The 144,179-nt window shown below is 39.7% G+C and overlaps 8 protein-coding genes across 9 annotated transcripts; 4 read left to right on the top strand and 4 right to left on the bottom strand.

Annotated features, from left to right (window-relative positions):
* Positions 1–15,078: 15,078 nt before the first annotated feature.
* On the bottom strand, positions 15,079–21,585 carry LOC124131592 (glutathione S-transferase 1-like). Its single transcript, XM_046494964.2, has 4 exons — positions 20,676–21,585; positions 17,589–17,647; positions 16,419–16,563; positions 15,079–15,999 (listed from the first exon to the last, which is right to left on the bottom strand). Exons 1-4 carry the CDS (start codon positions 20,817–20,819, stop codon positions 15,694–15,696), a joined length of 654 nt encoding a protein of 217 aa, XP_046350920.2. The 5' UTR covers positions 20,820–21,585; the 3' UTR covers positions 15,079–15,693.
* Positions 21,586–24,278: 2,693 nt separating this feature from the next.
* On the bottom strand, positions 24,279–31,183 carry LOC124131585 (glutathione S-transferase 1-like). Its single transcript, XM_046494953.2, has 4 exons — positions 30,829–31,183; positions 27,637–27,695; positions 25,132–25,276; positions 24,279–24,849 (listed from the first exon to the last, which is right to left on the bottom strand). Exons 1-4 carry the CDS (start codon positions 30,970–30,972, stop codon positions 24,541–24,543), a joined length of 657 nt encoding a protein of 218 aa, XP_046350909.2. The 5' UTR covers positions 30,973–31,183; the 3' UTR covers positions 24,279–24,540.
* Positions 31,184–32,081: 898 nt separating this feature from the next.
* On the bottom strand, positions 32,082–38,244 carry LOC124131575 (glutathione S-transferase 1-like). The gene is made up of 4 exons (XM_046494929.2): positions 38,039–38,244; positions 33,501–33,559; positions 33,039–33,183; positions 32,082–32,815 (listed from the first exon to the last, which is right to left on the bottom strand). Exons 1-4 carry the CDS (start codon positions 38,180–38,182, stop codon positions 32,501–32,503), a joined length of 663 nt encoding a protein of 220 aa, XP_046350885.1. The 5' UTR covers positions 38,183–38,244; the 3' UTR covers positions 32,082–32,500.
* A 14,978-nt stretch (positions 38,245–53,222) lies between these two features.
* Positions 53,223–53,657, bottom strand: LOC125382715 (KRAB-A domain-containing protein 2-like). The gene has a single exon (XM_048401016.1). The coding sequence runs from the start codon at positions 53,655–53,657 to the stop codon at positions 53,223–53,225; it is 435 nt and encodes a 144-aa protein (XP_048256973.1).
* A 13,806-nt stretch (positions 53,658–67,463) lies between these two features.
* On the top strand, positions 67,464–72,932 carry LOC124133335 (solute carrier organic anion transporter family member 5A1-like). The gene is made up of 7 exons (XM_048401015.1): positions 67,464–68,062; positions 68,818–68,904; positions 69,175–69,351; positions 69,780–69,944; positions 70,315–70,504; positions 71,894–72,017; positions 72,578–72,932. The coding sequence occupies exons 1-7, from the start codon at positions 67,471–67,473 to the stop codon at positions 72,743–72,745; spliced, it is 1,503 nt and encodes a 500-aa protein (XP_048256972.1). The 5' UTR covers positions 67,464–67,470; the 3' UTR covers positions 72,746–72,932.
* A 5,486-nt stretch (positions 72,933–78,418) lies between these two features.
* LOC124131558 (solute carrier organic anion transporter family member 2B1-like) lies at positions 78,419–109,092 on the top strand. The gene is made up of 16 exons (XM_048401014.1): positions 78,419–78,521; positions 83,257–83,881; positions 86,852–86,938; positions 87,227–87,403; positions 87,837–88,001; positions 88,371–88,560; positions 89,789–89,912; positions 91,066–91,220; positions 93,132–93,196; positions 93,609–93,889; positions 101,861–102,467; positions 103,277–103,363; positions 106,534–106,698; positions 107,261–107,450; positions 108,149–108,272; positions 108,994–109,092. The coding sequence occupies exons 2-16, from the start codon at positions 83,272–83,274 to the stop codon at positions 109,090–109,092; spliced, it is 3,126 nt and encodes a 1,041-aa protein (XP_048256971.1). The 5' UTR covers positions 78,419–78,521; positions 83,257–83,271.
* A 428-nt stretch (positions 109,093–109,520) lies between these two features.
* Positions 109,521–113,740, top strand: LOC125382678 (solute carrier organic anion transporter family member 74D-like). Its single transcript, XM_048400843.1, has 3 exons — positions 109,521–109,698; positions 111,701–111,765; positions 113,238–113,740. The coding sequence occupies exons 1-3, from the start codon at positions 109,685–109,687 to the stop codon at positions 113,531–113,533; spliced, it is 375 nt and encodes a 124-aa protein (XP_048256800.1). The 5' UTR covers positions 109,521–109,684; the 3' UTR covers positions 113,534–113,740.
* An 8,064-nt stretch (positions 113,741–121,804) lies between these two features.
* LOC124131553 (solute carrier organic anion transporter family member 3A1-like) lies at positions 121,805–134,941 on the top strand. Of its 2 annotated transcripts, none has more exons than XM_048400841.1 (10): positions 121,805–122,344; positions 126,956–127,571; positions 128,140–128,226; positions 128,503–128,682; positions 129,362–129,526; positions 129,857–130,046; positions 131,374–131,497; positions 132,833–132,987; positions 133,557–133,621; positions 134,233–134,941. In XM_048400841.1, exons 2-10 carry the CDS (start codon positions 126,965–126,967, stop codon positions 134,538–134,540), a joined length of 1,881 nt encoding a protein of 626 aa, XP_048256798.1. In that variant the 5' UTR covers positions 121,805–122,344; positions 126,956–126,964; the 3' UTR covers positions 134,541–134,941. The 2 variants fall into 2 exon arrangements, with proteins under 2 accessions (XP_048256798.1, XP_048256799.1); XM_048400842.1 differs by lacking the exon at positions 121,805–122,344 and adding an exon at positions 126,478–126,530.
* The last annotated feature ends 9,238 nt before the right edge of the window (positions 134,942–144,179 follow it).

The raw sequence follows: 144,179 nt of genomic DNA, 5'->3' as shown, positions 1-144,179 counted from the left end.
TGAATATCTTTTAAAATACCTTTAGCAAAACAATGTTATTAAAGCATTTTCGGTGCTATAAATGTTGGACATGGTTTAAGTAAGTTAGACCACTCGGACTCCAGTGTCTAATCGTTGAAATGGTTGATTAAACCAACGATCAGACACTGGGTCCTCGTGGTCTTACCTACACTTACGTATTGATGTAAATGACATACGACCTGATGGTAAAACTTACGTAAACACGGCTCATTGTTAGCTGCATGTGTTTAACGTTGATTTGAATAGTATTCGGTTACACTACAGTGGTTCGATTATTTACAGACCGCCGTCATATAGCTGAAATATAGCTGAGTGAGGCGTTAAACAACAAACAAACAAACAACCAAAACAAACTAAACACAATATAAAGGTAACCTCAGTTTTCAGGGACAGGGCAGGATTCATTGCTGAATAAAAGGAATGGATATAACGTGGTGACTGAAGTGAGTGAGTGAGTTGGGTTTAGCGCTGCTTTTGACAGTATTTCAATAAAATGACGGCGAGTCGGCTTTATGTTGGAGGAAAACGAGAAGTGATGTTGGACGTTTGCAACTTTGGTGAAATCCCAGAAGTAGTCAAGTGCCAGAGATGTGGATAATCAGTGGGTGTTACTACTTAAAGAACATACATTCTAGCTTAACATCCCAGGGTAGAACAGCTCCCCAGCAATATAATGCTTTGTGAAGGGAAAAAGGAATTGTTTGACCAGACTCGGCGAATTGGTTGATTGCGTGTCATTAGCCGGCCCCGGGGATGTGAACCGCTATATTAATATATCAATCACAGGTTTGTCTGGCCCAACTAAAACAAATGGTATATGTAGAGCCTCATCTCGGAACACAGGAACAACGGCAAATGACACACGGTATTTATATGTTGACCGTATGTATAGACGCACCTACTTATAGAATAATACATGGAAGGGAAATACTTGGTATTGATATGTTGATCGTATGTGTGGACGCACCTACTTATAGAATAATACATGGAAGGGAAATACACGATTAATCGGCAAACACTTATAAGAATATAAGACAATAATATACCAATTTTTAGATTTTCAACCACTCCGTGTCACATCATTTTATCCTCCCCAAGTGCCAAGAGACTTCCTAAAATACACCATGGACGTAGTCCTACCCACATTCATGCTTTATGTGAATCGGGTGGCACGGGTGGCCCAGTCGTCTAAGCCGCCGCGATTCGCTGTGCAGAGTTGCGTCCCTGGTATATTCGATCGCGTCGAATCCCGGTTCGCCCCGCGTATGTTTCTAGGTTTGTCAGCACCATACCCGTGCTCGTGGGTTTCACCAAGTGGTAAACGTCCGAGACCTGCATCACTTCGGGCTTTTCTCCAACATTAAGCTGACACGCCGGGATATAACTGGAATACTGTTAAAAGCGGCGTTAAACCCAACTCATTCACTGACTCACTTTATGTGAATCACATCCATCGACAATAGATGTGTTCAGATGGATTGAACACTTTCTTTACAACAATAAAACATTCCTGCTGCCGCACTTTTATCAATTTGTTTTATGAAACTCTAAGAAATAATTCAGTCATTATTAAAGTTATAATGTACCACTCGTGTGTCTAACCGTGTTTGAAGTACCTTTCCTCACAGTGATTAGCATACACGTGATTATTTAACATTTGACCTCCATTGTATACGACGGTAACGTCCTCTTACACCTTGTGGCTAAGGTGCCCCAGACGTGCTCGAAGATGTATGCGTATCTCCTGCGACAATGACAGCTCGCCGACGACGTGGCATACTCGGGCATACTACAGGTTGATGAATAATACACTCCTAGGCTGTCCAGACGGCTGGTCGCCCTGAAGTCGTGAATATTGATGTCCAGGGGGATACAGGTCAGGAGTAATTCTTGGAACACACGCCAGGCTTGGGCAAGTACAACACACTCAGAGTCAGGGGAGAACGATGTAACACTAGCAACCAGGGTGTTACATCGATGGACAGCATTTAGACGGCCAGATGAAAGCAAGGAACAATCTAGTGGAGACAGACTAAATCTAGTTGTGTGATATTGTTTTGTTACTGAAGATATAGGACACGTCTAGTTTTACGTCTACAGACGTCATGGAGGTGTGACGACATCTGTATTGAGAGAGGGGCCTTAGTTTTGCGTTTACAGACGTCATGGAGGTGTGACGACATCTGTAGTGAGAGAGGGGCCTTAGTTTTGCGTTTACAGACGTCATGGAGGTGTGACGACATCTGAAGTGAGAGAGGGGCCTTAGTTTCACCATCACGTCTACAGACGTCATTGAGGTGTGGCGACATCTGTAGTGAGAGAGAGGGGCTTTGGTTTCACCATCACGTCTACAGACTTCATGGAGGTGTGGCGACATATGTAGTGAGAGAGGGGCCTAAGTTTTACGTCTACAGACTTCATGGAGGTGTGGCGACATCTGTAGTAGGAGAGGGGCCTAAGTTTTACGTCTACAGATTTCATGGAGGTGTGGCCACAAGTGTAGTGAGAGAGGGGCCTTAGTTTCACCATCACGTCTACAGACGTCATGGAGGTGTGACGACATCTGTAGTGAGAGAGAGTGGCTTTTGTTTCACAATCACGTCTACAGACGTCATGGAGGTGTGGCGACATCTGTATTGAGCGAGGGGCCTTAGTTTTGCGTTTACAGACGTCATGGAGGTGTGACGACATCTGTAGTGAGAGGGGCCTTAGTTTCACCATCACGTCTACAGACTTCATGGGGGTGTGGCGACATTTGTAGTGAGAGAGGGGCCTTAGTTTTACGTCTACAGACTTCATGGAGGTGTGGCGACATATGTAGTGAGAGAGGGGCCTAAGTTTTACGTCTACAGACTTCATGGAGGTGTGGCGACATCTGTAGTAGGAGAGGGGCCTAAGTTTTACGTCTACAGATTTCATGGAGGTGTGGCCACAAGTGTAGTGAGAGAGAGGGGCTTTAGTTTCACCATCACGTCTACAGACGTCATGGAGGTGTGGCGACGTTCGTCTCTTCCCTATCCCCCACCCCACCCGCGTCTCTTGTTTTGTGATGTATTCATTATCCACTCTAACGGCAAACATGACGGGTTACACGAGCACGATACTGACTCAAGAGAGACTAGCTTGGCCTTCTCGTCAAAAGCCTCCAAATAGAGGTATAGTCGGAAACAAATAGCTTTTTATTACCAACAGCTTTACCCACGAATAGACTATATGAGCTCAGGTGTTGGCCGACTCCCGCGCCCTTCAAAGAGATTCCTAATGTTAGTAGTCAGGAAAATACTATCATGTTCAGCTATGTTGACAGTTATGAGAACAATCATGGCGGCCCCCTGTAAACTATAGAATGGCCTGCCACAAACACTAGGCTTGGAATTCTAGATATTATTGTTTTTGTGTTGTGCATAGCTGGCCGACTGGACAGAATTGTTCTCTGCAATTATAGAAGCCTTGTCATTCGTGAACCAGGTTAGGAATGTAAGAGGGAAATGAATCGCGCGTCGGACACGATAAGATGGCTCGTTCTTTACACCACCCAAACTAGTTCCAGTGCCCTTTTGAAGGACTCACTAGATTCACAGTGGCAGGATTATCTCTGTCATCGGGGACATCATCCCGCAGCTTCCTGAGTGTTGCTACTTTCTCCGATAGTTCGACACTACGCCAAGTGTAGTGTATTAAACGACCATCATTAAAGAGATAGAACTAGTCCGTTTCCTTTATCTCTAGCAGATATCGAGCGACCACCTACACACATAACCGCCTGACAAACCTGGGGCGGTGGAGTAGCCAAGGTTAAAGTGTTCGCTCGTCACGCTGAAGAGTGAGTGAGTTGGGTTTAACGCCGCTTTTAACATTATTCCAGTTATATCACGGCGTGTCAGCTCAATGTGTGAGGAAAGCCCGAAGTGATGCAGGTCTCAGACGTTTACCACTTCGGTGAAAGCCACAAGCACAGGTATGGTGCTGACAAACCTAGAAACATAATCGGGGCGAACCGGGATTCGAACCCACAATCATAGGTTTCTGGCGTGTCCAAGGGACGCAACTCTGCACAGCGAATCGCGGCGCCTTAGACGACTGGGCCACCCGTGCCCCCGTCACGCTGAAGACCGGGGTTCGATTCCACATGTACACCTTGGTACAATGTGTGAAACCTATTTCTGGCATCCACGCCGTTAGAAAACCGTTCCCTGGCGTAAATGGAGTAGGGACAATATCAAATATATTGGTGATCACAATGAAACATAGTCGTACATGATACAAGTCGGAGATGACAATACAAAGATGAATAGTATTGATAATACTTTGGAGCTGTTGCTCGTCTGTAGGAAAAAAACTTCGGAGTGGTACTGTTACACAAGACATTGGACGCAATCCATACTGCGTACATGGAATCTAAACTGACGTCTCGGTGAGTGAGCAATCTTATTAAAATTAGATATTAGTTCTCGCTACCGCTAAACAAAGATGCTAGGACATTCCATTACGGGTCTCGTCATAACGACCTTTAAATAACGCCGGCTATCTTTAAATAATGGATCAGAATGCCTAGTGACTGACATCAAGAGCATCGATCTACACAACTGGGATACGATGACATGCATCAGACATGTCAGCGAGCCTAACCACCCGATCCCGTCAGTCGCCTCTTATGACAAGCATAGTCGCCTTTTATGACAAGCACAGATTGCTGAGGACCTATTCTACCCCGGATCCTCATGGGTGTTTTTGAACATGAGAATCAAGTGTTCTCTGTTTACAAGGTATATAAAATAAAAGATAAAAATGAAACCTTTTTTAGGGCAGTATGTCTTTGTATGAAGTGACGTTCTTTCTTCAATAATAGCTATGATAGATCACTACAGATTGCCAGTCAGAGGCTGTGACAGTGTATTAAAGAGAATATTTGATACACCTGGCGGAATATTTCCACTAAATAAGATAGACAGATAAGCACCTTCAAATGGTGGAGACGATGAACACTGTCTAATTGAACAGTGGCAACTTCCGATCAAGTGGCATGAAATAACAGTTGGTGAAAGCACGAGATTACAGGCGAGATGAAGCGAGGGGGCAAAGGTCACCTTTCAAAGGAGGCGCCGACAGAATGACTTCCCTTTAACTCTATACCATTGCACGTGCGTGGTTCACCTGCAGTGCCACCTGTCGGAGAAAGCCATAACTAGCATCTCAGTGGAAGCTGTGTTTGATGTTTCAAGTAAATATACGTCATGTCCGCGAATCATTCTTTGTTAAATCTCTTTGAATAATTTTACCAACCATTGATAATTCCTTTTAACCGAGATTGCACACCAGCAGCAAACAAGCGCTTTCGTCAAATTCCAATTTAAAATATCCCTTGCAATCAGGCTGTCAACAACTTACATGGTTAGATACGATAGTTATCATCGATAAGCTTAATTGTCTTATCTTCTCCGTGAAGCGCTCGAGATGACCTATCTGGGCGGTGATTGACACTCCCCGGGGCAGGATGACCCCCGGGCCAGTAATTAACGCACTCGTGAACTGGCCTCGCCTCGGCAATCCATCACATGTACAACAGCAACTAATGAAACCTTAACGTTGTGAAAAACTATATTTAAATAGACATAAGTCATTTAGATGTAGTACATAATGCACCATGTGCTTACACAAAGAAAATGTCGGTACAATTTGTAGATATCTCATAACACCATTTTTCAGATATGTTTGTTTGGTGATCAATTTTCCTCTACTATTCATATGAGGCAGGGGTAGCCCAGTTGTCTAACGGGCTAGAATTCGCTGTGGAGAGTCCCTTAGATGTGATAGAAACCCTCTTCCCCATGAGAATGTTTCTCGATTTGTCACCAGCGTGGTGAAGGTCCAAGATCTGTACACAGTTCAGGTTTTCCTCCCACATCCAGGCGCCGCATGATACTATAATTTAAATACTGTTCAAAGCCGCGTTCAACTAGATCAGTTTCATGTTGTTTAACGCCGCACTTAGCAATATTCCAGCTATATGACGGCGGAGATTACACCCACGCCCCATACACTGAGCGATTATGTAAATATTTTTTGTTTGTTGTTTAACGCCGCACTCAGCAATATTCCAGCTATATGACTTCGGTCTGTAAATGATCGAGTCTGGACCAGACAATCCAGTGATTAATATCATGAGCATCGATCCACTCAATTGACATGCATCAATCAAGTCAGCGAGCCTGACCACCCGATCCCGTTAGTCGCCTCTTACACAAGCATAGTCGCCTTTAAGCAAGCACGGGTTTCGCATTTAGGGATTAACCACTGATGCACAGTGTATAGACGGGCAGTTTCATGGTACTTATTCTACTTTCGCCCATGTTCAACACTACTTTATTCGCAACATATGTCAGGAGTTCACTGTATGCGATATGATACAGAGGATGAATTACATGGATGTGAATAATAATTGTTTTTAAGAAAATTTTAATTGTTTAACAGATGATTACCCTTCACGGCACTGCGAGGGCCATGGTCGAAGGTCCTCTGGGGACATAGGTAGTCGCAATTCGAATAAAGTTGCCTCCCTTAGCCGCACCAGGATCCGCTTGTCCTTGGTTCCAAAATGTATACATTGTAACCTGAACCATAGCGAAGATCTGTATCATTTCATCTTCATATGTCCATCCTTTAATGACATTCGAAAGAAATAAAAACCAAATAAAAATCAAATTCGATTTTCAGTCCAACAATTTATTCGCCTTTGGCAACCACAAACTATCAAGATTTAAAGTCTGTTCTATTTCAAATATGCCTTTAAGAGCAGAAATTTACATGAAACATGTGGATGTAAAATGACCCTGCGCTGTATTGAATGTATATCATGTATTTGGGTCTGTGATTTTTTTATACAATAAACATTTGAATATACTATTAGCATATAGAACATAGAATATAGAATATAGAACATAGAACATACAATATAGAACATAAAACACAGAATATAGGAGATAGAATAAAGAATATAGACATAGAATATAGAACATAAAACACAGAACATAGAACATAACACATAGAACATAGAATATAGAACATAAACACAGAATATAGAACATAGAATAAAGAATATAGACATAGAATATAGAACATAAAACATGAAATATAGAATATAGAACATAAAACAGAATATAGAATATAGAACATAAAACATAGAATATAGAACATAACACATAGAATATAGAACATAGCATATAGAACATAGAATAAAGACTACCAGATTCACCATGACTGATCTATCAACACTATACCCCTGCTTATTGGCGTTAAATATCTGCGACCTGCGTCATTGTGGGCCCTCCTCCCACATTAAGTTGGCATGCTGTTATTAACAAAACTACTGTTCAAAGCGGCGTTATGTTCAAATGAAACACAATTCGGTCACTCCTTTTCAAAATACATTACAAGACTTGCACCAACAGCATTCAACGTTCACTTTCATTTGCAGTTATTAGATTATAGATTTTTTCATAATTTCAAGAAGAAAAAACAGGTTTTCGAGACATATGGTATCCTTGATGTGAGTAAATTTAACTGATACGCTGCCACTGTAGCAGACTTAATGTTTCTGTCGCGTGTTTATAACAGTTTAAGTACAGCAAAACTAATTCAGGTGTGAACCAATTTGCTTCTACCATTATTGAAATTCAACGCTTTCATTGTTCGCATTAAACAGTTCTGATTGTTGTTGAAAGGTTGTGCCTTTTCTGATTTTAATTCTAGTAGAATTATTCATTTGGTTAACAATGTTTACCAGGCTGGTGTTTCTATGTTAACAATTACTGAAACACTGTCGGTTCATTTCCCCACAGATAACCAAGCGCCTCTCATCACGCTTATCGCGGGTATCGTGTCAAGGGAGATAATTCAAATACCTCATCAGTTTAATTACAGTGCCTGTTTACAGAAATGTTTATAGAAATGAAAATTGTCTCGGGATTCCAGTGCAGGGAGATTACATGACGTCAGTTGTTGTGTATCTCTGCGGAGGTATGTTACATACGTGCAGCAATCACCGTGGGTCGGTCAATTTAGTGCGAAGTGGCCAGTTTGATCACACATTGACACGCTACTGGAATATTTGTTAACGGATATTAACTGTTGGTCGTGTATCCCGTATGGAAATATTTTGATAGGGCAGTGATGGGTACTTCATCACCACTAGATCTGTGCCAGTGTCATGTGATGAATACGTTATCTGGACGAGGCGGACATGCGCAGATGCTGGGAAAACTGAACATAAATTTGAAAAGATTCCGGTGTAGAATAGGTCTTCAGCAACCCATGCTTGCCGTAAAAGGCGACTATGCTTGTCGTAAAAGGCGACTAACGGGATCGGGTGGTCAGTCTCGCTGACTTGGTTGATGCATGTCATCGATCTCAATTGCGTGGATCGATGCTCATAATATCAATCACTGGATTGTCTGGTCCAGACTCGACTATTTACAGACCGCCGTCATATAGCTGGAATATTGCTGAGTGTGGCGTTAAACAACAAACCAAACCAACCAACCTATCAACACTATGACTTACTCTTCTAGTGGAATGTTTTTAAAACAATACTGATTTCTAAACGCGATTTTCCCAAATCGCAAAATACTCCTCTCTTTTAACACAAATAAATGTATCCGCGAGTGGTCATGTCATCGTTCGACATAGACTGATTCTCACAACAATAGGCTCTCGTGAACCCGTGAAGATTCGGGTAAAATTGGTCTTCAGCAACCCATGCTTGCCGTAAAAGGCGACTATGCTTGTCGTAAGAAGCGACTAACGGGATCGGGTGGTCAGGCTCGCTGACTCGGTCGATGGATGTCATCGTATGCCCATGATACCAATCACTAGATTGTCTGGTCTAGACTCGATTATTTACAGACCGCCGTCATACAGCTGGACTATTGCTGAGTGCGGTGTGAAACAACAAACAAACAAATCTCGCTATGTTGCCCGGAGAGAGGAAGGTCGGTGGTTCGATCTCGTGTCAAAAGACGATAATAGATAGTTTTGTTGTTACCCAACATGGCGCTCGGCATGAAGGGGCTAAACAAAACAAGGTCTGGTCGGTTCAATGATTGGTTGGTTAACGCCGCATTCAGCAATATTCCAGCTATATCACGGCGGTCTGTAAATAAGCGAGTCATGAACAGACAATCCAGTGATTGACATTTGGGCATCAATCCACGCAATTGGGATACGATGACATGCATCAACCAAGTCAGCGAGCTTGACCACCTGATCCCGTTAGTCGCCTTTTACGACAAGCATAGTCACCTTTTACGGCAAGCATGGGTTGCTGAAGACCTATTCTACCCCGGAATCTTCACGGGTCTGATGTATTGGTGTCCGTCTGTGTTTCAGGCTGGAGAAGGAGAAGAACCAGATGAAGAATCCCGGTTCGCCCCGATCATGTTTCTTGGTTTGTCAGCAGCATACCCTTACTCGTGTGTTTCATCAAAGTGGTCAACGTCCGAGGCCTGCATTACTTCGGGCTACCCCCCCACAAGCCGACAAACTGTGATATAACCAGAATACTGTTAATAGTGACGTTAAACCCAGCTAACTCACTCTGTTCACTCACGCAAACCATTTAAGTCTTAACTATTCGTGGAATCAGACTATAATCTACTTTAGTGCAAAAGAAGACATATATTTTTGTGAATGGAATATTGTTAAACATAAAAAGGTATCAGTTGATTTTAGCGGTGAAAATTGCCCGCCGTGTCATCTTTGTCGTTTCTCAAATAATATACTACTTCACTTTTGATATTGTTATCTGTCCGTGATGTTTGTTTGTTTGTTGTTTAACGCCACACTCAGCAATTTTCCAACTATATGAAGTCTGTAAATAACCGAGTCTGGACCAGACAATCCAGTGATTGACATTTGGGCACCGATCCAAGCAGTTGGGACACGGTGACATGCATCAACTAAGTCAGCGAGCCTGACCACACGATCCTGTTAGTCGCCTCTTACGACCAGCAGAGTCGCCTTTTATGGCAAATTGGAGTTGCTGAAGACCTATTCCATCCCGGATCTTCACGGGTAAGGAAACCGAGTGATCCAAATGGTGGGTTCACATATGTTGGTCTTAATGGTACCAGTTTATTTGACTATTTTGTTGCTTCCTCAAACGTTTTTCAAGATATTACCGATTTTAAGTGTACACGGTAGAACGGAATCTGATCATTTACCAATTTCATGTCAGCTTCTTCACTATTTTTGGTGACGCATTGGGCTTGATATAAATATTTTACGTACGCTTCAGTATACTATCAGAGTGGTGTATGAACCAACATCGATATGTAACGTAGTTCGTATCGCCGAATAAATCACTTCGTTACCGTCTGGGGTGTTGTGTGGTTGTGCTGGAGTTGGAATCCATGTTTGTCTGAAGACACACAATACTTTTACATCCAATGGAAATAAGATAGAACATTGTTTTGATACAAGGTGAGATGAAATGGGGTTTAACGTCGCGTCCAAGATTATTGCACTTATATAGCGACGTGCATGCACATGTGTGTGTGTGTGTGTGTGTGTGTGTGTGTGGCTGCTTGTACTAGTCCGGATTGATGCCGATTTATAGTGCTAGCTCACTGAGATACCATGCCGCAGTTTAACATGAATACCCCACTCAGACACAGTATACTGACTCCGAGCCGACCAGACCTTCTTTTATCCCCTCATGCCGAGCGTCAGACAGGGTAATAACAAGTACCATCTTTTAACGTCTTTTGGTATGGCGCGGCCGGACGCACTACCACGAGAGAAGCGGTCTGTAATACAAGGAAAACATTTAATATTCCAAGATTTATTTAACTTTTATTGTCAACTTTTCCACACCTCAAGCAACAGAGATAATCGAAAGTTGTGTCTATAAGGATGTTAATTCCGCAGCAGTAAAGTTATGTAAGCTTTTGAAATTTACAGGTGCACATCTTCTAAAAGCACCAAAATTAGCATGTCCAAAGCCTTAATCACAAGCCGAATTTCCGAAGAACATTTGTAACTAAGTAGAAAATATTTCATAGATTAGAATGTGAAAACATAAATGGTGCTGTGCTGGAAAAAATAATTGCAACTTATTTTGGCAACATATAAAGTCATTACTCAGTAAAAAAAATGAAAATGACAACACTATCTTCCCTAACAGCTGGTGTTCATATTTTGAGAAGTTATCATATTCCCAGTTTGCATGATTAATGTAAAGTGATTTTACAGAATATATGATTCTTGTGCATTTTAAATTTCTATACCACACACCATTGGTAATGTGTGTAACACTGTACACTGAAATAAATCTGTCTGTCTGTCTGTCATTGAATGGCAAGTGTTGAGTTCCTATGTTACACACATTATGGATAAAGTGTTGTAGACTACATGATTGCCTCCTCCTCTTTCTTTCCATATTTCGACCCGTGAAGTTCCGGGGTAGGACGGGTCTTCAGCAACCCATACTTGCCGTAAAAGGCGACTATGCTTGTCGTAAGAGGCGACTAACGGGATCGGGTGGTCAGGCTCACTGATTTGTGTGATGCATGTCATCGTATCCCAATTGCGTGGATCGATGCTCATGATGTCCATCACTGGATTGTCTGGCCCAGACTCGATTATTTACAGACCGCCGTCATATAAATGGAATATTGCTGAGGGTAGCGTTTAACAACAAACAAACAAAACTTTCCATGTTTCACCAACTTTGGGATCGGTACACAGGATCACTCCAATCATTTGTAAATGTAATCAACCTTCGGCCCCAGGTAATACAAGGAGTAGCTCTAACTGTAAAATAGAAAAGGAAAGTGGAAGGCGTTTGGAGAAATATGTGTGGAATGAAGGTGTTAAAGAAAGCCGTCAAAAGCGCCAGCCTAGCAAGAGCCTGGTGCTGCGATCGTATCCCGCTTGTGACCCGGTTGTTATTAGCCTTGGGACCAACCATGGTTACAGGTCTTTACAGTGATGTAACTACCCCTAGCGCACATAGTACATACACCATGTGCACTCAAAGGAACCCACGCGTCCGATGGTAGATGACCAGATGGTGGAAACACGAATACGTACATACACCCGAAACACAAGTGTCAGAACGTGTGGTGTCACCCTTTGCAAGTGATTAAGTTTTAATGTGGCTCTGTACCCAGCAGGGATTGGGTACCCCACATGTGAGGTGGATGTATGAACCTTCTTGGGACCTTAGACATCTTGGGCTGTATAATCCACAGGGAGTTGAGAAAATAACTGAAATGCAAACGGATCCAGTGCAAATAAAACGGCATTTGAGCAGAATCTTGAGCCTTGATACCTGCGGTATATATATATATATATATATATATGTGTGTGTGTGTGTGTGTGTGTGTGTGTGTGTGTATGTATATGTATATATATATATATATATATATATATAATAAAGACATCACATATTCGTCACTTTGATCAAGGTTTAAAATGCTCGTTTTTAAGCAAATAAAACGGCATTTGAGCAGAATCTTGAGCCTTGATACCTGCGGTATATATATATAATAAAGACATCACATATTCGTCACTTTGATCAAGGTTTAAAATGCCCGTTTTTAAGCAAATAACACGGCATTTGAGCAGAATCGTGAGCCTTGATACCTGCAGTATATATATATAATAAAGACATCACATATTCGTCACTTTGATCAAGGTTTAAAATGCTCGTTTTTAAGCTTAGAGAGAAAAACTGATTGCTGCATAAACAACAACCCAAAGTTGTTTTGGAAACTGCTCAAGGATCGTAAACCATTTAATGCAGTCTCTCAATCAATCAATGCTGAACAATGGACTAACCACTTTTCGTCTCGTCTTTTCAGGCAGGATCTTGCAACTGATGGCAGTATGTACCATATCACTGACAATAATGATCTGACAATTAACAACCATATTTCAGCACAAGAAATATCAAGCCACATAAACCTGCTTGGGAATAATATATCTCCTGGACCTGACGGTATTGCTGTCCATAGAAAAAACAATATTAAACAAATTTTAGTCTTTATATTTAATACATTTTTTTTAGAGTGGTAACTTTCAAGATTTATGTTCTCTGTTCAAGTCTAGTGATATGAATGATGCCAACAATGATAGAGGTTATCACCCATTGATACCACAATACCGTGCAAAGTGTTTACAGAGATAGTGTGATGATAACAATATCATTGATGAATCTCAAGCTGGATTTAGACCCAAGTTTTCCACGACTGATCATATATTTTAATTACAGGCTTTTATCCAAAAGTATGCTAGTAAAAAGAAAGGAAGGTTCAACTGTTCGTTTGTAGATTTCCAAAAAGCTTTCGATAAGTTTGATCACAATACACTGTGACAGAGTTTGGCTGATATTGGTGTCTGAAAGCGCACGTAAAATCTTCAAATCATCATCATTGTGTGTGGACTTATTTAGCCTATTATTACATCAATGTATGATAAACGGTGTGCCAGTGTTAAAACACCTACTGGATTATCTACATATTCTAAGTGTAATAAAGGTACCTTTCAAGGATGCATACTTAGCCCACAGATGTTTTTAATATTCATAAATAAACTTTTTATAGACATTTATGGAGAACAAACCGCCTTTGTTACTTAACTGTCCAGCAATATATGCACTTATGTTTACTGATGACGTGTCATCTATTGCTCATGCACCTTTAAATCTACAAAATAAGATTTCTGCTGAGAAATTTGTAAATTTGAAGAAAACTAAAGTTATGGTATTCAGAAATGGCGGACCACTTAGACATTATGAACAATGGGAATTGAGTGAGTGAGTGAGTGAGTATGGTTTTACGCCGCTTTTAGCAATATTCCAGCAATATCACGGCGGGGGACACCAGAAATGGGCTTCACACATTGTACCCATGTCGGGATTCGAACCCGGGTCTTCGGCGTGACGAGCGAACGCTTTAACCACTAGGCTACCCGACCGCCCCTAATGGGAATTGAATAGTGTATATATTGAAACTGTGTCTTTTATAGATATTTTGGTATTGCGTTCACGCCTAAACTTGTTTGAACTAAGGCCCTAACTACTCTTGCTGCGCAGAGCAAAAAGGCCATTATGACATTATACAGATAACAAAAGAAAGCTGGTGATATACCCTGTCAAGATTTATTTAATATGTTTGATGCTGTGGTGGCGCCTATAGTTTGTTATGATGCAGAAGTATGGGGTACTTCATATTGTGAAATTATTGAAAATGTACAGAATAAAATGTGTAAATGGTTTTTTTTAAACGGGTAAAACAACAAACAATCCTATGGTTTTGGGAGAGTGTGGCAGAGCCCCTCTCCAACTTGTGTATACCACGAGGGCCATTGGTGCAGGATACTGCAATTGAATGATCCGGTCTTCTGTCTGACCCCGAAACATGAAGAAAGCTCAAGTCGGAACCCATTTTGACTCGAACGATGACGTCATAGCTTTTTGGGGTGCTTTTTGGACAGCCAAGATAAGGACTTTCAAAAGCTTTTCAATGTCGATGGGGATTCTGTTGAAAAATATGTGATTAAATATATATTTAGGTTAAGTTTTACTATATGATGTTCAGAACTGATCAATCAACCTTGTAGTGTCTGATAGTAATTCTGATTTTATTAATGACAAAACGTTTTCATTATCATATGGAATCTCTGCTGAAAGCAGACTCCATTGTAAGATTCCGAATGTGCTTATGAATCAACATATAAAAGTTATGATACCAAATGTCCCCTAAGAGGTGAGCGTATCCCGCAACGGTGATAACCATGACAAACACCTGCAAGGGCAAGTCAATCATTCAGCTGTAAACTGTAAACTCGGGAACATATGTTACAAGTTTCAAATAGGAAAATTGCATTGGATATCACTTTGGTCAATTGAAATGTCTACCTTACATTTGGTTTGGTTTGTTGTTTAATGCCGCACTCAGCAATATTCAAGCTATATGACGGCGGTCTGAAAATAGTCGAGTCTGGGAAAGTATTCCAGTGATTGACATCATGAGTATCGATCCACGCAACTGGGATACGATGACAAGCATCAACCGAGACAGCAAGCCTGACCACCTGATCCTGTTAGTCGCCTCTTACGACACGCATGGGCTGCTGAAGACACCGCATCTTCACGGGTCTCTAAAATGATGATGATGGTATTTCTGCTGTGGAGGACTTTTTATACCATTAGGAGGCAACCTTCAACATCAGAGAGATCCTGGCACTTCAGAATCGTTGGCAGTGTGTCGACTTCGGAGGGAATCATTTGAAAAACTAATAAGCAATCAATTCATTTCTATTTCATTGTATTCTGTGATCTACCAAAAGCCTTTGATCGTGTATGGCACGGTAAGCTAGGGTATAAATTAGAGAGACATTTGGTATCAATTCAATCATCTATTGCCATGCATCAGTTACAATACATGAGATACTTCATTACGGGTACTGTATTTCAATATGATTGTGAGTAATTTGTGATAAGAAATATTTTAAAACTTAAGTAAAAATTGAGTTCATCTTTGGTTTATGCAGATTCATGATTTAATACTGACACTACAATAAACTCCTCTACTGCCATATTGATGTGACGTCTCTTCTTTTTGCATCCGTACACTTTCATGGATCTGCACATATTTATGTTTTTTCAATGTTTTACTTTTCAGATTTTCCAATCTGATATTTTTCGAGTAATTCAAAATATGATTGATTCGCTTCTTTGTAATAGGGTAATTCCTGTACTCTCTTGTACCATGCCATAGCATTTGGGTACTTTGACATATCCCCTGGATAGAGCTCTTCTGCTGCAAACCCAACTACCACCGCAAAGTCAGCAATGGTGAGGGTATTTCCGGTGAGGAACTTCATATCCTTGACGTGTGTATCAATCCGCTCGAAAGCCTTGATAACCTTCTCGTCTTGTTCTTTTGTCACCTTAATTTTGTCTCTGAACGGCAGCCACTGAAATAGGAAGTACTCATTTGAGACGTATTGTCATGAGCGAATGAGGATTCCTAATACTTTTACTCATCGTATGTGTTTGTCCAAAGTGTTTGTCCACTTCTAAATACTTGGTCATTTATAGATGCAAAGCTACGAGTTATTAGGCAATGCTAGATCGTAATTTCATCGCGCATTGTGCACTTTCGTCCTATTAACTATATCCTGTATACTACTTGACACACGACTGCTTGTATCTTGGGCTGCTATAACCAAAAGTTACAAAACTCAATTCTCATATCATATGCATGAGGTACTCTGGACCTATACGTATCCGGAATCCTGACAGGATCGACCAGGCAATGACAGTCTATTTGTTGGTAGAGTAAGCAACAACATGTGGTTTAACAACACAAATGCAACATTTCATGTGTACGTACCACACACTCAATCATGGCTCTGTAGAAGACCCCCAGATCATAGTCCAGGAGTCGGTCCACCGCTGCCCTCTTCTGGAGGTCCCGGGGGTACAGGCTGTTGTCCTCACCCCCATACTTCGCCACCAGGTAGCGCATGATGGCGCGGCTGTGGATATAACATAGTCACGTGGTGAGAGTAACAACATCATACAGTATTCAATGAAAGAAGTACTGAAGTCCAGTGGTGAATTAAAGACATCCGCAGTTCATATGTAGATAATTCATTGCACAGGGTACTTCAATGGGTTTCCCCGGAACACAGGGTCATCTTGACAAACCAATCATAGAGTTACGAGTGTCTTGAATACCACTGACCATTGACTTACCATATGTTTAGCGCTAAGGATGCTTTGTGTAACAGGTCTACGACAGTCATAAGACGATGTTACACTTATCATGTTCCTGAATGTGCTGCAACATTCGCAGACAAAAAAAAACAGTTTTTCCAAATATTTCAATTTCAGGAACCACTAACAGTTTCTATACCACGCCATTTCATCCAGATTGTTCAGTTATGGGAATATGTTGCATAATATGGACTGCATGGATGTAAATTCCACAACCTTTGGTTTCCAAGACTCATCATTCTGCTACCAACCTGCTGATCATATAACCACATGTGATGTCTCTTTCGTTGACACTAGGACCAATGACGATCCGAGATAGAATAGGTCTTCAGCAACCCATGCGTGTCGTAAAAGGCGACTATGCTTGTCGTAAGAGGCGATTAACGAGATCGGGTGGTCAGGCTCGCTGACTTGGTTGATGCATGTCATCGTATCCGAATTGCGTGGTTCGATGCTCATGCTATCAATCACTGGATTATCTGATCCAGACTTGACTATTGACAGACCGGCGACATATAGCTGGAATATTGCTGAGTGCGGCGTAAAACAACAACAAAAACAAAAACACTTTGAGACAGATCAACTGACGAATACGTTCCAGTGGCAAGATGTAAATATGTGTTTCAGTTGCCGATAAATCTGCATAGGGATAGAGTGTCCAAATCAATTTGTTACGGTTGGTCCTGAATTCCATTTCAATTAGTGGATAGTTGTTACAGGAGATAGGGGGACTGAAAATCTACTTTGCCTTGACTGGCAATGTACTTCTGTTGTGTGACCTTACCTCTCCCATAGCGTGAAGTCTCCATCTATGATTGTTGGGACGGTTTGATCCGGGTTTATCTGAAATGTTACAATATAAGTTCATAAACAACATGATTGGGTGAGTGCATGAATTGGGCCTAATGCCCTTTTAAACATAAAAACATTACGGTGACGTCATGCTATTGTCCTTGCAGGTGATTCTGAGGCAGCATTTCACTGGTCATCCTAAACAAGGACAACTGACACAGCTATAACTTACTACATAGTGCAAAACAGGCCAAACTTATAGAGCCTTTAAGTATCAATCATTACATGGTTTAAACCAGAGAAATCTCACGAATCTGTAACACCGAAAGTACAATAAACTCGCGACCCACCGTGTCACCGAGCATGATGACCCGATGCATTTCGTCGCCTCTTATGAGTGAGTGAGTTGGGTTTAAAGCCGCTTTTAACAGTATTCCCGTTATATCACGGCGTGTCAGCTTAATGTGGGAGGAAAGCCCCAAGTGATGCAGGTCTCAGACGTTTACCACTTCGGTGAAACCCACGAGCACGGGTATGGTGCTGACAAACCTAGAAACATAATCGGGGCGAACCGGGATTCGAACCCACAATCATAGGTTTCTGGCGTGCCCAAGGGACGCAACTCTGCACAGCGAATCGCGGCGCCTTAGACGACTGGTCCACCCGTGCCCCCTCGCCTCTTATGACCTGTATAGGTTGTTTGGGACCAATTCGATTCGGACCCTGAATCCCCATGGGAGGTGTGTGTGGATGTGTGAGTGTGGGGTTGGTGGGAGAGTGGGGTGGTGAAGGGGGTGAGGGTCACAAACCAAAGATCATAATAAGATGGACACTGAAATTTAAATCCTGTATTAACCGAACACTAGCAGGAAAGCCTTAGATCAAACGCCCTACCACTAAACTGGTATTATTTTAAAGTATTGTCAGCACTTCTCATTATCTTTGAATGCTTAGTGGCTTGACAAACGATACCAAACTACAGTCAGATAACATAAATAGTTTGTATTGGTACAACCTAGAATAAAATTCAGTGTCAACTCTCAACGACTTAAATTACTCCCTCATGAAGCTGAAATGACAACAGAAGCGTTACACTCACAGTATACCATTGAGAGTTGAATGAATACCGACCCAGTAAGGAATCCAGTAAGAACAGGTCCCCATCTAGCCATACATGTCCTAAGAGCTAACTAAACTGATGACTAGATGGTGACAATGAATGATCTGGCTTATTGTGTTTTTATTAACATAGGCTGAAAGCGTGATCATGCTGTCAGCCTCTGGTATGCCTGGCGAGGAGTAGAGTGTTTACAAGTAGTCGTATTGACTGCGGTTGAAAAATCACCTACTCGCCCGAAGTCCGCTGTTTGTTGACTGGTGTCTAGTTGCCATTGTATACTAGGTACTGAAGTTTGGCTAATGACACGCCGACCCCAGTCCCAGTTTTGTAGTGCTTTGCTCACAACACCACATCTAGGTCACCTAGGTCAGAACGACGGGGAGTATATACCAAAAAAAGGCCCGAGACTCAAACACATTTTTCTTGTTGCTAAAATTTACACATGTACAGTAAACTACGGTTATAACGAACACGCTTATAACGAACTGATGGATATAACGAACTTATTTTTTGGTCCCGACTATTTGCTGTAGTTATGTTGTATATATGCTTATAACGAACTACGGTTATAACGAACTAAAATTACTAGTCCCTTTGAGTTCGTTATAACCGTAGTTTACTGTCTAATGTTAAAGTTACTGTGCGGTGTGACAATGAATTGTTGTCACTAGCGTTAATAACAAGGACTGTTATTTTGAATGTTACTGATGCTGAGTTAGATGCTTCTACTCGCATGCATTTATTTTGTTTGTTTGTTGTTTAACGCCGCACTCAGAAATATTCCAGCTATATGAAGGCGGTCTGTAAATAATCGAGTCTGGACCAGACAATCCAGTGATTGACATCATGAGTACAGAACCACGCTATTGGGATACGATGACATGCATCAACCAAGTCAGCGAGCCTGACCACCCTATCCCGTTAGTCTCCTCTTACGACGGTCCTTCAAATGAAACTGGGTTATCTTGTTCATGGCTACCTTTGCTATGTACCACAAACAGGTAAGCTGTCAGGCTTATGACCCAGGTCGACTTCGCTGTCGGAATTCAACCCGCTCTATGTATGCGACACCATCAGCCTAAAATAAATCCTGTAATACGACTGTGTTCATGCAACATACAGAGTCGCATGTTTTTTCCCGCTTCGAGCAAATACTTATTTTGATGGTAGGATGACTTCGAATTATAGTGGAACTTTGGGCGTCAGTTTGAAGTCCTAGTGCATTCGTGACCAACTCGTGTTATTCCGGGACAAGCCGAATAGCGACTCGTGCCCCTCTCATGGCCATTTTTGCGACCGGGTTCCGTCTTAGCGCAAACGGGCATACTAAAACAATTGTCAACTCGTTGAGTAATGGTTCCCATATATTTCCCCATATATAATAAATATTTCAGATGCAATTTAAAGCACATCGGGACATGCGGAATTATACAGTATGATTGACCACATTTAACTGTGTCTTGGGTATATTTTTAGATGCAAGATATATGTTAAATCAAAAATTGTTTCTGAGGGATTCTTTGACGAAGAAATTGAAATCATACGCGCATTCTGATTGGTTTGTCGTATTTTCGCACATAACATTCATCGATTGGGGGACGAGTCCTCTTGCAGGTTACGGAAAGGGGCGAGTGGTGACGAATGGTCCTAGTGGGGCGTGTATTAATCGTGTTATCAATAGTCAGAGACTATTAGCGCGCCGTGCGTTGACTTTTGAGCCAAGAATATGTAAAGAGTAACGGGGTCATTGAGAACATCGTCTTTATCCCTATTTCGAGTTTTGTGAACAGAGTAATGTTTCCTCATGTGAAAGATGTCATCATGTCCCAAAATATATCATTATTGCATCACCTCTATAGATAGCTGATAAATTGACCGACCCATCCGATTTAGTTTCATCTTTGACCAGCACAGGGTACAGAATCCCTGTTCTAACCCTGGCGCCTGTGGGGTACTCACCTTTGCAAACTCAGGGCTAAGATGATCTTTGTTCATGAGGTCGAGTGGTTTCAAGTCGAGTGGTACACCAAGAGCCTTGGCCGTCATGATGACAGAACGACATGGCGCGCTTCCCGGGAAGTGATACAACTGAATGTCCGCCATGTCAGCGGAGGCCACGTTCCACACAAAACACGCTGACCTGTCTATGTCTGAGCAGGCTGGAGATTGTGAAAGTGTAGTGTCAACATGCGGGGTATCGGCTGTATCAACAGTCCGAGCGAGAGGCGAATCACCTTACACTTTAACCTCTGGATCCCCTCGGCATCCAGGGAGTTAGCCGGGGTTTTCCCATGATATCTGATTTTCCCGTTATTTCGTGATCTCACTTTCTTAACACTTCCGATGATAATTTGATGTGCTAGCAAACGACACCTCTGGCCCAGTGTGCAGACGATCTGTCTGTTCTCTCTCCAGCGACATAACTCATAGTTATCATTTTATATTGCAATACAAGTCTAACATTTAGATTGAATCAACTAGGTTAATGCATAGTATCACATCATATGGAACTGATAAAAGTCAATATACGACGGGCGTTCAATACGTTTTGCAACTTCAATATAAGACCAAGTCGCAGAATATCTTTTGCACTTTTATTTTTCAATATAATCTCTATTCACCTCAATACACTTCCATTTGTCCCTCAAGCTTTTAATACCACTTTTATAGAAATCTGCAGATTGGCCCTCTTACCACGCCTCTGTGGCAGTTTTAATGTCCCCGTCATCCTCGAAGCGTCTTCCACGAAGGGCAATTTCATTTGCCGGAACAGGAAATAGTCACTGGGGCTAAGTCTGGGCTGTAGGGTGGGTGATTTAGCTGTTCGAATCCACATTCACCAAAGGCGGCCTGTGCAATTCTCGACTTGTGAACCGGAGCATGTAAGGAACTTTATTACAGAGCGTTGTTCATATTTGAGAGAATCCATGATTGTGACCACCCTTAGGTGAATGAAGCCATCACATCTAACTGATTGTTGTGTCTAGAACTTGTTATGACACGTGTCAACCTGATGTTATGACTAGTGTCACACCTGCCACAAGTTGACATTGTTTGTGTCAACACAAATGCCCAAGTTACAAAGTTATTGAACGCCCATCGAAGGTTGAGTAATCTCTGTGATCAAGGGGCGGTCGGGTAGCCTAGTGGTTAAAGCGTTCGCTCGTCACGCCGAAGACCCGGGTACAATGCTTCACACATTGTACATGGGTACAATGTGTGAAGCCCATTTCTGGTGTCCCCCGCCGTGATATTACTGGAATATTGCCAAAAGCAGCGTAAAACCATACTCACTCACTCACTCACACACTCTGTGATCAAATTGAGTTTGCTTGAACTCCGTTTTGAACATTTATTTCATGGCATGACAGCTTGAAGTGAAAGGAACACTCTATGTGATGAAGTTCGTTGGTGTTTACCACTTTGGCGAAATCCACGAGCACGGGTGTGGTGCTGACAAACCTGGAAACAAAATCAGGGCTAACCCGCGATAATAAGTTTCCAGAGCGGCTAAGGGACGAAACTCAGTGCCTTATTTTTTATATCGGCCATAACAGAATAATTCAGTAATTTTGTCCCCAATGGGATTTGTTTGGGAAGATATACGAACATGATTAGTCTCTAGCGTTGACAGTATATACAGTATTTATGGTAGCATCATTTACGACATTTGATGGTTATGTTTGAGGCATCAATTAAACAGTCGGGTCTAAAACGATGGCTTTTTATTGCAACATGTTTCCGAATGATGACTTCAAATATCACAATATATAAAATCAATGTCGATCCGATTAATATACTAAACCGCAAAAGAAACGTCACCCCAAGTAACATTGCATGAAAAGTTGTCATTTAAATATCTGGGTAAGTTTTGTCAAAGTTTCTAAAATTTCACATTACCTTGTCCGGAAAAATGAAATTTGATGATAAAGAAACAAAGCAGATGACAATAAAACCGATCGCCCGAACGCATCACAACAACGGCCACGGTAACCCGATTACGTGAGTTCCGTGCAAATTGAAATGCACATGCGTTCCACCATTTCTTGCCCTATAGAAATCCACCCAGATCGGATATCATTCATTTGTTATTGAATTGCTACCACATGCCAAGATTGGCGACACCAAGCCCTTGGACGATTGCAAGCTGGACAAACCGCCCGGCAAGTAGCCAATGCATTTCAAGTCCACATAAGGACCATATACAGGCTCCAGCAACGGTAGCAGACCACCAGCACTACAGCTGACCTCCAGTGTCACAGGCCACACCGAGAACATATTCTGACACCACGTCATCGCCGGGACCTGTTTCAGTAGGCAACACAGCACCAGCATTGGCGCCTCCGGCAGTGGAGAAGAGTCCTCTTCTCAGACGAGAGCCGTTACTGTATCTCAACAGCAGATAGCAGATAGCGAGTCTGGCGATGCCGTGGGGAACGTTATTCGGATGCTTGTGTTGTTGAGAGAGACTCGTGGGGTGGTCCGAGCATCATGGTGTGGGGTGGAATTGGTCTTGCACAGAGGGTCTTCCAGAACATCGGTCCAGGGAGAGGCAATGGTGTCACAGCAGCTCGGTACATTGATCACGTCTTGAGACCACACGCCATACCTCATTTGGCACGTCGCCGCAGCCTGATAACACCCGTGCCCACACTGCGAGAGCAACAAGAGACTTCCTCCAGCAGAATGGCATCAGAACTATGCATAACGATTAGTCCCGATTTAAATCCCATTAAGCATCTGGGGACGAGATTCAAAGACGGCTGAATGACGTCCGACCAAGCCTGACAACTGCAGCTGAAGTGCGTCAGGCGTTCCTCACAGTGTGGGCTCAAGTGCCTATGGCCTTCATCAACCGCCTCATCCATTCCATGTATCGACGTTGCACGGCAGTCATCAATGCACATGGCTGACACACGAGATACTGTCTTGTGATGCCATTTTCTCAGAGACTAGTGTTGTGTTTCACTTTTACATTTGACACTTTAATTTTAACCTTGATGATGAATTTTGCCAAGTTTCATCTTTTTAATATGTCTCTGTATGTTAACAGTGTTTGGACAAATAAGGCTTCTCATAAATCTATCCATGGTGACGTGTCTTCTGCGGTTCAGTATTGATTATGCCTATGTCATATATAAATATACGGTAAGCTGTAATTAACTTTATTGTTGGTTGTATTTATGATATTAGGGCGTAATTTTATGGTCGTTTTATATGACGGCGGTCTGGAAATAATCGAGTCTGACCAGACAATCCAGTGATTGACACCAGGAACATCGATCCACGCATTTGGGATCGATGACATGCATCAACCAAATCAGCGAGCCTGACCACCTGATCCCGTTAGTCGCCTTTTAAGACAAGCATAGTCGCCTTTTACGGCATGCATGGGTTGCTGAAGACCTATTCTACCCCGGAATTCTCACGGGTGCCATGTATGTAATCACTGAAGCGGTACCATCAACGACTTGCACCCTATCGGGCACGTGTTGACCATTATTGGGGCTGGTGTATCTCAAGTGCGGATCCCTTAAAACATAAACCACAACAAAAGACAAATAACAATAAAGCTTTTAGTCTATGCAGTTGCCATTACCTTTTGTTTCATAATTTTATAGTCGACTTGAAAATGTAAAACTGAATATATTCCACGGCATATCAGATATCTCACAATGTTTCTGAAATATATACTGATGGGAAGATACAGAAAATATATAATAATAATATTAAACTCTCCTACTGACTTATTGTTGTGGGTCTCTTTGGTTTCAAGCAGTAGACTTAAATGGATTTGCTTATATTCATGTTTTATGTTATTTTCTTACGACGTTTCAGCTCTTTGCTTCTTCAAGTTTTCCACTAAATCAAAAAATGGCTGATTCACTTCTTTGTAGTATGGTAATGCCTGCATTCTTTTGTACCAAGCCATGGCATTTGGGTACTTGGACATATCCCCTGGATAGAGGACTTCAGCTGCAAACCCAACTACCACCGCAAAGTCGGCAATGGTGAGGGTATTTCCGGTGAGGAACTTCTTATCTTTGACCTGTGTATCAATCCGCTCGAAGGCCTTGATGACCTTCTCATCTTGTTCTTTTGTCGTCTTAGTTTTGTTTCTTAATGGCAGCATCTGAAATGGGGAAGTGCTCATATGATACGGATTTTCACGAGTTAGTACACGGGGTACTAATTGATCATTTGATTACGCATTATACACTTCCATCCTGATAAATCTACTGCAGACTACTTGACAGAGGACTGCCTGCGTGTTGGGCTGCTGTTACCTAAAGGTACAGAATTCAATTCTCACACGCTCTACAGGACGGGATCCACCATGCAATAAGAGTCTTTGTTGATAGAGTAATGAACTGCATGTGATTTACCAAAACTTGCAATATTACATTGTACTGACCAGAGTCTCCAACATGGTTCTGTAGAAGACCCCCAGATCGTAGTCCAGGAGTCGGTCCACCTCTGCCCTCTTCTGAAGGTCTCGGGAGTACAGGCTGTTGTCCTCACCCCCAAACTTCCCCACCAGGTAGCGCATGATGGCGCGGCTGAGGATACAATTTCGTCAAGTGGTTAGTTACAACATCATACCGAATATAATGAAAATGGAATAAAAGACACATCTGCAGTTCATTAATGCAGAATAGTCATTGCACAGAGTTAGAACTCCTCTTCCACAGGGTCAACTCAAAAACCGTCCTTGAGGCCTTGAGACTCTCCTGAATACCATACACCATACACTTTTGTCCAACTATGATTTGCGTAACAAGTCTGTGGCAGTCGTAAGACTATTATACACTGATACCTAGATATGCAATTTGCCAATAAGGACACCGATGCTGTAAATTTCTCACACAAACAATCTCAGACAAAAATCATTTTCCCTAAATGCCCAACAATTTATAAAATTTCAGGAACCACTAACAGGAAGCACTAACAGTTCCCATACGAACATCAATTCATCCAAGGTGTTCAGGGTGGTCGCGTAGCTCGTCACGCCGAAGACCCTGGTTAGATTCCCGACATGAGTACAATGTGTGAAGCCCATTTGAAGTGTCCCCCGCCGTGATATTGCTGGTATATTACTAAAAGCGGCGTATAACCTCACTCACTCACTCACTCCAAGTTGTTCACGGGAACATGTTGCAGAACGTGGAATGCATGGACGTGTACTTGCACTACATTTGGCTTCCAAGACTCATCGTAGTGCCACCACCCTGTTGGAAATATAATAACAGGTGATGTCTCTGTTGTTAACAATAAGAGTCTTTATCAGTAATTCAAATATTCCTATTATATATATATAACTACATGGAGTACATGGGTGCCACTAAGTCCACTAGGATGATGGTGTGTAGGTGGAATGTCTACACAGATGTCTACTCCATTTTGTTCCGCTTCACACAGAGACAGTGAGTATCCGTGTTACTACTTAGATTATTGCTTTCCAAGTCCCAACAGCTAGTAAGCGATGTGATACACTGTGAGATCCCGCACACATAGCCCTGGGACCAATTTTCCAGAATGAATGTGGAGAAGTACATTGAGTATAAAGACCCCGATACCGTGGAGGTCCATTTACAAGTCTAGGTCTACACATTGTGCCGTACTACACACGAAGACTGTAGTGATCCTACTGAGGTTATAGCTTTCCAAGTATCAATCTAATTGTCTTTTGCCCATGCATTCCATGATTTTACAAACACGGCTCGAAAGTTTTTTGGGTTTTCTGTCTGTTTGTTGTTTAACGCCGCACTCAGCAATATTCCAGCTATATGGCGGCGGTCTGCAAATAATCGAGTCTGGACAGACATCATGAGCATCGATCTACCTATTTGGGATACGATGACATGCATCAACTAAGTCAGCGAGCCTGACCACCCGATCCTGTTAGTCTCCTCTTACGACAAGAATATTCGCATTTTACGACAAGCGTGGGTTGCTGTAAACCTTGTTGGTTGTCGCTGCACTACATATTCCAGCTACATGACGGATGTCTTTAAATAACCTAGTCTGTACCAGACAATTCTCTGATTGACATCATGGGCAACGATCTTCGCAAATGGGACATGCATGAACCAAGTAGCTAGTCAGTGACATATGACAGTTTTCACAAGATCATGATCACATGATTTGATATAGGGTTGAAACAAAGTTACGTGAACTTTAATGACAGTTGGATAGATTTTGCTAACACTCCAATAGTTTGAGTATGGGTACTAAATCGTCCCATGGTTTTCCTTGAAAGGTTCCCCTCCCATAGTTAAACAAGAGCGGTCACCCTCCCATAGTATAGCATAGTATAGTGAACATCACTTGAAGATTAGTTTGGGACATTAACTTGATCGAACTTTGTTTTAAGCAGGAGAAAGTCCTCAATCCCGCGATTATTTTCGCCTAACGGCCTCGAACAAACTTCACGTGCGAAAATAGATTTCCGACATTCTCCTTTACATAACAGATGGCATTACGTCATCAACAATGTTATAAATTGTTTCTAAATATGATTTCAGCTATGAATAATGATGAACAATGTTGCAGTGACATGAGCTTTCCAAGGTTATTTTTTAATTCAGAAAGAAAAAATAGTTTTAGAACCCTCAGGATCATAACTGCGTTATGAAGATTGAGTTGTTGCAGTCGATATCAGACCATGATTTACATTTATGATTTTTTGCATGCCAACCATTTAAATCTTCACGTGACAGATCAATGCAAGAATAGGTTCTAGTGGTAGGATGTAAATAGTGTTTCAGTCGTCGTTAAGTGTGCCGAAGATAGACCGAGTGTTCCAGTCATTGTAAATTATTGCGGTCCATTTCAATCAGTGGATGATTGTTACAGAAGAGGGATGGACGGAAAATCTGCTTTGCCTTGACTTAGGAAATACACAGTTTTGTGACCTCACCTCTCCCACAGGGTGAAGTCTCCATCTACAATTGTTGGGGTAGTGTGATCCGGGTTTATCTGAAATAAATATGACAGTATTTTGGTTACATCACAGCACGCCACATTCAATGTTGAGGAAAGCCTAAAGAGGCGCAGGACACGGACGCTCAACCCTTTGTTAAAACCACATTTAAGTGAGTGAGTGAGTGAGTATGGTTTTACGCCGCTTTTAGCAATATTCCAGCAATATCACGGCGGGGGACACCAGAAATGGGCATCACACATTGTACCCATGTCGGGAAGCGAACGCTTTAACCACTAGGCTACCCGACCGCCCCCCCACATTTACGGACATGGTTCTGACAAAAAAAGTTGTTTGACCAATGATACGTATGCTTCAAACTATCAGTCAGATAACACATAAATGGCTTTTGATAGTAACACCTGGAACTAAATTCAGGAGTAGACATTCTAGTATGTCAGTCACTGCCACATTTAGCTAAAACGTCATTTGACTGAAATTATGTTAAAGCAGCGTTACACTCACTCATTGTATACCATTAACTTTGTTTGTTTGTTTGTTTGTTTATTTGTTTATTTGTTGTTAAACGCCGCACTCAGCAATGTTCCACCTATATGAAGGCGGTCTGGACCAGACAATCCAGTGACACATCATGAACATCGATCCATGCAATTGGGATACGATGACATGCATCAACCAAGTCAGCGAGTCTGACCACCCGACCCCTTTAGTCCCCTTTTACGGCAAGCATGTGTTGCTGAAGACCTACTCTACCCATTTACAATGTAAGATAATTTGGAAATGTACTACTGGACACACTGTATAGGAGAGTTGAATGAATACCGACCCAGTAAGGAATCTAGTCAGAATAGGTCCCAATCTAGCCATACACGTCCTTATAGCCAACTAAACTGATGACTAGATGGTGACAATGAATGATATGGCGTTTGTGTCTGTCATCATATGCGGACAGCGTGCTCATGCTGTTAGCCTCTGGTTTGCCTGTCGAGGAGTAGAGTATTTACAAGCTTTCGTATTGACTGCGGCCTAATCATCAACTTGTTGATTACTATTATCGTGTTGCCAGGTCACAATCCTTTGAAAGTTCGTTACTGCAGATAGCATTTTACCTATGTATGTGTGAACATTACTGTGGTGTGACATGAATGGTTTCACTGCCGTTGATAACAAGGACAGTTATTTTGACTGTTACTGATGCTAGATGCTTCTACCCTCGTGCAGTTATTGAATACAATATGAAATACAGATCATACATCACAAGCATAGTCTTAAGCTATAACCTAACAAGAACGTGTATCAAAGTCCACCGAGTGCTGACAAAGGGGCTACGGGAGGTTAGCACGGTTGTTATGTGTCAAACCCGTTATCTTTTCACAGTTTTATGTAAGCAAGGACAAGACTAAACTCACCCCCGACCCAATATCTGGGTTATCGCTACCGTTGCTATTTGCCACAAAAAAGTCAACGTGTGACTCGACAGTATTCGACTTCGCTGTCGCAACACCTCTATATGTGTCATTACCCTGGAATATATCCTGTAAAAGACCATGTTCAAAGATATATAAAATGACGATCAAATCTTTAATTGCAGTCGACATACTGATTGAATGGTAGGATGATTTCGAATTGCAGTGGAACGTGGGGCGTCAGTTCGAATGCCCCGCCTGGGGCGTGTGTTAAACGTGTTACCAATAGTTGGAGACTAACAGGGTGCCGCCAGTAGACTTTCTGCCAATGATAAGCGTCCCGAGGTCATCACAAACATCGTCTTCATACGTATTCCCAGAGCATAGAGTTCGAGTTGACGAAGTTTTATTGGTTTTACAAAATAGTCCATTGATACTCGCCCAGTAATTAAAGCGTTCACTCTTCACGCCGAAGACCCGGGTTCGATTCCCGACCTGGGTACAATGTGTAAAGCCAATTTCTGGTGATCCCCGCCGTGATATTGCTGGAATATTGCTAAAAGCGCGTAAAATGAAACTCACTCACTCATCCAAACTTAAAACCTTATTCACATTCAGACTTTTACGCATGTGGGTAATTATAATCACGAATTAATTTACTTAGAGGTCATGTAAAAGTATTACTGGTCTTGTTTTACAAATATGGTAGTGCAAACAGGATGAATGTTTGCTTATGTGCCAGATGTCATCAAGTCCACAAATATCACATTATTGCATCATCTCTATAGATATCCACATCGAGTGACGGCAACGGGGGACTAAGTCCTTCACATAGAAAAGTTCCTTTAGACATTTCGTTTGACGAAAGTTTCCACTAATGACGAGATCTGTCCCCCATCCATATTCTATTTTCAAGACCTGTACACAAGTAGTATTGAATATTCCCTTTGCCTCTTTGGAAAAAGAAGTATGCTGTTCACGATGACTGTTGACGAACTGATATTCGCAAGATTTAACATGCATGCAAATGTCAAATTGCACCCAGGACCTTAATACAAGCGATAAAAGCCTTTCAATACTCATTAGAAATCTCTACCAAAAGCGATTGTGTACGTACGATTCCGACTTTATCATAAGCATGTGGGTTGTTTTGGGTTTTTTATCAAATCGTGATGATACCAGGACAGAAAATTTTCACTTTATCAACGTATTTTATGCTCCATGCAAAATATATTTAATTTGAGGAAGGCGTAGTGATGGGGCGTGTTAGTAGCAGACCCATTCTATAGATGCATGCTTAATAGAACTTCTTGAATAAGAAAGTTCAGTAAGGTATTTTCAGCAGCTTCTCTCGCAATATATTCCTATAGGGTTAGATCAGTTTACACTCATCGGTGTGACTGAAGTAAAAAAGGTAATGTTGTCTACCGCCGCAGTATCATTTCAGCTGTATCACGGGATGGTCAGACAAACCAGCGACTGAAAACATGAACGATTGACGCCATCGGGGCATGACATCTGGCCACTTGGTCCTGTGTCAGTACGTCATGGTACATTGGGGACCCGTTCTTCCTTGGAATACATGTAGTGTGACAATGCAAGGAAAGGGACTGTATGGCATGAATGATTCCCAAGACTGTTACGAACAAGGACTGATAATTTGATTGAGAGCGTGACCGCCCCATCCCATTTAGTTTTTTCTAACGACCAGCAGACGGGTACAGGGGACCTATTCTAATCCGGGTGTCTGTGGGGTACTCACCTTTAAAAACTCGGGGCTAAGATGATCTTTGTTGAGGGAGCTGAGTGGTTTCAGCTCGAGTGGTACACCAAGGGCCTTGGCTGTCATGAGGACAGAACGGCATGGCGGGCTTCCCGGAAAGTGATATAACTGAATGTTCGCCATCTTAGCTCCACGCTAAACACGCTGTCTATTTATGAGAACGTTCGGGATTGTGAAAGCGATGTGTCAACACCCGGGTTATCGGCTGTGCAAACAGGTCGGGCGAGGTGAGCATTGCATATCAGTCAAGACTTTAATCGATGAATTTCAATGCTATTTGGCCTTGTTTTGTGCACGTTATAACTCCTACGGCCCAGCTCGCGAGCAGACGATACTGTCTCTCGTCTCACTCAAGCGAAATATCTAATCGTTAACATTTATTAGCAATAAACGTCTTATATATAGCTCTATTCAGTGGGTCAATGCATAGTATCACGCCATGTCTCTACATAAAAAAGAAACTTACATTATTGTAAAGAGTCAATATATAGGTGAAATAACCTCTGTGATCTCATCCAAACTGTGCTCGACACATTGGGTGAGTTTGGACAGTCATTATTTCAGCTTTATCACGGCCTGCTTAATGAGACAACTCTATGTTAGTAGGTCTTAGCTACAGATATTTACCGCTTTGGCAAAACCCGCGAGCATGGGTATGGTTCTGATAAATCATAATGCGGACGAGCAGGAATTCGAACACGCTGTTCTTGATTTCTTCAACACGTAAGCGACGCAACTCTGTGCATTTTTGTTGATATAAGTCATAACAGAAAAATTCAGTAATTTGTATCAGATTCATCCAAACAATTTACAACCCTGTTTTTGTTTTCTTTTTTGCCTTTCACCCCAATTAGAATCAGATAATCGAAACTGGTTATTCTCTGTCTTTGTCGTTTTATATTTAAAATAGCAACAGTTCTGACATTTGTTGTTACGTTTGAGGCTTCTGCAAGTTGACAGTCTGAGTTAAACGATGGCTTCTTAATGCAGTATAATTCCAATGATTACTATAAATCTCATTTTATACAAAATCAATGTTGTTCGACATCGTTACACGTCGGACAATTTAGAGAAAAGATGATATAATTTATGATTGCAATGCGAAAAACTGTCGCCATTTACTTGCATAACCGGAAATAGCCAAAATGAGGCTACTGACTAAATTCTTTAAAGAATGGGCTGCGAAACGAACCTTTCCGGAAAATGAGTTTTATGACAAAAATAGAATGATATGTAAATAATGCCTATATTACATGGAAATATATAGTAAGCAGAAATATGACATGCATGTAAGGCTGTGATTTTATGGTAGTCTTGCTAATAAACAGTAGTGTATACATAGGAATAAAGATATTACACAATGTCTCTGAAATATATACTGCTTGGAAGATAACGGGAACATATATATCAGGGGACGCGTTTGCTTGACCTGTCATCCAGTATTTACTCCGAAGATTACTGTTGGTTTATGAGCAGTTGGGCCACTAACATTGGATAGAGCAGATACTGAGAGCACATCCTTGCTTTATGTAGATGAATGATTTAATTACTGACACAAGATGTAATTCTTCTACTGTATTGTTAATCATTATCTTATGTCATCATCAGTAAACTTCAATGGATTTGCACATAATACTGTACCATTAACATGCTAGGAATTTTCAGCCACTGAATTCTTCATTTTTTCCACTAAGTCATAAAACGGCTGATTCACTTCTTGGTAGTATGGTAATTCCTGCATTCTTTTGTACCAAGCCATGGCATTGGGGTGCTTCGACATATCCCCTGGATAGATGACTTCAGCTGCAAACCCAACTACCACCGCAAAGTCGGCAATGGTGAGGGTATTTCCGGTGAGGAACTTCTTATCCTTGACCAGTGTATCAATACGCCCAAAAGCCTTCATGACATTCTCGTCTTGTTGTTTGGTCGTCTTAAGGCTTGTTCTGCTTCTTAAGGGAAGCATCTGAAATGAGAAAGGTAATTACATGACAGAGTTCCCATGTATAAAGGACGTGTTCTTTTGTTTGAGTACATGGTCTTCTGTTCCACAGTGACCCGACTTCGTATGGGTTATTCTCCGTAATCCCGATGTGATGGACTATAAGTGTCTCTCAGTATGGTGAGGGGGGTTGATAAGTAAGGGAATGTGAAATGATAAAGTGATTGCAAAATTACACATAATTTACCAAATTGTCCCACATGGCTCTGCGGAAGACCCCCAGATCATAGTCCAGGAGTCGATCCACCTCTGCCCTCTTCTGAAGGTCCCGGGGGTACAGGCTGTTGTCCTCACCCCCAAACTTCCCCACCAGGTAGCGCATGATGGCGCGGCTGTGGATACAATTGTGTCAAGTGATGAGAGTTACAATATCGTAAAAAAAACCATAATGTATATAGTAATGAATGAAGGACTACTTGTAAGCTAAAGTACATTACTGTAGATTAGTCATTGTACGGAGTATTTCAGTATGCATCCTCGGAGCACAGAGTCAACTCGACAAACCAATCTTAGAGTTACGAATGTCATAATACCACAGACAATACTTGCAATAGCTTTAGCACGAAGGCTGCTTTATGAGTTACCATTACCACTAGAGTGGATACTTGTACAGGTGAAAGGTTGGGCGGTCCACTGTTGTGCGCCTTACCTTTCCCACAGCGTGAAGTGTCCATCTATAATTGTTGGGTTGGTTTGATCTGGGTTTATCTGAAATATGTCACAATATAACTAGTGAGGGAATTGGGCTTTACAGAAGTTTGGTTTCCCCACAGCGCATCTGGCTAATGAATGAGGTGGGAAGTTGGGTGTTGTGGGTGACCAAAAGTAACGCAAAACCGCAGCCGTTTATCTTTTCTTGAAAACCACATTCGCGAGTATGCTTCTGACTAAACCAGCGAGCACAACGACACTGAATCTAGTATTCGAACCCTCCACTAACCGAATACTAGCAAGGAAGGCCATTCTACACACGAATTGCTGTGCCTTATACCCTACGCCCTACCACCGAACTGTTGAAGCCTTGTCTGCATAAGGTTTGACAAATCATAGGTTTCTTTAACACGTCCCATATTAATTCTGGAATCCCATTTGTCCACAACCTCCGAATTCTGTGGCCGATCTCGGTAAAAGGTATTTACAAAAATGTGCTGTCTTCATGGTTATATACCAAGGAAGATTAAATAAGAAAAAAACGTTTCAAAAACTTTAACTTTCAAACATTTATGTCGCCCCTGGGCCTGCCCCGAATGATTTCCTTTGCTCAAAACTCTTGTTTTTTGTTTTGCAATTGTTAATTCAACTAATTTGCGGACGAAATATTTGACTCACGCCAAATATTTGTCGAATTAAGTTAAAATGTATTGAGTTATGTGTCATGATACTTGTAGACACACCGTTATGTATTTGCAAAACAAAAGCATGAGTTTTGTGCAAAAGGAAAATATTCTCGCCCATGGGAATTCAATTCAGGGGTAAGCTTAGACATTGTGGGAATTCAATTCAGGGGTAAGCTTAGACATTGTGGGAATTCAATTCAGGGGTAAGCTTAGACATTGTGGGAATTTAATTCAGGGGTAAGCTTAGACATTGTGGGAATTTAATTCAGGGGTAAGCTTAGACATTGTGGGAATTTAATTCAGGGGTAAGCTTAGACATTGTGGGAATTTAATTCAGGGGTAAGCTTAGACATTGTGGGAATTTAATTCAGGGGTAAGCTTAGACATTGTGGGAATTTAATTCAGGGGTAAGCTTAGACATTGTGGGAATTTAATTCAGGGGTAAGCTTAGACATTGTGGGAATTTAATTCAGGGGTAAGCTTAGACATTGTGGGAATTTAATTCAGGGGTAAGCTTAGACATTGTGGGAATTCAATTCAGGGGTAAGCTTAGACATTGTGGGAATTCAATTCAGGGGTAAGCTTAGACATTGTGGGAATTTAATTCAGGGGTAAGCTTAGACATTGTGGGAATTTAATTCAGGGGTAAGCTTAGACATTGTGGGAATTCAATTCACGGGTAAGCTTAGACATTGTGGGAATTTAATTCAGGGGTAAGCTTAGACATTGTGGGAATTTAATTCAGGGGTAAGCTTAGACATTGTGGGAATTTAATTCAGGGGTAAGCTTAGACATTGTGGGAATTTAATTCAGGGGTAAGCTTAGACATTGTGGGAATTTAATTCAGGGGTAAGCTTAGACATTGTGGGAATTTAATTCAGGGGTAAGCTTAGACATTGTGGGAATTCAATTCAGGGGTAAGCTTAGACATTGTGGGAATTTAATTCAGGGGTAAGCTTAGACATTGTGGGAATTTAATTCAGGGGTAAGCTTAGACATTGTGGGAATTCAATTCACGGGTAAGCTTAGACATTGTGGGAATTTAATTCAGGGGTAAGCTTAGACATTGTGGGAATTTAATTCAGGGGTAAGCTTAGACATTGTGGGAATTTAATTCAGGGGTAAGCTTAGACATTGTGGGAATTTAATTCAGGGGTAAGCTTAGACATTGTGGGAATTTAATTCAGGGGTAAGCTTAGACATTGTGGGAATTTAATTCAGGGGTAAGCTTAGACATTGTGGGAATTTAATTCAGGGGTAAGCTTAGACATTGTGGGAATTTAATTCAGGGGTAAGCTTAGACATTGTGGGAATTTAATTCAGGGGTAAGCTTAGACATTGTGGGAATTCAATTCAGGGGTAAGCTTAGACATTGTGGGAATTCAATTCAGGGGTAAGCTTAGACATTGTGGGAATTTAATTCAGGGGTAAGCTTAGACATTGTGGGAATTTAATTCAGGGGTAAGCTTAGACATTGTGGGAATTCAATTCACGGGTAAGCTTAGACATTGTGGGAATTTAATTCAGGGGTAAGCTTAGACATTGTGGGAATTTAATTCAGGGGTAAGCTTAGACATTGTGGGAATTTAATTCAGGGGTAAGCTTAGACATTGTGGGAATTTAATTCAGGGGTAAGCTTAGACATTGTGGGAATTTAATTCAGGGGTAAGCTTAGACATTGTGGGAATTTAATTCAGGGGTAAGCTTAGACATTGTGGGAATTTAATTCAGGGGTAAGCTTAGACATTGTGGGAATTTAATTCAGGGGTAAGCTTAGACATTGTGGGAATTTAATTCAGGGGTAAGCTTAGACATTGTGGGAATTTAATTCAGGGGTAAGCTTAGACATTGTGGGAATTTAATTCAGGGGTAAGCTTAGACATTGTGGGAATTCAATTCAGGGGTAAGCTTAGACATTGTGGGAATTCAATTCAGGGGTAAGTTTAGACATTGTGGGAATTCAATTCAGGGGTAAGCTTAGACATTGTGGGAATTTAATTCAGGGGTAAGCTTAGACATTGTGGGAATTTAATTCAGGGGTAAGCTTAGACATTGTGGGAATTTAATTCAGGGGTAAGCTTAGACATTGTGGGAATTCAATTCAGGGGTAAGCTTAGACATTGTGGGAATTTAATTCAGGGGTAAGCTTAGACATTGTGGGAATTTAATTCGGGGTAAGCTTAGACATTGTGGGAATTTAATTCAGGGGTAAGCTTAGACATTGTGGTTTACATACAATGCTGTTCAAGCAGAGCTCATCTCACTCACAGTATGTCATAAACATACGTTAGAAATGTACAACTAGAATTATTATTTGACAGGGAACTTCGTACATAGTTTCCATTTGTATATGTGTTTAATAGAGGCTCCTGAAATAAGTTTGCATGAACAAACGCGGTCATGCAAAAGGATATTTGCACAAAATAAATAATACTTGACATACAAATGGTAGTGAACGTTTTCTCATGTTATGTCACAGTGTTTACTAATATCACATTGCTGGATCTCTGCAGACATCCAGTCATCGCGTGACAGCAAAGTGGGATGTTTGCTCACTTGAGTACATTTACACAAAAGTGGACAAATATCCATTTGTCCGGGATATATTTATTACACGAATCAAATTCGAAGTACATGTGCAACGTTATGTTGTTATAATTGGCACTGAACACAATATCTGATAAGGAAGAGAATATATAGTATTAGCACTGATTGGTGTAAGAATAGGCTATGTCCATGCTTACATCTATCAGTGCTAATTACCACCAACCCCATTTGCCCATTGTCCTTTACCTATTACTTAACTATGATTACTCAAGTGTGAAACGTTGTGATCCTCATAATAAAGAAGTTGACATCCATATATTCTCTTCCTTATGTGAATCACTTCTAACTACCGGGGCAGAATAGGTCTTCGGCAATCCATGCTTATCGTATTAGGCGACTATGCTTGTCGTAAGAGGCGACTGACGGGATCGAGTGGTCAGACTCGCTGACTTGGTTGATGCATGTCATCATATCCGAATTGCGTGGATCGATGTTCATGATGTCAATCACTGGATTGTCTGGTCAAGACTCAGATTATTTACAAACCGCCGCCATATAGCTGTGATAGTGCTGACTGCGGCGTCAAACAACAAATAAACAAACAAAACTATCAAATAGCAATGATACCTGGAGTAGGCGAAAAGGTGAGCGTATCCTGCCCCTCCGGTGGCCTTCGACACAAAGACATGCAAAGGAAACTTAAGTAAGCAAATATAGCAATAGCAGTTGGTAAGTTCAGCGGTTGAGGCGCAATATGTCACTGAAGTGATAAACTGAATATTGGTTACAGCCGCAATCAGTAATATTTTGACCCGTGAAGATTCCGGGGTAGAATAGGTCTTCAGTAACCAATGCTTGCCGTAAAAGGTGACTATGCTTGTCGTAAAAGGCGGCTAACGGGATCGGGTGGTCAGGCTCGCTGACTTGGGTGATGCATGTCATCGGTCCCAATTGCGTGGATCGATGCTCATGATATCAATCACTGGATTGTCTGGTCCAGACTCGATTATTTACAGACCGCCGTCATATAGCTGGAATATTGCAGAGTGCGGCATTAAACAACAAACCAACAACAACAACAACAACAGTAATATTTTGAGGTAATCACGGCCTGGACTAGAAAACCAGGGACTGATAGTATGGACAACGGTGTCCGCCATCGAGGCATGTCACCTGGTCATCTGGTCCTTTTTTAGCCTTGACTGATACTTTTGAGTGCGTGGCCACACAATCTGATAGTTTCCTTTTCACGACCAGCACTGGGGTGATGGGGACCCAACCCGGGTCTCTGTGGGGAACTAACCTTTGTAAACTCTGGGCTAAGATGGTCTTTGTTGTGGTAGTTGAGTTGTTTCAATTCCAGAGGTACACCAAGAGCCTTGGCTGTCATGCGGACAGAACGACATGCCGGGCTTCCCGGGAAGTGATACAACTGAATGTTCGCCATCTTAGCTGGGGCCACGTTCCACACTAAATTTAAACACGCTATCAGGTTTCCAGCACGTTTGAGATTGTGACTGCGTGTGTCTGTATAAACAGCTTGTGCTTCAGGAGCTTAGCGTATGACTTTATTCAACTGGGTCAATTCATTTTCTTACATCATGTCTCAATCACAGGGAGTCATATTTGAATTAAACTAAAATATAAGTAAGTGTCTGAAGCCGTAAAATCAACGTCTGATCGTGATGAAAAACAAATCTTCAACTGATTACAACTGTCACCTTTGATGAGTGACGTCATCAACGAACTCATTCGAAACAAGGTACAATAAATATAGCAAAATATAAAGCAATACAAGCCTAATTGAACTAAGTCTCTAAAAGAATAATTAAAACCAATATTAAGACGATAATAAATTGGGTTGAAGTTACTGAATAACCTAAATGCGAGATACGAAACTAAAAGTCAACTCAGACTGTGAGTAAAATGGCGGGAAATGGAACACAGCAAAGAAGATACATTCTACAGAAAACTGAACTGTAAATAAAGGTAAGAACTGAGCGATAAATGAGGTAGATACATAAGGAAAATGTAGTTATCAATCAACTGAAATGTAAAAGAACTGTTAAATCATAATGACGAATTCATACACAGAACGAAATCTGTAGAAAGTCATACCAAACGATAAATATTTACAATGACATATTAATGTTTTTACAGTAAAATAGACAATAGTTATGAATTATATTTACAATGATGATATAATACAATAGCATATTGAATATGAATGTTATGTTCGTGTAATTAATAACAATAATAAGAATTTACAATATTTACAATTTATCGATTAACATAGGACACTTCAATCATCAAAGAAGAAAATCATCTAATGCAACATTTTCTCTGCACTATGACATGATGTCCCATTGTCATGAAGTTGTTGCTGTTTGTCAATCAGAACGGTTTGGTGGAACGAATTGATGTGACCTCCTCTTAGCTGCAGTGAAATCATCACTTGTCGTTTCATTTATCAATGGAGCCAGCTCGTATGCACCATTCTGCACAAGACTGCTTGCAGAGCATTACAATGCTGGTCCATTTTATCAGAGAATGAAGGAAACATCTTCAGTTGGAACATGTAATGTCAACTTTGCCTGTGAAATGGACCACAAAGATGAAATCAAGGGGTTGGCAGCTGGATCCAGCATAGAGTCGGCCTCTCGCCGAATGGCATTGACTGATTCCTTCAATCAGACACATGAGGATGGACAGAAAAGACGTCAACAACAAAGTCAGGACATGGATCAAAAAGAGATTCAGATTCATTATGCATATTATACCTGTAACAGATGTTATTTTGCGCTGTGGTTCACTTTCTTTGGATGGTCTATTGTTCCTTTCAATGCCTACACGAATCCCAAAACAGCACTCTCATCGGACATACTTGATGTGTTGGAGAATTTCTTGTCAAGAACTTCAGTTGTAAAGACAATCTATTCAGTACCACAGTGGTGGATAAGCAAAGGATTGACAATGTTAAGCTAATACAACTAGGAGCAAATATTAATTGTAGTTGACATTGACAGTGAGCTTCACATGTCCAAGTGTCCTTTTTCTGGAGCATGTTCTTGTGTTACTCATTCCACCCCCATATGGTGACAATTTCGGAATGACAAAGACACTCCTCACATTACCAGACAAATCGGTATCCGTCAAAGAAACGGGGAAGCAGCAAAGACGCAGGTTGACTAGCTACTGAACTATCAGGTGAATCACAGTCTTAGAGACCCGTGAAGATTCCGGGGTAGAATAGGTCTTCAGCAACCCATGCTTGCCGTAAAAGGCGACTATGCTTGTCGTAAAAGGCGACTAACGGGATCGGGTGGTCAGGCTCGCTGACTTGGTTGATGCATGTCATCGATCCCAATTGCGTGGATCGATGCTCATGATATTAATCACTGGATTGTCTGGTCCAGACTCGATTAGTTACAGACCGCCGTCATATAGCTGGAATATTGCTGAGTGCGGCGTTAAACAATAAACAAACAAACAAAACAGTCTTAGATGCAGTTGCCCGTTTCGTAAAATCTGGAGACATCGATGCAGTGCCCATCCACATGCACCTTTTGCTGTTTCCCTCTATTGGCCTCGTTTGGAAAACAACCTTTTCAAAAATACTGTCTATGTCATTCTTCAAAATCAAAATCGCATCTATGACATTAACATTACTGTAATGTTAAAAATCTTGGAGAAGACATACAATGACAGACACGTTGGAATGAAAATTGCAGTAATGCTCTGTTGCGGTGGAAATGATTTTGTTCCACAATTCTATGGCATATCCAATGACAAACTGCTAGAGACGTTATTAGGAACAGAAAGGTTTAGAAAGCCAGTGGGACGCCAAGACCAAGCTGGAAAGTTTCAACTGAATTTTGTAACAGGATCTGGTGAAGACATTGTATTGCCATAAAAAGAAAACCCTTAGTAAGTTAACTTTTGAGCAAGTTAGAACAATAACAATGACAGCAAGGAGAAATCCTGAAGAAAATGTTTGTGGTCAGATGCAATTGCCTAACCCGCGGTTAGAATAGGTCTTCAGCAACCCATGTTTGCCGTAAAAGGCGACTATGCTTGTCGTAAGAGGCGACAAACAGGATCGAGTGATCAGGCACGCTGAATTGGTTGAAGCATGTCATCGACCCCATTTGCGTGGATCGATGCTCATGATATTAATCACTAGATTGTCTGGCCCAGACTTGATTATTTACAGACCGCCCTCATATAACTGGAATAATCAATATTGCTGAGTGCGGCGTAAAACAACAAACCAACCAACCAACCTAACCCCGAAAATCAGTTAACCCCTGCATTAGCTGTGGGAAGACTTGCTGAGATCGGTCAGTTCAAGATGGAGTACCTGGAATCTGTTGGAGCTCATGAGGCAGACTTGCCTACCTTCCTGTCATACAGCAACTGGTGAAGGAGAGAACAACTTTGGGCCAGAATCTCAAATGATTGCTAACCAATTATGTGCTATAGAAAAAAATGCAAAGAGGAAAATGGATATAACACCACATAAAGATCGAAGGAAAAAGAGGCAGTTGACTTCAACCCAGTTACGTGATACATGTGAGTCTGTTCTTTAATCTGCAAAATCTAAATATTCATACATCTTAAAATGAGTTCATGAAAACCTGTCATTGGCTGTAACTACGAGTATTCACATAGGTTGTGTGTATGAGGAGGGATACCAGTAGAGTAGGACATGCTTACCCTATTTATGAACACCTGATGTAAGGTTTATATGGACACTATACTTATGCTGTACGTCAATGTATTTTTGTGAATCCATGTGAATCAAAACGATATACCATATTGTATTTGATCAACGTTCACATGCACACTGATTTTTGCATTGCCAGCCCAATATATGTGTGTGCGTCCATTATGTCCAAATAATGGTGATTTTCTGTTACAAATGGGTTTTATTAGTTGTATGTTGAATCAATATTATATGAAGTTATGTAAATAATGTATGATAAAATGTAAATAGATTTCATAACTAAATGAGTAATTTATATAGATTTCATGGCAATAATTGAATATTAAAAGAGAGCTAGACTATTCTCTGAAAACGTCATAAATTGTGAGGGGGAGAGTGGTTAGCCCATAGGTGGTCATGGTCGTCTTCTGTTGAGGGAGAAAGGATCATTGTTAATGAGTGATGACAGGGATCATGTAAACAAAAGAGAGATAAGGCAAGGATTTCAGTTTTACGGTTTTGTTCCCTTGTCTTGCCAGAAACAACTTGGGAATCCCCATACGGTTTGAATATTAAAATTGTTATACTTGTGACGACTTTCGTGAGGTGCACGAGTCGGAAACGAATGATGATGTTATAAAAATCCTGTCATTGTCCTTCCTGGTACATAGGGGAGGTAACTGTGGTTTGAGGCATGCTGGATGTGTATCAGCTATCCGACTACGAGCAAATTACAGCTGCCTTTGAGACAGTTTTAACATACTTCCTTCATTAAATCATAATAATATCAGTTAATAAAACCATAAATATTTTTAAAATTTGATGTATGACGTTAGTAAATTTTCAGGATAAAACGCATACAAGGTGCATCTAACGCATTACCTTAACTTAGCACACCTTTAAGTAGGTTTTCCGGATACTTTGTTGTATATATACTCTTACTCAAGTCCAAATGTAAGGAGGCGAGGTAGCTTCGATTCTTAGCCACCTCTACGAGTGCCTTTCTTGGTTCATGTAACGAGTAGGTTTGACCAGGAGCCGTGGTTACGTGTGATGCTCGTGGAGACGGCTAGGGATTATCGCCCCCTCGCCTTTTGCTGCCAATTATGGACCAAGGTAACATTTATCTGAAGGATCAACACATCGCAGATGTTTTGTAGCATACCTAGGTATTAATACAAGTACCAAAACTGTCATAAAGCGCACACGTGTAACCCAGGAGGTAAAACAAATTGTAACTTGAATTTGGTACCTTCAGAAATGAGAACATGACGCCTTTCAGCTGAAATATTTATATAACATAAATGAGCAAACAAACATATTATGAAAACAAAACTAGTAATATATTTTCACAACAATGACTTTACAAGGAATAAAGGATATTAAGTTGACACAATCATTGTGGTATACATGATAATGTTGACATTGAGAAATCAATTGTGGTAAAGTTTTTTATATGGTTTTTTTAAAATTAATCTTTTCAAAGTATTGGTTTCATTGTATTTCAGTTACATTTTCGGGTCAACATAGCGTAGCGCTATGTAATAGGTCTGTAGACCCGCGACACGTAAATGAGTCAACGTTTCACCGCAGCGAAATGGTCGGACAGAGCTGGTCTGGTACTCTGCCCTTCGCCTCCTAGCGGCTGCAGGCGAGGAGCGCAAGAGCTTTAGGACAGGAAAACCGGTCTAGAATGAATGATGTTTATTCTCGTAAATCACGGCAGTGATACAGAGATTTAATTGGACACAGGAATAAGATACAATGAAGAAAACATGTCAGTGGAACATTTCCATACATGATCTTATATAACTTGCCAGTTTTAATAGAGTTGGCTTATAAGTAATGGACATCAAATGAGAGAATTTTACGGCAGAAGGATACATACAGTAGTATTGAGGCAAAAACTTGTTTCTAATTTCTGAGAGTTTTGGACATTCTAATAAAAAGTGCATTTCATCACATATAAAATTTTTACACAATGTACATTTTCTTTCCTCTCTCACAATATTATACCATCTTCCTGTTTCAATGGGTAATCTATGATTTGCTGTTCTAAAACGAGCAAGAGAGATGCGTAAGGTGATTGGTAGTTCTAGTAAATAAGGTTCTAGAGATGGTAACTCTTTAAACATGTTATAATAGTAACCTTTAGATGAATTTTCCTTTGATTCACGCCATCTTTGCAGAAAATTATCAATGAGAACATGTTTCACATTTTGTTTCAACCATGCGGCACTAATAAAGGTTTGAGACAGCCAAATGTAATTAAAGCCTATATTTTGAAGAATGCATTTTACTTCTTTTAATAGTGGGAAATGATAATTTGGATTTGCAATGGACATTTGAAACATAAGTTTATATACTATACTAGAAAGGCTAGTTTGTGATGATGTTAGCTTGCACCAATATGAAATCATTCTTATCTTAATGAAACAGAGCGTGCCTCCCTCTGATGATTTTGTCCGATTAACAACAAACGTCAGGAAATTATCTACGTATTTGTTTCAGTTTCATGTTTATTAACTTCGCACTCAGCAATATTCCAGCTATATGACTGCGGTCTGTAAATAGTCGAGTCTGGAGCATCGATCCACGCAAATGGGATACGATGACCCAATCCCGCCTCTTACGACAAGCAAACTCGCCTTTCACGGCAAGTATGGGTTGCTGAAGACATATTGTACCCCAGATCTTCACGGGCTATTTATGTATTTAGTATATATACTCAACAACAAAAGTCCCTGTGACACCAATATTTTAGTGTATTTTTCAAACAAGTAAAGTTTGGTTTTCAATATTGTAGTACACGTATGGAATCAAGTCACAAAAACGCAACTGCTACAGAAATGCATGCATTCCATGCAAAAGATTACTTTTATGCAAGCCCCATGCATTTCACTACCCAAGAATGGGTATAATAACATGTGCGTTAACGGGATTTCATATGCATTGTGTAGCATCGTGCTGACAACAACCACTCAGAAAAACAACAAAATTACGCAATTATTCAACATTACGAAATGCCACGCCTGTCCGAAAATGAGCGTATGCGAGCCATTGGTATGCTTGAAGCAGGGTCGAGTCAACGTGATGTTGCAAGACAATTTAACGTCCAGAACGACGCCATTTGGTGTTCATGACAACGTTGGCAACAGACGAATGCAGGCCACGCGTCACCAATAATCGGCAAGACAACTGGATTCGAACAACACACCTACGAAATCGATTCCAGCCAGCAACAGTGACTGCAAGAAGCATCCCTGGCCTTCGGCGAATATCTTCACAAACCGTACGTCGTCGCCTCAGATGTGCAGGGATTGTCGCCAAAAGACTCGCCAGACGTCCCATTTTGACAGGAAACCACCGTCCAGCACGTCTACAGTGGTGCAGACAGCGTCTACGCTTGACGGTCATGCAGTGGGGACAAGTTCTATTAATTGACGAGTCTCGTTTTCACCTCTGCCACAGCGATGGACGGATTCGAGTGTACCGTCGTCGAGATGAACGTTACGTTAATCATTGTGTCATGGAAGAACATCGGTTCGGGGGCGGCAGCGGTATGGTCTGGGTTGGGATTACAGCAAGACAGGGGACCCGTTTGATAGTGGTAAATCTCAATGGACAGCGCTACCGCGACGAGATCATCGGCCCTGTTGTTCTACCAATTTTGCGTGGTCATGGCCCAGGCATTACCTTTCAACATGACAACGCCCGGCCTCATATTGCTCAACTTGTTCAGGGTTCTCTTCAACAAAACAACGTGAATGTCATCGCCTGGCCGGCTCGCTCCCCTGATCTCTCACCAATCGAGCACATGTGGGATGAGATGGATCGACGCCAAACACGTGTTCCACAGACACTCCAGGAACTTCGAAACATGCTCCAGCAGATATGGACAGATATCCCACAGGACTTTGTGCGACGTCTGGTCAATTCCATTAGACGAAGATATGTTGCTTGCATCGCAACCAGGGGTGGACACACACGCTATTGATTTGTAAAATGACATTTTGGCATATTCATCTTTTTTTATGAAATCACGCATTTTCTGAAGTCAGTTTTTATCTGTTTCAAAGCGAAATTGCTTCAGATTTGGTAAAAAACATACTTTTGCATTAAATCTTATTTAATGTCACAGGAACGTTTGTTGTTCAGTATATATACTGCCATAAATAATTCCGTTGTTATTAAGTCTATTGTTTACGACGAACAATTTTAGCCAAACACATGTAGCTGAAACACCATGTGAACATGAATTCGGTCACCATGTGCTTCAAGTTTGAACCCACGCCATCTCCACATTTAACCGCCTCTGGTGTAGTTGGTTGTATTTGCGCTTTGGCTCTTCGTTAGCGTTGAATTATTTGTGTAAAAAGAAAGACCTCCGTTCTTTCTTTATGACGTAAATGCCGGTACGTTCCCACGCAAAGACTTTATCACTTCATTATGTTTCCGCCTATTTGTTACTCAATGAAATGAACAAACGACCTTATTTTTAATTCAATGCGTTTGTCATTCATAATGTGTCGGACACCTCCCTACACAAACATTTCCCCACAATTCCCTATCAATAGAGGGACAATTACCCACACCCGTCAATATTTTAATGAATGAACATTAATCTGATGTATGGATTACATACAGATCTCTTTAAGTATAGGTTTTTGCAAGCAAGGTGGATGGGATTAAAGGAGAATGCAAATGTTTGTTGTTCTTTTCTATTTCTAATAACTTGTGGAGGATATTGTCTTCTCACATTGAAATCATAAAATATGTATGCACCTAGTTTAAATGCATGTTGGTTGTCACAAAGTTTCATGATACTGATAACGTTAAAATTCACAACGCAAAAAATACTTACCACTCAGATTCTCATATATATACAAAGCACAGATCAACAGAAAAAAATTCTTCATTTTCGATTACTTTCTTTTAACAAACATGTTTACAATATAATCATAATCAATCTTCGTACAAAATATTTTCCCATCGTCCAGACTCAAATACGTAAATTGTGATTTCCACAACGGAATTTACTTATGCTCGTATTATTCATTAGATACTGTTCTGTTTGTAGCATATATTTACACTGTTTCCAAAATCTTAAATTTGACGTGATACAACTTTCAATCTTTGAGAAAAAGAAATATTGCGGGCTTCCACACCTCGGTTTAACCAAACTAATCCATACCCTTGTTTAAACAAAATATTCCTAACAAATCCAACCCATATTTGCCTTCCGTCATTATCCAGTGAAAACAACATATTATAACAAATCCTGGGGTTCCTATAGCATGGACAATAATTTTATCCAGTAGAATATACATTTCATAACATACAGTAGATGTTACGGATACCTTGCCTATTCACCGAGTGCAGCGTCAAGCCTAAAATTTATTTACAAAAATATATCTGTACCCTTTCAAAACACGTTAAGTGTTGAGATCCCCAAACTTCAGAGGCATAGATTAAGATTGGTGCGATTATTCTGTCGAAGTGAGTGAGTATGGTTTTACGCCGCTTTTAGCAATATTCCAGCAATATCACGGCGGGGGACACCAGAAATAGGCTTCACACATTGTACCCATGTCCGGAATCGAACCCGGGTCTTCGGCGTGACGAGCGAACGCTATAACCACCAGGCTACCGACTACTCTGTCGAAGAACAACATTGATGTATTTACATTGAGCTTATAACGTTTAACAAACCTTAACAGACAAAATATGGCTTTCTTAGCTTCTTGTGATAAGTGTAGACAAGTTTCCCCAACTCAGTGTAGGTGTGAAATGGATACCGAGATATTTATAAACAGATTCAGTTTCTATAATATGTCCGTCATAGTTCCTTTATTCAGTTGTTTTGATCTGATTTACACGAATATGATGTCATATGCATGTCTGAGACATGGCTGCACTCTAGTATTTTAGATCATGAAGTACACATTCCTGGTTTTCATCCTCCAGAAAGAAAAGATAGACAAACATGGGGCGATGGGGTCTTTATTAAAGTTAAAGAAACATTTCATGATAAACATCGGGGTGACATAGAGCTTCCTAGGGCAGTGTCGGCACAAATTACATGTAAGAATACAACATATCTTGTTGGTACATTTCATAGCACATACACAAGTCCGGATTATTGGGATTTGATTGATCAATCCATTGCATTAGCTACTGATACTAACATCAACACTATTGTACTGGGAGATTTTAATGTAAATTACTAAACAGAACACATGCTTTACTCGTTATTCGAGTACACTAATACACTAAACTTTGTGTCCTGTCCCGACCTTGTATGTTCCTCTGGTGTTTGTCCGCCTATTTGTTGTGACCACTGTTCAGTTAACATCTCTCTAAAATCTACAAATTAGATGAAGGAAGCGTATTCCTATATTTCAGGAAAAAAACAGTAAAAATGTGCTACAACCAGAACAGTGAATAATAAGAGTCCTTTATTTAAGAAATTCTTAGGTAAATTCCGTTGCGGAGATCATGATTTAGTATTTGAGTCTGGACGATGGGAAATATATTGTACGAAGAAAGATTATGTTTATATTGTAAACATGTTTGTTTAAAGACAGTTCGAATTCTATTATAAATGATGGAGATATCAATACAACTGCAATGAACTTACTAGATACTATTACTCATTAAAACCCGAACGTAGAAATCCACCTGCTGATTGGGAAAAAAATACAAAATATTTCATTTCAGTTAAGGAAATACAAGTTGGCACAGATAAGAGGTGAGGTGCAATGGGGTTCAACGTCGCGTTCAAGATTATTGCACTTACATAGCGACGTGCATGCACGTGTGTGTGTGTGTGTGTGTGTGTGTGTGTGTGTGTGTGTGTACCATCTTTCAACGTATTTTGGTATGAGGCAAATCACGGTGGCGTATTAAGAAGTATTATCGTCAACAGACAATAGAACGAAAACATTTTTTTTTCACATAGAAGAAAATGATGTTGGGTAAAAAGATGATATTGATAAAGCAAATATATTCAAAAACTACTTTGTAGGCATTGCAACTGTTGATAATCCCAATGATGAAATTCCAGATGATGATACATTTGAAAACGTTGACTATTGCCTTCAAAGTATAAGCTTCCACAAATCTGAAGTATGGAAAATTTTATTATCTCTCAATATTTCCAAAGCAACAGGGATAGATAACATTAGTAATCGTGTTCAAAGGTATTTATCAGAACAATTATTAGTTCATTTATATAATTTCTTTAATTCTTCTTAATCAACTTCGCATTTTCCAGATATATAGAAATGTTCCCCAGTGGTTCCAGTACATACAGAGAAGACTGTTCATGATGTTTCTAATTATTTACCTGTCTCCCTTACAAGTTGTTTGTGAAAAGAGTTTGAGCAATGCATGTTTAAACATGTGTCATTTCTTTTCTTAGATGATATACCAATTACTTCTTTACAGTTATAATTTTATAGCTGAGGCAAAGGACGATGGTGAAGAAGTAAGAGCTGTATTTTGTGACATACGTAAAGCATTCCACCCAGTTTGGCAGAAGTGTCTTTTATGTAAATTGCGTCATAGTGGGATGCATGGTTCCCTCTTGAAATGGTTTGAAAGTTTTTAACGAACATAAAACAGCTGACTGTTATAAATGGCTTTAAATTCAATATAAAGCCAGTAAACACAGGATTCCCACACAGTTCGGTCTTAGGGCCATTATTATTTTTGGTATTCATTAATGATATAGTAAATACTATTTAGTGCAACATCAAATAATTGACTGACGATACATCTCTATATGTAATTATTGATTACCCTGACTTATCAACAACATCTTTAAATACTGATTTAGAATTGATAGCAAAATGAGCAAAAACTTGGAACTTTTAATGTTTTTCCTAATAAGACGATGAAAATAATGAAGTTTATTTTCAAGGAAGTTAACAGCAAGTACAATGACGGATCTATTCACAAACATCTTGGACTAATTCTACATGATGGTCAGTGGCAGGTGCATAACAATAGTATTATTGGCAAAGTTTCTGCAATGATCAACTGTTTAAGAAGCTTGTAATATTCAACGGAATAGCCTCCAAACTGTATATAACTCATTCACTTACCGATATTTGATTAAAGTGATTACACCTGGAATAATTGTACCAAGAAATGTTATTAGGACAGCTTCATCTAGATGCATTATGAAAACATATGAGGATCTGTCAGAGGAGTGTCTCATTCTATAATGAAACGGACTATTCAGCTCTAAATGAGTGAGTGAGTATGGCTCTACGCCGCTTTTAGCAATATTCCAGCAATATCAGGGAGGGGGACACCAGAAATGGGCTTCACACATTGTATCCATGTCGGGAATCGAACCCGGGTCTTCGGCGTAACGAGCGAACGCTTTAACCACTAGGCTACCCGACCGCCCCTCAACTATAAGTAGCCGCCGCTTAAGTCATACAATATGTATGGAAGCGTATTAGTGTCACAGTCTAAATCTTTTATCACCTCCGTAGATACTACTTTCAACTACGTTGATGATACTTTCATCTCCATATGTGATATTAATATCGCACGTATCGTTACTCAGACAGTGATATTGTCTTGTGCAGTTGCGACCCAAGTTGGATACTAGTTGATACAATCATTTATATTTTAGATATATGTGATTACTTTATTTCTGTTTATTTAATTCAATGTTTGGGAGCATGCTGGTTGTTTATTTTCATTTGGCCTTTTCCGTATTTTTACAACATACTGAGTTAATTTCAACTTATCAAACTATCAGCGCTAACATAAAAACACAAACTGCAGATTTGTACCTTCGGTGCTTCATAGGATGATGACGAGTAGTGGTTTCATATAGTTTTATAGTTTGACTGATTCTCAACCCTTCATATTCATGTTTTACCTCTTAAACCTCATTTCCGCAATGGAGACATCCTGAGGATCAACATATTCGAGTGATTTCTCCGGCTTACACCATGTTATGGTTGACATATAATTTCACTAAAATTTTGAATAATGACCTACAGTTTTTTGTGTGCTTGTAGATTGGAGAATGTGTTGTGCTCTTCCCCTCTATATTGTAGAGTAGCGTGTGGCGTGTGGCATTCTCCAGTAACTTTGACACATTGAAATGAAGATTTACTTTATGCAATGTTTAGATAATATCTCAATAAAGACATGTCAAGGTAGAAAGTCAAAGTTTATATATAACTGATCCGGAACTTGTGTCGATTACTCGAGAAAACATTGTTACCTAGATGTATCTTCCACGTAGATGTGAGTAATATCATCTACGAAGCCAAAACTATCATCTTCCTAGATGAAAGCATCATCTACGTAGATTATAGTATCATCTACGTAAATGTAAGTATCATCAACGTAGGTGATACTTTCATCAACTCGCACTGATACGCTTCCATAAATATGTGTCTTTAATAAGATGTTCAAAAAGAACGCCCGATTATCTTTCAGATCTAATTCCTGTTAATGTGTCTGACAGTTCCACTTACGCTACAAGGTATACTCTCCATTCTCCAAATTCCACTTTGTTGCACAGAAACGTAAAACATTGCTTTTTCCATCTGGTGTATGGGATTGGAATATGTTGGATGACACTCTACGATGTGAAGACTCTTTGTCTTTATTTAAAAACGCCGATGATAAAAACATATCAAGCAATGTACACCACATATTGAAAACATATGGAACTGGAGGTGATCAGATCACTCATCATAAACTTCGAGGTGGTTGTAACGACCCAAATGGGCACAAATTTGATCGTTTTATTGGTGATATCTGAACTTGTAGCTGTGGTGTTCAAAGTTCAATCATGCAAAATCTAACTGTTTTTCTTCTGCAATAAGGGATGGAGTTTCACAACTATATTGTTCGATAACTCAGATTTGCCAGATGCGTTAAATTTAAAGATTATTGAAAAGAAACTAGTCTAGTATGCATGTGCTATGGTATATTGTTATTCTGATAAATAGTTTGTCAGTTATCAGGTGCTTGTTAAATTTATTATAAAATTAAAGATTATCGAATCTGTTCCTGATTATTTTACCCAAACAAATAACTTTGGTAGCTCATAAATGTCATTTTTATACATAATGATTACGTTGTGTGAAATTATGTTTTACTGCCTTAGTCGAGCTAAATGATACTATCTAAAATATGTGTGATATTAATTATACGGGAACATATCAGTGGAAAGGAATTGGCTATTTGATGGTTATTAAAGCTAATTAACATCAGCCACATGTATCATGTAATTCAGTCTACACCCGTACAATATTGAAATGCCACTTTCATTAACCATCATGTCAGGGCCAAGCTGACGCTAGCTTAACTACCAAAGCTAATTAACATTTCTACATAAACCCAATGTCTATTGTTTTCTTTACCTGTAAATTACCCCAAATGACCATTGTATCAGTTTGGTTTATTTCTCTGACATATAATATACAACCTTCCATAAAGATCAAGGTGGTAACATGCCTTCATAAGTGATTTAGGGGAAAGATACTGGAAATTGTTGATAATTATACATATTTAGGTATAAATCTTCACAGAAATAGAAAATTTGTGTTTTGTACGAAATCACTAACAGCAAACGCCACAAAAGCAATATACTGCCTCGTAAAAAGAGCCATAAATTTTAACCTACCATTAGTCTATTGAAGGCGTTTTATGTGCTGGTACTGCCAATCCTTCTCTACTGTTCCGAAATATGGGAATTTGAAAATTTAGAAATAATGGAGAAAATGCAATTGAATTTTTTTTTTAAGGTTTATGTGGACCTTGGCAAGGAACCCCTCAACATTAAAGTATTTAAACGGATAATCTCCTTTTGGCAAACATTACGAATTTTAACAGTCCTACAAAAATATCTCATATTGTATATAATAAGTTGATACAACATTATCAGGCTACAATTCGGGATCTGATTGCTTCCATGGGACGATGATGCTAGTCAGTTTTGAACTCTAATGGTGGCCATAAAAAATATTGAGAACAGATAACCTTCACCTTGAAAATATACTGTTTGCTGTGTACCATATGGAACCAGGGTCAATGACAACGGCGTTTGCTAATTTTGAACACTCGATTACCATCTGTTGATTATTTATGTGATATATAAAATATACATCTAAAATCACCTTTGTGTTTCTTTTTTTCAGAGTATCTGATGACTTGAGCGGGCAAAAAGTAAACAGATAGAACCACGATCTGGGGCGTGGCCGAGAAAGACTGTATTGTGAAGGTTATTAATATCCGCGATACATCGTGTATTATATACCCCTCAGCGTGTGGAATACCTGCGTATTATTTTTTGGCAGAGATCCCTCCCATCACAAACGACTGGGGATGTACACCATGGCCAAGAGATGTACTTGTATGTAGTATAGATTCCCCACTCACCATGGCGTATTGATGTACACTATACGCCAGAGATGTACGTTGTTTATGACACCACCCCCTGCCTTGACCACCACAGACAAGTTGAACCGCTTGAGGCAAAGAGAGTGTTCGATCGGTATTGAAATCGTCAGCATTATACAGTTTGGTGACACATACATCGAACTGGTTACGGGAATATTTCCCATTTAGCACACCACCCTTGACTGCAATTGTGAACATGTCATTATCACTACATTCAATAACTACAACAATTATGTCTTCAACACTTACAGGCCCAAAAACACGTTTGCTGCGTTTCACCATGCGCTGGGCTTGTTCTTCTTGTGCTTCTCTGGCACTTTTTCTGTTCTGCATGATGCTGTTAAGTTGTGCTGCTACTTGATCTTCCTGGGAGGCGGGCGATGTTTGAGTAGATAAATTCTGACGCGTCACTGGATGATGGAGTGGGCTCTTCTAATGACTTGTCAGCATTGGAAACAGGAGATTCAATGGCCGAAAGTAGATCATCTTCTGACTGCAGTCGCTGAAGAACTTCATGTGGGAGGGTTGAAGATGCAAGGCCAGTCCGAGCATCAGATCCGAAGAGAGCTGCAAATTGTGAGGTTTTGATACCACTGTGGAGACTTGAATTCTTCTGAAACTGGACGAACTTAAGTCCTACAGTCCAATCACTGGTGTCATTGTCTCCAAGCCAAGCAACTAGAATGTCTTTAATGTCACAGTTCGCCCTCTCTACAGAACCTTGGCTTTGGGGATGTCGAGGCTTTCCGTGCACGATCACCAATGAGGGCCACATAAGTTTCAATATAGTTACAACCTGTGCTGTAAATTCAGATCCATTGTCACTTTGGAGCACACAAGGAGCGCCAAGTAGGAGAAATATGTCCAAAAGTTGATAGGCGACTTCAGAAGCACGTTTAGACGTTAGGGGACGCAACACAACAAACTTGGTAAGATGATCTTGGTAAACCATGATCCACTTATACTGGCCTTGACTCATTGACTGCATGTCGATGAGGTCCACTTGAGCCTTGAATTAAAGTCCTTGGAAAGAATGGGCTTGACAACGGTCCCCTTGTTGGTTGGTCGCTTCCTCTTCCGCTGGCACTCCGTACACATGGATTTGAAGAGGGAGATTGAATCAGTGGTGATGTTGGCATACTTCTTATTTATTTCATGAATCATCTTATCTCTTCCGCCATGACCAGTTGCCAGGTGAGCGCGCTTGATAGTGTCGTACGTATCTTCGATGGTCACGAAATACAGTGGATCTTCCTCTGATGACTGGCGTCGTTTGATCAACTTGTCAACGTCACCACACTTCAGTACTTCATACTTCTTCAGGAGGTAGTAGTGGTGTGGTGTCTTCTTAGTGGTACTGGTCAATAGATTCCAAGTAAAGCTCCTTCGGGATGAGGATTATACTTGTTTCCTGTAACATATATATATGACAAGGATTAAACTTAATATTCAAACACAGGCTTTGGCTGTGTATGTATAGCATTCATTACATTGGAATATTAAAGTGGAAATTGTGTGCGATCCTTGACGCATAGGCAACGCCAATGGAAAGTGATACGTAAGATGGGTCAAGAAATGTGAAATGGTGCTAGATTCCGTCACATTTTGACACATTACAACATCACAAGGAGCTTGTTGTGTAGCATGCTATAGAAAATGAGAAGAGAGTTATTTGTGTGCAAGCAGACACATGGACCGCCTCCGTGATCTAGTGGTAGAGCGTCCTTAAATGGTCACTTCTTCGTTAGCAACAAATAACATACGTTAACAAAATTGGACTTCAAATTTAAATAGTAAGGATATTTCACGTTTTGTTCACGTTTCCTCGTCGTGCTCCCGATCTTCCGAAAAGACTGTAAATTGCCGTGAACGGTGTTTTTAACATATTTTAGTGAGACATCTTTCACACACAAAAATATATCCGTATTAACTGCCTTTACATCGACGGAGGATCTTGGCGTCAAGCAAATACCTTGGTAGTTGTTGTTTGAAGCTGTGTGTGTGTGTGTTACATACAGACGTTAAAAGATGATACTTGTTGTTATCCTGCCTGGCGCTCGGCATTAAGAGGCTAAAACAAGAACTGATCGGCTCTGAGTCAGTATACTGTGCCTGAGTGGGGTATTCATGTTAAACTGCGGTATGGTATCTCAATCGGCTAACACTATAAATCGGCATCAGCCTTCTAGTACAAGCAGCCACACACACACACGCACACACGCACGCACGCACGCACGCACGCACGCACGCACGCACGCATACATACATACATACATATACACACACACACGCACAAACACACACACACACACACACACACACACATACAAGTCATAGTTATTAACCCACTTTAATTATGGGTTAAATATAGTGAATTTAGAACGATGACAATACGCTAGGGTTGTGCCCCAGGCTGTCACGTGGCCGGACGCACGATCAATACAGATAGGTGGGAACACAAAGGATATTACGAGGCCATTGCACTCCGTAACTAACGAATATTATTGTAATAAATACACCAGGCATTTAACAGATTGAGATATTAGCTCCAATATTAGGTACCTAACGCATTCTACAGAAGTCCCGAGTCCCTAGGAACTTCACTCTGCCACGAATAAAGACTTCAAGGGACTCAGGAGAATTCTCTCTGTTTTAAGGTAAGATAACATTATTTTCTTGTTAAGCTCCTCTTGCCTTAAACCTATACCATATCATATGCACGGCACTATATTTAAACCATGGTTTGATATCCTTAACAATAAGTTAATTTATTCTACCGCAAAGGAACATGAATGTGAAGTGAATGTGTGTGTGTTTATGTAGATCTTAGTAGATTAGTTCACTAACTGTTGATATGTCAAGTGACAGATAAAGCCATGCATAGCATGGCACGAGGAAGAGTACATAGTGGTAAATACCCGCGGGTAATCTCACGTAAATAACATTTCACTCGAATATTGGTCATGCTACTACGTCTATCATTTAGTTAAGCAGTTACGGCATTGAAATTATACAGTATGTTAAATACATTTGCATGTAAATACATCGGTAACGCTAGAATGCCATGCAAGTAAATGTTAACAGTTCCTGTATGAAATGCTAGAATAACATACAATACTTCCGAGTCGTTTACTATTCACAATTCGCTTTTTGTAATTGTATTACCATATTTATCAAAACAATCATCTGCAGAAACGTTCAAGCCAGCTGCTTCTACCGTAGTTATCCAAAAAGCAATATAATTATTATTATCTATTCAAATCTATCACAAGCAATACACGTTCTATCGCACTGTTGTCGCAGAGGCTTATGCAGGGTAATGGAGACACAAAAGCATGCTGTTTTTACAACTGGATTTATTCCAATGATGGTCCACAATCAGTGGTTATGATGATGATAAAGGAACCCTAAAACACAATATTTACAAAATGTAGGCAAACATCATAACCAATAGATCATTAAAAGAATACTGCCATTATATATCTACTACATGTGTTTGATATACCAATCAATAAGATATAATGTGAACGCTTACTTTACATTTAGTACGGTAAACTGGTCATGCAGTATCTTACGTGACCTGATAAATGATATATAACTACATGAATCTTACTGGTATGGTAAACATCACATACATTGTATACATGGCATGTGAAACTCATCTAGCAGTATAACAATCAACATTTTTAGGCATTTCATATGTATGATAAAATCAACAATTATAATGTTTTGATATTTTACACTTTCATGATAAAATAGTACCAATACATGCTTCAATCTAGTACACTCATTTTGCATATACCTCAATGGTAACATCTTACAATATTTAAATATATATTGCAATAACATGAATATACTGATAATTCATGTTTATAACATATACATGATATACTGTTCTTATGGAACATAAATGACTTAATATGAGTGTACTAAAATACATTATATATGCTAGAAACCTAAGTACAATGATAATAAATATATTTAACTCACCCCAAACTGAACTGTCCTTTACCAGTGAGAGTTGTGACTAGAAATGGTGCACATAGTAAAGGTGTGAAGTACATGACCAAGGTGGTCATGTGACGCGGGAAATACAAAGCCAGGCCAAGCTGACCGGCAGAGAACAATAAGCTAGGCTGAGACCGCAGTAGCCTTAGCACAAAGAATCAATCACCACATGTTAGATTATGTTACTGAGGTGTGAGTTAGTGGACTAAGTAAACTAATTTATTTAATAAATACAATAAAATATCTATGTTTTGGATAAGTTTATACTAAACTACTTCTAAAATAATCCCAAATATATACATCCTGCCACACTGTCATCTAAACAGTGGTGTATTATTGAATGTGCTATTTACTAAACACATATTATATATAGAACCTTGAATTAGGTAAATCACTATTATTTATATAGTTGGTGTGTAGTTATATTGCTCTGTTGTCAATGTACACATGTATTTTATTGTTAAAGTTATTTACTGTATCTACTTTGTACAGTTAATATTGTGTGAATTATCTCTAAATATGTAATTTGACAATCTGCCACGAATAAAGACTTCAAGGGACTCATGATCAGCAGCCTTCTCTCTGCTTAAAGGTGATATCCCAGTAATTAGCTACCAAGTTAATGGCAAGCTACCTTACACACGCGCGCACACACACACCACAATCACACACACACACATACATACATACAAACATACACACACACATACATACAAACATACACGCACATACAGAAGGATGTATTTCTATATGTGCAGTTTACCCAAGTACACATATCAACTGTGATAACACCGTTGTCACAGCGACGGGAGCGGTGAGCTAGCCTCGTGGTTAAAGCGTTCGCTGGTCACGCCGAAGATCCAGGTTCGATTCCCCACATGGGTACAATGTGTGAAGCTCATTTATGGAAATCCCCGCCGTGATATTGCTGGACTATTGCTAAAAGCGATTATGTCATTTCCCGTGTCACAAGAAGGTTAACTGTTTAAACATTTTTAACTGAAAGTCCCAGTGATGCAGCTCAATATTTGTCAAAATGTTTAATACTTACGGTTTTAAGTTTATCACTTATGAAGTTGTGAACTTCATAAAAATCAAAGACATACCTTAAACACAGTCAGCAGCATTGAAAATTCCGTGACCCCAGCTGAATAGCATAAACAGTGACTTGTAATTAACGTTATGCCATAAATGGTCACTTCTACATTAGCAAATTAAAATAGTGGGGATATTTCACTTTTTTTATTCAGGCTTCTTTGTTGTGCTCCCGATCTTCCGAAAAGACCGTAAATTGCTGTGAACGGTATTTTTAACATATTATAGTTACACATATTTCACTCAAAAACATATATCCGTACAAACTGCCTTTACATCGACGGAGGAACTGGCGTCAAGCAAATACTTTGGTGATTGTTATTTGAAGCTTCAACACTGTAACTTATGCTCATTGTCGACAGCTCTAACAAACAGAAACCATCACCCCAGCATAGACAGCAGGACTTAAATTCCGTGGCTGACTAAGTTACAAAATAAATTTTAGTTCCGATTATTGTTTAAACTGTCACTTCAGCAACAAGAAACATACGTTTACAGTTATTATACACTTTCAAACAAAACGCCTCCGAAGGTCATTGCGTCACTTTCGATGTTCGTTAGTTGGGATAATTCTGATATTTGATTGATGCTTCACTGTTTTTGCAGTCGGCATTTAAAAAAAACGTTTTCACATATGTTACTATCACTTCTTTCAATATCTACAAGCTTTAGCCGTGGAAGGTAACTCTGTTGTTTTGAATTAACTTGTCTATGGACCAAATCGTACCACTATCTCTTTAGTCCTAGAGGGTTAAAAACAAACTGTCTATTTGAGTAAAAAACACGTTTTCGACCCCGGAACAAATCGCAAAAACACAACATTTCTAGTTTTAAAAATCCTTTATATCTACTACAGAAGACCATGGCCACAAAATTGTTCATGGCCCTAGTACGGATGTAAAGGAAGTGAACAGGGGTTATTCGTAATGTATATTTCTCTCTCGATTTGTTCAGTCTCCTTAACTTTATGTAAACAACAACTGAAACTCAAATATAACCTTCAAATGGCGTTACTTTTAACACGCACCCAAGAATAAAACATGTTCAAAATTCGAAATTAATATATCAACGCCATATTTCACTGTTTTAATTTAGAACCGTCTTAACAAATTTTAAGAATAATTTTGCGATGTAAATTGCAATTTGGCGGCCACCAAGTGACATTTACGAACAATGTCAGATCACAGTTTGGAGACCATATATAGAACAGTTATATAAAGTTCCACAGGTACGTTCGGAGGAAAAGATTGTGGAAGAATATACACAAAATAACGTAAAAAGCATACTGGTTAACTTAAATCAAAACTCGCTGCCAAACTACATGACCTATGACCTTAGTCAAAAGTTTGACGGTGATTGGATGAGCGATTGAGGAGCTGTTTTGTCTTCAATTACGTATGTTTTAATTGTTTCCCTTCAGTCTTGAGAGCTGAGTCTCAAATTTATGAATGCAATCAACAATCACAATATAGTTAAGTCAAAGTCAATTCAAAGTTGATTTATAGGCCTCAGTCCAGATACAGATGGCATACATCCAAGTGCACAATGCGCGGCTATATATACAAACTCTGCAAAAAAGAAACGCAAAAGCAGTAAAATCGTAAATATCTGAGAGTGTTGCCGACACCCATTATGCAACAAGCGAACGTCATTTTCCAACAAGACAACGCCCGACCTCGCATGGCAAGACAGACAACTATCTTTCTCAGGAATCACAACATCCAGGTCTGGCCAGGTCCAGGTATAAACCCAATCGAAAATTTATGGGCTCTCTGGATCAACGACTGCGAGCACGTCAACAACAACCACAGAACCTCCGATAGTTGGCACAAGCACTACATTTAGGCAGAGTAGGTGAACATTCCGTAGGCCACAATTCGGGATCTGATTGCTTCCATGGGATGATACCAGTCAGTTTTGGACTCTAATGGTGGCCATAAAAGATATTGAGAATAGATGACCTTCACCTTGTTTTGTTCAGAGTATATATGTGATGACTTGAGCGAGATAAAAGTAAACCGATAGTAGCCGGGGTCTTCATGAACTGTGGCGTGGCCAGTTGTACAGTAATGGTTATCAACATACGCGCTAAATAATACGTTATATAAGATGGCTACGCTATAAATAGCAAAGAACAATGAAGAATGGTTTATTTCATTGTTCTATCATGACGCCATTTCTGGTGATTTGAATGTTATATTTTGGACGACGTTATCTTTTAGAGGGAAGTGTCTAGTATGGTACAAGTAATTAATGTGAGGATTGTTAGAATATGCAGAAAATCCAAAACGTAACCCACCTGTTCGTAACATGGACTTGTCCGACATTTCCGAGGTCGGATTCTTTTCAGGGAGTTATCGTCATTAAGATTTGGGTAAATATTTTCCAAGCTTGTTTTATTAACATTAAAGAGGATGTTCATAGTGTTGATATCTCATTTAAGAAATAAACCCCTCAGCGTCTTGAATACCGGCGTTTAGAGAGATATACGGCACATATCTTATATCACAAACGACTAGAGTTGTACAAATTGACCAAGAGATGTACTTGTATAGAGTATAGATTCCCCTCTCACCATGGAGTATTGTTTACCAGAAGCTAGAGATGTACTTGTTTACATATAGACACCACCCCTAACCCCCACCCAGCCCCCACGATGAACTAGCGATGTTCCTCTATACAGGGCAGAAACCCCATCTCCATTGGTTAGATGGATTGGTTGCACTATAGAGTAGAAATGTACGTTTATACACTTGCATAGAGTTACTATTCACACACACAGACAGATGTGGGCTGCGTATGTAAAGCAGTCATTTCACGGGAACATAACGAGGGGAAGGTGTGTGTGATCATAGACGCAGCGAAAGGTGAAAGGTAAGATAGGAACAGGAATGTGAAGCTGTGTTGGATTACGTAAATGTTGCCACATTTCAACATCACAAGGAGCCTGTTTTGTAGCCTGCTATACACGAAGAGAATTAACGGGGGAATTAACTCAATTCGAACATAAGACACTGAATATTGATGTTCCTCATATGTTTATGACGAAATATATTTACTGATTAAACTAAAGATCCAACCAACCATTTCGTATTTTGATATGTGAAAGCCGAACCCCCGATGTAGTTAGCGTAATGAAGTTCTATCAACTAGCATTATTGTTAATAATCACGTATTTAACAATATCATTTTAATATTTTAATATGTGCTTCTGTTGCCTATTGCTAATTGTAAAATGATGCACCTTTGTATGTTTGCCAATAGTCTTGAATACAAAATACATAATATGAATTGACCTAAAAGTACTGATCTAGTCCATGTTTTACATTTGTGATGGGAGTGATCTGTGACGTTTTATAACCCGCCTGTATTCCATGTCACGCCGAGGGGTTAGTAATGTATTGTGTATTGCGTATATAAATAACCTTCACTTTACAGCCTGGGTTACATAACAGCTCTAGTTTGTCACCTAAAGACCTCGCAAGAATGCCGCTATTTGTTAACCCTTTTCTCGCCCAAGTCCTTAAATGTTATCAGGAAAGCAGTCATGAACATATGACAAGGATGACACTTAATATTCAAACACATCGACATGTGTTGGTTGTGCATGAATAGCACTCATTTCACTGGAACATTAAGAGTGGAAGGTTTGTGTGATTAAAGACGCAAAGCCCAGGGCTGGTGAAAGGCAAAATAGGAATGTGAAACTGTGCTGGATTTCTATGGTGGCCAAGGGGGACATCGCTTTCTCGTCCTCAATTACGTCCGGGTGAAAGCGATAACACTTGACGAGAAAGCCATAACACTTTCTCGTCTCGTGTTATCGCTTTCTAGCTTTCTCGCTATCTCGTGATATAGCAATATCCCATCTTGGGCATTATAGGGGTCGCATGCGTTTCTAAACGATAAAAGGTACATACGTAAACTAAGGGTAATGAAGTGGGAGGGAGGGGGGCATATTAGAGAGCTGAGATTTTTCCAGTCACATTCCAAATTATACCTATGAAGACAATGTTGATATTTTCTCACTATCTACTAACACATATTTTTTAACAGTACAGACGCAGTTGATTTTAAAACAATCCACGGATTTCTGCGTAAAATGTAAAATGATTGTTTTATGACTCTATTCAGGAGTTTTATGGCACAATCACGCCGTCAGAGCATGGAGGGGCAAGGATAAAATCCAAATTCTGTCAATCATGACATTAATGCGTCTTTACTGTATCTACTTTGTACCCTTAATATTGTGTGAATTATCTCTATATATGTAATTTGACATTGCGCCACGAACAAAGACTTCAGCCTCGACTTCAGACTCAGCAGCCTTCTCGCTGTTTTAAGGTGAAAGCCCGGTAATTAGCTACCAAGTTAATTCCCCCACTAGCAAGCTACTTCACACACACGCACGCACGCAAACACACACACACACACACACACACACACACACACACACACACACACCACGGCCCTCCTTGTCTCTATGGGGTGCTCTGGATCAACGACTGCGAGTACGTCAGCAACAACCACAGAACCTCCGACAGTTGTCACAAGCACTGCAGGCAGAGTGAGTGGACATTCCCCGGCCATTCGGGATCTGACTGCTTCAATGGAACAGCGATGCCAGTCAGTTTTGGATTCTAATGGTGGCCACACAAAATATTGAGAACAGATGATCTCCATCTTGAAAATCTACTGTTCCATATGTGCGACAAGGAACCTGGATCAATTAGGTGTGCCAAATTTGAACAATCGATTACCATTTGTTGATTATGTATATGATCTATAAAATATACATCTAAAATGACATTTGCGTTTCTTTTTTAGCAGAGTATATATATTTTAACAAATTTGACAAAATCGGACAAAACCGTGAGACCCCATTTATCTGCATATGATTAGCATACATTTAATTGGGTTTGTGGTTCAATAATCGTATCAGAAACTAAACTTCAGCAAATCGTAACATATATATTACCTTAATATCAGAAAACAGTTGTACGCCATGTGCACCTTTCCATTGGGTGCGCTCTTGTTTCTGAGAAAGTATGTAGTAAGCCACCAATTTGATATGTGGTCGGCCAGCCTGCGGAAACAACATTACTTCAATTGAATGACCCATTTATTTGAAAAATTCATCCTGATTCGCCTGAGATATATACGTAACCTTCACTTAATGCCTTTGAGGGATCAACTGACATGAAACAGACTCCTCTAAATCGGACAAAGACCAGCATGTTCCTGAATGTGATATTTGCCAACAAGGTATTTGATGCCTTAAATTTATATGACAAGAATGTTTCCCAAATTGTTCCACTTTTCCAAATTTCAGAAATCAGAAACAGTATAATTTCCCTATACGAAAGATGCTACCAACAAGTTGTCATATAATTATAGGTGACTTCTCTATTGTTGACAATGACAACCATGTCAGTTATTCAAATATGACCAAAATATCGTGAGCAACCTCTTGCCAGTTGGGATCACAACAAAAATCATTATGGGTGCTGCCGAAGCATATGTTTGTTAATTCAGTGCGTGATGTTGTCAGTGGCAAAATGCACAAACTGAAAAAGATAAAACAAAATTGGAATAAACCCATTCTGTCCCCTCCATGAAAAGTGTGTAGTTGTTCCCAATGACAAGGCCTCATATAACATAACCATTATATGTAAATCAAAGTGGCAAACCCTTTCCATATTCATAAGTAATGCAATGGACATGATGTTTGTCATTGATGCCTCAAATTTGGAAATGTCCTTCACATGTCTATCATTAAACGATTTGAAAGCTTTGCTGAGGCCTTGAATGGTGTTCCTTGATCAATCAACTTTTGAGCAACAGTCGTTTGACGCTCTTTGAAATCGTCGTTGAAAGAGCATGTTCGATTGTACCTCAAAAGTTGTGTTAATGTACACACCAAGGGCTGGAGCTGCTGAACCGTTGCTCGACATAAAGGTAAAGTTTACTTGTGAAAAGCTGAAATCATCCCACTTGTCATGCAATCACGTGGAGAGCTTTTTGGACTCATAATACTATATCTAAATATGAGAACTAGGTATAAGTGACACATTAATTAATGCCACATATAAGACCAGTCTATCGGAGTTATAGGTGTATTTCAAGCCAGAATCCAGGTTTCATACGAAAACGAATCTCTGAAACACAGCAGAGAGGTCGCGGGTCATTTCTGGTTCATAAAATCAAATACACACTGCAGTAAAGCTTTGTGGGAAGACAGTGTGTTGCTCTTGTGTCGATCGAAAGATTGTGTTTGGTGGTTAATTGTATATTTGTGTGGCGCTTCTTTCAGTATCTTAACTGCATGAGACGTTTTGTTACTTTTGTAAATGTACCCTTGAAAACTAAAAACTGACAAATTCATTCCATAGCCACAAATCTCTGCCAAAAACAGAGTTGATTGCACGAATCCGACCGCACCATGAACACCATCAAACAGTGACGACACCAGATGTTCGCGAAAAGGTGAGTGCACTCCGTCCTACCGGCGGTCCGCGCCACAAACACACGCAAAGGAAAGTCAAATGTTCACATGAAAAAAACACGGAAACATACCGCAAGTCAAAATAGGGAATTGTATTGGGCATAGTTTTGTCAATTTTGTCAAAGAAGCGTGATATGTGCAACATCCGATCTTAATTCATCCTGCAAATTTTCACTGTGTCACATGCCGTTTGGGAGACGAACAAGAGTTATCTGATCTGAATTATCTCAACAATAGTGATCTACATATATACACATAAACAATTTGGCCCAAATTGGACCACTGGTTTCTGAGTTACAAGTGGCTAAAAAACTGTGTATTTGAGATTCAGAATCCGTGTTTCAAACTGAACATTCTTACAACTGTTTGAACATCGGTTTTTCGATTCATACCTCAATGAACCAAACAAATTACACAGTCAATGCTTATAATTAAATTCGACAACGAAAACATGTGTTATCTACAATAATTTAACCAAAAACAGTTGTATATATCAAAGCAGGCAAAAATGACATTCCGGGTGTAGGAATACATACTGTGGCCTGACATGAATCAGGTGATTGTGTAATTTATGCTCATAACTTGACACGCCTACAAAGTCAGTAGCCTATCAACGAGGACTATGATAAAAACAAAGTTTATAGGACCTGTCAATCAAGTCAAGAGGCCAGAAGAACTGCAACAGTCAGACTGTAACGAACCGGAACAAATATGTTCGGGAGAAGGCGGCTGTTTCAAATGACATGGTCATTTACCACCAGATTCAAACATTGTTTCCTTAGGACAAGAAGACACAATTGGAAAAATGCTAATTCGAAATGAAACCCGAAGACATGAAAGTTGTGGAAACGAGGCGAGCGGGAAAAAACAGGCGAGCGAGCCTGCACCTTTGCTGTTTCATTCCTTCTCGGCCTTCGGCCTCCGAGAGTTGTTTTGGACAATGAATATCCATATATTTCGCTTAATGTCCTGTGCATGACGATACACGTGAGCAGAGGGGAATTCCCTCGACTGTAATATTGGGATTCCTCGACTTTCCGTAGTAATAAAAGTAGCTTAATTTTTTACATTCATTGGGAAATGAATGCAATAACACGTGACCAATTCAGCTACTCAGAATGCAGGAATTTCAATGAACACAACGAAAATTAATAATAAACTGAACGATTACAACAGTGCACTTGGAGCCGTGTATGTATTTGAAATGAACTGGAATCCATCCACAAGGTGCATGCTTAAAGCTCTCCGTGGCAGTATAAAGGGTTGAAAATTAGGACAAGATGAGCTGTGACTTAACAGAGCAGAAGGATGGAGCTAACTTGATCTCCAAAGGAGGACCATTCTACCTCCTGTGGCGGAATGACGCTGAAAGACCTCTGTCCAGAGAGTTTGTAATGAGGAAATGTCAGAAAAGGGAAGATGGATCAGACCAAAACCTGTTGTACATATTTAATACATATGTACACGGTGTTCTTAAAACATACATGTGTGAGTCGGTTGCAGAGTGTGCACTGTTGCATCGTTCTGTCAATAATTATGGTATCATGTATTTTGAACTTTGACTACACTGAATAAATCTGTCAGAAGATGGATGCTTTCTTATCGTAGGGATCCTTTTGGGATGTATGGGAGGAGCATTTCTGAAACATAGGATGGTGCCCTCTTTTTCAGACATTTACATGTCAGGCGGTTAATGCCTCTCATCGTATCCCAATTGCGTGGATCGATGCTCATGATGTCAATCACTGGAATGCCATGTCCAGACTCGATTATTTACAAACCGCCGACAGATAGCTGGACTATTGCAGAGTGCGGCGTTAAACAACAAACAAACAACAAACAAAGAACTTTAAAAGTGGCCCTAGTTTCACACAATGCTAATGTATAACTGAAAGATCACCCTTTTTGAAAAGATTCCACTCAATGTGGATGACTAATGTGTAACTGACGGATCAGCATACACTTATAACTGTTTAAATTACCTTCTGGAAGTTGGTGAGCAAATAATAAAACATACAACTTTATGGATAACAACTTCTGGTTTATTGCATTTATTGACGTTTCAGTGAAGATTCATACAACGTTATGTATACTATTAGGATAAAACACGTCCGAGGGTTGTTATGATATTTAAATCCCGCTTCCCAAGGAATATTCCGAGGGAAAGGGATTTAAATATCATAACAACCCGAGGGGGAGTGTTTTATCTTACTTATAAACCGAAAAGAGAAACTTTAAACAACATTTATCAACATTTTTATGTTTCGAACATACTTTCCATGAACATTAAGAAACGGGCTTAAAATATCTGTTGCTGGCGTACGGACATTCTAAAAAGCAGTGCGACTTATGAACGCCTCTCTAACCTAGTGGTACACTCACTGGGCTACAGATACGAAGGTTGCGCGTTCGATCCTCGGGAATATAAAGAAAATATTTGTCATTTGATTTACATTTCATTACATGTGACAATCTGAACGGAAGTTTTATTAATAAAATACACACGACATTATACAAAATCCCTGGGATATTATAACACATTATATAGCAAATATGACTTGAATATCCTAAAGTATATAAATCCCAGGTATATTATATAAAATCCCAGGGACATTATATAAAATCCCAGGGACATTACAACGTCCCTGTTTATGAGATTTAACCCGACTGGAGAACAATAGGATGACGTCACCGGAGGTTTATAATAGCTTGATATTAAGTTATTATCTGTCAAGTTAGACAACGGAGAGATCAATATATCTCAACAGTCACAGTCACATAATCTATCAAACATACCTGAACAAGTGAACATGAGGTGGTTAATTTGTATCATATGAATTCACAACGCACAACAATGATACCCAGTGTAATTAAACGCTGACATTTTTTTTACCCTGTTTAGAACAAATAATGCTTTGCAATTTTTAAATAACACCCGTATATTTCCTTTAATCTGTTGATCAGGCAGTAGATTATCAACATGGAGTACAGCGGCATGATTGAGTCTAGAGGACGCCGACGTCGGTGTTTCAACAACGTCCTCTTGTTCACTGCCGTGTTCAGTGTGTCATCCCTGGTGCTGGAGGCAGTCAAGTACCACACTGTGTCTCAGATCACCTCTTTGGAGAAGCAGTTTGGACTCAGCAGTACAAAAAGTGGCCTTCTCCTAAGCTGCAACGAAATCGGTTATCTTTCAACTATTTTTTTCTTCAGTCATTTTGGGGGAAGGCGCTTTATACCTAGGATCCTGTCCTGCGCACTGGCTGTGTATGGCCTTGCTAGTTTAATGTCGGGTCTGTTACACTTCATGAATCCTGTATCGCTTCCTCGTGTAGAGGACCTCGGCTCAAACTATTCCTCTCATAATGTCAGACTATGTCAGGATTCCGTGCAGGAACATGAGCGATGTCCAGCTACGAAGGACCAAGCGACTGACAACGGACATTGGGTGTACAATGTGCTTGCCGTGCTTATGGTGATACAAGGGATGGGTAAATCCCCACGGTTCTCCCTGGGTTTACCGTACGTTGACAATAACTCCCGTGACAAACAGCAGTCGAGCTTACTCACAGGTAGGGTCTGAAGTCTTTCATGTGGAAAACAGGAAAACTTCGGAAATGAGAATTACTTATATTTTAATTCATTATGAAATAGAAAAGTTCATGGTTATTTGTAAAATCATTAGGATTGTTCTGAGACAACGTTGCTGTGTCATTATTCAAAGCCACTATGTATCAGAACGAGAGGAGCCGAGTTTTCCATTTCGAACCTAGATGTCGACACTGCAATTTGAGTCATTTCTCTGTGTAATTTGGATTATTAAATGCTCGTATGATATAAATCATACATAATTAGCTGGCAGAAATACAAAAAAGGATCGGGTGGCTTGAATCAAGTTTGATTAATGAAAGCCTCGGGACCCTTTCACAACTTACACAAAAGAACAATGTATTATTAGGCCAGGGGATCTGTAGTTTAGATAAATATTTTATATACATGTGTGGTGAGGTACAGTAATATGAAAAATTATTGAAAAACTATGTCATTTTTTTCTATTGTACATCACTTTGATATGCTTCAGCTATAGAGGAAGTAGTGCATGTCGAGGAAGTAGTGAGTGTGGAGGAAGTAGTGCATGTAGGGGAAGAAGTGAGTGTGGAGGAAGTAGTGCATGTAGAGGAAGTAGTGAGTGTGGAGGAAGTAGTGCATGTAGAGGAAGCTGTGCATGTGGAGAAAATAGTGCATGCAGAAAAGAAAGTTGAGTGTGTAGAGGAAGTTCTGTAGCTAAGGTACTTCTTCTATGATGTTTGCGTTCATGGTTTTGCAGGCACCATTATGACGGCGGCGTTCCTCGGACCAGCTGTTGCACTTGGTCTTGGTGGATGGTTCAGCGACATTCCTGTTGACCTCAGCGGTGGGTTTTGTTCTGGCAGGAAATAGTGAACAAAAAGCAACTCAATTCAATCTTCCTTCACATAAATATTTGATAGGGAATAATGGCACATGACCTAAACAGAATTTACATTAAAATACACAAAAAGACACAATGAATTATTATGGGTTATTTATCCAATGGAGTTAACAAACCTATACCCTATAGTATTATAAATCATTGTTCATTAAGCCATACAAACGCGGACCTTTAAATAGAATCTATATATTACTGGTATGTCTTTACTTCAAGAGTCCCAGGTAGATAGCCGAAACCCCCAGTGGATCGGGGCATGGTGGCTCGGGTATCTTGTCTTTGGATGTGCAGCCCTCCTTGTTGCTGTACCCTTGGGCTGCTTTCCAAAGCACATTAAGAAACCAAAAGTCAAAGCCATTGAAACGACCAAGTCACTTAAAAACGATATTGTGGGTAAGTCCCTGTTTCACTTTCTTGCGTGCGAGAAATACAATACACCCGGTATGGTACAATGCAACATGCTTGAAAAAATACTCATTTGGGAAACAAGTACCCAAGGTGATTGCTTGTATGCAAGGGGTGTCATATGGTGATAAAATGGGAAACATAAGTCTGTGATAATTAAACTGATGGACATTATGGCAATGCTGAAAAGCTTTTCCAAGTGTTGGTTCCATTATCAATCATCCTTCAACGTCAAGTGCTGGCACAACATCACACGCAACAAGATATAAGCTATATCTGTCTGCATCAATCAGTCACTCGCTGAATAATTTCTTCAACGGAAACGCCATACATGAATATCCGACCAGAAGTTGGTAGCTACATGTTCTCTTGTTCTGATGACTGTACCAATTTGTGATATGTTGTTGTACCCGCAGACATGCCGAGGTCGATATTACGGATATTGAAAAACCCAGCAGTCGACTGTCTCCTTTTTGGATCCGCTAGTGCTCTGTTCTTTGTTGGAGGCTATTTAGGATTCGCTCCAAAATACATTGAGAGCCAATTTGCAACGTCAGCAGCTGAAGCTAACTTCATATTGGGTAAGTTGCGATGATGCGACCTTATCATAGAAAAACGTTATATACAAGGTTTTATTGCCATTATGTTTTTATCGCGTGCATTAGTGACTCAGGTTTATTGAGATTCACTTGTCATGACTCCTCATGATCTCCCCGAGCTCTGTGAATGAATCAAGGTGGAGACGTCTGAAGGTTACTCATAAGCAGGAGATCGCACAATTTGTTTCCAGTGGAGGCGGATTCATTGTCTGCATATGTGATGCAGACAGATTTAAAAGACTTTGCAGTAAATGTATATTAACAGGATAACCTGCCTGTTTGAAAGTGGATACAAAAATATATTATTCAGTATTCAACGAAATTCAAAGCTCCATATGGCCACGTGTTGAAGGTATACTGGAGCTGCTATGGGCGGTTGTGGGCACTCTACTTGGGGGCATCCTCACCAGCCGACTCAAACTGACCAGCATTGGGTGTGTGAAGCTCACGACCATAGTGGTCACCATTGGAACTGTCCTCTATTCTGTCACGTTGGTCTTAGGATGTGACAACCAGAACATCAAGGGCCTAGGTGACATCAGGTAAGTGACAGTATTTACAACCAGAGGATGGTTAAGATGACAGTGTCAGTGGTCATAAACAGTGTGTCCAGGTGACAGCAGGTAGGTGTCGGTTGTTATAACCAGGGGAGGGTTAAGGTGACAGTGACAGTGGTCATAACTAGTGTGTCCAGGTGACATCAGGTAGGTGTCAGTTGTTATAACCACAACATAGATGCTTATTGTGACAGTAGATGTGTCAGCCGTGACGGACGGAACATCAATGGTCGAGGACACAGTCAATGGCTTTTATTACAGCCAAAGGAGTGTTTGTTTGTTATCGCTGCAATATTCCAGTTAAATGACGGCGGTCTGAAAATAATCGAGTCCAGACAATGGACCAGACAATCCAGTCATTGGCATCATGAGCATCAATCTACACAATTCGGATACGATTCCATGCAGCGTTGTGTGCGGCGTTAAACTACAAACAAACAAATATCTCACTTAGAAAACACGACCGAGGTAAGTGGCTTGGCATGAATATCAATAATAAAATATAAGTGACAAAATAATTCCTGATTCATAAGAATACTCTGATGAAAGTAGAGTGGACTGTACGATTATGATCATGATGAGCACGTTTTTGTGAATCACTATCAAATAGTGATGATACATGAGGACATATGGTACAAGTAAAAACAACACAGCGAGTTGCATCGGACATCATTTTCGTCATCACTGATCCGTCAAATTTGGAAATCTCCTCATCTACAACAAAACCGTTTTACCAAACGTAATAAACTATTTGAATAGTTGCTGTCATAGAGAAATACAGTCACAACAAATACTTTATGTTTACTTTTAAATAGCGAAAGGATCAAAGTCCGAGCCGACCAGTCCTTGTTTTAGCCCCTTAATGTCATCAAGTTCCATCTGTTGAGATGACGCGGCCGGGGATCCAACCCCCAAACTTTCTCTCTTCAGGCAGACGCTCCGCCACGTTAGACCACGTAGGCTTAATAGAATGTCTATGTCGTTTTTATTTATTAATTAGACCATTGTTTCAAACAATGCTGAAAACCCATTTTAGGAAAGGTAAATACCACAATACAACAATGGTGTTTTGAAATCAATGCTACATTCGGACGTTATTGTACACGACAATAGATAGTTGGTCACGAGCAACAATAGGACAATCTTACGAGTGATGTCGTGATGTTTTGTAATCACCGTGACTCATTATTCATAGAGAAAAACTTGATATCATCCAGGACCTTTATGCCATGCCATGAAAGACAATAGAAGAATCATTAATAAGAGTGATGTGTTTGTACATTATCGTCTCATTATTCTAACAGAAACACTTGACATCATTCACGTAAGACACTTCCATGTATGACTGACTTTTACATTACCGATATATTTCAGAAACGCCATGGTCAACGATACCGTTTGCAACTGTGATGCAACTGAGTTCATGCCTCTGTGTGGAGTTGACGGCGTGACATATATCAATCCCTGTATGGCAGGATGTCAGTCTCAGAATGGCACTGTAAGTATCTCACTCCCTGTGTGTCTCCCTGTATGGCAGGATGTCAGTCTCAGAATGGCACTGTAAGTATCTCACTCACTGTGTGGCTCCCTGTATGGCAGGATGTCAGTCTCAGAATGGCACTGTAAGTATCTCACTCCCTGTGTGGCTCCCTGTATGGCGGGATGCCGGTCTCAGAATGGCACTGTAAGTATCTCACTCACTGTGTGGCTCCCTGTATGGCAGGATGTCAGTCTCAGAATGGCACTGTAAGTATCTCACTCCCTGTGTGGCTCCCTGTATGGCAGGACGCCAGTCTCAGATTGGCACTGTGGGTACCCCAGTCCTGGTATAGCGGGGTGTCAGTTTCAGAATGACACTGTAAGTATCTCACGAAAATGTCTCGTAGGTACCCCATTTCATAAGTGTCCCAGATCATTCACAGTTAAATACGAGTAATGCCCTGATGCCACTATTTGTAATTACTGTTTAGCTTTTCTTCAAAACAGTTATCTGCTTGCATATCGTCAAATGGTATTTATTGGTATTTATGTATGTATTGTACACTAGTTTAATATCAGACATACACGGGATGTAGTGAGATTCCTGGTGACGAGGGCACAGCGGGCAGGTGTCTGACAGAGTGTCCCTACCTTTACCCCTACATCATCGTTGACCTGGCGTCCGGCCTGGCGGGGACTGTCTCCATTGTTCCTATTCTCATGACCATCATCAAGAAGGTTCAATAAAATGTTTCATATTGATAAAAGCAGCGATAAACCAACCTCACTCACTATTTTACGAACATTTCAGACATACACGGGATGTAGTGAGATTCCTGGTGACGAGGGCACAGCGGGCAGGTGTCCGACAGAGTGTCCCTACCTTTACCCCTACATCATTGTTGACCTGGCGTCCGGCCTGGCGGCAACAGTTTCCTTAGTCCCTGTCGTCATGACCATCATGAAGTAGGTGCTTTTAACAAATGTCCATAATAGTTTTGCTTTGCTCCATTTCATTTCATTTATTTTCGTTGTTTAACGCCGCATTCCAGGTATATGACGGCGGTCTATAAATGATCGGGTCTGGTCCAGACAATCCAGTGATTGACATCATGAGCATCGATCCACGCAATTGGGATACGATGACATGCATCAACCGAGTCAGCGATCCTGACCACCCGACCCCGTTAGTCACCTCTTACGACAAGCATAGTCGCCTTTTACGGCAATTATCGGTTGCTGAAAACCTATTCTACCCCGGATCTTCACGGGTCAATATAAGATATATAAAGACAGTATACCTGTTCCAATATAAGGTGCAGATTGCTCCATAACAATAAGCTATGGAACGAACTCTTAATAGGAGATTCGTGTTCCATAAGTGATTGTTGCTATGAAAGGGTTAGGAATACCCTATCACCACGTATATACAGAATGATTATATATTGTGTACAAAATAAATTCTCATTTTTTTTATCGATGTGTACTGGATTGCAAAGTTAAACATACGTCAGCACTGATATTCCGAGTAGATTTCGGTGTTATCAGCACTTGGTTAAACGTCCCATTTTTATGCCGCATTGATTCCTTGAAAGGTTTGGTAAGGTATACAAACTCGCTGTTTCTTGCTATTTATCTCGTATATGGCAAATAAATGGATATTGTTATATCAACAACATGTCATAATTTATGATTTATGTCAAGAATGGGGCAGGGTACTGTCACCTTTTCGCGAACACCTGTTATCATCACTATTTGGTACTGATTCATGAACACATGCTTATCGGAATCGTACAACGGACTCACAGAAATGTCCTATGATTATGGAAATTATTGTTGTAGCTTTGATTTACGACGGGGTATGTTGTCAACGCAATTCAGTTAAGTGATTTCGTTTCCCTTATGTCATTTTTAGTTCATTATCTTGTATTGTTAGCTATATTATTTTGACTGAATTTGATTTTTTCATTCCCTTAAAGAATAGTGCATCCAAGGGACAAGTCCATGGCTGTTGCTTTATCGTCATTCCTTAATAGTTTTGTCGGTAAGTACAGGCACAGTATGTGGGGACTGTGCATTGAGTCTGCTCGTATTTGACCGCAACCGAAGCGACGATATATTCTATCAACCCCGCGCTTGAAACATGTTGGAGACTTCATACCTAGAAATACTCCTGCATATATACACATGAGGATTGTATGTGCATCTTCAGTAATTACAAGGATAACAGCCTGAAGGTGTTACAAATATTAGGGTGATGCTTCGTCTGCAACTTTCTACTTGTATAGTATTTTACTGTGGTTCCATTTTGACATACAAGAGGTTAACATCCAAACAAATGCTTCATTTTGGACAGTGACAAGTTTCATTTGCTTTATACGTTATTCATATGTATCTGCATTGAAAAAACACAAGGTAAACAAAAGTTCAAAATAAAGTTTGAAATGACTGTAAGTTGCAGATCTACATTGACAAGTACACGCTTGCTGATTCTACAATGGAATGTATGAATGTAGATTGTGTATATTCTTGTGTTACTTTATGATTCTGGATCCTTCTTCCCCAGGGTTCCTCCCATCACCTATTGTGTATGGGATGGTCATTGACACCACGTGCACTCTCTGGGAAACCACGTGTGGCGAGGTCGGCGCATGCGCGCTGTATGATCTCCCTAACCTACGGTATCGTGTGAAGGGGATGGACACAGGACTTCAGTTGCTGTCGTCAGCTGCTTTCTTTGCTGCTTTTCTTTTACTAAAATATGGCGTCGTTAAGGAGTACCCTGATTCAGACACATCGCAAACCCACCCTGAAGCTGCAGAAGTAGACTGAAGAACGTGGTGTTTAGGTGACAAAGTTATAGTGACAAGGGAGATAGTTCTATGGTTATGCAACTTCTTTATTACAATGAATGCGACGTTTCGGTGTAGACACTAACACCGTCATCAAACATGCTTTTCGTTGTGAGGCGAGGTGACGTCGCTTTCATCATTCATTGTAATAAACACGTTGTATAAGCATATGATTATCGCCCTTGTTCATCATACCAACTTCTAAATGTCACGTAAAGAGGTGTTTGTAATGAAAAATCAGTTTCGATATGAGTTCCATTATCTCCCTCAAAGGGTCTGGTTGGGTTCACCGTAATCCCTTGCTGTGTAGAACTATGTACCAGCGAATCTTAACTGCTCCTGCTAGTTTTCTTTTAGGGAAGTCATGTAGGTTGTTGGAGAGGATTGGACGTTTTCACAATTAATGTTGTGAATGGAGCAGTTGCTGATATGGTTCGAGGTGGCTGATGTACTGTTTGATTTGATGCTTGAAGTTTTGCCGCCACAAGCCATCATTCAACAGAGATGAAGGCTTTCTATGGAAACTCACAACTCAGAAATCAGGATGATTGTTTATTGAGTTCATAAAAAGCGGGTGGTATGACCATCCGCCTACTGATATGATAGGTTACGTGAACCCCAAGACAAGACAAGAATGGATAGCGGACAATATGCCATCGGGCGAAAACTCTAGCTTATACAAATCCTATAAAAATGCTCAAAGGTATTTACACGTTTACACCTAAAATCAAAACGTGAACAATGTAAAGAAATAAGTACAGAGCTAGAAAAGACAGGTGAAGCCGATATAAAGACATTCTGTAAACATGTTTGTAAGCTGAGACGCACGTAAGTACAGCTATTGGTAATATTAGTTTACAAAGGATGTAGTGCTGTTTCTTCAGCTGATATATGTAAACTGTGGGGTGACTATTTTTCAGTCTTTGCAAAACCCCACCACTCTCAATAATTTGATGAAAACGTTAAATTCACCATTGTATCAAAACTTCATTTTATTATTGAAGAAAAACGTGGTAAACATGATCCATGGATGATCCAGATCTCAGAAATCAAATCAATTTACACAACCTTAAAAGAAAAAAATATCCAGGGCCTGAATGTGTCTTAAATGAGCTCTTAATATTTGAAGGAGAGGCACTTGTAGTACCACTCAATACACCTATTCAGTCACATACTTGCATCCCTGTACTATCCATGTGCCTTCGGACAAGGTATAATTATACCTGTCTATAAACTACAAACGTGATCCCCGTAATTACGGTAGGATAACTCTTTCATCATGTTTATCTAAACCCTTGGAGAAAATCGTTTTACGTAGAAGGGGAAATACACTCTCAGTAACTTCCAATCATAACCCGAAGTTTTAGTCGTTTTAGAATGTGTTTCAATCCAGGAAGAGAATCATCGCAAGTGTTTGCTGCATTTTCAGATTATGAAAAGGCTTTCGATCGTATCTAGCATGACGGTTTATTTGTCAAGTCACATGACATTGGTTTCAAGGGCAAATCATGGAACCTACTTTTCCAAAGCTATACGGATTTTATATCATACAACGGAGACATACATTTCCCATTAAACAAGGTGCTGGGCAAGGTATATCTTTCTCATTTTCATAAATGATCTTATATGCGAATTAAGGAAAGCAAACAATGACCGCTATTCATGGATTTGATATAACCTGTGTCTTATTGGCCGATGATACAACACTCTTGTCTACTTCCCTTTCAGTCTTCACTTGATTCAGTTCGTTAATATGCCAGCAAACCAATTGTATTCTGTAAAACACGACACCTCATAATAAAGAAAGTTACAAGTTTGGTGATGCAACAATTGACAAGTTATGTAACTAATATATTGTAAATCATGTATTTGCCCATGAATGATCTTCGGATGCAACTCTGGAGGAAATTTAGAATTCATTCTTTTATTCATTCATGTCATCCGATACTGTGAACTCATTAAACAATAATCATCCCACTCATGCATGTTTATTCCTGTTTGATTGGCTTTCTCGTCATGTGTTCTTTGTCTATCATGCTATAACAATATTATCCCCCGTCACTATTAAACCTATTCATGTTAATCTCTCATGAAAACAATGTGTTGTTATTGTTAATCCCCCACCTGCTCCGTATATTTTGTACAATGTTCGCTATTCAGTCTGTCTTGACAACGGAAAAAGGATCTATACTGAAGCGTCGTTATTACAGTACTCTAAAGAAGTTGTGATACATTAATTGTGTCTGCCTAGAGACAGTACAAAGAGGTTACAGATACTCATTGATACAATAAGCCGTTACATTAAAACTGTATCGATGCGACCGGAGCTGTGGAAAGTTTGTTGGAACGCAGGGTGGAATGTCAAACAATGCGGTGCACGAGAGGACACTGTCAATATTAACTGTACCTAACATCATAAGTTTCAACACTAATAAGAAAGATGGCCAAAATAGAGCCGCCAATAAGACCTACCCTACAATATATTATCCTAACAGCCGAAATCTTGTCCAGCTGATATCTCAAACTGGAATCTTACCTATTACCTTACAAAGATAATAACAATATGTGCTTTCAGTATAACGACAAGCAGTTGGACGACACACCAGAACAAGGCTAAAGTAGACGTCCACGCGAGGAGGAAAGCCTAAAGCGATCTAGGTCTCAAACTTTTACCACTTTTTTGAATCCATATAAGGTTGCAAGTTCGATCTACAGAACATTTAAAGAACACATTTGTAGCTTGAGTTTACATCATTCCGCACAATTCCAGATGTAGATTGTGGTCACATATAAAGTAAATCTTTAGCGAGGGACATTCAATAGAATATCCCTTGGGCAGAGAATCTTTCTATAGCACAATTTTGGCCAGTGGTACTTTCTATACAATATCCCCGGGACTCGTTTCAGTAATTAATTCTTACGCGAGGGACATAAACTTGATCTCTACAGAAAGATCCTCTGTCCCAGGGATATTCTATTGAATGTCCGTTGCTAGAGATATATTTTACATTTGCTGAGATTGATGATTTTTTTGGAAATCCAAGCTCATACCAAATATTTGTCACTACGTAATCGATTTAATGCAGATTTTGCTGTATATACATATCTTTGATTGATGGAACAAGTTGTTGAAGAAGTATTGATGAAGCTTCAAGTGTGAACCACCTGCGAGTGCTGTTTGTTGTAGTCAGCTATAATCACCATGTCAGAAAATAAATTGTTGAACGTTTGAGTTCATAGAGTCCAATAAAGGTTGACAGTGCTAGTATTGTGAGCTGCTTGGGCAACTTATTCACTGCCAAGCAAGTTCCGTTGAAGAACTTGGTATCTGTCCTCATGGACATCTTCGATGTTATGTTTTCGGGGGTTTTTTAAAAACTTTCAGGGGTAGGCTGGGGGAAGCCTCAAATTTCATCTAACTCCACTCTCATGACTGAACACATTTTGCGAGAAATTGCTGAAATATTTTGATTTGTCGTCGCGAACACAGGCTGCTGCGCCGCTCCGGTGGGTCACACTCACGTCAGCATTGTGCGTTACTCCATTGAGTACGCTAGTTTGAAATATCATAACATTGACCTGACAGACATGTTACATGACGCATTCCATCGTTGCTGATCAGTTGGCGGTGTCAGTGTGCAGCCAGAGCGTGAGATTCTAATGTTGAGTTGGTAAGTCTGTCTGACTGGATTTCATGTATGATAGACAATATACCTAATCACCATATTATTACAAACATTATATATTTTCAAAAGTTCATAATAAGATGATTTATTTTGCTTTTCGCGATCCTTCAAAGTTTAGTCTCCTCAATCTGTTCATCTATTCTGGCAAAACCATACAAAGTACTGTAGTTGAGTCTACATTGATACATTACTAAAGAAGGGACTTCAACTTTCCAATAGTTAACTTTCTCTTCATGTTGAGCAGTATTTCTGCAGCTCTGGCCTGTGGTGTTTACTTTTGAGGTACAATCAAGGATGCTGTTTCTACCCTGATTTCAAAGAGCGCCATGCGTTCTCTAGCTCAGTAGTTGTTAGATGAAGATTACAACATTCAAGGCCTCCCTGAAAATTTCTAAACGTTTTATGGTAGACATGTGGAGGACATTTCCAAATTTGGCACAGGGACAAAAAATATCCGATTCAATTCCTCATTTTGACCTGAACCATATGTACGTGTGTTTTTTCTCAGGTGAACAGTTGACTTGTTTTTGCATGTGTTTGTGACGGGTGACCCTTGGAGCAGGTTACGGTCGACCTTTCGCGAACACTTGGTATCATCACTATTTGATAGTGATTCATAAACACATGCACAATCGAGAGATTATTTTAAGAACACTTTGTCGCATTTATGTATTATTAATGAATGTAATAACTGTATAATGTTGTTAAATCTATTTCCACCCCCATATTTGATTAGAAGGTAACATGCAGGATCAGGAACCGTATTTATTATTTCCTTGTGTGTTGACACATTCCATTCGTAAGAGCCCACGGTCCCTAGTATTGTGGTCTATCTAAATTTTAAGGCATGAAGCTTGTCACATCCAAATTCTGATTTAATAATTGTACAAATTAAACATAAACAATATTAAACTCCAATTCCTAATATTTCCTTTTTTTCACATACAAAATACAAGTTAGGATTAATCTGAATATAAATGGCAGAAATGCTGACTTTATGAATGGTGTGTTATTTTGTTTTGGGTTTTGTTTGTTGTTTAACGCCGCACTCAGCAATATTCCAGCTATATGACGGTAGTTTTGTAACAGCAGTTCACCACGGCCCAAAATATGCTCATGATGAATTCGTTATGAATAAATCTGGGCCAGGTGATATATTCATAGGACGTTTAGTATAAAACAGCCAACTTTAGATACAGAAATATCAGTCCATTAAATACCAGTGCTACATTCGTCATAGTCAAGACTTAGTTTTATATAAGCTAGTTTAGATGTGGTGACAAAGTTAAATTGTTCGAATTGTTCACTATCACAAGGTAATATCAAACCCAAAATGTTGGGGGTCGACCCCGGTGAACACGTTTTGGGCATGATCAGGAGACGTGTGCGTCGGCGTCATAGGACGGCGACCACGTTGGTTGAACTTGACGAGACAGTGGGAGTGGGACAGACTCCCTAAAATCGCCATTGGGAGAATCATACGCACTATGCCTCGTCGAGTGAATGAATGTTTCACAAATCATGGCGATATTATGCACTATTGGTCCAAAAACGTCAATTTTGAAATTTTACTACCGGTTGTAATGTGTTGCCAATTCGATCATTATTGTCATTTAATTATTACTAGAAACATATCTCTTACAATTTGGGAAATTTGTATCCCATTTTTAAGAGTAAACATTCCACCATCATGTGTCTCAGTGCCGTCCTGTGTAGTACTCAGCCATTGTCAATACTAGATAACAGTTTAGTAAGGGAGACTTTGTAGATGCTATCTCACCATTTGTAGCTGTATTCCGTTCAATAAAACAGACATCCTTTGCCATATGTTTAGTACACGGGCCTATCTGTATTAGTTGATAGTCTCACATGGAAAGTGATCAGAGGTTTTCTAAGTAGTATACACATTTTAATACCACCTTACATTGTAAATGAGTGGGTGAGTAAGCATAGTGGTTTACGCCGCTTTTAGCAAAAGTCCAGCAACATCACACCAGAATGTTTGGGGGAACCGAACCCGGGTCTTCGGCGTGGCGAGCGAACGCTTTAATAACTAGGCTAACTCAACGCCCCTTGTAAATGAGACGGTATGAGGATATAATCTATGTCGATCTACCGAAAGTGTCTTTACTTGTAAGTGTATACTCTATTGTATTCACTAAAAAATCGTGTACACAAAACTAATGTTTATCTCGAGATGACACAGCCTTTGACATGTCAGCATTGAGGTCTCCAGGGATAACAGTCACCTTGAGCACAAAGTGAGTTACACAGATTGCATAACTCATCTAGAGCCTGGTACGTCGATATCAAGCTGTTTGTTAGAGTAAGACAACATATAACATACATATCACTGTGCTGTAGCACATGTACAGTTAGCCGAGGTACATGTAGGTGAACTACATGCAGAACCTCTTTCAGAACCACTTGCAGAACCACTTGCAGAACCTCTTGCAGAACCACTTGCAGAACCACATGCAGAACCTTTTGCAGAACCACTTGCAGAACATTTTGCAGAACCACTTGCAGAACCACTTGCATACTGTTATCACCACATACGCAGCATTAAGGTCGGATAACGTGAAGCTCAATCAATCTGTGAGTAGTACTGTTGGTCAATGAGTGCTCCTGTACAGCTATACTATCTGCATCTGCTGGTATAGTGTAAGTGATCTTCTCAGTTTGATGCACATCACCACGTAAATTCCCTGTGAACGGGTTCAACAGCATCGTTAGATATACAAGTCCATGTAAAAATGGCAACATAATTATTCATCGTTCGTGTCCGCATTTTTTATACACCTCTCGGAGGTTTTGTTTGTATTTAACGCCGCATTTAGCAATATTCCAGCTACATGAAAGCGGTCTGAAAATAATCGAGTCTGGACCAGAGATTCCAGTGATTGCCACCATGAGCCTCGATGTACGCAACTAGGATACGATGACATGCATGAACGAAGTCACCAAGCCTGACCACCCGATCCCATAGCAAGCATAATCGCCTCCAACCGCAATCATGGCTTGCTGTAGACCTATTCTTACCGGATCTTCACGGGTTTCTCTCGGAGGTAACACGTATTTCAGAATTATTGGCGTATGCAGATGTTCTGTTTTCCGCAGCAAGACGATACATTTACGATAGTGTTTGAAGAAATGAACGACGTCACAAAGAGTTAATCAAATTAATTCAATTGGCAAATTTAAAGTAGCGAAAGCACCAGGCCATTATAAAGTTATAAATGAATTATTCAAGGAGGGAGAGCAGTATTTGATAAAGTACAAGTATCTGGTATAGACAAGGCCCAGGGCAGGTGAAAGGTTAGATAGGACTGTGAAATTGTGCTTGATTTCGAAATTTTGACACTTTTCAACATCACAATGAGCTTGTTTTATATATAGTATGCTATAGAAGAAGAGAAAAAGGTGTACTTGTGTGTAAGTGTCAGACATTATACTCGTAATGGGGATGTTGACGGGGAAGTAACTCAGTTCGTACATTAGACACTTGATGTTTAATGTTCCTCATATTTTAACGAAGAAACATTTACTGGATAACTTTGCGATCTTACCAACCATTCCATGTTTTGAATTTGAAAGCCGAACCTCATGTAGTCAACTTAATGAAGTTCTGTCAACTACCATTATGATTATTAAGAAAGTCACATATCTAGAAAATATCATTCCAATATTTTAATGATATGTGCTTCTATTGCCTATTGCCAATTGTAAATTATGTGCATTTGTATGTGGGTCAATGGCCTTGAAAAGGAAATACAACATTTGAATCGGGCTAAAAGTACAGCTCTAGTCCATGATGTACATTTGTGATGGGAGAGATCTGTGACATTGTATAACGCCTGTATTCCATGACACACCGGGGGGTTATAGTGCATAATGTAGTGCGTATATAGATAACCTTCACTTTACACGCAACAGCTTTAGTTTCAGCACTGCATCAATACGCCTGATCACTTCCGGTTTAAGACACCAGATGCCTTCCGCAGTAGCAATTAAAACCACAAAATCTATTCATGAGCACTTTCGGCTCAGGAAAACACAAGCTGTCTTTATTTGAACTTACGAATCAAACCGGAAGTACTAATAACTTTCTATTCGCTAAATGGAACCTTATTCTGACGAAAATCTAGGATGGTTGATATCTTGCGTTGGCAGTTTATATTAATATTTACAAAAGTGAGAACTGTTATATTATCGGTGATCTCACTATACCAGTTCGGGAAAATCAATTTTTACCGTGTTAAACCAGCAAGCCTATTCCGTTTTTACATTGCTGTCAATGTAGCTCAATATTTGGTAAATATACACTGTCATACTTCACTACCGGTTGTAATGTGTTCCAAATTTGTTCAATATTACCATACGACTGTAACTAGAAACTAATATCTTTAACATGTTTGGAAAGGTTTTTTTCGAATATCCCCTAATTTTTGTGAAGAGTATACACTCATTCCAAAAGAAACGCGAACCATAGACAAATAATATGTCCAACTGAAAGATCAACATAATTGAACGATCCAACTAAATGCGGATCACTACTGAAAGATCATTGCTTTATCGATCGATTAACAGATTTTATATAAATGCTACTACTCACATCCAGTGCTGTGAAATGGTGACACTTTTTCCATTCTGTTTAGAATAAATAATCCTTTGCAGTTATTAAATAATCCATGTATGTCACCTTTATTTTGTCGATCAGTTATAGATTTTGAAGATGGAGAGGAACGGTCTGAGTGTCGGCGTCATTGTTGAAACTGGAGGACCTCGGCGTCGTTGTTTCAACAACATCCTCTTGTTCACTGCCGTGTTCAGTGTGTCATCCCTGGTGCTGGAGGCAGTCAAGTCCTATACCGTGTCCCAGATCACCTCTCTCGAGAAGCAGTTTGGACTCAGCAGTACAAAAAGTGGCCTACTCCTAAGCTGCAGCGAAATCGGTTATCTTTCAGCTATTTTTTTCTTCAGTCATTTTTGGGGAAGACGCTTTATACCTAGGATCCTGTCCTGCGCACTGGCTGTGTATGGCCTTGCTAGTTTAATGTCGGGTCTGTTACACTTCATGAATCCTGTATCGCTTCCTCGTGTAGAGGACCTCGGCTCCAACTATTCCTCTCCACAAAGTGTCAGACTATGTCGGGATTCCGTGCAGGACAATGAGCGATGTCCAGCTACGAAGGACCAAACGACTGACAACGGATATTGGATGTACAATGTGCTTGCCGTGCTTTTCGTGTTACAAGGGATGGGTAAATCCCCACGGTTTTCCCTGGGTTTACCGTACGTTGACAACAACTCGCGTGACAAACAGCAGTCGAGTTTACTGACAGGTAAGGTCTCAAGTCTGAATAATATTTCAATTCATTATGAAATAGAGAAGTTCATGGTTCGTTGTAAAAATATTTCCATTTTTCTGAGACAACGTTGTTGAGACTAGCGGCCATTTATATAGATAGATTAGCTAACAGACAAACAAAACGGAATTGGGTGACTTTAATAAAACTTGGCTACTGGAGTGCCCACTGAACCGAGCTGTGTGGCCCTTTAACAAATTATGAAGCCTATATAATTGTGTGATCATATTCAAAGTCAAAGTCAAAGATGTTTATTGTATCAAAGGCCATCGGCCCATATACAAGTTCAGATAAATACAGTGGGTGAGAATTTACAGATTGGGAGATACAACAAAAATTATATAAATATAACATTCATTTAACAATCGGTGATAATCATGAGGACTTTCTAGGGTGAGGTAATTAAAATTATGAATTTCCACTCAACATGTTATTTCGTAGTTCCATCCCATGTTTTACAAATAAAGACAGTTTAAACATTACATCGGCATCATTCGATGACAAAATAGAAACAAAAGCTATTCTACTTGTCTTAGATAAGAAACATTCTGGTATATATTTAGTACGTAATTCTGCATAATAAGGACATTCAAAGGTAAAATGTATTTCGTCTTCTATTGCAGAGTTACAGAATGGACAAATTCTTTGTATTCTTTCAAGTGATATATTCCGTCCATAGTTAATCATAAGTTTTGACAAGCCAAGTCTGTATTTAATATATCCATTTCTTAGGTGACTATTTGTTAAAACTGATAGATATTTTTCTGGCTCTAATAGAGTCTTAAATGTTCTGTACAAATCATAACGTGAACTATTTTCCAAGTTGCATTGCCACCCTTGATAGAACATATTTATTGCTATTTTACGAAAATAATTTAGAAATAAATGTTGATCACCAACAGATTGGTTAAGCCATATATACCCATATCCATGTGAGAATAATAGTGTCCTAATATGCGATACCCATGTAACCTTACCGATACTATCTAAATGAAAGAGCATGTTATAAGCTTTTTTCGGAAGCCGATGTTCTGGCATACGGATGATATTAAACCAATATTTTAAACACTTTATTTGTGAATTAATGTAAAGTGGGTATCTTCCACATTCTCCATATATCATATTATTTGGTGTTGCTATTCCAACGCGAAGAAACTTTTTACATGCCAGTAGGTGAATTCTTTCTAAACATTCATATCTTCGGTAACCCCACACTTCAGATCCATACAATAAAATTGGCTGTATTTGAGTATCAAATAATTTGAAAAATACTTTTGGAGTAATAACTCCAAGTTTATGTGAAACAGACATTATATTAAGTAAAGCTCGTTTCCCTCGCAGTGATAAGTCAGATACACATTTGTTCATATTTAGTGTTGAATTAAACATTATGCCGAGATACTTATAACCATTAACTACATTAATTTGTTGTCCATTTAAGTACCATCTTTCCCTAAAATTTAAAGGACCCCCTTTTCTGAATACTATAATTTCTGTCTTATCTAAATTTACAGATAAATTCCATTCCTTAGTATATTTATCTAATACATTCAACTGATTCTGTAGACCAATAACAGTGTCAGATAGTAAAATAACATCATCGGCAAAAAGGAGCATAAGAAGTTCAAGGATGTCAGGATACATCTGTATACCATGCTTGCCGTTACTTGAGATTTCATAATATAATTCGCTTATGAAAAACGAAAATAACAGAGGACTCAGTATACATCCCTGACGTAAACCAGATGGGCAATCGATAAAATCAGTAACACCATAATCACTACGTACACATGACTTGATATTTGAATACATTGATTGTATTATATTAAACATCTTCCCTTGTAGTCCAGCTTTTCTTAAACAACACCATAATTTATAACGATCAACTGTATCAAATGCCTTTTTAAAATCAATAAAAGCAACGTAAACCTTGTGTTTACGACGTGTTAGACATTTTTGAATTGCAGCATATAATGTAAAAATATGATCTACGGTTGAATAATTTTTTCTAAAACCAGCTTGAACTTCCGGTATCTTATCTCTCATATTTGCCCAGTTAGTAAGCCTGTTATTCAAAACAGAGGTAAAAATTTTCCCCAGAACACTCATTAATGAGATCCCCCTGTAGTTGTCAGGGTTTCTCGGATCGCCTTTTTTATGTAGAGGGACTATTTCTGAACAAGACCAACTGTTTGGAAATATTTGATTATCAAAGAGTTTGTTGAAACATTTATGAAGAAATGGCATAATATCTAATTGGGAACATTTAAGCATTTCTATCAGCACTTGATCGGGCCCGGCGGATTTTCCTTTTTTTAACTTATTTATTGATGATGTAATTTCATGTTCAGTTATCGTAGAATTTAGTATGAATGCATCAATATCTGTAAACTGATTAGAACTGAGTTCATTTTCATCATCTAAGTGAGGAGAAAAAACATTGTCATTTGCAAAAACCTCTCTAACAATTCAACAATATCACATCTGACTATTTTAAGTCACATTGATCAATAAAAGTAAGTAAACAGTTGTAAAGAATGTATAAGAAGTAGTTCATAAGGAGGAAGTAGTTAGTATAGAGGTAATAGTGAATATAGAGGAAGTAATGATTGTAGGGAAAAGTATGCATGTAGGGCAAAACTGTGTGTGTAGAGGAAGTTGTGTGTGTAAAGGTAGTATTGTTTGTACAGGAAATTATGAGGATATATTGGGTGTAGAGTAAGAGGTACATGCAGTAAAGTCGTGCACGTAGAGGACGTACTGCGTGTAGTGTAAGGTGTGATTGTACAGGACGTTGTGCATGAGTGGAAGTTGTGCATGTAGACGAAGTTGTGCATGTTGACGAAGTTGTGCATATGGATGTAGTAATGCTTGTAGAGGAAGTAGTGAATGTATGAGTTTAGCTAAGGTACTGATTCTATGATGTTTGTGTTCATGGTCTTGCAGGCATCATTATGACAGCGGCGTTCCTCGGACCAGCTGTTGCACTTGGTCTTGGTGGATGGTTTAGCGACATCCCTGTTGATCTCAGCGGTGGGTTTTGTGCTCGCATTATGTAGAAAGCAGAAATTAAATTATACCAATTCAATGTCCCTTCACAACATTTACACAAAAATAATTTACAATCAAATACGTAGAAAGCTACAATGAATAAGTTATATGCCTTTACACTTCCAACAAATGATGCCTTTTAAAAGTTTCAAATGTCAACAAATATGGAGGCTATTTTATCCACTAGACTTAGTTTTAATATTATAAATAATTGTTCAATACGCCACACATACAATAAAAATTATATTTCTGGTATGTTTTGATTTCAAGAGTCCCAGCTTGATGGTCGTAGCCCCCAGTGGATCGGGGCATGGTGGCTCGGGTACCTGATCTTTGGCTGTGCAGCCCTCCTTGTTGCTGTACCCTTGGGCTGCTTTCCAAAGCACATTAAGGAACCCAAAGTCAAAGCCATTGAAACAACCAAGTCATTTAAAGACGATATAGTGGGTAAGACATTTCTACACTTCTATACAAGACATCCGGTATGGTTCCATGCAACATGCTTAAAATTACTCATTTACAACAATTGCCCAGAGAGATTGCTTGTATGCAAGGGGTGGTATATGGTGATGGGAAGCATAGGTCTCTGATATTTAAACTGAAGGACACTATGGCGATGAGGTAATGCTTTTCCCAATGCAAACTCTGTGTGGTGATGCATAGGACTTACATTGCCCGTTAGTTCTATTACCAGTCATCCTTCAACGTCCCATGCTGGCACATCATTAAAGGCTATATGACATACGCTATATGACGACCTATCATACGCATCAATCGGTCACTTTCTGAAGACTTTCCTCAACGGAAACGCCATACATGAATATCCGACCAGAAGTTGGTCGCTAGATGTTCTCTTGTTCTGATGACTTCTAATTTGCAGACATGCCGAGGTCGGTATTACGGATATTGAAAAACCCAGCAGTCGACTGTCTCCTCTTTGGATCCGCTAGTGCTTTGTTCTTTGTTGGAGGCTATTTAGGATTCGCCCCGAAATACATCGCGAACCAATTTGCTACGTCAGCAGCTGAGGCGAACTTCATATTAAGTAAGTAACGATGATGTTGCCTTTTCCAATAAAACGGCATCTACAATTTAAATTGTCATTATGTTTTTACTGCATGGATCAGTGAGAAGGAAACAGATTATTGTTGGGCATTGTCCATATTGTAAAGACTTGTAACTCGTATCTGCCAGCTGTCTTGGGACCAAGGTGGAGTCGTCTGAAGCTTACTCAAAAGTAGGGAATCGCCCATTTTGTTTCCAATGGGGATGGACTTGTCTGTCAATCTGAAATAGATTAAAGGTAGGTATTTGCAGTAAAGGTATATGAACAGGATAATCTGGCTGTTTGAAAGTGGAAACCAAAATTATATTCACTTTTCAACGAAATTCAAAGCTCAATCATGTGTTGAAGGTATTCTAGAGCTGCTGTGGGCGGTTGTGGGCACTCTACTTGGAGGCATCCTCACTAGCCGACTCAAACTGACCAGCATGGGATGTATAAAGTTCACGACCATAGTGGTAACCATTGGAACTGCCCTCTATTCTGTCACGTTGTTCTTAGGATGTGACAACCAGAACATCAAGGGCCTAGGTGACATCAGGTAAGTGGCAGTAATTACAACCAGGGGATGGTTAAGGTGACAGTGACAGTGGTCATAAACAGTGTGTCCAGGCGACAGCTGATAGTGACAAGTTATAACCAGAACATTGAGAGTTATAGTTGCAGTAGATGAGTGTCAGGTATTTTCGCCAAAACATCTAGCGTTCAGGTGACATCAGGTAGGTGTTAAAGTGGCAAGTTTAGTTCGCAGTTGGTAAGTGTGAGTTCTTACCGTCTTACCAGACCGTCAGTGGCTTTGTCGGAGGCAGGGAAGAGGAAACATGTAAGTGTCCATTGTTATTACCAGTCCACACACGACACCTCACTCCAGATACAAGTGATGTGGCATTGTGTGGAAGTACATATATACCCAAGTGTCTTTCAAATTGTCATTTACATCACTCTTCTTCTCTCGACACACAGCAAGCAAAATATTAGCAAGAAAAGTCTACATTTATTACCACTACCTTATCTCAAAAGTACATTGGGAATCATTCATTTAGAAAACATACCAGATGTAACTGGGTTGACATGAGTATCAATAATAACATAAAAGCAACAAAATTCTTTCCATAATCATAAGACATCTCTCCTAAAAGTATTGTAGTACCCCCATCATCTAACCTAGTCTTGTTGACACCCGTCACAACGTTGCAAAGACAATTAAATTGTTCACCTGAAAAAAAACCCACAGGTACATGCTGGTACAAGTAAACAAATTGCATCAGACATCATTGTTATCACAGATACGACAGATTTAAAAATATCCTCCACATGTGTACCATAAAACTATGTTTTTTAACCAACGTGATAAACTATTTATAAACCTGCTGTCATAGTAAAATACAAACAAAACACATTTACTTTACTTTACTTCACATTTCGACTTCAAAAATAGTGAAAGGAACACACTGGGAAAGTAAATACTTAATAGCAATTTTGTAACAGAAGACCTTTGTTCTTTGTATAAATTTACCAGACCTTTGTTTCATAGAATGTTGAATATTGAATCCTTTTAAGAAATGGAAATACCACAAAACAACAATCTCGTTTTGAAATCAATGCTTCTTACGGACATTATTGCAAAAGAAACCACATAGTTGGTAACGAGCAACAACTGGACAGTCTTACGAGTGAGTGTTTGTAATTATCGTATCATAATTCAAACAGAAAAACTTAACATTATCTTGGGGGGGATGACTGACTTTGACATTACCAATATATTTCAGAAACGCCATGGTCAACGATACCGTTTGCAATTGTGATGCAACTGCGTTCATGCCTCTGTGTGGCGTTGACGGCGTGACATATATCAATCCCTGTATAGCAGGATGTCAGTCTCAGAATGGAACTGTAAGTACCTCACTCCCTGTGTGGCTCCCTGTATAGCAGGATGGCAGTCTCAGAATGGCAGTGTAAGTATCTCACTCCCTGTGTGGCTCTCTGTATGGCAGGATGTCGGTCTCAGAATGGCAGTGTAAGTATCTCACTCCCTGTGTGGCTCCCTGTATAGCAGGATGTCGTCTCAGAATGGCACTGTAAGTATCTCACTCCCTGTGTGGCTCCCTGTATGGCAGGATGTCGTCTCAGAATGGCACTGTAAGTATCTCACTCCCTGTGTGGCTCCCTGTATGGCAGGATGGCAGTCTCAGAATGGCACTGTAAGTATCTCACTCCCTGTGTGGCTCTCTGTATGGCAGGATGGCAGTCTCAGAATGGCAGTGTGAGTATCTCACTCCTGGTATGGCTCTCTGTATGGCAGGATGTCGGTCTCAGAATGGCACTGTAAGTATCTCACTCCCTGTGTGACTCCCTGTATAGCAGGATGGCAGTCTCAGAATGGCACTGTAAGTATCTCACTCCCTGTGTGGCTCTCTGTATGGCAGGATGTCGGTCTCAGAATGGCAGTGTAAGTATCTCACTCCCTGTGTGGCTCCCTGTACAGCAGGATGTCGTCTCAGAAAGGCACTGTAAGTATCTCACTCGCTGTGTGGCTCCCTGTATGGCGGGATGTCGGTCTCAGAATGGAACTGTAAGTATCTTACTCGCTGTGTGGCTCCCTGTATGGCAGGATGTCAGTCTCAGAATGGCAGTGTAAGTATCTCACTCCCTGAGTGGCTCCCTGTATGGCAGGATGTTAGTCTCAGATGGGCGCTGTGGGTACCCCACTCCTGGTATGGCGAGATGTCAGTTTCAGAATGACACTGTAAGTACTCATTCCTGCTATTTCTTAGTATGACATAGTAAGTTTCTCACTTCCTGTATGGCTTGCTATGGCACAGTATGGTTTGTATGGCACAGTAAGTATCTCACTAAAAGTCATAGTAGGTGTCCCATTTCATTGGTATCCCAGATCATTCACAGTGAAATACAGGGAATGTCCTGGCAGCATTATTTGTAATTATTCTGTTTACATTTTATTCAAACCAATTATCTGCTATCAATTTGTTTTTGTTTTATATTCATTTGTATTTCAGGTCTGTATTGTGTACTTGTGATGTTTCAGACGTACACGGGATGTAGAGAGATTCCTGGTAACGAGGGCACAGTGGGCATGTGTCCGACAGATTGTCCCTACCTTTACCCCTACGTCACTGTTGACCTGGTGTCAGGCCTGGTGGCGACATTTGCCTTAGTCCCTGTCATGATGACCATAATGAAGTAGGTGCCTACAACAAATTCCAATATAATATCTATATTATTAGTATTTCTTTTCAAGTTGGTAATGTTTTGAAAGCGTGAGCTTGTCATCAAAATCGAGCTTGTCATCAAAATCGAGCTTTGCTACGTTCCATTTCAACTGGAAACACTGGCGGTGAGGGAAGGAAACCACTTTCAAAATCAAATTTGTACCAGTCTGTGAGAGTGTCATAACACATGTTTAAGTGAAAATAACTAACCACAAATCAATAAGATGAGGGTCCCTTTAAACTACGACTTGGGATGTCGAATGTAAATTATACCAGCGCGTGTTCCGGTTGTGCAAAATCAGCATCTTGATTGTTTTATATCGTTGGGTTTGTGTCAGAATGCTAGAATACAAAAACATGTACAATTTTCCAAATACTTTATGTTGAATAAAGATGCATGAACTAGTTTCTAAAGAAACGCCCTTTTTAGTTTTCGATAGTGTCATTAGGTTTATATGTTTCATATGGAGTGTATTGTTACACTTGCAGATTGACCTCAGTCATAAGAAATCAAAATTGTACGATTCCGACTTATCATGAGCATTTGTTATGAATAACTATCAAATAGTGATGGTACCAGGTTTTCGCGAAAGGATGAGCGTATCTCACTCTACAAGTGACGCCCATCATGAAGACATACAAAGGGCAAGTCAATTGTTCGACCCCAAAACCACGGGAACAAATAGTACGTGTACAAGTCAAAATAGGGAAGCGCATCGGACATCATTATTGTCACTGATGCGACAAATTTGAAAATGCCCTTCACATTGTGTCATGAAAAATTTTAAAAGCTTTACTGAGGCCTTGCATGCGGGAATCTTATCAAACAACTAGAGTCAGAGTCGTAATACGCACTTTGAAGTGCAAGCTGGATTGTACCTGAAGACTTGTGAAAATATATAGACAGCAAAGGCTGGAGCTTTTAGAATATTGCTCGACATAAAGGGAAGTTGACTTTTGTAAAGTTGAAGTCAACCCTCTTGTCATACAGTCTTGTGGAGAGTCAGAGTCATAATACGCTCTTTGAAGTGCATGCTGGATTGTACCTTAAGACTTGTGAAAATATATAGATAGCAAAGGCTGGAGCTTTTAGAATATTGCTCGACATAAAGGGAAGTTGACTTTTGTAAAGTTGAAGTCAACCCTCTTGTCATACAGTCTTGTGGAGAGTCAGAGTCATAATACGCTCTTTGAAGTGCATGCTGGATTGTACCTTAAGACTTGTGAAAATATATAGATAGCAAAGGCTGGTATCAGAGCTAATTTACTATAAAATGTTGGCTTCCATTTAACCATTGCTAATCACCTATCAGCGCCATTGAACTGTTGGCTTCCCTTGTTTAGTTTCCACCTTTGTTATCTTATTACTTTTGTTGCACTTACAGATACATATATGTGTTCTCAACTTCATAGCATTCGTTCACATGATGAAGGAGTAAGTATATACTCTGAAACGTGGTGTTCCTCATAAGCAGGACTTTGACATTCATAATTTCTCTTCATTGTGTGTATCTCTTCTAAATGTCATTCAAAGAATTGACTGTTTGATAATGTTTCATGGACATATGCTTATCGGTCGACTTGGAGTCAGTATACTGTGTTTGAGTGGGTTATTCATGTTAATCTGCGGCATGGTATCTCAATGGGCTAGCAGTATACAATAGGCAATAGTGTGGACTTGTACTCGCAGCCACACACATATACACACAGCCACACACACACACACACACACACACACACAACTATACACACACTTGCATGCACGTCGCTATATAAAGGCAGTAATCATGAAAGCGACGATGTTAAATGCCATTTCATCTCAACTTTTTAATTATATGTTGTTGTTAGTTAGTTAATTTGATTATTTTAAATTCCCTTAAAGAACAGTGCATCCAAGGGACAAATCCATGGCTGTCGCTATATCGTCTTTCCTAAATAGTTTTGTCGGTAAGTACTGCCTGACGTAGATACAGGATTTGACGGCCGCCGGCGCCACATTTTTTATTTATCATCCATCCGCTTGAAACTTATTAATAAATTCCTACATATCCATGTGAACAGTTTGCCCCTTTCTACTTGTATGACAACTTATTGTGTTATGGAGGTTCCTTTTCACATACAAGAGATTAACATCCCAATAAACGTTTCATTTTGTACAGATACAGATTGTCAGTGGGTTTATTCGTTTTGTATACATAATGTATGTGGATCTGCATTGAACAAGATAATATAATATAAACGTGGAAATAACTGTAAGTCACGGGTCTACTCATGCTTGCTGATTCTACAATGGAACGGGTATAATGTGGAGTGTGTGTATTCCGATATTACTCCATGATTCTGAATCCTTCTTTCCCAGGATTCCTCCCATCACCTATTGTGTATGGGATGGTCATTGACACCACGTGCACTCTCTGGGAAACCACGTGTGGCGAGGTCGGCGCATGCGCACTGTATGATCTCCCTAACCTACGGTATCGTGTGAAGGGGATGGACACAGGACTTCAGTTGCTGTCGTCAGCTGCTTTCTTTGCTGCTTTCCTTTTACTAAAATATGGCGTCGTTAAGGAGTACCCTGATTCAGACACATCACAAAACCAGCCTGAAGCTGCAGAAGAGACTGAAGAACGTGGTGTTCAGGTGACAAAGTTTTAAATGTTCATTCCAGACGGAAACAAAACTGAGCTTGCCTTTTGGCACTTATAGAATGAATAATTTATGTACATAGGCCTTAAACAAACAAATGGACCAGATACAAAGATTCCAGTAATCCTGTATACAGTATACACATAATCCTCTTCAAGTATATAGGTTCACACTTCACGTAACTCAATTTAGGCCAATTCTTGAAGAACTTGAAGATCTGACCATGGCTGCAGCCTATTACTATTAAGTTCAGATTGCAATTAAATATGAGTAGAATTCTTTGTTGAATTATAAAACTGTCAACAATAAAATGAAGTTGTTTTTAGTGAAAAATCACATTTTCTATATGAGATTCATTATTTTGCTCAAAGGTATGTTTGAGTTCACCACATGTCCGTGTTGTGCGGGACAATGTGTCCAACCCCTTGTTTAATCTGTCAGCTTGCTCTTTGTCATCAAGAGCTTTTCTTTGATGCCACTGTGACGCTGCATGGCGCCGGGAACCTCCCGAGGTTGTGCTACCTGAAATAACCATGACTGCACTATGAAACGTGTTCAGGTATTATAAATATACCAGATGCATTTTGCTCTAACCCTGCTTAGTACAATGTGTGAAGCCCACTTCTTGTCTCACCCGCGGCGGCAAAAATTCATTCACTCACTCACCCACTAATCCTGTATAGGATTTAAACACAGTTTAAAACATGTTTAAGATTATGTATGAAAATCTAAACATGTTTCTGTGGCTTCGCGAATGATGAATGACTACCGCCGTTCAGCAGTATTTGTCTGTTTGTTGTTTAACGCCGCACTCAGAAATATTCCAGCTATATGACGGCGGTCTGTAAATAAACGAGTCTGGACCAGACAATCCAGTGATTGATATAATGGCAATTGGGATACGATGACATGCATCAACCAAGTCAGCGAACCTGACCACCCGATCCCGTTAGTCGCCTCTTACGACAAACATTGTCGTCTTTAACGGCAAGCATGGGTTCCTGAAGACCAATTCTACCCCGGGTCTTCACGTGTCCCGTTCAGCAATAGAGTTTCCCATCCGTTACACTGAAATAATATGAATTTCGGGACATTCTTGTTTTCAGAGCATCGATTGTTACTGCAGAATATTTCACTCAACGGGAAATTAGCCCCAAGGTTCGAGGCGCATTGACCTTGACCTTCATGTTTCATGAGTGAGATGAGAGTGGATGCCCTTCGACCAAGACGACCTTGACATTAATGAATCATCGTGCAGACAATACAATAGTTTCTCTTACAGACCCCAGAGTATACATTTCTGAACTTCACCCCCATTCCATTATTATTTTATAACACATTCACCCCCGTACAAACTCTCACCTCTTTCGTAGCCTATCCAATTGTCTCTCTTACCCATGCCAGAACACATGTGTTGTGGATATAAAACGTCAACGCTAGAGAATTATCAGTCTTGATCATCTGCCTAAACATGTTCCATTGGCGTAAAAGGCAAACTGGCAGTGAAAATTATATGAATGGATCACTGAAATATGATACCAGGTGTTCGCGAAAAAGATCCCCCATTTCCACTCCCATCTCCTTCTCAGCTCTAGAAGCGTAGACACAGTCACCTTTTCCAGCTCATTGGGGTTCCTTAATACTCGAGGGATCCTTTATAGATCATAGGCATCCTTTATAGATCATAACTTAATTTCGAGAGCGATACGTTAGCCTTCCTATACAGCGTTGATGTTACTATACAAATATCTATTATTACCCACGTGGTACTACGTAAACAGATAACATGACAAAGTGGTACAAAAGAAGCAGTCCCATCATCCTCGGGGACTTATGTATCTAAGCACATGCACAATCAGTTATATACACGTTTCATATAAAAATAATGTAATAAATACAATTTATATCATTAGCTATAGATTCGCCTGCTGTCTGACCTGGGGGAAATAATTCAGTTAGCTCTATGTTCAGTACGCAAGGGTATGTGCAGGAAGTGTGTCATGACATTTGCATGAAAGTGATTGTCTGATAATGCGAATTTTTCTGGTACTTTTCTTGATTCACTCGTTCACACGTACACACGTTTACACACGTAATCAAGAAATGATGCCTTAAAATGTAGATGTATTCACTGAAACATGATTGTAAACGAGTTGACTGGTGATCCTATTTTTAAAGGCGGCTTCACACGACAAACTTCAGTTTGACGATATATGTGCACAAACATAAATGTCTGTGTGAACATTGCAAAAACAGTTTAAAAACTAGTTTGTGAAGTTTGACAAATTTGTTGGTGACATATTAAAATCGGCCTCTATTCTAATTAATAAGTTGGCCAACTTTTCAGTGTTGTCAAAATCGACGGTTGTCAAACATATATTGGTCGCTTAGAACCAATCAGATACTACGTGGATGTCACATCATGATGACTTACATCTGCTTAACAATGGCGTCGGCATTTGAGACAAGTGAAAAGGACAATATTTCTATTCCTAGAGGAGAGTCATAACAGACCCAGCATCTGCGACATTTCTATAGGTGACGACAAAGATGAGAACAAAAAGCAAAATGCTTCATAGAAATTGCAAATAAACCGGGACTGTGATGGGGTATATGTGATGTTGTTACTTCGGAAATACGGCCATATATGGCATACACTGATTTTATTTCTTTTCCTTCGCAATGTCCTGACGAGGTAAAAACTCTCATTGCAAACGTTGGCGTCAAACAAAGTTTGTAAAACGGTAGTACGAAATAGATATAATATGTCTAAAGTACACTTGAAGATCCGGGTCATAATTGGTCTTCAGCAACCCATGTTTGTCTTAAGAGGCGACTACACTTGTAAGAGGCGACTAACGGGAACGGGTGGTCAGGCTCACTGACTTGGTTGATGCATATCTTCGTATCCCAATAGCGCAGGTCGACACTCATGATGTCAATCAATGGATTGTCTGGTCCAGACTTGATTAGTTACAGACCTCCGTCATAAAGATGTATATTGCTGAGTGCAGCGTTAAAAAACAAACAAACAAATAATATGTTTGTTTTAAACATATTTTATTGACATATATGGTCAACCGGATTGGGCAAAAGTCATCCAACTTAGGTGGCCCTTTCCCTACTCTATATGGCCAGACATTGATTATACATATATATACACATATACATACACACATACATATACATACGTATACAGAAATACATACATATACAGTCAGAATCATATATACAAGCAATCATACATACTCATACATACATACACATACTCATATACATATGCACATATTACATTAATGGTAACAAAGAGAAATATATTTACACAAGAACATAAACACAATTTTTGCAAGAATAACATAGACAGACATAAGAATTGCCTATAGACACAATTTACTTGTATATACACATTAATCCAAAATACATGCAAGACTACATATATGATTACACAGTTTGAGTCAGATTCCTTTTTGAAAATTAAACATATATATGTATGGAACTTAAATCGGTTGCTGTAAATGTGTTTTACAGCAGAAGAAATGAAAAGAAAACTGTAGATGTCTAAGCTTTCAGCTGAATAGGACTTCATCACTCTTTTCCTTCAATGGGAAAGCTTCGCGTCCAACAATGACATATGACACTCTAGTATGGTGTCTAGGGAGACATCTAGATAGAAGAATAGGTTCCTATCATCCAGAGCTGTCTGGAGACTTGACTCCAACAAAACTCACCGACGCAGGATCTTGGCTGCACTTGAAAGTATTTTTCCAACAAATGAAGTGTCAGTGTTTAGGAGGAAATGCATTGAACACAAATTTATTTCAAAACTATCTATAGGCATAAGGCAACTTTTGGTAACATACAATTATGACATTGAAATTTATAATTTTATCACGTCAAACCTGCGGACCAAATTCCGATATCGGTGAAGTGTCACTAAATCCATAGCATAGACTAGAGATAAATTCTCATTAAACACAATCAAATTTAGGCATCAACGGCTTCAGAATTTGCATTATATATTGATACAACGATTTATTGATGATCAGGTCCTTTCGATCCGGTGTTTTGTAGTTATGAAACTTGCAATTATGTTCAAGGTCTTACTTATGTTGCATCTCTTACTTCCACACACGGGGCGGTCGGGTAGCCTAGTGGTTAAAGCGTTCGTTCGTCACGCCGAATACCCAGGTTCGATTCCCGACGTGGGTACAATATGTGAAGCCCATTTCTCCTTCGTGATATTGTTGGAATATTGCTAAAAGCGGCGTAAAAACAATAGTCATTCAATCACTTTTCAAACACTATTCTAACTATACCTCTACCGAAACACCTTAGTGTAAATGTCACCAAAGCAGGCTTCATCCGAAGGTAGATAATTTTTAAAGGAAGATCCGTCTTCAACCTTCAGTTCCTGTCTCAGAAGGAGAACATACATTAATAAGGCTGCCGCCGCGATTTTCCTTACATGCCATAGGGACCAGGTGCTGAGACGCCATGCAGAACTATTTGTAATACACATTTGTCGACTGGAAACACAAGTTGGCAAACTAATGTTGGTCGTGTGAAGCCGCCTTAACAGTCAGGGTGTTTATTGCCTCAGCCAGGTCATCGCCAAACAAGGTAGACATGGGAGCACGTAGTTGCCGATACTGTTTGTTTTGGGAAGGACACAGGTTTTCCTGTGCTTGCTTTTGACTCCTGGGCTCGCTTAGCTATCTCACGCGATTCCGCCTCCTTGTGGTTATTTCATACAATCTGGATCAACCTTCGACTTACAGGTATGTCACGTTTAAACTTTGATTATTACCTACACTTGAAGCATTAAGGTCAAGGCTGTTTTGTCGCTGTGAGCCGTGCGGCGTGAACAGAATGAATTGAACTGGTAGTCAACATTTACCCACCAAGATCGATATTTCAAAGTAGAAGAAAATTGTAGTTGAAACTTACAATTACTAAATTGAGACAGCGCCTTCTTTGACACAATTACCCTTATCTACTCTTATCGAAAAGAAACATCATGAAAATATAACGAGACGCAGTTACCCAAATTTGAATTACTCCTTGTTAATATTTGTTCATTCGGTATTAAAAATATATTAAGTCCAGATGTTAAATTAAAGGATAAAAACAGCCCGAGTTCTACTGATGTATACGTCTTTTATATTTTAGCCACAATACCCACATGGATTACTTGCTGCCCCCACCCTACCTCTAATAGCTCACATTCCATATTGAAAAGATACAAGAAAACGTTAAACAATAGTCACCCATATTCCCCTGATGAAAGAACCCAATGTTGTCTATTATCTAGTGATGTGTAAATATGACAGACTCCCGGAGTGAGTGAGTGAGTTGGGTTTAACGCCGCTTTTAACAGTATTCTAGTTATATCACGGCGTGTCAGCTTAATGTGGGAGGAAAGCCCGAAATTTCGTGTTGTCCAATATGACACCGTGTACGGCAACTAAAGACAAATGATATACTGCAGTCAACCAAAACGAGCGCTGGTGCTCTTGCTCCACCAAGTTCGTCCCACAGCAACGCCATATTCGTCGATTCACGTCGGCATCATGCATTCAAGTTAGTAAGAACACTTCGGATAATAAAATGTGACTAAATAAGCCATAAACTAACCATTTTACTGTTGTATTACGTTTAAAATGAAGACCACTTGGGATAGAAAAGTCGCTCGTCTCTCAAGGTTCCACACAAGCCAACCTCTATGAACTCTTGTTCTGTTAATGGGTAGTACAGTATCTTGTTAAATGCAATCTGATACAAATTTATAAGAATACAAAAACATATTAATTCTACATTGTCATTTAAAAACAAAAAAATATCGCAAAAGTCGCCAGTCGCCATAAGTATGGTGTACAACCTCACTGAATAACTCACTAATTCGGGGCGGTCGGGTAGCCTAGTGGTTAAAGCGTTCGCTCGTCACGCCGAAGACCCGGGTTCGATTCCCGACATGGGTACAATGTGTGAAGCCCATTTCTGGTGTCCCCCGCCGTGATATTGCTGGAATATTGCTAAAAGCGGCGTAAAACCATACTCACTCACTCACTCACTCACTCACTCACTAATTCACAGACCCATGAAGATCCGGAGTAGAATAGGTCTTCAGCAACCCATGATTGCCGTAAAAGGCGACTAACGCTATCGGCTGGTGAGACTCGCTGATTTGGTTGATGCATGTCATCGTATACCAATTGCGTGGATCGATGCTCATGATGTCAATCACTGGATTGTCTGGTCCAGACTCGATTATTTACAGACCGCCGTCATAAAGCTGGCATATTGCTGAGTGCGGCGTTAAACAACAAACAACCGCACAAACAACACTAATCTGCAAAGAAATAATTTAGTTGATGTGACGCTAGAATCTTTAGTGTTTATGGTTGATGTTGTTGTTGGAAATTGTAACATGGATAGTGTGACTGAAAAATATCGATGAATTATACTAATGCAGTATTACAGATTTAGTTTTGAATTGGATGGCAGACACGTTTAACTTAATCACTCAAAGTTGTTTGAAAACAAGCCAATGTGTCAACAAAATCAAACAAACGTAATCATTCATTCTTCAGTGACATTGCTCCATTCCTGAGTGAAGTTACTCTTCACAAGATGTCCCACTCTGAATTATAAACAATTTATCAATATAATAAAATGTTGTCAATATTCCAAGAAATGTCAGGTGACCTACAGAGCTTCATGATTTCTTATACAATAAATGACATGTATATCACAGTCACTATCTAGTTTTATTTTTCACCCAACAGAGAGTAAGCATTTCTTATTATTCAAATCAAGTGATTTGCATAAAATAGCTTAGTTTCCGAGGGAACGTCACTGCTTCCATTGCTCCTATCACCATCACACTGAGTGATACCTCGCGCACCTGGGAGTTATGAGATTGATAGGCTATTATGCCGTTCCAATTTTGGCTCGAAATGATGCTGTGGTAGTGAACAAGTCCAGAGTATTTAAGAAGTAGATAAGAAAAATAATACACTGTATAATGGAGGATGCTGTGATTCACTCGAGGGACTTGTGAATATCCCATTATACAAAGTAAGGAATTCCAATATGTAATGTTTGATTATCAAGTATGGTAATATCAGTAGCTCATTTCGTCTTATTCATCGCAAGATTTTCATTTAAAGTTTTAGAACAATAATGGCAACCATTGGAAAAGTAGTATGTTATATAAGGTATAATCATGTATTCATAATCGTTTTAAAAATGTAGCAAGTGGGTTCATCATACTTGGACATTTTGATAATCTTTCTTGAATATATTATCAATCAGTCTACCTTGATCATATTGTTTTAACCATGCGATGCTTGGACATCTAAGGACTGTTACATCAAACCTTAAAGCCTTGGGAAATTGTTGTGAGACATTGGTCAGTCAAATCTAGGATCAGGGTATTTTCAAGGTCAAGAGAATGAAAAGAATGATCGCGATTGTTTAGTGTAGGTCAAAGAAACTTGGTACTTGTCCTTAGGCTAACATCGATAAATGCAGTAAACAAGAAGTTTTTATCCATAAAGTTGTAGGATTTCTTATTTACTTTCCATCTTCTAGAATGTCAATCAAACAGTTAACTAATATGAAACTGAAAAAGTGGCAATCTTGAACAATCCCACGTAATGCAGATAATTAACGTCCAACTGAAAGATCAGCATACTTAAACTCTAATGTTCATTTAAACATTATCTGTATTAAATATATCTCACAAGTCATATTAACATTAGTGATCAAACTTACCTGGACATTTGGACATAAAGTGGCTGATAGGTATTATATGAAAACACAATGTCATCACTTATCTCACATATTTTAGTTCAACGTTGACATTTTTTTTCCATTCTGTTTAGAATAAATAATGCTTTGCAATTATTATATAACACACCTTTATCTCCTTTGCACCTGTCGATCAGACAGTTTATATTCAAGATGGGGGAGAAACGTGGAAGTGTCGACGCCATGGCTGAACCTGGAGGACGTCGACGCCGTTGTTTCAACAACGTTTTCTGGTTCACTGCCGTGTTCAGTGCGTCAACTCTGGTGTTGGATGCAGTCAAATCCTACACGGTGTCTCAGATCACCTCTGTGGAGAAGCAGTTTGGCCTCAGCAGTACAAAAAGTGGCCTACTCCTAAGCTGCAGCGAAATCGGTTATCTTTCAGCTATTTTCTTCTTCAGTCATTTTGGAGGAAGACGCTTTATACCTAGGATCCTGTCCTGCGCACTGGCTGTGTATGGCCTTGCTAGTTTAATGTCGGGTCTGTTACACTTCATGAATCCTGTATCGCTTCCTCGTGTGGAGGACCTCGGCTCCAACTATTCCTCTCACAATGTCAGACTATGTCAGGATTCCGGGAAGGAACATGAGCGATGTCCAGCTACGAAGGACCAAGCGACTGACAACGGACATTGGGTGTACAATGTGCTTGCCGTGCTTATGGTGATACAAGGGATGGGTAAATCCCCACGGTTTTCCCTGGGTTTACCGTACGTTGACAATAACTCCCGTGACAAACAGCAGTCGAGCTTACTGACAGGTAAGGTCTCAAGTCTTACATGTGGGAAACAGGAGAGCATGGGAAATAAGAGTGACCATGATTGCACAGCAATACGTTTTTGTTCATCGTGAAACTGAGGATTTCATCGTTTATCAACATCGGAACATTGTGTAAACAGAATTAGTAACTGCTCGATTGATATACATCATTGATAATGCGGAAAAGAGTGACTTGAATAAAACTTTGGCTGGAGTGTCCACTGACCCCAGCTTAATGCCCCTTAACAACTTAACAAGAATACACAAAAGAACAATATTGGACCAGAAGATCTGTACTTTAGATACATATTTTATATGCATGTGCAATCATGTACACAAACGTGACATCTGACTATAAAAAAAAACAATTTATAGACAGAAGCAACTGAAAGCTTTTTATTGAAACATATTCTTTCTATTGTACGCATTACACCCCTGGCCTTTGAATCATTTTAATAATATTCGAATATGTACCACAATTTAGCAAATAGGTCAGTGAAAAGAATTTCCCATATGATATATTGGTCGGGGCGTGTAAAGGAAGTTGTGCATATAGAGGTGGTAGTGCGTGCAAAGGAAGTAGTGCATGTGGAGAATGGTGTACATGTGGAGAAAATCGTGCATGCAGAGGAAAAAGTGCACGTAGAGGACGGGATGCATGTTGAGGATGTTGTGCGTGCAGAGGAAGCAGTGGGTGTGGCGGAAGGACTGTGTGTAGAGGAAGTAGTGCATGTCAAGGAAGTTGAGCGTGTAGAGGAAGTGTTTTAGCTAGGTACTGATTCTATGATGTTTGTATTCATGGTCTTGCAGGCATCATTATGACGGCGGCGTTCCTCGGACCAGCTGTTGCACTCGGTCTTGGTGGATGGTTTAGCAACATCCCTGTTGATCTCAGCGGTGGGTTCTGTGCTGGCGGGAAATAGTGAACAAAAAGAAACTCAAAACACAGCTGCATTCACAAAAACGTTTTACAGGGAATAATTGCTAATGACATGACATAAACAGAATTAACACTCAAAGACACAGAAATGGCAATAAATCACCTACACATGTATGTCTTTACACTTCCCCTTAAAGATGCTTTAGAACTGATTTTTAAATGTCAACAATTTTTCAGTTTTGTATCCACTCGACTTATGGAACATATACCTTTAGTATTTATAATCACAGAGCTTTTAATGAAAAATATATACTGAACCGCAAAAGAAACGTCACCATGAATAGATATATGAGAAACCTTATTTGTCCAAACACTGCAAACATACTTTGAGACATATTTAAAAGATGAAACTGATCATCAAGGTTGAAATTAAAGTGTCAAATGTTCTTAAAGTGAAACACACTACTAGTCTCTGAGAAAATGGCATCACAAGTCGGTATCTCGTGTGTCCGCTATGTGCATTGATGACTGCCGTGCATCGTCGATACATGGAATGGATGAGGCGGTTGATGAAGGCCATAGGCACTTGAGCACACAACCTGAGGAACGCCTGATGCAGTTCACCTGCAGCTGTCGGCCTTGGTAGGACGTCATTCAGCCGTTTTTGAATCTCGTCCCACAGGTGCTCAATGGGATTTAAATTGGGACTGATGGCAGGCCACTGCATGGTTCTGATGCCATTCTGCTGGAGGAATAGTCTTGTTGTTCTCGCAGTGTGGGCACGGGCGTTGTCATGCTGAAACTCGTTGTTGCGGCGACGTGCCAAATGAAGTATGGCGTATGGTCTCACGACTTGATCAATGTACCGAGCTGCTGTGACACCATTGCCTCTCTCCTGGACCGATGTTCTGGAAGACCACAGGGCCGAACCTCTGTGCAAGACCAATTTCACACCCTGATGCTCGGACCACCCCACGAGTCTCTCTCAACAACACAAGCATCCGAATAATGATCCCCACGCCGTCGCCAGCCTCTCTTTCTCTCTCTCTCTCTCTCTCTGCTTTCTGCTGTTTAGATACAGTAACGGCTCTCGTCTGAAAAGAGGACTCTTCTGCATTGCTGGTGGCACCAATACTGGTGTTGTGTTGCCCACTGAAGACGTTACCGGTGATGACGTGGTGACAGAATGGGTCCTCGGTGTGGCCTTGACAGTGGAGGTGTCTGCTCTTCAATCGTTGACGTACGGTGTCCGGGCTAATGTGTCGCTGGTGTGTCCCCATGGTCTGTTGAGCAGTTTCCGCAGCAGTACCAAAGCGATCTTGAAGATGCAGTCGCACAATCTGACGATCCTGACGTCGGGTGGTGACCCTTGGTCTTCCACTACGTGGTCGGTCATCTGTAGTGTTGGTGGTCTGGTACCGTTGCCTGTATATGGTCCTTATGTGGCTACTTGCCGTGCGGTTTGTCCAGCTTGCAATCGTCCAAGGGCTTGGTGTCGCTGATTTCTTGTCAATCTTGGCATGTGGAAGCAATTCAATAACGAATGAATGTTATCCGATCTGGGTGGATTTTTAAAGGGCAACACATGGGGGAACGCATGTGCATTTCAATTTGCACGGAACTCACGTGCATCGGGTTGCCGATGACGTGATGCGTTTGGGCGATCGGTTTTATTGTCATCTGCTTTGTTTTTTTTATCATCAAATTTCATTTTTCCGGACAAGGTAATGTTAAATTTTTAGAAAAAAAAATTACTCAGATATTTAAATGACGAATTTTCATGCAATGCTACTTGGGGTGACGTTTCTTTTGCGGTTCAATATATTACAAACACGTTTTTACTTCAAGAGTCCCAATTAGATGGATTTAGATGAACCGCATATTATAATGCTTGATTTCAAGAGACCAGGATGGATCCTCTACACCCCCAGTGGATCGGGGCATGGTGGCTCGGGTATCTGGTCTTTGGATGTGCAGCCATCCTTCTTGCCGTACCCTTGGGCTGCTTCCCAAGGCACATTAAGAAACCCACAGTCAAAGCCACTGAAACGACCAAGTCACCTAAAGACGATATTGTGGGTAAGTCACTGTTTCACTTTCTGGCATGCGAGAAATACAATACACCCGGTATAGTATAATGCAACATGCTTGAAAAAATACTCATTTGGGAAACAATTACCCAAGGTGATTGCTTGTATGCAAGGGGTGTCACTGTTTCACTTTCCGGCATGCGAGAAATACAATACACCCGGTATAGTAACATGCAACATGCTTGAAAAAATACTCATTTGGGAAACAATTACCCAAGGTGATTGCTTGTATGCAAGGGGTGTCACTGTTTCACTTTCTGGCATGCGAGAAATACAATACACCCGGTATAGTACCATGCAACATGCTTGAAAAAATACTCATTTGGGAAACAATTACCCAAGGTGATTGCTTGTATGCAAGGGGTGTCACTGTTTCACTTTCCGGCATGCGAGAAATACAATACACCCGGTATAGTAACATGCAACATGCTTGAAAAAATACTCATTTGGGAAACAATTACCCAAGGTGATTGCTTGTATGCAAGGGGTGTCACTGTTTCACTTTCCGGCATGCGAGAAATACAATACACCCGGTATAGTATAATGCAACATGCTTGAAAAAATACTCATTAGGGAAACAATTACCCAAGGTGATTGCTTGTATGCAAGGGGTGTCACTGTTTCACTTTCCGGCATGCGAGAAATACAATACACCCGGTATAGTACCATGCAACATGCTTGAAAAAATACTCATTAGGGAAACAATTACCCAAGGTGATTGCTTGTATGCAAGGGGTGTCACTGTTTCACTTTCCGGCATGCGAGAAATACAAGACAGCCAATGTGAGGCATTGCAAGATTCTTGAAATTACTCTTTTACAACAATTACCTAGAGAGATTCATTTTATTCAAGTGGTGATATTTGGTAATAAAATGGAAACATATGTCTATGATTACTGAAATGGCAGTTGCATTGCCCGTTAGTTCCATTAGCAGTCATCCTTCAACGTCAAATCATCATTCTGCATCAATCGGTCACTTGCTGAATACGCCCCTTCATTTTACACCATACATGAATATTCGTCCAGAAGTTGGTAGCTACCATTCCTCTTGTTCTTATAACTGTACTTATTTCTCATATGTTGTTGTACCCGCAGACATGCCGAGGTCGGTATTACGGATATTGAAAAACCCAGTAGTCGACTGCCTCCTCTTTGGAAACGCCAGTGTATTGTTCTTTATCGGAGGCTATTTAGGATTCGCTCCAAAATACCTCGAGAGCCAATTTGCTACGTCGGCAGCTGAAGCGAACTTCATATTGGGTAAGATCTTTTTTCAGTGAAACGATGTATACTTTTTTCTGCAAATGTATCGGGTGCTACCGGTAGGGCAGGATACACTTTCCCTTGTTAGTTTCAGTGATTCCTTCATATTTATTTTCACCGCTATTTTGTCTTTTACGCCCAAAGGAATCAGTTTCAGCGGATAATCGAGAATGTTTATTCTGCGAAGTTGACTTTAATACTATCGTCCTTGTGTTTCTGTCGCCAGTATCAGTGAAAAGTACACAATTCTATTGGGACAGGCATGCAAAATCTCCAGAGAATTGTTGTGCGTTGTCCTATATTGTCACGACTTCTGATTCGTATATGCCAGAACTCTGTGACTGAATCAAGGTGGGGCCGTCTGAAGCGTACTCGTGAGTATGTGATCGCCCATTTTCATCATTAGTGAGGGATTCATTGTCTGTATATCAGATGGAAACAGATCAAAGGTAAGAATTTGCAGCAAAGGTATATGAAGAGGATGTTTGAAAGAAGTAAACAAAAACATATTATTCACTTTTCATCGAAATTCAAAGCTCCATATCATCACGTGTTGAAGGTATACTAGGGGTGCTGTGGGCGGTTGTGGGCACTCTACTTGGCGGCATCCTCACCAGCCGACTCAAACTGACCAGCATGGGATGTGTGAAGCTCACGACTATAGTGGCTACCATTGCCACTGTCCTCTATTCTGCCACGTTGGTGTTAGGATGTGACAACCAGAACATCAAGGGCCTAGGTGACAGCAGGTAAGTGGCTGTATTTACAAGGAGTGTTAAGGTGACAGAAAAAAAGTGTCAGCTCTCGTTAAAAGAACATCGAGAGTTCAGGTGATGGCAGGAAGTGACTGGTTATAACCAGACCATCAATGGGTAAGTTGGAAGCAGGTTTGTGTCTGTTGTAGTAGTAGTAGTAGTAGTAGTAGTAGTAGTAGTAGTAGTAGTAGTATCTGTCATTTATATCACCTTATTTCACTCGAAAGGCAGGCAGCTACCTATCTTTAAAGTAAATTGCCAATCCTTCATTTATAAAACATGACAGAAGTAAGTTGGTTGGCATGAATATTAACTACGTCATTTACACTGTTTTCATTCTTGCAACAAATAGAACATACTGACCTTGAAAATCCTGAAGAAATTGGGCACTTAACGTAACCCAATGCTGTAATAGAAAGCCCATGTCGTAAGTATCAATTTATTAGACTAGACCATTGTTACATGGAATGCAGAAAATCGACACGAAATACCACAAAACAACAATCTTTTTTTAAATTAATGCGACAGACGGACGTTATTATAGCAGATAACACGACTAACAATAGAACAATAATAAATACGAGTGGTGTGTTTGTACATTATCGTCTCATTTTTCTAACAGAAACACTTGACATCATTCACGTAAGACCCATCCATGTATGAATGACTTTTACATTACCGATATATTTCAGAAACGCCATGGTCAACGATACCGTTTGCAACTGTGATGCAACTGAATTCATGCCTCTGTGTGGAGTTGACGGCGTGACATATATCAATCCCTGTATGGCGGGATGTCAGTCTCAGAATGGTACTGTAAGTATGTCACTTCCTTAGTGGCTTCCTGTATGGCAGGATGTCAGTCTTGAGAATGGCACTGTAAGTATCTCACTCCCTGTGTGGCTCCCTGTATGGCAGGATTCCGGTTTCAGAATGGAACTGTAAGTATCTCACTCCCCGTGTGGCTCCCTGTATGGCAGGATGTCAGTCTCAGAATGGAACTGTAAGTATCTCGCTCCCTGTGTGGCTCCCTGTATGGCAGGATGTCAGTCTCAGAATGGCACTGTAAGTATCTCACTCGCTGTGTGGCTCCCTGTATGGTAGGATGTCGGTCTCAGAATGGAACTGTAAGTATCTCACTCCCTGTGTGGCTCCCTGTATGGCAGGATGTCGTCTCAGAATGGAACTGTAAGTATCTCACTCCCTGTGTGACTCCCTGTATGGTAGGATGTCGGTCTCAGAATGGAACTGAAAGTATCTCACTCCCTGTGTGGCTCCCTGTATGGTAGGATGTCGGTCTCAGAATGGAACTGTAAGTATCTCACTCCCTGTGTGGCTCCCTGTATGGCAGGATGCCGGTTTCAGAATGGAACTGTAAGTATCTCACTCCCTGTGTGGCCTCTTGTATAACAGGATGTCAGTCTCAGAATGGAACTGTAAGTATCTCACTCCCTGTGTGACTCCCTGTATGGTAGGATGTCGGTCTCAGAATGGAACTGTAAGTATCTCACTCCCTGTGTGGCTCCCTGTATGGCAGGATGTCGTCTCAGAATGGAACTGTAAGTATCGCACTCCAGGCATGGTGAGATGTCAGTCTCAGAATGGCACTGTAGGTATCGCACTCCAGGCATGGTGAGATGTCAGTCTCAGAATGGCACTGTAAGTATCGCACTCCAGGCATGGTGAAATGTCAGTCTCAGAATGGCGGTGTAAGTATCGCACTCCAGGGATGGTGAGATGTCAGTCTCAGAATGGCACTGTAAGTATCGCACTCCAGGTATAGTTAGATGTCACTGTTCAGGTAATTCCTGTCGTTATTTGTAATTGTTTATTTTTTCTTCAAAACAGTTATCTGCTTTCAATCATGTTTCATGTTTCATTTTATTTGGAGACAAGTGATATTTCAGACATAGAAGGGATGTACCGAGATTCCTGGTTCGAATCCCTGTCAGCATCATACCAGTGCTCGGGTGGTAAACGTCCGAGACCTGCATCACTCCCATTAATTTGACACGGTGTGTCATAACTGGAATATTGTTAAAAGCAGTGATAAACCCACCTCACTCACTATTTTACGAACATTTCAGACATACACGGGATGTAGCGAGATTCCTGGTGACGAGGCCACAGCGGGCAGGTGTCCGACAGAGTGTCCCTACCTTTACCCCTACATCATCGTTGACCTGGCGTCCGGCCTGGCGGGGACTGTCTCCATTGTTCCTATTATCATGACCATCATCAAGTAGGTGCTTACAACATATTTCCATGATACCCAAGCAAATCCTCGGATTCACTGATCGAATAGCAGTCAATGGACTTAGTTACACAAGTTACACAAAATGAAAAGCATTGTTTTCACAATTTTCGCCTGCATTTACCACTGAACACAAAACGAATCACAATTAAAGGGCACATTACACGAACTTGGTTTGGAAACACAACGTTAAAGATATAACTTGAAACTCGCTACATCTTAATGCAACGACGTTGAAGTAGAGCGTCTAATATTGTTTATTTGTTGTTTAACGCCGTATGTATGATATGCGTCTGGATCAGACAATCCAGTGATTGAAATCGTGAGAATCGATATACCCATTTGGGACTAAAGCGACTTTTAAATCCCTTTCCATATCCAATAGAAATCTCTGCATAAAGCAGAGTCGATTGTACAATTCCGACTATATCATGAGCATGTGTTTATGAATCACTGTCAAATAGTAAACGATGACCTGCATACCCTAAGTCTGCGAGCCTGACCACCCGATCCCGTTAGTCGCGTCTTGCGACAAGCTTGGGTTGCTGAAGACCAACTCTAACCCGGATCTTCGCGGGATTTTCCGATGTGGAGACACTGCTTTGTTGAGTTCATTACATCACTTCATAGAAAGAGCAATGTGATAGTATTTCATACAAAAAGACAGTGAGTGAGTGAGTGAGTGAGTTGGGTTTAACGCCGCTTTTAACAGTATTCCAGTTATATCACGGCGTGTCAGCTTAATGTGGGAGGAAAGCCCGAAGTGATGCAGGTCTCAGACGTTAACCACTTCGGTGAAACCCACGAGCACGGGTATGGTGCTGACAAACCTAGAAACATAATCGGGGCGAACCGGGATTCGAACCCACAATCATAGGTTTCTGGCTTGCCCAAGGGACGCAACTCTGCACAGCGAATCGCGGCGCCTTAGACGACTGGGCCACCCGTGCCCCCCAAAAAGACAGTATACCCGTTCCAATATCATGTGCAGATTTGCCTCAAACAACTAATTATATGGAACAAACTCTCAATAGAGATATGTGTTTCATAAGTGGCTGTTGTTATGAGAGGTTGGTGAATATTCTATCACCAAATATATATAGGATGATACATAACACATCTACATCGAGTACAAAATGTTAGTTTACCCACTAGAATACTTGTGTCGTGGCTTTTATCAATGTTTACGTATTGTGATGTATAAAGACATCGGGATACGTCAGAAATGATATTCTGCTCAGATTTTGGTGTTATCAGCACTTGGTGAAACCTCCCATTGTGATGCCACGTTGATTCCTTGTTGTTGTCGCTTACTGCTTATAGACATGTCAAAGTCGCTGTGTCTTGCTATTTACGACATGATATTGATGTCAAGGATACCTGACAGAATCCTTGAAGATCCGGGTAGAATAGGTCTCCAGCTGCAGCAACCCATGCTTGCCGTAAAAGGCGACTAAGCATGTAGTAAGAGGCGACTAACGGGATCGGGAGGTCAGACTCGCTGACTTGGTTGATGCATGTCATTGTATCCCAATAAGAGGGATCGATGCTCATGATGTCAATCACTGGATTGTCAGGTCCAGACTCGATTATTTACGGACCACCGTCATTATGCTGGAATATGTCTGAGTCCGGCGTTAAACAACAAACAAACAAACAAACCACGCAGAATCCGTGGCACCAGCATGAGCTGAATATTTCCAAGCACGAGCATGTAAGGAAGGTCATATGAATGATCACGTGGATGTATTAGAGGACTATAGTTACTCCTGCTGTTTCTGCTAAACTCCCTTGTTAAAAGGCAAGTTTTTAGATATTTAACTGATTCATGAACACATGCTTATGAAAAAGTCAGAATCGTACAACGGACTATGCCTGTAGAAGAGACTTATTTTGATTATGGTGTTTCGTTCCTTTTGATTAATTATCTTTTATTGTGTTATACTTATAATTTTGACTCAAAATGTGATTTTTTTTTACTTCATTAAAGAACAGTGCATCCAAGGGACAAATCCATGGCTGTCGGTATATCGTCATTCATATATAGTTGTGTCGGTAAGTATTGACTTACGTGTATACAAGAATAGTATATTATCAAACAACCCCTTTATACAGTGACTGTTGTCAAACAGACAGACAGACATTTATTCAGTATAAGGCCACTGGCCCAAAATACATTGGCATAGCAGAGATAAAATCATCTGCACAATATAGTTATACATGATACATACAGGAGTAGATGTGTATTTATATCAAGAATATTTTAAGGAACAGTATGTCTTATTTGGTTTACCTATGCTATGTAAGATTTCATAATCATGTGATGAAATCAAGTCTATGAAAGAGTGTATTGATGGGATGGTTGTACATTTACCCATTAAGTTGGGTGACTATAAAACTCACACACAGAAAAAATATGCACTTCATCTTCAATAAAAAGTTTTCCCTTACTGGGTCTTTCTTCATATGGGGGCACGGGTGGCCCAGTCGTCTAAGGCGCCGCGATTCGCTGTGCAGAGTTGCGTCCCTTGGGCACGCCAGAAACCTATGATTGTGGGTTCGAATCCCGGTTCGCCCGGATTATGTTTCTAGGTTTGTCAGCACCACACCCGTGCTCGTGGGTTTCACCGAAGTGGTAAACGTCTGAGACCTGCATCACTTCGGGCTTTCCTCCCAAATTAAGCTGACACGCCGTGACATAACTTGAATACTGTTAAAAGCGGCGTTAAACCCATCTCACTCTCTCTCACTCACTCACTCTTCATATGGTGTAGAATGGTGTCTTCCTGTATTTACTGCAATGTTAAAGTTTCTGCACCTGAAGCGTGATAAAATCATTCTAAGATGAGGTGGCAAAGGAATGTTGAAGTAGGTTTCAATGTTTAAAAGTGATTTAAAATGTTTATAAGAGTATGATTCTGATAGACTGTTGACTCTATCGCACCAGGTCTACTGTAAGGTCAACCACGAGCTTGAAACAGGTGTTAGAGAAAGTCATGATGCACACCCTTGTGATGTTTCTAGATCTTCAGTTATTACAATGATGACAATGATAACAGTGTTGGGGCTGCTTCATTTGCACCTTTCTGCTTGAATAGTAATTTTCTGTGTAGGTATTTAGAAGTTGGAAGAACATGAATACATGGCACTTTTTTGGATAGTGACTTCTTTTATTCTTTGTCACGACGTTTCAGAGCTACTTCTTGCTCCTTCATCGGGCGAACGCTGAGTAAGTGCATAGAGAAATATATATATACTTCTCTATGCACTATGCACTTGCTGATAGATAGATATATCAACTCTATGTACTTACGTATATTTGCTGTGTTAGGTTCATTTTTACCCACAACAGGTGAAGATTGTTTCATCTCTCACAGATTGTGACAAGCTTGTGACATTCGCATTTACACTTTGTAGGTAATATTTAAATTGAAATGAGAGAGCTTACTGATTCTACAATGGAATGTATGAATGTAGATTGTGTATATTCTTATGTTACTTTATGATTCTGAATCCTACTTCCCCAGGATTCCTCCCATCACCTATTGTGTATGGGATGGTCATTGACACCACGTGCACTCTCTGGGAAACAACGTGTGGCGAGGTCGGCGCATGCGCACTGTATGATCTCCCTAAACTACGGTATCGTGTGAAGGGGATGGACACTGGACTTCAGTTGCTGTCGTCAGCTGCTTTCTTTGCTGCTTTCCTTTTACTAAAATATGGCGTCGTGAAGGAGTACCCTGATTCAGACACATCACAAACTCAGCCTAAAGCTGCAGGAGAGACTGAAGAACGTGGTGTTCAGGTGACAAAGTTTTAAATGTTCATTCCAGACGGAAACAAAACTGAGCTTGCCTTTTGGCGCTTATTGAATGAATATGTACATAGGCCTAAAACAAACAAATGGATCAGATACAAAGATTCCAGTGTTCCTGTGTACTGTATACACTTAACCCTCTTCCAGTGTATAGGTTCACACTACACATCACTCATAATTAGGAGGGGGTACGGGTGGCCCAGTCGTATAAGGGGCCTCGTGCAGAGTTGCGTCCCATGGGGACGCAAGAAACCTAATATTCTGGGTTCGAATCCCGGTTCGCCCCGATTATGCTTCTCGGTTTGTCAGTACCAAACCCGTGCTCGTGGGTTTCACCGAACTGGTAAACGCCTGAGACCTGCATCACTTCGGGCTTTCCTCGCATAATTAGCTGACACGCCGTGATATAACTGGAATACTGTTAAAAGCGGCGTTAAACCCAACTCACTCACTCACTCATAATTAGGGCAATTCTTGAAGACCTCGATCTGACCTATAACTGTTGAGTTCAGCTGAGTTCAGTTCGCAATTCAATATCAGTTGAATTGTTTGTTGAATTATGTAACCGTCAACAATAAAATGAAGTGGTTGTTTGGTGAAAAAACATATTTTCGATATGAGCTTCATTTGTTTGCTCCAAGGACTGTTTGAGTTCACCACATGCTCGTGCTGTGTGTCCAATCCTTGTTTATTCCATGTGTGCACTAAAAAACATGTTTAGGTATTAAACATATACTAGATGTGTTTAGCCCTAACCCTGTTTAGTACAGTGTATTCTGCTGTCTCATGTCGTAATAGGGGTGGTCGGATAGCTTTGTGGTTAAAGCGTTCGCTCGTCACGCCGAAGACCCGGGTTCGATTCCCGACATGGGTATAATGTGTTAAGCCCATTTCAGGTGTCCCCCACCGTGATATTGCTGCAATTTTGCTAAAAGCGGCGTAAAACCATACTCACTCACTCACGTCTGCCGTAATATATCTGGAATATTGCTAAAAGGGGCAAAATCTCAGTCACTTACCCATTAACCATTTTCGGGATTGTTAACACAATTTTAAACATATTTAGGATTGTGTATATCTAAACATGTTTCTGTGGCTTCGCGAATGAAGGATGACAACCGCCGTCCAGTAATCTAGTTAATATGAATATCGGGACATTCCTGTTTTCAGAGCATCGATTATTACTGCCGATTGTATCATACAATGGGAAATTAGCCACAAGGTTCGAGGGTTCCTTTAAACAACGTACCTTAAATTCGAGAACGATACGTTAGCTACCTATACAGCGTTGATGTTACTATACAAATATCTATTATTACCCACGTGGTACAACGTAAACAGATAACATGACAAAGTGGTACAGAAGAAGCAGTCCCATCATTCTCGGGGACTTCTAGGGATAAATACAATTATATATTTAGCAACGTTGCTTGACAACGGTATAAGGATCTATACCGAAACGTCGCTTTTTACAGTATTAAAGAAGTTGTTATCCATAAAATTGTGTCTATCTTGTCATCCGCCAACTTCTAAGTAATGCCTATCAAACAAGTTGGTTCATGCATGTTATCGTATCCCAATTGCGTGGATCGATGTTCATAATATCAATCACTGGATTGTCTGGTCCAGACTCGATTATTGACAGACCGCCGTCATATAGCTGGAATATTGCTGAGTGCGGCGTTTATCAACAAACCAACCACAACAAGGACAATCAGACATGATGAACCATTATTGTTGTCATAAATAGAACACATCCCACTTCTTGTCAAGGTTAGGTTTCTCGTGAGATAAATGTTCTCTGTCTCTTGATGTGGAAGTAATTATTTCGCTCGGGACATAACCTTGATATGAAATGGAAACCAGTTTAACATGCTATAATTATAATTCAGAATCACATAACGGAGAATTTCACAGAAAAAGAAGATGTGGACGGCAGGTTCTCCATTTGTTTTTGTTTTTTGCGAGATTAAACGTGTTTAGCGCCCCGTCTAAGAAGCCTATAAAACGTTTGTTGTAGGTTACCCCGCGACACAGGTCCGTATTTTGCTCTACGAGATTATTCACTGTTACTGTTTATACGTATAATAAACAATGTCCCAGAATACAAACAGTACACCACATAACCCATATTCATATATATCTGCAGTAACACAGCACAATCATATGGCTTGTATTTATGTCATCTAGTAAGTACCTATTCAAGGATACATAATGTAATTTTTTTAAACATTAAACAATTTATTATGTAAATTGTCAATGGGAGAAAATAACCAGTCAGGATTATCCGCCGAAACTGATTTCATTATCGTAAAGGGCAAAATAGCAATTACATGAACGGACGACTAAAAATCAGTGATGACAACAGGTGTTCGCGGAAAGGGTAAGTATGTTCTGCCCTGCCTGTACGCTGGTAATAATAGGTCTAATTACCTATAATGACCTTGTGAAATACAATAAGGAACATCGCGTCAGCGGTTCACTCATGGATGGCCACTGACGGTTATTTCTAACTACACACTGACACACTAAGGTTATAATTACTCATTTATACTATAGGCCGTCACATTAAATTTGCATCGGTGCGAACGGATCTCTAGGAAGTTGTCGGAACGCGGGGTAAATGTCAAACATAATTCGACTAGGTAGACAAAAATTTATGGATAACAACTTTTTTAATACTGTAAAAAGCGACGTTTCGCTATAGATCCTTATACCGTTGTCAAGCCACGAACAATGCAGATATTTTGATACAGCTTAGAGAGAGTAAATGATTAGGGCGGAACACCACTTTCAACAGTATTCCACTTGTATCAAGGGGTGTCAGTTTAAACGTGTCAGGAAAGCCAGAAGTCATGCAGGGCTAAGACAGTTTACCACTTCGATGAAACGGACGAACACAGTTATGGTGCTGACGAACTTGGTGTCCCAATATTACTAACAAAAATAAAGATATTGTAATATTAGCCAAGAACAATACAGATATAATATAGCTAAGAGCAGTACAGATATTGTGATATAGCATAGAACAATGCAGATATAGTAATCCGGTATAGAATACAGATTATAATAATGTAACTTAGAACAATACGGACCTTGCCTAGAACAATTGAGATATTGTACTGTAGCTTAGAGCAATGTATAAGTGTACTATATATATCATCGAACAATACAGACATGGTACTATAACTTAGAGCAATATACCATGGTGGCTTTATCGTTTTATCGCTCTTTCGTATCGTTATATCGCTTTCTCGTCTCTTGATATTGCTTTCTCGTCTGGTGGTATCGCTTTCTTGTCTCGTGTTATCGCTTTCTCATCTCGTGGGATCGCTTTATCGCTTTCTCGCGGCCGTAATTGAGGGCAAAAAGCGATGTTCCCTCTCGGCAACCATACAATACAGATATATAGCACAGAACAATACAAGAATTGTATTGTGACGAGGTTCCTTTGAGGGACTGCCCCCTTGTATGTTTAATGCTGATGTGGATAAACAATTTATTTTCTTGTATATTTAGTTACCTTTTAGACAGTAACTTATTTACCACTTGGGCCTTTGTTGTATATAAAACACCCTTTTAATGGCCACTTTGCACTTTATTATGATAATACTTATTTTATTGTAAATGCTAATGCTAATCCGTGGTAGCGGATTAAAGTTGGTTATATAACGCACTCAAATGCCTCGACAAGGCTTGCTTAGTGTTAACAAATCCTCAAACTATCATGGGGTTTATCTTTGTCAAGGCGCCTTAATACAATCGGTATATCTATTTATAATGTTTCGACTTCACGTCTGTGTTTTCACGACCACTTTTAAACTGCTTTTGACCAGTACGAGTCGGCTCCTGTGGGTGAGGCGTTACCATATACTAACTCCGCGCAAACCAGTCCTTGCTTGATCCCCTCAATGCCGAGCGCCAGACAGGCGCAGTATCCACTAAATCAGGGAGCAATAGCGATATAGATTTGAACAACGCATATATAAAATGGCATAGAACAATACAGATGTTGTAATGTAGCTTGGAACATTACATCAACAATACGGACATAGAACAATACAGTCTAGAATAATACAGTAGATAGATAGATAGATAGATAGATAGATAGGTAGATAGGTACGTAGGTACGTACGTACGTACATACATACATACATACATACATATATACATACATACAATATGATATATAATATAGCCTAGAACAATACCTATGATATAATATCACAGAGAATAGAGAATAAATATAGCATTCAACAAATGCTACAAATGTTACAAATGCTATACATGTCACCGTTTTCTGAAAAGCTTCAAGAATTACGTTTAAGAATAAAATATATATATATATATATATATATATATATATATATATATATATATATATATATATATATATATATATATATATATATATTCATTTTTCATTGTTTTGATGTTTGTGAGTGTATTCAGGAGATGAAATATTGAATTCAGGGGATCATTATTATACAAATACGAGTAAATACAGACTGAGATATAATGTAACATATACCAATACAGACATAATGTAATGTATAGCAATACAGTTAGAAAGTTTCATAGAACAATACAGAATATAGCATACAGCAACACGTATATTGTAGTAAAGCCTTGAATAAAACAGTTACGTAGAGCAATGGAGACATAATATACCATGGTCAATACAGGTATTGAAATTCTTCAATATACTGTACATGTCATTTGTATTGTATTGTAATGTAGCGTAAAGTATTAAATATATTTAGATATAGCCCAGAACAATAATGTTCATAATGTAAGGTAAAGCAATACAGATACAACTAAGCATAGATCAATACAGATACCATGTAGCGTTGAGCTTGGACTGTTTAGATATCCATGGAACATTAAGTAAACAGCAAAATAGATGTACTATGAAATAGGGTGTCTTCATTCAATCTATCAAACCATTTCACACACACACACACACACACACACACACACACACACACACACACACACACACACACACACACACACACACACACACACACACACACACACACACACACACACATTTGTAGAGCAATACAGATATTGTAACAAAGCTCAGAGCATAACGATATACTATAGTCTGGAGCTATACAGGCATGATATAGCACAGAACAATACAGATATTGCAATATGACCTAGAATAAATGCAGATATAATGTACAGTAGAGCAACACGGATATAATATAGCATAGAACAATAAAAACATGACGTAGCGTAGTGAAATACAGCTATAGCCTACAACAAAGCAGATACTTGTAGCATACAGCAATGCAGATAAAATATATAATAGAACAATACATATATTGTAATATGTCATAGAGCAATACAGATATTTTAATTCACCCTGAAACAATGTAGCATACAGCGATACAGATATACTACAGCATAGGTGAGGTGAAATTGGGTTTAATATAGCGAAAAACAATACAGGTGTGATGTAGCGTAGAGCAATACAGATATTATAATATAGCTAAGAACAATACACATGTGATGTTACGTAGAGCCATACAGATATTATAATATAGCACAGAACAATACACACGTGATGTAGTGTAGAGCAATACAGATATTATAATATAGCACAGAACAATACAGATGTGATATAATGTGGAGCCATACAGATATTATGATATAGCACAGAACAATACTCATGTGATGTTACGTAGAGCCATACAGATATTATAATATAGCGAAGAACAATACAGATGTGATGTTACGCAGAGCCATACAGATATTATAATATAGCACAGAACAATACAGATGTGATATAATGTGGAGCCATACAGATATTATAATATAGCACAGAACAATACAGATATGATGTAGCGTAGAGCAATACAGATATTATAATATAGCACAGAACAATACACATGTGATGTAGCGTAGAGCCATACAGATATTATAATATAGCTAAGAACAGTACAGATGTGATGTAGCGCAGAGCCATACAGATATTATAATATAGCACAGAACAATACACATGTGATGTTACGCAGAGCCATACAGATATTATAATATAGCACAGAACAATACAGATGTGATGTAGCATAGAGCCATACAGATATTATAATATAGCACAGAACAATACACATGTGATGTTACGCAGAGCCATACAGATATTATAATATAGCACAGAACAATACAGATGTGATGTAGTGTAGAGAAATACAGATATTATAATATAGCACAGAACAATACAGATGTGGTGTTACGCAGAGCCATACAGATATTACAATATAGCACAGAACAATACAGATGTGATGATACGCAGAGCCATACAGATATTATAATATAGCGAAGAACAATACAGATGTGATGTTACGCAGAGCCATACAGATATTATAATATAGCACAGAACAATACACATGTGATGTTACGTAGAGCCATACAGATATTATAATATAGCACAGAACAATACAGATGTGATGATACGCAGAGCCATACAGATATTACAATATAGCACAGAACAATACAGATGTGATGTAGTGTAGAGAAATACAGATATTATAATATAGCACAGAACAATACAGATGTGATATAATGTGGAGCCATACAGATATTATAATATAGCACAGAACAATACAGATGTGATGTTACGCAGAGCCATACGGATATTATAATATAGCACAGAACAATACAGATGTGATGTAGTGTAGAGAAATACAGATATTATAATATAGCACAGAACAATACAGATGTGATATAATGTGGAGCCATACAGATATTATAATATAGCACAGAACAATACAGATGTGATGTTACGCAGAGCCATACGGATATTATAATATAGCACAGAACAATACAGATGTGATGTAGTGTAGAGAAATACAGATATTATAATATAGCTAAGAACAGTACAGATGTGATGTAGCGTAGAGCAATACAGATATTATAATATAGCTAAGAACAGTACAGATGTGATGTAGCGTAGAGCCATACAGATATTATAATATAGCTAAGAACAGTACAGATGTGATGTAGCGTAGAGCAATACAGATATTATAATATAGCTAAGAACAGTACAGATGTGATGTAGCGTAGAGCCATACAGATATTATAATATAGCTAAGAACAGTACAGATGTGATGTAGCGTAGAGCAATACAGATATTATAATATAGCACAGAACAATACACATGTGATGTAGCGTAGAGCCATACAGATATTATAATATAGCTAAGAACAGTACAGATGTGATGTAGCGTAGAGCAATACAGATATTATAATATAGCTAAGAACAGTACAGATGTGATGTAGCGTAGAGCCATACAGATATTATAATATAGCTAAGAACAGTACAGATGTGATGTAGCGTAGAGCAATACAGATATTATAATATAGCACAGAACAATACACATGTGATGTAGCGTAGAGCCATACAGATATTATAATATAGCTAAGAACAGTACAGATGTGATGTAGCGTAGAGCAATACAGATATTATAATATAGCTAAGAACAGTACAGATGTGATGTAGCGTAGAGCCATACAGATATTATAATATAGCTAAGAACAGTACAGATGTGATGTAGCGTAGAGCCATACAGATATTATAATATAGCACAGAACAATACACATGTGATGTAGCGTAGAGCCATACAGATATTATAATATAGCACAGAACAATACACATGTGATGTAGCATAGAGCCATACAGATATTATAATATAGCACAGAACAATACAGATGTGATGATACGCAGAGCCATACAGATATTATAATATAGCACAGAACAATACACATGTGATGTAGCGTAGAGCCATACAGATATTATAATATAGCACAGAACAATACACATGTGATGTAGCATAGAGCCATACAGATATTATAATATAGCACAGAACAATACAGATGTGATGATACGCAAAGCCATACAGATATTATAATATAGCGAAGAACAATACAGATGTGATGTAGTGTAGAGAAATACAGATATTATAATATAGCTAAGAACAGTACAGATGTGATGTAGCGTAGAGCAATACAGATATTATAATATAGCTAAGAACAGTACAGATGTGATGTAGCGTAGAGCCATACAGATATTATAATATAGCTAAGAACAGTACAGATGTGATGTAGCGTAGAGCAATACAGATATTATAATATAGCACGGAACAATACACACGTGATGTTACGCAGAGCCATACAGATATTATAATATAGCATTATGTTACCTCCCTACACCAGCGCACTTGTGACCTACTTTCTTAACATGTTATCACATACCTTTCATAGATATATGGCACGATGCCTCCGGTTTGTTTGTGTTCTTTCATGTATCTCACAGTCTGAATCACTACACGACTGGTTCATTGTCAACAAGACTGGTTCATTGTCAATAAGATAAGACATGTTCATATCGGGGACAACATACTAGGGTAAGAAGGATTCTTTTCAATCTCCGCGTCTGTTCCTTCCCTTGTCGGGTTACAAACACTGCATGCATCTAATCGCCTGCATGGACCATGCATTGTTCTTGTAAAAAGGCTTTAGGCACTCGCTGCAAATAAGCACAGTCAGGGACATCTTGAATATGGACATGCATCAGGCTTCCCATGGCTATACTCAGAGTCTAGTTTAACGAGAGGAAATGAGAGGAAAGTTCATCGGGTCAACCTATAGCTATGGAATAATAACACTGAATAGAGAGCTCTCATCTTCCGAAGGACACCATGGAAGAGTAGCCTATCTACTCAACATGTTGTCCGACCAGTGACGGGGTGGGAGAGCGGCCATTCGACCTGCAACGTGAGAGGACAGCTGACTCGACACCGTCATTCAGGTAAGCGTCTGTAATGTTTATGTGCTGTATGTTGGGAGAGATTATCACCCACAGAATGAGTGCAACCATTATGCACTGTATGTTGGGAGATATTTTCACCACAGAAATAGTGCAACCATTACGCACTGTATGTTGGGAGATATCACCTACATAATGAGTGCAACCATTATGTACTGTATGTTGGGAGATATTTTCATCACAGAATGAGTGCAACCATTACGTACTGTATGTTGGAAGATATTATCACCCACAGAAAGAGTGCAACCAGTATGCACTGTATGTTGGAAGATATTATCACCCACAGAAAGAGTGCAACCAGTATGTACTGTATGTTCGAAGATATTATCACCCACAGAAATAGTGCAACGATTATGTACTGTATGTTGGAAGATATTATCACCCACAGAAATAGTGCAACCATTACGTACTGTATGTTGGAAGATATTATCACCCACAGAAAGAGTGCAACGATTATGTACTGTATGTTGGAAGATATTATCACCCACAGAAAGAGTGCAACCATTACGTACTGTATGTTGGAAGATATTATCACCCAGAGAAAGAGTGCAACGATTATGTACTGTATGTTGGAAGATATTATCACCCAGAGAAAGAGTGCAACCATTATGTACTGTATGTTGGAAGATATTATCACCCAGAGAAAGAGTGCAACCATTATGTACTGTATGTTGGAAGATATTATCACCAAGAGAAAGAGTGCAACGATTATGTACTGTATGTTGGAAGATATTATCACCCAGAGAAAGAGTGCAACCATTATGTACTGTATGTTGGAAGATATTATCACCCAGAGAAAGAGTGCAACCATTATGTACTGTATGTTGGAAGATATTATCACCCACAGAATGATTGTAACCATTCATGTTTCTAGGTTTGTCAGCACCATGCCCGTGTCATGGGTTTCACCGAAGTGGTAAACGTCTGAGACCTGCATCACTTCGGGCTTTCTTCACACATTAAGCTGACACGCCGCGATGAACTGGAATTGTGTTAAAAGCGGCGTTAAACCCAATTCACTCACTTACTGAACGTTTATAGTATCTTGCATACCTCTAAATTACCACAAGCAATGGTACATGAATATATTATTCAATATATGTACTCGCGTGATGATCGGCAGAATTTCCATATAGTTCCCTATTTTATCTATTTATGGAAAGGCTGTTTTTATTAATACTTTCAAATAAATCCAGTAATAGTTTTACATATATCAGAAACAATTATTAAAATGTGTTAACAGCTTCTCATGGTTGTGAAAAATGAATCATGTGAAACCCATATACCAATAAACTGTAAATCATATTTATCAGATACACCCTCAATCACAACAAGATGCGCGTTGACAACGTGGCACTCTAACAACAGGTTGGCCTGTTAACGTGAGACGGATGTTATGTTGAGGTGGATGTTCATTGACTATTTCCTATTCTATTCAAAATTACAGTAAGTCTACACTTCTAAATCTTGCGAAAAGTGGTTCTTGTGATACCTTTGTTAGAACAACATCATACCCACACGCGAATAATATCATTCATGTCCGTGAATTTGCATAATATGAATGTAATAGTCGCAATAATATCGCGTTTCTTCTCAATAATAAATCGCGTAAGACTGATGATCAGATGTGTATAAGTAGAAATACTTGCGGAAAAGTATCAGTTTTAGGTAACTACAATCAACCACGTCCACTTCATGTCAGTGTGCACCATCGTATCCTCAGATACTTTAAAACATTCGCGAAATGTACAATAAACTCCAACACTTATCAGTTATGTTGAATACACTAAGAAGTAATGCATTCGGAATATAATCGACAGGGAAAACTGTTTCTTTTATCAGGCAGCGAAAACACTTTCACACAGGTTGTTAGTCAGATAGCGAATCAACTTGTCTGTTTAACTGGTAATTGTGTTGAAAATATTAGTCCTGCCTGCTGAACCTGTTTAGCAACTCACACCTTCGGGTGATGATTAAGATGCGTTTGGCAATAATAGTAGTGTTTAAAACTTATTATAACCTTCTTCCAGCTCCTAACCAAAATTAATGAATAAATATCGAAATACCCAGAAAATACTATTTGTGGAATTTCAAACATGAACACACCTTTAACTATAGTCAGGAATTGTTTTTATTTGTTTTCAATACTTCCAAAACTTGACGAGGAGGATGCAGTTGATCATTTTGAGTTCAGTAGTTTCAATCTTTCAGATTCAAGAGGTTTCTTATTGTAGCGTTTGTGGAAGTCTGAAACGAGAGTTGAAAAGCACAAATCATGCATTTAGTTTTAGTTTTTGTTTTCTGAAAGACGATTCGAATAATTGCCGCACAGCTAAGTGTTATTTGTCCCCCATGACTGCTAAGAAAGGGGGATAACTAAACAGATCAAGGGAGATAAGTATGCTGACCACGGGAGATAACGCTTCGAGCATTCGTGTACCCGGATAACCGTTTCAGCCATAGTTAGCTTAGCTAGAAAGTAGTTTGAGTGTGCGCCCTTCCAAGTCATAGTCTTATTTTCTACATGTGACTATTTAATAAGTGTCTTCAAGTGATGAATCGATTGACTGGGCTATTATGGGTCGGGAAGGGTAGGAATGTAAAGTGAAAGGCTAATCTCCTTAACAAGCCTCTTAGGCCCGTGAAGATCCGGGATAGAATAGGTCTTAAGCAACCCAATGCTTGTAAGAGGCGACTATGCTTGTCGTAAGAAGCGACTAACGAGATCATGTGGTCAGAATCGCTGACTTGGTTGAAGCATGTCATCGTATCCCAATTGCGTAGATCGATTCTCATCACTTGGTGGTTGTCTGGTCCTGACTCGTTTACTGACAGACCGCCGTCATATAACTGGAATATTGTTGAAAAACAAGCAATAAAAAAGACGCCATACATAAAGTTAAACAACTATACACAATATACATGAGTGAGTGAGTTTGATTTTACGCCGCTTTTAGCAATATTCCAGCAATATCACGGCGGGGGACACCAGAAATTGCCTTCACACATTGGACCCATGTCGGGATTCGAACCCGGGTCTTCGGCGTGACGAGCGAACGCTTTAACCACTAGGCTACCCGACCGCCCCCAATATACATGAGACAAGCAAATAATATGAAATGCCATGCACACATATATCCGTAGACAGTGTGTCATCAAGTGTATATTTAACTGTAGCACCGAAAACTGCACATTGTGTACTTGGCCATTTACACAATACAAATACAGAAGAAACATACACATGTTATAATTTCGATAAGGCTATAACAGCATTGTTTGATGACATGATTGAACCAGGAGCCACAGGTCCCTCATTCAAATGGTTATTAATAAACGTAAACTTGGAATATCGCAAAATCATTATACAAAGAGTTACTCTTGATGAGGTCAATATGCTAAAACAAGAACCCGAGGATCCGACCCCTGAGGTGGTCTAACCGGACCGAGGCCACAGGCATACCGAAATTCACTTTCAAGTTTATGAAGCCTTTAAACGATCACTGCTTCATTACAGTAACTTATCTGCGAACCTTAAAATGCTAGTTTACCAGACGCCATCTTGTTTTCTAGCAGACGAGTCAATATTCGTCACGTAACAGGTCAATACTGATCATGTGACGAGTCAGATTTCGAGGTTAGTGTCAGTCACATGATTTGGAGGTCTGCATTGAAATATATTGTTTCGTTACGGATTAATAAAGAGAATTGAAATATTCTTAATAGAGGTATAACAAACTTAGATAAGAGATATAGACTCACAACAGATGTATCATGACTTGGATGAATAAATTACTCAGTACAAACTACACATTGAAATATCAGACCGCATTTGTATTTAATAATGGCTATCGATCTTGCAATATCGATGCAGTCAAACTTAATTAGCCTTTCAACCTATTAAAACTTGGAATATCAAAGTATATATGTATAAATACATGCGTTTGGATACAAACGTAATTAAAGGACTTTTATATGCAGATTTGTAAAAGTTTATTGTATATGTCCGGACGTATTCACATTTAGGTAAAAGGTTCTTGCGTGGCACCTAAATACGTGTGGAGGGTTTGCTACGTTGTCTAGTAATCGCGTGATTATATCATGGTTCTTTACAGAACACAAGATGACGTTTCATACACGGTATCCGACGATACACAGGAAATAGTCGAAGGCATCCAAGTCAACTCAATACAGTAGATTGGAATAACAACTAAATTAGAACTTTCCTATGTACACAAAGCCCGGTTACCACATGCTAATGTGAAACGTTTACCAATGCTAGTCAGGTCGTGTAACGTGTAGCCTAGTTGAACGTGTGTCATCGTGTCCCGACCTCGTGAGTACGTAGTTCTCGTGACGTCAGCCACTGGGTTGCATGGTCTCGAAGCGATTATTTACGCACCATATAGCTGATTGCCGTTAAACAACATTCACTCTAGAACATTTGTATGACAAAACACTTGCCATCCGAGGAGATGCTTTTCTTATATTTTTTCTCCACAAGTCCGTACGTTACAAAATGATTTTGTGGAAGTCCATGGTAACAAATTACAGCCCATATACTACTCTCTCTATCTCTCCTGATCTGTCGATCAGATATTGCAGATGGAGAAGAACTGTGTGAGTGTCGACGCCATGGCTGAACCTGGAGGACGTCGACGTCGTTGTTTCAACAACATCCTCTGGTTCACTGCCGCGTTCAGTGTGTCATCCCTGGTGCTGGAGGCAGTCAAGTACCACACTGTGTCTCAGATCACCTCTTTGGAGAAGCAGTTTGGACTCAGCAGTACAAGAAGTGGCCTACTCCTAAGCTGCAGCGAAATCGGTTATCTTTCAGCTATTTTCTTCTTCAGTCATTTTGGGGGAAGGCGCTTTATACCTAGGATCCTGTCCTGCGCACTGGCTGTGTATGGCCTTGCTAGTTTAATGTCGGGTCTGTTACACTTCATGAGTCCTGTATCGCTTCCTCGTGTCGGGGACCTCGGCTCCAACTATTCCTCTCACAATGTCAGACTATGTCAGGATTCCGTGCAGGACAATGAGCGATGTCCAGCTACGAAGGACCAAGCGACTGACAACGGACATTGGGTGTACAATGTGCTTGCCGTGCTTATGGTGATACAAGGGATGGGTAAATCCCCACGGTTTTCCCTAGGTTTACCGTACGTTGACAATAACTCCCGTGACAAACAGCAGTCGAGTTTACTGGCAGGTATGTATTTAGATGTAGAAGACGATGGCCATATATGATTATTTATTTTACGTGGTTGAAATGAGTGCCACGCACATGTCAGGCTACATGAAAAAAACAGTTTCCGTAATGAAGAAAAACCGAACTCGCATTTCTTTTAGAGCCTCGATTTAATTGTAGATATAAAACGTCAACGCCAGAAAATAACCAGTCTCGCTTGTCTTCCCAAACAAAAGACATTGACATGATAGCCCATTTACCGATTTTATTGAAATTAAAAACGTTAACTTGAAACTACTTCTCCTGCTGACAAGTGAGTGAGTGAGTATGGTTTTACGCCGCTTTTAGCAATATTCCAGCAATATCACGGCGGGGGACACCAGAAATGGGCTTCACACATTGTACCCATGTCGGGAATCGAACCCGGGTCTTCGGCGTGACGAGCGAACGCTTTAACCACTAGGCTACCCGACCGCCCCTGCTGACAAGTAAAGAGTAGCACTTTAAAAATATGTTTGTTTTGCAACACAGTGTGTTTGAAACACATTTCAAGATTCACATGTATTTTGTAATGTCTATGATCTTGTAGGCATCATTATGACAGTGACGTTCTTCGGTCCAGCTCTTGCACTTGGCCTTGGTGGCGTTTTTAGCGCCATACCTGTTGATTTTAGTGGTGAGTACTTCTTATAGTCTCTGTAATTATTTTACAATCGTTTATTAACCAACAGCCGTGGGTAGGCTCACCCGCCTTTACCCTTTACGGTAAAGTACGTTTATAACGAACACGCTTATAACGAACTGACGGATATAACAAACTGGCTTTTTTGGTCCCGGGCTTTTGCTGTATATATGTACTTATAACGAAATACGGTTATAACGAACTAGAATTAGTTATCCCATTGAGTTCGTTATAACCGTAGTTTACCGTATTATATTTCTTGATTTCAAGAGACCCAGATGGATCCTCTTCACCCCCAGTGGGTCGGGGCATGGTGGCTCGGGTACCTGGTATTTGGATGCGCAGCCATCCTTCTTGCTGTACCCTTGGGCTGCTTTCCAAGGCACATTAAGAAACCCACAAAAAGACAAGTAAACGGCAAACGCCACTCCCTTAAGGAGGAATTATCAGGTATGTGAAATATCCATTCTCACCTAATACTCCATTTAAATAACCAAAACATACGATAATAGATACTTATGAGAGTAACTATTGTATTGATGTTCAAGTTTAATCAGATCGATATGATTTAATAGTACAGCAAGACGTAAATGGTACAAACGTCTTCAGTGTTCAAATAATGAAGTGCTTATTACAATAACATTTCGGAGAAACTCTATTCAGATCATTAGCTCTAAGGTAACCTCAAAGTCCCTCCTCTGGGCAGACATTAGACTCTTGGAAGCATAATGACAACTGTAAGTAAATGAGCTAGATAATACTAATACAGCCAAGTGATCGAGGTGGACTTGTAGCGAGTTCTGAACATTAATAACTATCCAGGAATGTGTAACACTACAACATGTAGTTTAGACTTTCTCTACTTGCAAAACACTTCTTTAATTATCTTATCACAATAAAGCGGTAACCGTTAGAATAACTAACGTGTTGTTTTGTTAGTTGACACAACAGCAAAGACGCCTTAGCACATTTGAAGACATGTCAGTGAACGTAACGCCTTATGGTGGTTGTTCAGGGATAGTATGGGGTGGGGTCACCATGGCGGACAGAACGCTTTTTTACATTGTCCATGGGGTGGCCACAGTACTGTTTGATGCATCCCCATGGTAATCATCCTCTGTACTTGTAGATTTACCCAAGTCAGTGGTGCGAGTGTTGCGGAACCCAGTGGTTGCTTGTCTCCTGCTGGGAAACTGTTGCGTTCTCTTCTTCGTGGGGGGAAATATAGCCTTCGCCCCAAAATACATAGAGAACCAGTTTGGGACACAGACTTCCAAAGCCAACTTTATAGTGGGTAAGAATACGCCGTCATTTCAAGGCCTTCTCGGTTACAAACACTTGTGAGAGCAAGTAAATGGACAAAAGATTTGTCTGTTGTCCTTTTCAAAATATTATAGTATATATGTACACTTTGTAAATCCACATTCAAATGTTTGAATATTAAGTAAAATGGACAAAAACAGGAACTAACGTTGTTGTGGGTATTTAGGGATGAGATAATCACATACAACAATGTCGTCGTATTCTTCGAATCTCCTTCAATGTGTTTTGAGATATACTGCCAAAATTGTTTTCTTGTCATTCATTTCAAGTGTGTTTTAGTATATGTCAATGCCTGTTATAGGTGTAGAAGAACTTCTTTGGGCGACTGTGGGCACTCTGCTTGGTGGCATCCTCACCAGCAAACTCAAGCTGACCAACAGAGGTTGTGCGAAACTGATCATGATAGTAACCTTGGCCGCTTCGGCCTGCTACACCCTCACGCTGCTATTCGGATGTCCGAATCCCAGTATCAAGGGTCTGGGTGAGAGTAGGTGAGTCAAACAATATATCTATGCATCTATGCATCTATGCATCTATGCACACACACACACACACACACACATGCACTCACACGCACACAAACAAACAAACTTGCACACAATATCACACACACATATATAGATAGATAGATAGATAGATAGATACACACAAGTACACACACATATATATGCACGTGAGTTTATGCATACATACATACATACATACATACATACATACATACATACATACATACACACACACACACAAACAAACAAACAAACTTGCACACAATATCACACACACATAGATAGATAGATACACACAAATACACACACATATATATGCACGTGAGTTTATGCATACATACATACATACACACACACACACACACACACACACACACACACACACACACACACACACACAAACAAACAAACAAACAAACACCAATCAGTAAGCCGAGTTCATGCACCTTCAGAGATGTTTTTTCATAGTTACAATAATTACGCTTGATACTGACAAAGATTTGAATGTAACATGTCGGGGTTTTGTTCGTGTATCAAATAAGGCTGGCGTCTTTCAGCAGCACACCCAGATATTGAATTCAGTGATACTCAACACCATTCGTTCAGTTGTGTATCTATACATTTTATGCACCGTGCATTGTTTTGTTGAATCAAACGTTTAATACCTAAAACACAATAACATTTCTTTATATCTATAAATCGCATGCTTGATATTTCATATTAATTTGAATTTTTATGTTTATATGATCACGGTGTTCTCAATCTACAAGAACAGCAGTTTCAGAAGACTGAACTGCAATATCGAAAACAGAAGATTCAATATTATTCAAACTGTTTGAAACGTATATTATCATATTAAATTCGTTTTTGTAATTGTGACATAATACTGTCTAGTACTCTGGACAGTTGTGATATCACTGTAAATACTGAACACTATCCTATTTATTGCTGTACTATTTATTACAATTCATTTGCATACAAACGATTCCAGTCATTTTTAGACAAACTAATTTTGGTGAAAAGGATGTAACTGTGAGTGAGTGAGGTTTTACGCCGCTTGTAGCCATATTGCAACACTTTCATGGTGAGGATACCAGAAATTGGCCTGTATCATATCCTATTGTGAATGCAACGCTACGTTTATGAATGAAATATTAGTTGCAGTTTAACGTTCATCAATTAATTTGAGCAAGGTAACGAACGATTATCCAATCAAAATCAATCTATAGAGGCCAACACTGTCTTACCTTCTTTCTCCACGTGGGATAAAACGTTGTACCTACATTCAGTCACATAAAACTACACTTTGCAGGCATAATATGACCAGCGCTTCCTACTGTGGGTGTGATGCGGATGAATTCATGCCGCTGTGTGGAGCTGACGGCGAGACGTACATCAGTCCATGTATGGCTGGATGCAAATCTCAAAATGGAACTGTAAGCATCTCCATCCCTGTGTAACAGGATGCCATCCTCATACGGCAAATGTAATCTCTGTTTCAGCAGATAATCGAACTGATTATTCTCTGGCGTTGACGTTTTACATTTAGTATTACGACAAAGGATAATATGAATTCCACATGTTGCACAGAATTAGCCTATTAACTATAACATACAAGTTTCATACACTGAACAAAGGTTGGTGATTATCGTTTGTTAACTTTAAGACCGCTTTTTTATCATGTCACACAAATGAAGCTTCTACGAGTCTTTTTGAGTTTGTTGCTTATAAATGAATACAAACACATTTATGATGTGCACTGATCGTGCTGATGTCCTAAAAAGATTTTGATTGAAAAACTTGTGAATGGTCAAACTTTAGATCTAGAATTCTTTCAGCTTGTAAGAAAGCAGACCCCCTCCGTGGTCGAGTGGTAGAGCGTCTGCCCGGAGAGTGGTTGGTCTGGGGTTCGATCACCGACCACGTCATACCAAAAGACGTTAAAAGATGGTACTTGTTGTTAGAAACAGACTCCTTGATACTGATATCACTGATGTCCATCAATATACAACTGTGTGGTTGTACAGCACGTGTAGCACAACGCCATTTTGAAACCGTTTGTGCTTTCATTGTAAAAAGGGCCGGTGGCCTATTTACTGAATAAAGCATTTATTCATACATCGCATAATGATTGCACTATTCTATGAGTGATACGTTCTTCCAACATACAACCGCCTCCATGATCTAGTGGTAGAGCTTCCGCCCGGATAGCGGAAGATCCGGTGTTCGATCCCCGACCGCGTCTTACCCTGTCTGGCGCTCGACATTAAGCGGCTAAAACAAGCCGCTGGTCGGCTCGGAGTCAGTACACTGTGTCTGAGTGGGGTATTCATGTTAAGCCGTGGCATGGTATCTCAGTGGGCTGGCACTGCAAATCAGCATCAGTCCGGACTAGTACAAGCAGCCACACACACATGTGCATCCACGTCGCTATATAAGTGCAATAATCTTGGACGCGACGTTAAACCCCATACTTTAAGGGCATAGTTGCAGTATCATTTGCTTTGTATAATTCCTCATAAAACCTTTTAAGGTCAGTAATTTACTATTGTATCAACATTTCAGACATACACGGGATGTAGCGAGGTTCCTGGTTCGAATCCCTGTTCGCCCAGATTATGTTTCAATGATTGTCAGCATCATACCAGTGCTCGGTGGTAAACGTCTGAGACCTGCATCACTCCCATTAATTTGACACGGTGTGACATAACTGGAATATTGTTAAAAGCGGCGAGAAACCCACCTCACTCACTATTTTACGAACATTTCAGACATACACGGGATGTAGTGAGATTCCTGGTGACGAGGCCACAGCGGGCAGGTGTCCGACAGAGTGTCCCTACCTTTACCCCTACATCATCGTTGACCTGGTGTCCGGTCTAGCGGGGACTGTCTCCATTGTTCCTATTCTCATGACCATCATCAAGTAGGTTTTCATCCCATCCCATGTTTATTATGGAGGAGAGTCTTCTAATGTGTCTTATTGCTTCGATAGGACAAAATGGTAAGTCAATACTTGACGTTCGTAGATAAGCGACTTATACTGCAATCGGGTGTACGTGATTGTATTGTTTAAGCGGTTTCACTCCATCGCACCCACCCGTGAAGATCAGGGTTAGAATTGGTCACAGCAACTCATGATTGTCATAAGAGGCGACTAACGAAAGCGGGTGAGATTTGCTGACTAAAAATTGGTTGGTGCTTGTTATCCCAGTTGCGTAGATCGATGCTCCTGATGTCCATCAATGGATTGTCTGGTCCAGATTCGATTATTTACAGACAGTCGTCATATAGCTGGAATATTCCTGAGTATGACGTTAAGCAAACACCTAGGTAAGGGTGAGGGTGTACCGTCGATGGCTCAGTTCGAATGTTGAAAGTGGTATTATTGTACTTTGTAGAAATACATGTTGAAAAGACGAATATTTGTTTACATTAAATTTTCCATTTCATCAAAATTTGGTTTTACATTCACATATTATTCATCATTTTCAGAACGGTCCAACCACGTGATAAACCCATGGCTGTCGCTTTGACGTCATTTCTGAATGGGCTGTTAGGTATGTGACCTGCAACATATTGTTGGTGAAAAATGGAAAATGATACTTCAGTATTCAGTTGTTATGGAGATTGTAAATAACTCCAAAATTAGAAAAGTGGATTGAATTCTATAAGGTGTAATGTGACGACGTATATGGACTCCGTCGCCCTTATATAATGGTAACGCTATTCTTCAGAGAATTATCATTTGCAGAAGCGCGATGTCTTTCATTAACTGCCCGACAAAGGAGTGCAGTTTAAAAGACCGAGGGCTTCTGCAAATGATGATCGTTATTATAACTTAAATGGATGGACTTTGTCCTCAAATAAAAAGAAACAACAATTTCGGTTTTGAAACATTCACTGCAATCAACACTAATGTCACTGACCAATTTTACAAACATGAAAACGTCATAGACAAACCAGATGACGTCACTATAGCACGTGAAGTCAGCTATCCCCATGACGTCACCTAACAACGAACGGGCGTGATAAAGGCCCGTTGTCAAGCAATGTGAGGGCATTATCAAGTTACAGTGGCCCGCTCATTTCTGATAAAATGCGGGCGGTTTAATGATAATTCTATCCATTGTAGTCAAATATGTTGTTAAACCCGTTGCTTTCTGTGCAGGTTTCCTCCCGGCGCCAATAGTATATGGAAAGGTCATTGACAGCTCGTGTATATTTTGGCAGACAGTTTGTGGTGAAGTTGGCGCATGCGCACTTTATGATCTTTCAAGCCTACGGTACCGTGTGAAATCAATGGACATTGGACTACAATCACTATCGGCTGCTGCGTACTTCGTGGCTTTTCTTCTGTTTAAGTATGGAGTCGTTGAGGAAGTCACTTCATCGGATGCAGCAGACGTTCAGATGGAATTGGCAGAAGAGAAAGTATTTCTTGATAATGAGTTAACACGAAACGATAAGTGGTCTTAGTTTCACGTAATACCTAGTTATTTTGTGCATCTTTTTCTCGACAATGTGACACATTTTAGTAGACTTAATAAGACAAGACAATTTATTCAATATAGAGGCCACTGTCCCAAAATACAGACATATACAAGTTGCATTTCTAAGTGCATTTATTTAGAGCTACTAGTAAAAAGTATTATTTTATGGTATGAGGAAGACAAATATATCCATATAGCACAGACACACATATATAGCACAGACACACATATAGCACAGACACACATATATAGCACACACACATATAGCACAGACACACATATATAGCACAGACACACATATCATTTTTAGTATTTTGACAATTAAGCATATTGAGTGGTATTAAACTTATTTCTTAATGTTGCACATTAAATAGATATAAACAGAGATCATGTGTTGTTTGTGTATCTGGCGTGTCCATTACAGTTATCAATCTGTTTACTGCAATGTTATTTCTGATATATTTGGGGCGGTCGGGTAGCCTAGTGGTTAGAGCGTTTGCTTATCACGCCGAATATCCGGGTTCGATTGCCCACATGAGTACAATGTGTGAAGCCCATTTCTTGTGTCCGCCGCCGTGATATTTCTGGAATATTGCTAAAAGCAGCGTTAAACCATACTCACTCACTCTGATATATTTATGACATAGTGTTTTTTCCATTGGTTTCATCTTCTATGTACATTTTGTCAATAAGCCTACAGTGAGGACTTAATCTTAAATGATATGGTACATCAGTGTATCTTCCTGCCTCTGTCATCAGTCGAAGTTGTCCACTTCTACATTTTGTTAAACGCATTCTCAAATGTAAAAGAATAGCAATGCATTTACCAAAATGTAAAATGGAATTGTAAAGAAATGTTGGAACATTTATGAGACATGTTTATTGTAGAATACCAGTTTTGTTTAAGAGTATCAAGAAAGCTTATTTTAAATAATCTGATTTTAATATTCCCAAAATCCTGGCTTGTCTACACAAAACCAAACCATAATTGAAATAGAATATGTTTGATATGTGTAGCCCACGTAACTCTGCCTGCGTCATCAAGAGACTTTAACATCAAACAACATTGGTGAGGTAGCATTGGCAGCAGGTATTGCAGTATTAATGTACACCTGGGCCCACTTGCACAAAGCGATCTTAGTGCTAAGATGATCGTAACTCCAATACTTTAACATAGGCTTACAATAGCCGTAGCACTAACATCGCTTTGTGCAGCTGGGACCAGTACTTAACTGCCCGTGATATGTATGAAAGCTGAAGTGGAGCTCTACCCCGTTCACCCAGTACAATATCAATGCATGTAGTTCTACTCACTTTCCAGAAACCTTTTAACATTTTAAGACGTTTTACAGTAAGTAAGGACAGACTACATGGGTGACCATTTTCTTTATTACAATTAGTGGCGACGTGTCTGTGTAGGTTCTAATACCGTTATCAAGCAAGTGAAGTACAGAGTATGGATGAGAAGTATATATACAGGTAGGAGGTTTTGTACAGTTGAGTAGATGGGATGTGGTTACAATGTAGTGTAGAAGCCTGTTATCTAGAAATGCGGGTGAGACAGATTACAGTAAACAACAGTTCTGAGAGTTTGAATAATATCGGTATCACTGCTACTTCCGTGCGCCCTACAAGTTACGGGAGGATTATCTGTTTTCTGTTCATCGTATTTTAATTTCGTTCCTAGTACGAAGCCCTTATAAAGTAACGCTTAGGTAGAAAATGCCGCCCAAATATTGAGCATTTGTTTCTATTTAATAATACAAGTACTGCATGCTAGATTAAGATTAGGTTGTTCAGACCTGAATAGAACGGTAAATACAGATAGCAAGGGAATATCTTCCCGATCGGTCTTGTTCAATGACATGGGACATGCTAGATTAAGATTAGGTTGTTCAGACCTGAATAGAACGGTAAATACAGATAGCAAGGGAATATCTTCCCGATCAGTCTTGTTCAATGACATGAGACATGCTAGATTAAGATTAGGTTGTTCAGACCTGAATAGAACGGTAAATACAGATGTCAAGGGAATATCTTCCTAATCAGTCTTGTTCAATGACATGAGACATGCTAGATTAAGATTAGGTTGTTCAGACCTGAATAGAACGGTAAATACAGATAGCAAGGGAATATCTTCCCGATCAGTCTTGTTCAATGACATGAGGACATCCATGCTGAACTTTTATAGGCGAATGTAAAGAACTACAGTAACTGGCTTATTTAATGAAGGTATTTCAAATAGTGGTCGAATTACATAAACGAACTGAAATAAATTGCATTTGATTGGTAAAACAAATTATATTTTTCAAAAAGCGGAACAAATGTAGGCCACGTCTACAATTGGACTACTGTTTCCTGATTGGCTGATAATAGAGTGGGCAGGGTATGTGTTGCATACTGGTGTATTTGTTTTAAATATTCAGACACCATTGAAAGAAGGTGACGTGGCGATTGTAGTGAACTCTGATTTGTTTGATGCATTGTGAGAATAAATGTGTTTCATATTTGATTTTACAACGGTTTCCTGTCCTTATCTTAAACCCTTAACAGGGATATATTAATACTGAGACTAGTTGGACAAAAATGAATTAGAACAGAAGTGCCGGCTGTAGTCGGTAAAAAAGGCTGGTAGTGTTTTTATTCACGGAAAGGGGCCACCGGCCCATTATACACGCACACAGAATTATCACACATCGCTTGATCTAAGTACAGCAACAAAATTGATGTTGTATTTATAAGTGGCATAGATGAGAAAATTTGACTATAGTTTATGTTCATATATAACTGGAACATCCTTCAGAAAATTGTATTTGCTTTTCAAAGCACAGAATAAATATTATTTTTTGTAAAACTCTTAATAATACTGCCATTGCTACAGGAGAACAAATTATATCAGATGGTCATGGGTTGGATAAATATTATAGTGTTATGGACGAATACTAGTTCGTTATCCTGTATAGAATGGACGGATCAGGTAGAAATGGAATTCATCCTCGACAAATGGTAAAATACAGAAAGGACATAAGCATTCATGTCTTGATCATGTCTGCCAGTTTCTAGCAGAAGGTTGTGATAGTAAAGTAAATTCTGACAATATTCATTTTAAATAAGTCTACATCAATATACGTAAACAAATTATAATAGTGGAAATTATTCTTAATGAAGCAAAACAACTGATGTTTGGGGTAACTTTGAAGATTCGCATTACAGATTTGTTTTCAGTTTCTATATTTCTTTGTTTAAATAGGTGCAAAAATACATCGACATTTCCAACACCCTGCTGCATCCAAACCTCATCAAATCCGTTAAAATATCAAGTTATGTCAATAATCTTAGCCAAACATTTACAATTATTAGGTAAGAAACAGTTTTAACGAAAGCATCTTTTCACAATGTCATTATTTGGTTGTTTCTGTTTAAACCTAGGATACCTTTTCACAATCTATCATGAATATGGATGAAATCCCCAAGTTTCCGAACCATCTTAGGGCATCAGTTCAACATAAAACATAGATATCATAGATCTGTGGAGAATGTACCCATGTTTCCTGTATAACCTTCCATGATTGTTGTGCCAAAGTTTTCTGTGTTATATACCACGGTCCACATAAAGATAATTGGGTGCCCGAATATTTATAGTTTGGGACGATTTCGACAACTTTATTGCCAATATTAAACTTTTCATAATATTTATCACCATTTTTATCCATGTTAGTACCATCTTCCCGAGGCAAGAGAGTTAACTGACTTTAAAAGTCCAGTTTCCACCCTTGCCGAACTAGGCTGGAATTCCTGGGTTCGTTCGTAGCGCCACCAGTGGCTATTACGAGTTATGTCCTTTCTATGCCTCTCCTATTGACCAATTAGATTCAACCTCTCGTATCACTTGCATTTGCTTCAAACAAAACGGTGGCACCCAGTCAAGACGATCTGATTGATAATCGAAATCTATATTGTGATAAAACGAGTCTTACATCGCGAAGTGCATCAAATCACGTGAGCACCTTGATTAAAAACATGAAAAGATTTAGAAAATGTCTGTTGACAACGAGTTAGCGGTGCACATGCTTTGCAAATCCTGCAGTCGACCGAAATCTGCATGACACTTTACGAACCGGATTTCGATTTCGGTGCGCGATTTTGATTGGACTATGCAAAGACTCGTTAGTCCAGCCAAAATTGTAACTCCATAATACCAGCCTAGTTCGGAAAGGGTGGAAACTGGACTTTTATAGTCTGTTAACTCACTTGCCTCGGGAAGATGTGTTAGTACCTAATTTCCATTTATCACAATATGTAACATGCAAGGCGCTTTCGCAATCTAACAACAAACACGTCCAGCAAGATTACGTCATCAGCGAATAAGAGAGTAGATAGTTCCAAAGCAAGCACTGTTATATCATCTGCTTCAAATCTCCGAGAATATACTACATCATTTATAAATGAGGTGAGTGAGTGGTCAGGAATTTGAGTGTTCTCTCTAAAACAAAATTGAAATAATCGGCGTTTTCAAAGAAGACTAAGACTTAAATCTCATAAAGAACATGTCCAGACCTACCAAAGACAAGCAAGCAAGTAGTGTCACATCATGTGCTTCGCATATCAGAGAATTAACTGCATAACTAATAAATGAGTAGAGTGGGTGCTCAGATATTGGAGTGTGATCCTTGAAAAATTGAAATTAGCGGCCTTTTCAACGAAGACTAAGATTTAAATCTCATAATGAACATCTCAAAACACGTCCAAAGACTTTTAAACGTTGCTTGGTAGAAAATGTAAAAAGTATGGATAAAAAGTTGAAAGTGACTGAAAATAGCGCTTCGACGGGCACCAAGACTGCGAACATGATTCAAATTATAGTGATGGTGCTGTGCTTATGGCGAAAGCCACTCTCACAGAGGACGTAGAAATTATATGTGACAAACTTGTAATGGATACATTCGAATCGACTTCACACAAATCTTTTTCTCAGAAACTGGTCGAAATATTCAGTACGCGAGTTAAGGCTGAATTCAAGTCCGTGCTGACCTCGATTGTGAATTAGATGACATACGTAGCACGGTCAAGGAGATGGAAAAGTCGTACTCCGATACCGGTAGGCACGGAAATCACAGTCCTAACACTGATCGAAATTTTAAACACCTTGACAAAGATGAAATTTGATGTCAGTAGTATTCAACCCGACTTTATGTTAAATGAAGCAGAGTGATAGAGATAGTGAATATAATTATAACTATCATACCTAACGGATATTAATACTGCAGTGAGTTCGAAATGAACGAAATGTGATTACGTCATGTAAATATGTCCAAAAGAAGGCCTAGAAGAAATAAACGAAATAAGCATCACTGGAACATTTAGAAGTTCGCCAGCTGGAAGAAAAACGATGCAAGAAGAATTTGTCCTATCAAGAGAAGACTTTGATTAACATTACCGAAAAATAAAACGCATGTTTCGGACGAAAGATTACAAGCACATTCTTGACTTTACTCGCTGTGGTTAATGACCTTAATAGCTACATATTGCCCTGGATATTATGAATGACGTGGTGAATGAAGTATAGACAGGCAATTGGTGCGGGAGAAGTGACATGACGATTTTAAAGGAATTAATACTGCAAATAACAATGTAACGGACTATTTTTTAAGAAGACCCAGACAACAATGGAGATATTTTAGAGTTGAACTGTCCAATATCCAGGTCAGACGTGGCACATGCATTGACGTTCATGAAAATATTCCACATTGGCACTTCTTTAGCCAGGGAATTGTCCCCGATTAATGGAAAAGGGATGTTATTAAAGGGATGTTACCACTACCAAATAGGGGATTCTCGTTATTATTTTGCCATGTAAAATTAACTGAGATATTATTAACACTAAGCTCAAAAAGTGACAAACTAGTGGATGAACAAAACGGCTTCCGCGCAAATAGAATATACTATGACCACATATAAAACCCATACAGTGTTGTAAATAATTGGAAATAGTCTAAACCTAGAGAGACGCAAGATTGGACAGATGCATAATTTATTTTATTATTCTAAATATTCTTCCTTTTATAACAGTATTTGAAGATTAAACCATTTCTAGAAGTTTAGAATTCTTTTCTAAATCCCGCCTGTTTCAGAACCACATAACTTTCCAAAGAAGTCAATGCAGCCATGCAGTAAGTCAACTGCAAATACTTTTGGCAATTTACCTACCTTCTAGAAGAGTAATTAACCTATAGTTCCTATGGGGCCTTGGTATTACCCAACTTGAAAGGTATTATGCCATAAAAACACTGCTCTGGATATATACGTCACAATAACATCGCATTAAACAACTGTCATAACATGTCACGAATGGGAGGAGCATTCTTAAAGTAACTCAACAGATAGTCCAGAATAGCCAGGGGCATCGTCTCACTTCATGTCATCAAGTGCGAGCAATAGTTCCCTAGTTTGAGAGGTATGTGATAGAGTAAATTATAATATTCACACAGACGGTCACACCACAGGGTGTGCAAAACCGTATTACACCTGATATGGCATGACAATGCATTTGAATGGACGATCGACATCAGCAGGGGTGGGAAGAAATTGGAGTAACGTCCCTTAGTGCCTTATGCGAAAATAACTTTGGTCAAGTTACGTCCCTTAGTGTGTCGTCTGCTCGGCTACCCTATATCAACCTTCGGCCCTCGAGCACATATGGGGTATGACACGAAAACTGACATGTAAGAATTTCGAATTATCACACCAAACTTATATATATAAATATACGTTTCTGTTGAATGACACGTGGTCGCTTCTTTAATCCCGGTTAAATAAATATGGCAGAAGTCTTTGCATTATATCGTTACATTATTCAAACGCCGTGGTCAAAACAACTAGAATTTTGTTCAGTGCAGCATTCATCGTAACACGAAGAAATAATGAAACGTCTACCTGCTCGGCTCCAGACCAAACCTACGCGTTACGCGAGTCTGGATTACACCGAACAGCGCAATGTCTCATTACCTAGTTGACTATGGAGGTCATTAGGATTATATACACCAGGTAGTAGGCAAACCTACGGTAAAGGTGTGCTACATGAAGAAAACACTTTTAGGTGCACCTTGTATGTGTTTATCCTTATACTTATATTGTATGTATTAACGTTATATATCACATTTGTGAGAGATTTATGGTTTTATTAATCAATATTAATCTTTTGTAACGAAGGATTACATATCACATCACTTGGCTTCTCGCTGGGCTTTAACAACATTTACCTCCCCTAAGTACCCGGAAGTAAAACTAGTGGAATGTTGTGTCCTGTCTCAATGGATTGATAGTCAATATAGTTTGTGGACAATTTTGTTTGGCCACGCTTTGTTCCAGATATTGACTCAAGCTTCCCATGGTTTGACAAATACTGATGAACTGTTTTAATATGGTTGTAATAACCTGTTTTGTTTAAACGTAGATCTATACTCGTGACCAGGTTAGTTGTTTTAAATGTTTAGAGTTCACATCATTGAATGAAGGTGACATAACGGATATATACCACACAATATCATCGCATTAAACAACTGTCATAACATGTCACGAATGGGAGGAGCATTCTTAAAGTAACTCAACGGATAGTCCAGAATAGCCAGGGGCATCGTCTCACTTCATGTCATCAAGTGTGAGCAATAGTTCCCTAGTTTGAGAAGTATGTCATAAAGTAAATTATCATATTCACACAGACGGTCACGCCACCGGGTGTGCAAAACCAGACCCGTATTACACCTGATATGGCATGACAATGCATTTGAATTGACGATCGATATCAGCACGGGTGGGAAGAAATTGGAGTTACGTCCCTTAGTGCCTTATGCGAAAATAACTTTGGTCAATAAGTTACCAAAGCCTGTAAGGTTTTCGTCATAGCCAAACACAGGGTTCAAGCAAATGATGTCATCACACAAAGACATGTCACCGCCCATGACCTCTTCAAATGTCGAGGCATGTTTTAGATACCACTTGGCTGTAGATAATGAAGAGGTAAGTGTGCAATTTTGGAGCAGTTTTATATCTTCCCTTTTTATCTATGCGTTACTCAAGTTTATTGAAATTGTTACCAATACCAACACCAACGTTGCCAAATGTGGTTGATAAAACACATACTGTGACATACACATGAATAATCTTTTTTTATACATGAGATACTGGAATGAGTAATATTACATTTTTTTTTGTTCACAGACTGGAGATATGAAGGCTCTTGAGAAAGGAGATCAACTAAGGTTATAACGAACTCATATGGACCGCTAATTGTAGTTCGTTATAAGCATATTTACAGCATATATACAGTAAATACACGGAACGACAAAAACAGTTCGTTTTATCCGTCAGTTGGTTATAAACGTGTTCGATATATACGTAGTTTACTGTATATCTGGCAATATATAGAATTGTCAATTGAGCACCGAGATCATGTAGGTATACGGTGACTTATACACTACGTCCATGCTGGATTTACCTATTAAAATGAGTGAACCTATTGTGTTTCATTCAGTACCAGTCTTGAGAGGAACAGGTAAATGATAAACTGGTCGGCTCTTTCGATTACTAATTTCGTTACTATGGCGCTTACTGGTGTCTGATGACCAGTAGTCGCTGTCAATGTAGTGAGAGTAAGTTTGGTTTTACGCCGCTTTTAGCAATATTCCAGCAATATCATGGCGGGGACACCAGATATGGCCTCCACACATTGTACCCATGTGGTCAATGAACAAACGCTTTAACCACTTGGCTACCCCACCGCCCCTTGTCCAGGCAGCGATTACGACAAACCACCGAATATGGACGTGGTTTCCATAATTTCTTGGATCTTCTCTTCTGATTGCTACACGCCACTTCATGCCCAAACTCGGATCTTGTGGGAAGCCGTGGTGGTCGTTAGCATGAATTGCACATTGCACACAACAGCGGAAGGTATTTTGTTGGTAAACAATAGCATACGGAGCTAGATACAAGAGTGAAAGTTCCGCAGTACCACCTTGGCCGCGGTTTTGTACCTGTGTTTGCCATTTGATCTCAAAACGATTTTATCCTTATCTTAAGTCGAAGTCGAATGGATCAGAACAGGCAAACGCTTGAGCTTGAACGGCATGCATGTGAAGCCGGAAGATGTCACATATATCCTGGTGATATTTGCGAATGTGATTGCATTTTCATAAATATAAATGACAAATTCCTTTCCATAATCGCAAGAACATCATTGAAAGAAGGTGGCATGACGATTGTAGTGAAATGATGTCCATGATTTTGTTTCAAGAATAAATCTGCGTTTCATACTTGATCCTGAAACATTTATATCCGTATGCTATGGACAGAGTCATACTGCTTGTATGTATGAATGAGTAAGAAATTAGTGCCACCGTTATTTAAATTAACCAGTCAAGTGAAAGGGGAGTTTCATATTTACTTCTAAAACAATGCCAAAATGTTACTTCGCCCTATCTCCCCCAATTATGGTCGTAACTGAAAGAATACTTTAACCAACTACCGAAATCCCCAGACCCGTGAAGTTCCGGGTCAGAGTTGGTCGACAGCAACACATGCTTTTCATAAGCGGCGACTAACGGGATCGAGTTGTCAGGCTCGTTGA

Source organism: Haliotis rufescens, unplaced genomic scaffold, assembly GCF_023055435.1.
Source record: "Haliotis rufescens isolate VD_foot unplaced genomic scaffold, xgHalRufe1.0.p SCAF_20, whole genome shotgun sequence".
NCBI lineage: Eukaryota > Metazoa > Mollusca > Gastropoda > Lepetellida > Haliotidae > Haliotis > Haliotis rufescens.
The sequence above is the reverse complement of the archived record's forward strand: the minus strand, read 5'-3'. Positions and strand labels throughout refer to the sequence as shown.

Excerpts from the sequence above, each read along its gene's own strand:
- LOC124131592 (XM_046494964.2), bottom strand. The coding sequence starts at position 20,819 with ATGGCGGACATTCAGTTGTATCACTTCCCGGGAAGCGCGCCATGTCGT. Across the intron at positions 17,648-20,675 it reads TTAGCCCTGAGTTTGCAAAG|ATAAACCCGGATCAAACCGT; the intron begins GTGAGTACCCCA and ends GTAACATTTCAG. Across the intron at positions 16,564-17,588 it reads GACTTCACGCTATGGGAGAG|CCGCGCCATCATGCGCTACC; the intron begins GTAAGGTCACAC and ends TTATATCCACAG.
- LOC124131585 (XM_046494953.2), bottom strand. The coding sequence starts at position 30,972 with ATGGCGAACATTCAGTTATATCACTTTCCGGGAAGCCCGCCATGCCGT. Across the intron at positions 27,696-30,828 it reads TTAGCCCCGAGTTTTTAAAG|ATAAACCCGGATCACACTAC; the intron begins GTGAGTACCCCA and ends TATTTATTTCAG. Across the intron at positions 25,277-27,636 it reads GACTTCACCCTGTGGGAGAG|CCGCGCCATCATGCGCTACC; the intron begins GTGAGGTCACAA and ends TTGTATCCTCAG.
- LOC124131575 (XM_046494929.2), bottom strand. The coding sequence starts at position 38,182 with ATGGCGAACATTCAGTTGTATCACTTCCCGGGAAGCCCGGCATGTCGT. Across the intron at positions 33,560-38,038 it reads TTAGCCCAGAGTTTACAAAG|ATAAACCCAGATCAAACCAA; the intron begins GTTAGTTCCCCA and ends GACATATTTCAG. Across the intron at positions 33,184-33,500 it reads CACTTCACGCTGTGGGAAAG|CCGCGCCATCATGCGCTACC; the intron begins GTAAGGCGCACA and ends TTGTATCCACAG.
- LOC125382715 (XM_048401016.1), bottom strand. The coding sequence starts at position 53,657 with ATGTGGCCCTCATTGGTGATCGTGCACGGAAAGCCTCGACATCCCCAA.
- LOC124133335 (XM_048401015.1), top strand. The coding sequence starts at position 67,471 with ATGGAGTACAGCGGCATGATTGAGTCTAGAGGACGCCGACGTCGGTGT. Across the intron at positions 68,905-69,174 it reads CATTCCTGTTGACCTCAGCG|AGTCCCAGGTAGATAGCCGA; the intron begins GTGGGTTTTGTT and ends CTTTACTTCAAG. Across the intron at positions 72,018-72,577 it reads GTCAGTCTCAGAATGGCACT|ACATACACGGGATGTAGTGA; the intron begins GTAAGTATCTCA and ends GTTTAATATCAG.
- LOC124131558 (XM_048401014.1), top strand. The coding sequence starts at position 83,272 with ATGGAGAGGAACGGTCTGAGTGTCGGCGTCATTGTTGAAACTGGAGGA. Across the intron at positions 89,913-91,065 it reads GTCAGTCTCAGAATGGAACT|ACGTACACGGGATGTAGAGA; the intron begins GTAAGTACCTCA and ends GTGATGTTTCAG. Across the intron at positions 103,364-106,533 it reads CATCCCTGTTGATCTCAGCG|ACATGCCGAGGTCGGTATTA; the intron begins GTGGGTTCTGTG and ends TTGTACCCGCAG.
- LOC125382678 (XM_048400843.1), top strand. Across the intron at positions 111,766-113,237 it reads ATTCATATATAGTTGTGTCG|GATTCCTCCCATCACCTATT; the intron begins GTAAGTATTGAC and ends CTACTTCCCCAG.
- LOC124131553 (XM_048400841.1), top strand. The coding sequence starts at position 126,965 with ATGGAGAAGAACTGTGTGAGTGTCGACGCCATGGCTGAACCTGGAGGA. Across the intron at positions 128,227-128,502 it reads CATACCTGTTGATTTTAGTG|AGACCCAGATGGATCCTCTT; the intron begins GTGAGTACTTCT and ends CTTGATTTCAAG. Across the intron at positions 130,047-131,373 it reads AAGGGTCTGGGTGAGAGTAG|GCATAATATGACCAGCGCTT; the intron begins GTGAGTCAAACA and ends TACACTTTGCAG.